Source organism: Pleurodeles waltl, chromosome 1_2, assembly GCF_031143425.1.
Source record: "Pleurodeles waltl isolate 20211129_DDA chromosome 1_2, aPleWal1.hap1.20221129, whole genome shotgun sequence".
NCBI lineage: Eukaryota > Metazoa > Chordata > Amphibia > Caudata > Salamandridae > Pleurodeles > Pleurodeles waltl.
This window is the reverse complement of record NC_090437.1, coordinates 481,048,125-481,192,303: the sequence shown is the minus strand read 5'-3', so window position 1 is coordinate 481,192,303 and position 144,179 is coordinate 481,048,125. Positions and strand designations below refer to the sequence as shown.

Genomic DNA, 144,179 nt, shown 5'->3' with positions numbered 1-144,179 from the left:
AAGAGTTCATTGACAGATATAAGCTTTGATTAACTGTATACCAAAATGCATCACACTACGATGTTCAGGAAACAAAATATAAACGAGTTGAATACTTCAGATAAGCTTTGATTTACTACACACCAAAATGCATGTTTCAATTACTGCAGCAGACTCACACTACGAAGTTCAGAAAGCAAAATACAAATGAGCTGAATACTTCAGATTAGCTTTGATTAACTGCATACCAAAATGCATGTTTCAATTACTGCAGCAAGCTTACACTACAATGTTCAGAAAGCAAAATATAAACAAGCTGAATACTTCAAATTATAAACACAGTACAAGCATAATAATCAATCATAATAATAGAGCAGAGAAACAAAGGCCTTTCATCCCTGTGTGGAACTTAACTTAGTCCACGAAATGCTGGGAAGCCCTTTACCGCCCGCTTGGACCTCTCTCCCCCTCAAGCGTCACGGTCTCTGAACAGCAAAACAGGGAGGAAGCGCTGGGCCATGGCAGCTTTCACAACCCCATCTGCGAGCTTCAAATCCCTCACCCTAACTTCAGTGCTTAAATAACTCGAAGCTTGGATTCTATCTCTTTCTGGCATTTTCTAGCTATGTTATCAGCACTTGGCTGCTCTGCCATTTCCCAGCCTTTGTTTTCATTCCATCTTCTCCCTGTAGTCTCATTCTCAAGGTTGAGGCGGAGTCTTCTAAACAAACAAGCTTGAAAATAATATCATGAACTTTTCCACATTGTTCGGGGGTTTCAGCAGGTATCGCGCTCATCTACATTAATCAAGCTAATTAACCCTTCGCGTCACAATGTCTTCTGCACCTTTCCCTATACTGATCAGAGGAGGAATGGACGTGGGCCAGCGCCAGGCGGCCGGGCCCTAGTAGGAACTCTGTTTGCTCGTTCAATCCAGAAAAGGGCGTCAGCGAGCCTTCAGGCAGCAGCCCTCGGAGCTGGGACTCAGCAAAAGCAACCGCATCTGGGGCCTCTGCGCCTTCCGGTAGACCGACTATTCTGAGGTTATTCCGCGTAGTGCGACCTTCTGCATCCTCTACACGGTGCTCCAGTGTCTCTGTCCGTTCCAGCGCATTTTGCAATGAGGCCTCCAGTTGGTCCGACTTAGGCGTGAGGTCCTGAAACTGTTCCTCTAGTGTGCGGGTTCTATCTGCTAATTTGCGAAGATCCGCGTGTAGGAGAGTGAGATCACTGGCCACCTTGTCGATTTTGCCCTCCAACGAGGTCCGAGCTTGTTCCAGAGAGGTGCCTATGCGCTCCACAGCTGCCAGCACCACGTCCCATTTAGTGTCATCCAGGGATATAGATTCGATTGCGGAGCCTGAGGTTTGGAGCCAGTACCAGAGCAGAGGCGACCCGTACTCGCCATGTTGATGCCCAGAAGGAGGCTATGCGCCACTGAACCGGCTTGCGTTTCACCGTCGATTTAGGAGGCCCACTTGTGTATGCGATGTGACAGTCCAGGTGCAGCAGCATCCCTCCCCGTCTTGTTCAGTTGCACAGGATCACTACCACTCTACCAATACCGCAGGCCCGCCGCTCGTTTGACCTGCAATAACAGCCGGTGTGTTAAAAATGCACCGGTTGTAGAAGTCGGACTGTCAGTGCAGTGTTCATTCACCTCAACTGAAAGTTCTAGATCCCAAAGCAGGTACCAATTCAGCTGTTCCTCCCCTTGGAGCCAAAGGGGTAATAAATTGTATCTCCCCAGGCCTGTTCCAGTCAATAGGTCCAAGGGCTTCCTCGCTTTCCACTCTCCGATTTACTGCAGTCTCCCAGGCTGCTTTGTCATCTAGGGCGACCTGGGTTGACAGGCTCTGCACGTCCAGTCATCGCCAGCCCAGTAATGCCACATCCAGTTCTTGCTGCCAGGCAGGCCGCCGCCTACCTTATGTTCCGGCAAAGCCTGGCGTCTTCTCCCGAATCCCAGTTCATCAGATGGCACCGAATCAGGCGCCTCCCACGGCTTTGCCAAACGGCACCGTCACCTGTGGCAGAGGGAACCCCCACAAGGGGCCAGTCGCCTCCGGACCGGCCTACGTGGCGTCTGCACGTTAGGCCGCACTCCCTGGGTCCCACGCAGAGAGTTCGCTCTACTGACCATGTGGGCCCGGCACACCCACAGTCGGCCCCCTAAGCTCCAGAGGGGTCGGCGGTCGGGCAGGCGCTGTTGCAGCCTCCAGTCTGCCCCCAAATCCCAATAAAGTGAAGGATAAGAGGGGTGTCACTGCGGAGCGCTATGAGCTGGCGCCCGCCATCTTGGCTGGCAAGCCACGCCCCCAAGGTAATTTCTCCACCTTGGGTCAAATCAACATTTTATGACTGTGCTGAACCATCTTTAGCCACATTATTATAAGAATTACAGGCTGTTCGATCTGACACCAACAATATTGCCCCAGAAATTAAAAATATTTTCAAAGATATGGGAGGTCTTTCTGTGAAAGTTTTTGAGAATGCCATAAAAATTCAAGATAATAAATCCAAAATAGATGGCCTTCTGCCCCTTACAGCCACAATTTTTCCAATGAGCCCTATTTTACTGGATTTAGAAAACTGTAATCGTAAATAAAATTTGTGCATTTTTAACCTTCCAGAAGATGCTGAAAACAATGATTGCAGACAATATCTAGAGAACGTATTACCTTGCCTTTTCCATTTGAAATTTCCGGAGAAATTTGAAATTGATAAAGCACATTGCAAACCAGATGAAACAAAACCACGTCAAATGATCTTCAAAGTTCTGCAACATCATCATTTAGTGATAATAAGGAGAGCTTCAAGAGAGATTCTCTCTCTCCTGGTTAATGGTACCAAAATCTTCATTCATCAAGACTTCGCCAAGGAAACAGTTAATATTTGCAAAGAATTTACAGTGTTGCAACCAAGACTGCACAGCTCTGGATTTAAATATGGTCATTTTGATCCCTCTACTATGAGAATCTGGAAAGGTGGCTTCTCTAAATAATTTCAACAACCAGATAGCCGCTGCATTTTCCTAGACCAACATTCTCCTCTATCTGTGGACACCAAAGAGACTTCCACCTGAGGTTATTGTATTTTGTATTTCTCTTCCATTTTTTGGCTAGCCTTTAACATGATATTGCTATTTAGGGCATTGTCTCATCTGGCTACTCTTGCACATGCATGTGTGTGATTCCACTTCTCTATTAGTGTTTTCATCTTGTGTTTTATATGTCCATCTTTGTCGTTTCCTTCCTTTTCCTTCTTTCACTTTCCCATAGAGCTACTTCACTCCTTTTATGATAGTCTTTATTCTCTTTTCACTTTGTTTTTGATTATCTTTCAAATAATTTTCATTCCTATCATTCATGGTTTTGGATAAATTCAATAGGATTAAAATAGTTTCTCTTAATGTTAAAAACTTACAACACACTTAAACATATGAACATTTTTGACAAGGTATAAAGCTGATATTTGTTTGCTTCAAGAAACACATATATATGATAAACTTTTATTGTATATGAATAAGAAATGGTTTGGTAGTAAATTGTCCTCCCCAGCTATACACAAAAAATTGAGTTGCTATTCTTTTCTCTAAAAAGCTTTAACTGCAAATATTAGATAAACATTCCAATACTGAAGGTCAAGCACTCATAGTCAAAATCAAAATTGACAATACAATTTTACACCTAAATCATATTTACGGTCAAGAGCAGATGATGCATCCTTCTGGAACCATTTCACTTCTGAGGTTCTCAAATTAAGTAATGTCTCCCTTATTACTGGAGGTGGCTTTAACCTGATATGCCATCCTCTGTTAGACAGAGTTTTTTCCTCTCCGTATTGTTCTCCCAAATCGTTTTATGCACTCAAAAATTTCTATAAATCTACCAAACTTCTGGCTATTTGGCACTTATATCACACAACAGATAAAGATTTTATCTTTTTTTCTAATCCTCATAACTCTTACTCCTGATTAGATTACTTACTAACCTCACATAACTTAATTAATTGTATTTCAGACCCTATTATTAGCAATATTGATATTTCTCACCATGCTCTAATTTCTCTGTTTTTTCAATTGGTTACCATCAGAATTTGCAACATACATGGCCTCTGAATGTTGATGTTACTGTCAATAACAATGATAAACAGAAACTTTTATCTGCTATTAACAATTATTTTTCATTTAATACTGAAGGCGTTATTTCTTATATCAACCGTTGGGATGCATTTAATGATTATATTGGAGGTGCACCAATAGCTATAATGTCATATCAAAACAAATTTGATTTAATTCTAAATTTAAAGAATTGGATAAACACATAGCTAAGTATGAAGGCCTATTTTTTTACATCTAAAAATATTACTCACAAATTACATTTACAAAAACTTTGAGATGAATTTAATTTGCTTTTAGGCAATAGAGCTAGTTTACAGGTAGCAAATAACAAGGTTAAACTCTGTTTTGGTGCTAACAGATCTGGGAGACTTCTGGCAAAGTACCTTTGTATTAAAAGAGACAAACATCTAACAAATGTTATCCATTGGGCTAATGTTAAAATTACATTAACTTATACAGAAATTGCTCATTAATGTTTGGGATTTTACTCCTCCCTTTACAGTAAACCTACTTCTATTGACAATCAAATTACTGATAAGTTCTTAGAATCTTGTGGTTTATCTGTAATTTCTGATTCAGTTAAATCTGAACTACAGTTGCCCATTTCCAAGGAAGAGATTGCATCACCATTAAATCACTGAAACCACATAAAGCAGAGAGACCAGATGGCATTCCAGCAGAATTTTACAAATCATTTTCTCCTCACCTTTTACCACTTTTATTCAAATTATTTTCTCACTTTAGTACTACTGGGATGACTTCAGGCTCTTTCACAGAGGCGCTGATGATTGTTCTCCCAAAACCAGATAAAGATAATTCCAAAACTTCTATCATTTAATTATTCAAGATTGCAAGCTATATGCAAAACTTCTAGCCACAAAATTATCCACTAGTCTTTCTAATGTTCATATAGATCACACTGCTTTTATGAAAAACAGATATTCTGTTAATAACAACAGACTTTTATTTCAGGCCATTGAAGCTAGTCCATATCTTTATCTCCCCTCTAGTCTATTGGGACTCGATGCTGGAAAAGCTTTTGATAAAGTCCATTGGCAATACTTAGTCCGTATCCGTCATGCATTTAATTTTGGAAATTCATTACACATATGATATCTGTTTTTGTCACTTGACAAGGTTGTCCTCTATCACCTTTACTTTTTCTTCTTGCTATTGAACCGTTACTTTTGGCCATCAGACTTTCTAATGAAATTCAAACCTTATCAATAATAACATTACCATTAAAGCCTCTTCTTATGCAGACAATGTCCTTTCATATATTAGTAATCCAGAATTCTCCTGGCCCCACTCTCATACGTAATTATTCCCAGGTTTCAGGATATACAGTAAACCCTAATAAAACAGATGTTTCCCTTTAAATAGCCACTGCACTCCAGATGTGCTTGCAGATAATGGTATTGTATGGCAAACTGAGAAAATAAAATATTTAGGTATTCATTTCTCTCACTCAATTAAACAATCAACTATTTTAATTTGTGGTCACATTCTCACTAAAACTAAAGATACATTTCACAGATGGCCCTCCTTATATTTAACTTGGTGGGGGAAAATTGAGTCTATCAAAACGATTATTGTCCCTCACGTTACTTTTTATCTATGCTGCCAATTAAATAACCTCTTCAGTTTGATAAAACTGTAGATGAACGTATAACTAAATATATTTGGAATAATGAGCAATCATGTTTAGGCTATAAAAAACCTAAAAATTTCAAAACTTAACGGTGGTCTTGGCGTGCTGGGTTTTTACTTAAATTTCACAAGGCTTTTAATACTACAACAAGGTTTTCTATGGTTTAGACACATAGGCGGTCATTCTGACCCTGGCGGTCAAAGACCGCCAGGGCGGAGGACCGCGGGAGCACCGCCGACAGGCCTGCGGTGCTCCAATGGGGATTCCGACCGTGGCGGTAAAGCCGCGGTCGGACCGGCACCACTGGCGGGCTCCCGCCAGTGTACCGCCGCCCCATTGAATCCTCCAAGGCGGCGCAGCTTGCTGCGCCGCCGAGGGGATTCCGACCCCCCCTACCGCCATCCAGATCCTGGCGGTCCGACCGCCGGGATCCGGATGGCGGTAGGGGGGGTCGCGGGGCCCCTGGGGGCCCCTGCAGTGCCCATGCCACTGGCATGGGCATTGCAGGGGCCCCCGTAAGAGGGCCCCTAAATGTATTTCACTGTCTGCTGCGCAGACAGTGAAATACGCGACGGGTGCAACTGCACCCGTCGCACAGCTTCCACTCCGCCGGCTCGATTCCGAGCCGGCTTCATCGTGGAAGCCTCTTTCCCGCTGGGCTGGCGGGCGGTCTGAAGGCGACCGCCCGCCAGCCCAGCGGGAAAGTCAGAATTACCGCCGCGGTCTTTCGACCGCGGAACGGTAACCTGACGGCGGGACTTTGGCGGGCGGCCTCCGCCGCCCGCCAAGGTCAGAATGAGGGCCATAGATTTATCTTATTCACCAATGTGGCTTCATGTGGAACAAGGATTGATTTCACCCTTAACTTTACTTGCGTTATTATCCATGTCCAATTCTGCTACCATAGTAAAATCCTCTAACATTATTAAATTTATCAAATTAATTTTACAGGATTTTGATTCCTCATTTCAATCACCTATTTCCAAAACTGTGAAACTCTGTCTATGGTATAACCCACTGATGAGGTTAAACCATACAATCAAATTCTGGCAATCGGGGACTAAAGCAGGTATTTTTTATTTAAAGGATATTTTTCGCAATAATACTTTTTTACCTTTTCCTGAATTGCCACAAAAATGTCATCTACCATCCACAGATAGTTATATATCCATATATGACATTTTATGCCACTCCTTTCCTAATTCTTTACCTACCAATTTACTTGATGTTGTCATATCTGATTTGGACATGTACATTTAGTCATTGGCTGCACCTCCTCATTCTGTTTCGAAATTTTGCAAAACATTAAATAATTCAAATATTGGCAATATACATTTTCTTAGAAATTTTTAGAACAATGAACTCTTCTCACCTGTTTCTTTGAATACTTGGAGAAAAATATGGCTGGCAGACATTTCTGGTTTTCTTGCTGTTGCTTTATATCAAACTAAATCTTTTATCCTATTCAATTGTTTGTGGACTCCTTTGAAATAATTTACTTCAAAACCTTTAGATTTACTGATTTGCTGGCATTGTAAGCTTAGTACTGGCTTGTCAAGACATGTTTTGTTTGATTTTCCTACTGTGTCCAAGTTTTGGAAGAATGTTTGGGATATTATTGGGAACATATTCAATGTTTCTGATAATCTTTCTTATGACATGCTTACTTGTAAATCTATCTACTTGTCCACTATATTGTCAAAATTGCTTATCAAATTATTTGATTGCTTATTGTCTTATGCTCTCAATCTATTACAACAAACTGGAAAAATGTTTCTTTATTATCAGTGCACTCCTAGTGGTCTGGGATTATTTTTATCAGATGTGGAGCTAACTTATCTCTAAGGGTGTTGTTCATATTACTTCTCTGTATCAACTGTTTTGGAAACCAGTGGATGATTATATTGAGTTATATTTGTAATACTTACTATTAATTAGTTACTAAATAATTAGTTTATAAATTAGTGTGTTACATTTAATGTTTCCCTCACATGTTAGTGGCTAAATTGATCTAACACCTAAATTATTTCTTTTAACCATTTGTATCGTCTATATTTAACTTTTACACAGACAGTCCTTGTTACCTTATGTATTTCAATAGTCTAACTTACTATGTACCTTTCCGGTACTGTTATGTATTGTCTATTCACTTTTTTAAAAGTTTCAATAACTTATTTTGAACATGAAATAATCATCTTGCCATTTACTGTTTAAATGTAACATTAATCATTCCTTGAAATGTGTCTCTTATCCGCTTGTACAGTTTTTTAGCACTCTTTGCACTGAGTACTGTGTTGTCTATTCCTTACAATACTTTTTATGCCATAATAGAGAAATTCATATTATACAAGTATAATTCAGCTTAGTCTTGTTGTTTTGTGCCATGTTCTCCACATTCATTTTACCTGAATGAACTAACACCATGTGCCTTCCGTATCGCCAAACATATGTTAATACTGATATTTTATTTTGTAATGTTGCTGGCTTTAGCCTCCTTGATGGATGGATGAGTCTTCTTCCAACATATCTACATTCTCCTCATCTGCTTTTTTCTACCTCTGATGCCTCCTGGCATTACCTCAGAAATCTGCACCTCCTATTTTCTTAGCACATAGCTCACAGACTTTGCCTTTCTTACTCACTGCCTTGGAAAAAGTCACATCCTTTTGTACTTGGTGAACCCACCTTTTTCAGACACATTGCACATTTTGTTGTGCAGCTGTTATATTTTTGAAAAAAAAAGCTAACCTTCCATTGCGCTTTGCGTGCTTGTTGGAAAGCTTGTAATTGGCTGCAAGAATTCTCTTTGACAATCTCTTCCTAACAGTTTCCCAGATCGATCATGGCATGGACTTTGCTTGCTGCTAGTTCATTTGCCACCCTTACTCAAGCTATTGAAGGAACACAAAGAGAATTAAAGCTAACTTGAGCAGAATGATCCTTGCTACTCACAAAGGTAAATCATTCACAAAGAATGATCATTTTCACTCCACCATCTACTGAGTCCTATCCTTTCTGAACACTTACATCATCAGTTGAAGAGAGTAGTTCTTTTGAATCACTGGATGAACAGGAATCTCAAGCTGGATTTAGAGGTGTGCCCATGACTCTCCCTCACAAATATTCAGGAGATCTAAAATAATTCTAGAACCTTTTGGCCCAGAGGCAGCTACATTTGTTAGTACATACATATCAGTATATCGCGGACCAACTGAAGTATACTTTGTTTTTCATTTTTTAACTAGAGATTCATTGGTCTGTGCAGTTCTCTTAATGGGAACAGACAGCACATCTCTGCAGTCATTTTGAAACCAGTTCCATGGCGTATTTGAGAGACAGCATACTAGTCATATGTGGATTCTTGGTTCAGGACAAATACCACAGGATCAAATTCCTTGTAAAACCTGCTTTCAAAGACTCTCCCCAAAAGCCTTTTTGGGAGACGAAGCTGCTGAAGCAGTTATGTACTAAGCGTCTAATGAAATACTTGTAAGACACAGTTTCCCTAGTTGTTAATTGTCCCAGAATCACAAAATGTTGATCCAAGGCCAAGACTTGAACCTGGTTCCCCAATTACAAAGTCAGCAGCTCTTGTCATTAGGCCACATCTAAAGGCTGTGAACCATATGGGGTGGCTGCAGGGCCTGCATCCAGCAAACCCATTAATGTGCACGGCCAAAGGCATGCAGTTGGCTACAGTGTCTGGCCATGGGAGTGTTTTGCTAATAACTTTGGTACCATTTGATAAATCTACAAAATGTTCCCCCCAAAAAAGTTCAGCTCCTTCCAGGAAAGTTTTGGGGTGATCCTCAAGTGGATGCCGAGAAAAAGGGGAGGGTCCCAAAACACATTTTACTCTATGCAATTTCCACATAAAAAATTAGGCAATGATACAGAGAAAACGGCTGAACAGAATTACATCAAATTTGGCAGAAAGCTAGATCTTGACTTTGGTAGAAAGATAGATCTTGACTCTGAAAGGGTGCTTTTTATGATTTGATGTAATCTGTTCAGTTGTTTTTTAAGAAATTAATGTTTACAAATTGACTATTGAATTACAGTTTTCATGAGGGGTATGGGTATAGCCCAACAGTTGAGTTGATGTAAAGTGGCAAGGAGGGTGCAGAAATAGGAAGAGGTGCTTCAGGCAACAGGCTTGTTAGAGAACCCAGCAAAGAATGGGGAGGGACGGCATTGGGGGAATCAGTAGGGGTCAGTGGGGTGGTGCTCTAGTTGTGGGGTGAGGGAGGATTGGAGAGTGGCCTTGTAGGTTAGAGAACCCAGGTCCTGAAAGGGTAAATATTATATTGGTGTATTGGTAGGGGTTAGTGGATGAAGGAAATGGGGTATTGGTTGGGAATTGTGGGAGGTGTTCTCACTGTGGCCTGAGAAACGACTGAAGGGCAGGCTTGTGGCTTAGAGAACCCTGATATAGACCTGAGCTTTTACTTTCTCCTCACAAGCAACACTGTGATTTCCCCTGTCTTGAAAGAACTCTTCCTTTGAAAGGGCTGCCGTGGGCAAGTTGTGAGATGATATTGTGTGTGTTGGGGCTTATTGTGTTGTAGCTTGATTAGTTACCTAGGTGCTTGTGTAAGGGCATCAGTTTGAGGTCAGACTGTGATTATCAGATCTGAGGTGATTATTAGTATACCGTGGAGGTAGGATGGGGTGCCCTGGGTGCTGCTGGTAGGTGAATAGTAAAATAATGTCAAAGTGATGACCGTCCTCTCCCTGTAAAATTAGCATTGTGTGGTACCTGTGGGGAGCTATCTGCATCGTTGATCTATGGTGATAAACCCCCAGAGCCCAGTGGGTGAGCAGTGGTAAGAAGTGGTAATACCATAAAGACCATGGGTGGGATGTATAGAGAAGTGATAATTTCTTAGAGCCCACTGACAGCTTTCCTCGCCCTAAGGATGTGTATGAGGATTGCACCCAAGAGTATGCATCTTGGCAGCTAGTAACATCTGTTACTTGTAATCGTGCGTAGCTGCCTACCTGTTGGCCTGGAGGAGGAGTGACACTGTTTCTGGCTGCAATTTTGCGGGTATTTTGTGTAATCCTGTCAGTTCACTGATACCTCTTGTTGGCAAATGTGTTACTTGTCTTGTATTTTTCTTGCAGTTACTTAAAATTTTACTTTGCACGTTTCTGTGTTGAGTTGCTTTTTTTTTGGTTGGAAATCACTTTATTGGTGTTTGTGTCTGTGGTGTGTTAAACAGCTGATGGTGGTGCCCATTTAAACCTTGTGGATGCCCCTAGGCAGTCGAAATTCCAGGGCCCCCTCTCGCAAATTGTCTCCTAATATGTTTTTAATTTTACCAGCCGACAATTTTAATAAACCAATTTAATTGCACAAAACTAAACATTACACATAGGTAGTTTGCATCTACTTTTTTTTAGAAGCTGACAACTGACAGAAGATGAGCATTTAAGAGACAAACTGTTATGTAAAATTATCATTTCTTTGAGTTGATTGATGTTTTTCTTTGTTATGGAAACAATTTAAGAAAGCGTGATTGTAATAATCTTTCAAGTTCAAATCAATATTATTTTGATCTGTTGTCGAGGGGCTCCTAAAAGGAATGGACCCATAGTCTGGTGCCTACTTTGCCTATTTTGTAATCCGGCACTGGCTGGTGGCGCAATTTCTTCTGTTGGTAGGGTTGCAATTTGGCTGTCAGTGCAGAATGTTTCTTTTTTAATGAGTGGTTCGCCGAAAGAAGTGGGTGTAGTCTGCAATTGTGTAGATAATTGTAACTCTTACGTCCCCTCCCCTTTCATCTCTCTTCCAGCTCCACTCTCTTCTTATCTCTCCTTTGCCCTCACCTTGTCAATCCCTTGACATATGGCGCCAAATACAATTTAACTTAACCTAAAATAAAATGACAAAGCATGGAATGACATGAGGTAACACAACACGACACAGCATAGCTATCATTACTTTAATAAATGATCTTGCTAATGTGCCTTGCATGAAGAGAGCGTAGTTCAGACTATTTCAGTGATAAAGCAACTTTTCCTTCAATGCAAGTTGGTCCTGCGAGTATCCATCCATTTTATATTTTAAGCAGTGTTTATTTTATCTAGAAACATTTAAACTATCCGCAGCCAAAAATCAACTTAAAACCTCCCAAGTCTGCTATTTTCAGACCGATGCCTTCCACTGTAGTCCATTTTTTTAAAGTACTTGGTGACAGTCAAATAAGATCTTCCCTGCAGCATCTAAGCTGCCTGCTATCGCTGCTGGAACATGAGTATTGGTATTGCTCGACCTTTGCCCGATTTCAATAAAAATGCTTCCAATAATATCCTCGCTGATTTAATAATAAAACATCAAATGTCTGCGCCTGCAGCAGCTGAAGCCACAGCGAGCATAATTTCTTGACAAAAGCTTTTGCTTCATCCCCAATCCACGCGCCATGGTCTTCTTCATAGATGGCAGTTTTAAGCCAATTACTTACAAGCCTGTAAACACGGGCCCAGGGGATAGCTAGGGAGATTCTTTCTGGTAATTCATAAAAACTACCAAACCCCATGAATTACAGCAGAAAGACCACCGATAGCACAGACTATCGCTATTGGTTAAGAACAGGCAGTGGGAATGCCATCAATACTTCCCTTTCCAGTTCTGATAACCCTAAGTATCATTAAATAGTTACAAGGACAATAATAACAGAAACGGTGTGAGGTAAAATTTAGAATAATTAATGTGATTCCTCGTCGTGGTTAGCCATGACGACCACCACTCATAGTCCACAAAGTTACACACTGGTGAAATCGTTTCGAAGTCGTCAGGAAATCTGAATCGTATCTTATGGTACTTGGGAGCTTGAAGCGAGCCGTGAAGGTGCCTAGGTGATTTTGAATTTTTCTGCGGATGCAGTGCCCGCAGACTGCCATCCCTGGTGTGTTGCCTCTCCAACTCCATGCTGTGAGCTGGGAATGCAGAGATATTGGGGCCGGGGGTAGAAAGCTTGAAGGGATCACATGGTTCGTGAAAGAGAGCATGGTGGCCTTGTTAGAGTGCTGGTGCGGCTTCGCCATTAAGTGTGAGGGGTCAAGTTTACAGTATTTGGGAGCAGGAAGGAAGTAGTAAAGGCGATGGGCAGGACGTACAGATGATTATGAGAATTTAGTAGGTTACTGTGCCTCGAGAGAGCAGTTGCATATTTTTGCCCCAAAATCCCAACATTATGCTCAGAGAGAATGAAAAAAAGAGGTTCAGGAGCAGAAGCAATGGGAAGGCGCCACATGGTTTCTGGGAGAATAGCAAAACAATTGTAGTAGAGACATGACAATTCTGCTGGCATGTAGGGGCGGGCCTGTCAAAGGCAAGTCATTTAGCACCTGTTAACAGCAGGAAATACCAGGGAGTATGAATCTTACAGCTCCTACACTCCCGACTCAAGGTAATACATTCCTAGCCTTTTCTGTACCCTCACATAACGCCCTTGATAACTCTGACTCCCATACACATTTCTGGAAAACTCTCATGCAGGTCCTCTAACCCTTCCACTGTTGCCTGAATCCCCACACCTGACTTTCACTCACAACTCCACATATAATCAAGGACATTCACCCCTATTTCCATTTACCATTCCCTCTCCCTATAATCACAAACATAATCTCCCCCTCACAAGCCCTAGCTACGCCCACTACAGATGTTCACTAACCTCTAGTGCCACAATGTTGGCATTAGCTCCAATGTAGCTACATGCCCTTCAATCTGATATTTTCAGTCCTGAGTGATCCAGCCCACAGTGTTCTGTCATCATTATTCCTCATGAGGGATACTCACTTTGTCCTCTTCTTGTCATTCTCAACCAAGCAAACCCACCCACAATAGTGTCTCAGTAATGATAGTAATAAAGGTGACTCTTTCTGCTGGAATGTTTTTCCTCTCTGTCGTGTCCAAATTAATCTCCCTGGGCCCCTAATAATCAGTGTGGTCAGCAAACCTTGCACCCTCAGGCAGTGGGTGCCTGAAAGTAGACAGGAGAAACGAGAAAGTAGAAAGCAAGTGCTTGCTCGCAGATGAATGTCTGGAGGGGAGCTTGCGTGTCTGGCTGCTTTCCTTAGGAAATATATAGGCTGTGACACCGTTTGTGCTGGGGAAGCCAGCAGTTCACCTGTAATGTGAGGATCATGCGCATAGTGTGTCGAAAAATAAGGATGGTGGATATATCGCCATTGTCAACACTGTTGGCACCATTGCACAGCTGATAGCAGAAGGCATGTCAGTAGACACAATGTTTTGCTTATGCCATTCACCTTTTATCGATGAGACAACATGGTAATCAGACGGGACCACAAGATAATTTTTCGAGACTAATATTGCAGGTTGGGGTGGCAGGTAGCCCACCCAGCTAAAGCCGTGCTTCATATTGTGCCCGCTGGCTCATGAGACCCAGATTAGGGAGAGACAATGGAGATACCTTCACATGGTGACTCTTTCAAGCATATATTTCTAATGGGATCAGCTGCACTACAAATCCCAGACTGCTATTTTTTGTTGCTTTGTGGGTTTTCTAACTTACATATTCTCTCATTTAGCTCTTCAACTGGTGGGACGGAAAGAACAAATGGCAGGATGTTGCTTGACTGAGAACGTATGCATCAGCAAAACAGTATCGAGAGCACAATGTAATACTTGCCCACTTTGTGATATACTAAATTTTCAGTGCTCCTCATTAAAGCAATAGAAAGCAATCTATTTTGGAATCTTTGTAGTCGCCCCTACTTTGCACTCACCCTGTTGTGAACATTTGATGACATTAGGCTAAGCTGGATGTTGCTGTGTGAAGACTTTTTTTGTTCTTTGGTTACCCTGTCCACATTAAAGCAAGTGCCTGTCAGCTGCTTGCTTCAACTGGTCTCTTGAGGCCATATTTACGACCAGGTGTGACGCAAACCTTAAGTGGGATTTTAAGTGAGTAGCTTTATAAATCTCAAAAAATGCAATGCAGCGCAAATCGCTGTGTTGCATTATCCGGTGCCAGGGAGGTGTTTCCACGGGTATTGTGTAGGTGTTCCCACACAACATCCATGGATTTTGATGCATTTCCAGATTTACCTTTATTGGTAGACCTGGGAATGCACCAAAACGATATGCCACCCCAGTGAGGTGCAACGAGGAGAAATATCTTTATTTCTCCTCATATTTTCCTCTTTCTATGGGAGCTGCATTCTACAACACATATAGAAAGAGGAAAATGCTTGAGGGGATTATTTTATGATAAAAGGTGACCCTTCCTATACAAAAACAATCCTCTTTAGAACGCAGGCACCCTTGTACCATGGTGCAATGATGCCTGCGTTGGCGCTAGGCTGCCAAAATGGCACCAGCACAGGGGTGAGAGGGCATAGTCAGCTGTGTCACTATGCCTCTTAAAAATGAACGCAAAAGAGTGGTCCCATTTCTCGTGATCCAAATTTGGTGGTCACATTTTTGTATAACAGGAAGAAATATTTTCATTTAAATGGTGCATTGCAAAACAAATGAGCAAAGTGCACCATTGAATATAACGTTTTTATAAAGATGCATATAATCATCATTTCATGATATGTTATAATGCATTTTAACTACAGGCAGCAGAATTCATATAAACTGAAGTATATTTGTGTTTCTTTAGCTTAGCTGGAGTGAAGGCCACAATTATTTTTCTTATTTACCCTTTATCGTGAAGCTGTTTTTGCATGTTTTTCTATGAGTTGCCGGTTCCAGGATCTGAGGTTGAACAAATGAAGAGTGCATTGTGTTCGAGAGATAAGAAGATTTACAAGAGACACTGTTATCATGAGGGGAGTCGTTTGGAATGGTGGCCATAATTCTTCTGAAGTTCCTGGAAATGGGAGGGGGTGCAAGGTAGGAGTGGACAGTTTCTGAAGTCAAGCTACCAATTAAAATTTATTTAATGATCTGTTTTTCAGTGAAAACGCTTTTAAAATAATGTAAACTCTGTAGAGTGGGGGCTTAAAAGTGTGGTCTATTCAGTTAAGGATTTAGATTTTCTTGTCTCTAGCAGAGAGTGGGCCTTACTGAGATTTTCCTTGTAGTTAGATTTTCTCTTGCTTCATGTCGCTGCACCTCTCTTAACAGAAACTTCTACTGAAGACTCTGTTTTGCCTATTCTTTAATTCAAATTTTTTAGCATTACAATAGTTAACTTAAATTAAATAGTCAGGCAGGAGAAATTGATTTCAGAATTTAAGCATCAGTCTTTATTTTTGATTTTCTACATTATCGCCATTGAGATACTTGTTTTTTATATGTTTGTGAAATTTAATATAGTACAACGCTTTAACTCTCCTTTGGTGATTATCTATATCTCTACTGTGGTTTTGAGACTCATTTATGTAAGTTTGACTTTGAGTCTGTAATAAAGCCCTTTGAAACTTAAGATGGTCTCTGAGACTTAGGGCCTCATTACTCGTGGTGGCTGTCAGGACCACCGCTGTTGCAGCGGTCTGACCGCCACATTAATACCCTGGCGGTCAGACCGCCTGGGAACCACCAGCACCGCCAGTATCCCTGATCCCGGTGGCCTGGCAGTGGCGTAGATTGTAATCCGCCAGGGCAGCGCTGCATGCACGCTGCCCTATGGATTACGACCTTGTTCTCTGCCAGCCTTTTCATGGCGATAACACCGCCATGAAAAGGCTGGCAGAGAACAAGTGCAGGGGGCATAGGGGGGACCCTGCACTGCCCATGCACTTGGCATGGCCATTGCAAGCCCCCCCGCCCAGCCCCGTCATGGTGTGAACATTGCGAGGGTGCTGGTGCACTCTGCGAGCTACAGCAGTGCCGCTAGCTCGATTACAAGCCAGAGACAATGCTGTAACCTGTTTCCTACTAGGCCGGCAGGCAGAAACTGAGGTTCCCGCTGCTGACCTAGCGGGAAATTCGTAATAACTCAGGCAGGGTGGTCGCCACGAACGTGCCAGCCACCCTGTCGGGAGTTTGGCGGACGGGCTTTCCGGTCCGCCAAACTCTTACTTAGGCCCTTAATGTGTGGTTCCCTGAGTTACACTGTAATTGTTCTAAATAAAAGTGATGGCGGCTCTCCTCTTCCTTCGGAGCTGAGAAGAAAAGATTAATTGGATTCCAAACTAGTAGATTGGGACCAGTGCTCCTTCAGGGGAAAAGGCAGAAATGCATCATATTCTTTTAAATATGGTGCATTCTTGCAGTTTCACTTTCATGCAGTGCAGCACAGCAAGTTGACTTACTGCACTCCATTGCGTGACTTTTTCATAAATCTGCTTCTTGGTCATTTGTTCTCTCTTGATCTTCTATTGGACTGACTCCATCCCCCCCTTATGTGTTCTGCTGCTCACCTTTCACCCTTGCTCATTCTGCTCACTTAGAAGTGAAACCCCTTGAGTGCTGAATCCTGCACACTGGGAGGAGTGACCAAGGCCATCTTCCGGGTTCATCTGAGGACTTTGTAAACCAGCCAGGTATTCAAGTCCCCCTTTGGATTCAAGGGACTCTCTAGAAAGAGTCTGGTGGTAATAACTGAGCAAAAGAGATAGACCTTCCCTCAATAGTAAGTTGAATCTCAGTCCACTGCCTGACTGAGAGGAGTTGCCCAAGTTCACAGTGCGCTTCCCCGGACTGACCCTAGAGGTCAGATCACCACAAAGATGCTATGTTCCCAGCTGTCTGCACCACCCTCCCTCTAAGGCACTCTCCAGTCTACAACAGACATGACACATTATGGTCAGAATCAGAGGGCTCAAAAACATCAAGAAGTGGGCTATTCTCTATCCCAAGTCTATCTAAGGTGATTTTTATTCCAGTGAATATTTGTCCGTTTGCACCTCTTCAAGACCCCCCTAGCCCAGTCTGGCACTACTACATTGTGAGGAATTCAACATGAACCACGAGTGACTTTGAAAACAGTTTACAGAACAAGCCATTCACTGTGGCTCATGAGTGTAGGTTTGGAGAAGGTGATGGCACAAGCCAATAAACTGAAGTCCTTGAGCTTAAATGACAGTAGAGGGAACATTGTAAGGCAAGCTCTAAGGGCTGCAAGCACTAACAGGCACAAGTGCACCTAGCAACAGTGCGGGGTAGCAGTACAAAAAAGGTAAATGATTGCATAGAACTGCTGCCCTGGCAGTGACCCACCTGCCCCAGTCCTGCGTGAGGCGGCTCTCTGGACCACAATGCATTGTTACTTAACCTGTTTCTGCCATACCTGAAAAACACACCTCCCATCCCTAAGGCACACATCCTCACCCAAGAAGCAAACTACATGTAATCCAGCGAAACTCCCAAGCCAAGGAAGACAAAAATAGGTATATTCAAAGAATAAAGATTAATTCAATAGAAAGGTGGAGCCAAATTAGCTTACACTGCAACTTAGTTGTGAATTTCATCTTACATATACACTATGGATAACAAAAAAATAATGGTGCTTGTACTGCAGTAATGCAAATGCATATATCCTCCTGCGCAGCTTCTCCAAATAAAAGGTTTTGTTGTTATAAAGTGATAAAACAGTATTTCTCCCAAAGGACTTGTAAGAAACAGTGGTCACAATTTTAAGCTAGAACTTACCATGTCAATCATTCATCCACTGTGTTGCCTCTCTGAATCAGGCTCCCAACAGAATGGAAAGAATAGATCAAAATCTTTGAAATCTATTTGGTTTTATTTGATGGCTGAACTTTAACCCGAACATGAAGAAAACTTTATTATTAAGTGCATTATTAAAAGTAGGTCAACAGAAATTTAAATACCTTCCAGTACCTGTGCATCAGCAAGGACAGCAAATTGATGATATGCAAAAAGAAACTAACTTGAGACTGGAACCTAGGTTTGCTAAATCAGTTAATATAACAAGTTTTACACTCAACCTCAAATGCCAATTTAGTGAGATAACCAATAAATTGATAAAGTATGAGTCACTAGTTCAATGCTCAATAATGTAGAAGTCAGAATGACTGTGGGTGGCAAATAAACCAACACTGAAAGATGTAATAGTCATTGGCAAATTGTGGAAGAATCTAACACATGTGTGAGGGATATAGAAAACCTAGAGAACTGGAAAAGGGGAGAAGTAGCAATTGCTGGGCAAGGATCTAGTGAGGTGAAAACATCCACAAGAGTGGAAGGAGAAAACAACAAGACCAAAAAAGAGGGAGAAAGAGAGGAACTCAAGTATTGGAGCAAGTGTGGTGGAAATGCATTTTTCCAGGATGTGCAAGGAGAGAAGTAAAATTTGATCTGGGGCTATAAAAAACCTAGTATAGAGCAAATATTCAGTGTGGGAGACGCCAAGGAGATGTAGGTGAGGTGATGAAGACTTAAGGTGATATTTGTGATAAGTGACAAGCAAGTAGACTGGATGATAGATTTTAGATAATTATACCAGATGATTTGTTGGAAGTGTAGCTGAAATAGCTTTGGATCCAAAGAACATTAATCTAAGTGAGAATCAAGCCAGTTCGATAGATGTTTTAGAAGTACATGTGGGTGGATATAATCTTCAAGGAGAGAAGGTAAATAAGAACAACTTACCATCAACCTGAGAGCCACTGACCACGTCATAGTAGTGGAGGATAGCAATGTAGAAGAGATTGTGAGAGATGCCAAAGAAGTGCTGGGGGGAACATGATTATTAAAGAGTTAAATCTACAAGACAGAGCTGAGAGGTGAAGCAATATCAGTGAAACGTAAGACCAGGAGGATACCAATGATGGTAAGATAGGAAGTCAAGGACATGCTAATGGAGCTGGCTCATTAGGGGAGGAGAGAAATTGTAGAATCTGCACAGTGGGTCTCAAAGGTGTTAATCACTAAAAAAATCTGATGGCAAATTAAGGTTCTGCATTGACCTTTGCAGTTTGAACCAGAACATTGCACTGGACAGCTAACTACTGCCATTTTTAAGCAAGGTGATGTAGAAGTTAAAGTAGGGGAATTACACAGCTAAGTTAGATCTGAAGAATGCTTATCATCAAATCAAGTTACATAAGAATCAAATGGTTTAGCTGTTTTTTTAAACACTAAGGGAGTGTCTTAATTCATTTGACCACATTTTGGTCTCACCTTAGTGATCAGTGTTTTTTCAGCACATGACGTCAAACATATTTAAAGATCAAAGTCAAGTTGCATTCTTCCAATATTCAGCAAAACCATGGAGGAACACAATTTGGCATTGAAGCAAGTTTTGGAGGAGCTGGGAAAAGCAGGCATTACACTACGTAGGACAAATTGTATATTCCTTTATGAAGATGTACAGTAATTGAGAGTACTATCACCACCAATGGCGTGAAACCAAAGGAGAGGGAAATGAAGGATGCACCAAAAGTGCAAGACAAGAACCAGTTAGGATCTTTTATGGGCTTAAGCGAGTATTATGCCAAGTTTAGGGAAAACTTTTTGAATAAGCCTGAACCTCGAGAGAAAGGAAAGGCACTTGTATGGCCATGTGCACAAAAGATGTCATGTCATAGGATCAAAGTGGAAATTTGTGATATCCATATATTGACACCACAGGATATAAAGAGAAACATCACCTTAATAGTGGATGTGAATGCTGAAGAAGTGGGTGATGTATTATCATGTAAGGGTGGAGAAAACAGTGGACTTCATTTCCTGCTCTTTGACTGTTTCAGAAAGTTATTTTTCCATCATCGAAAAAAAGGCATTAACTGTTGTGTGTGCTGCAGACTACTTTAAGGCATATCTCTGGGAAATAAATATGATCTTACATACTGACCACAGGGGTCTACTTAAAGTGTTGCAGCACAGCGAATCAGTGAATATCAGTCACATTGACTAGATTAGCTGCCAGTTTGCAAGGTTACCACTAGAAAACAGGATATATCCTAGGTGAATTGCCATTTCTGATTTCCATTAAATGGAAAAGGGTGAAACAGAATTTGACCAGAAAGAGGTATTGACCAGTGTGCAGGATGTGTTGATAGCGAGCAGTGGAGCTATAACCATGAGGAGTAGTTTGCTGCGGATGAAGCAGGTGCACTGTTGAGGGATGTGAGAGATCTAATCAGAAAGAGTGGAAGAGCGAGAGAGTTGTGTGTGCATAGGCAGAAATCTATTTTTATAGGGGGTAGATGAGTTGACCTTTGGAGGAAAAGAGCTGATTATGCATGAAGAGAGGTTTGTTTCTTCTGAGAGGTTGCGTCAGACAATTCATACTAAATAATGAGGGTCACTTGGAGCAAACAATGACACAGAAACTGATCTGGGGAAAATCTGATGGCCAAGAATGCATGAGGAAATCATCAAAAGCATGGGGAAATGTAAAGAGTGTAAATAAGGGAAAACGGCTGAAAATTGGTGGAGACAAGGATAGACACCTAGAAGGCCCAGAAGCTCATGGGGTAAAAGTGTGTTTTAATTTTAAAGGACAGGGGTTGAGCCTAACAAAGGCACAACGTTTTGTGGTGCTAATGGTAGATATACATAGCAGATAGCTAGAATTTGTTGGGGAAAAGTCAGGGCAAGTACTATTAGATACAGAGGAAGATGTTTGGCGGGGCAGGCACGTCTTTGTGCTTAGTGACGGGCAATGGCACACAGTTACCTTCCGGGGAGATCAAGGAATCTGTGGAGCAGTTTGGAGAGACGACATTGAAAACAAGCTTTGTGTAACGCTCAAGCCCACGGCATAGAGCAGTGAGTGAATCGCATGGTTATGGAGTTACAGAGATGGCTTAGAAGAGTACATGGAAATGCTTTTTGCGGAAGCTGATTTGGAAGCTATTTCCACTGATGGGTAGAAAGCTGTCTGCGTGGTGGTAGAGGTCAGTGGATGTGTGGATGAGATGGTAAGAACAAACCATGCTAGCAGTGTAGGGACTGCAGTCAGAGTACCCCCTCAGAAACAAACTGATTAAGCACATTCACTACTCTTAGTTTGCATGTCCTACTGCTCCTGCAAGCCACATCTCTACTGATACTGGGGGGGGAAATGAAGTTATTATTGAAATGAATTATACTGAGAGAAAAAAGTATGATTGCGAAAACTATGTTATAATTTTGAGATTTTGGCTGACCTCGTGGCATTCATAAAAATGTGATGGGTAAGTGAAGGGAAAGAATGTGCCAGTGCCGGGTTCCTCAAGGACAAGACCTTCCGCAAGGCTTACCTTTCAGCAGCACTGGCTTAGCCTTGCCAAGCCACAAATGCTCAGAATTCACTAGCAATGAGAGGTGAAGCATGGTAAGGTGGGGCTGGGAAGGAACCTTGGATTGTAAGGTGACAGAATGTTAACAGTGCTTGACACTATAAACTACTAAGTGTGTGTCTATAATTACAAGTAACATGCTTACTTAATCCTTGTCAGAAGGGTATTCACATTCTTGTGGAAGCAGGGCTGTAATCCAACACAAGCACATTCGTTATATTTAACAACCGTACAGCCGGTGTTTAATTTGTAAAGAAATAAGTTCAAGGGCCCCAAACTTTTCCTAGGAGGCCGGCACCCACTTCCGCCACTGCCACTGCCCACTTTCACCACTGGCACCACCAATTTACACCAAAGGCGCTGCCTGTGTTGGCAACACAAAGCTGGACCTCAGAGACCAAAGAAAGTCTACCTGTCTTTCTCAAAATGAGGGGTTCCAGGGGTTCCCCCCTCAAAAACGTTTCAAAATGTGATGGGGTCAAATTGAGCCTTTTATAACATCATGTTCACTTAAAAAGCCATAGAGGACTTCTGAAATTTGCTAGTATTTTCCTGTGTTGCAGACAGCAGCATAATTCACGAGGACCACTGCTGTGATAGCCTCGAGAAGCCTAGTTTAATTCACCCTCTCTCTCTTTACCTAGCACCTTTCAGCCACATTTCTGTTTTGCCCCACGTTGTACCCGCACCCCAAATAGCAAGTGCCTCCCTCACCCAACACGCTAGTCCCACCTGCTTCAGCTCATGTGTAATCCCTGCTGAATCAACCAAACCCCCTCACATGCGCTCAATTGCTAAAGTCTCCTTTCCATGTTCTATCACTCTCCTGAGCCAAATACGTTATTTGATAGGCTGAGGCGAAACAGCAATAGGAAGCGCTCTGTTGGTCAATGCCGAACCTTCTGCACTGGCTTTTCTGGAGTTTGTGTAGTGAAGCTACAACTTTCACCATGGACCAAGCCCCCAAACTCATTTACAGTGCTTTGGAAGACTGCAGCAGCTGCAAACAATGGGCCTTGGAAAACGTAAAGCAAACACTATGTTTTTTTTCCTGCCTCTCAGAGGACAATTGATTCCTTCTGTGTTTTCCAGGCATTACATTATCGGAGGCACATGAGGCATCTAACTTCAAAGGCATATTCCACACAGGTCTGTATGGATTTGTTACTAGACTTTTACTCTCTACCAGGCACTGCCAAGCAGTTATAAGAATGAGGACCTCCTAAGGTCACTGACTTTCCCAGAAGCTGGTCATCGAATGAGATACCACTGAAGTTCAAGGACCATCAAGGAGGACCTTGATTTATTGGTTCCAAATATACTCCTCTCATATCACATTTATTTAACAAGGATGCTCTCCTGGATCCCGGGGTTCCTCCTCGGGTATATCTGAGGAGCAAAAAAATTAAAAGAGTAAGTTAAGCAATAGGTTCCGCTATGCTCTTTGAGACAACGCTTTTGTGGGCTAACATTTCCCTGCCATAGAAACATGCACAGATCATTGCTTTTAGGTTTCAACTTTTAGTAGATTGGATTTAGAATGAATCCTAAACTACGCCCAGAAGCGAAGTTTTTTTGCATTTGCTGTTTAGTAGAGCCCACTGAAGTTTTGTTTTACTTGCCTTATACACATGCACGTAAAAAGCTCGTGAAATGCCCTTCCATGGAGGCGGAAGGGTGCAGCATCACACTTGCACTTTTGTGTAGGTATTGCGGTACGGGTTGGGTCATAGATGTTGGCAGCACTTTGTGTGCCTCTGCAGACAATGTCTGGGAGTGATGCCAGACTGGCAGGGGTCATTTGCGATCCCAGCCTCCCTTCAGTGGCTCTGCACAATAGCACTTACAAGGGCTGCTGTGAATATTTTAGGGCATAAAAACTGAAAACGACAGTTTAGAGAATTGCCCTTCCATGCATGTCCTATTCCTGAAAATATGTTCTCAGCGCAACATAGGTTGACAGGGTCCACTGGAGCGAGCAGCCACCAGTCATCCAACCATGTGGTTACTGGGCATACCTTACGCTGAGAGATCCACTACGTCATTCGCTTTGCTATGTTTCTGCTTTCCATATGTTTTTTTTCCAGACAGCAGGTCTAGGAATCTAGAAGAGGGCGCTTTCAAGATTCAGAGCTGGGAAAAGAGAAAAGAAAAGCAGAGAACATGCAGGCAGTGGTCGTAGTACATGAAAAAAACGTATGGCAACTGTGATTTTGAGTTTAATGGCAGCAGGGTCAGTGCGTGGGGGTGGAATCAAAGATGTGGCTAAAAAGAATGACATATTCTGTAATTATTGTGTTCCTTTTTCACTTTCAACTAACTGCATATAAAATAGCACACCTTAAATGAAAAATAAGTGCAAGTTAAAATAATCTTTTTTTATGTTGTGGAAGCTTTAGAACTGCAGTTATCTGTGTATCTAACCAGAGAGCCTCAGAAATTAATTCGGGTTGGTTCAATGGGGAATCGGTACTTGTGATTTTTTAGTATTACAAGGTAACACTTGTGACAGAAAGCACTGTGAACATGCATTACACACAGTACAACATAGGCTGCCACAAAGTGCTCAGAATGATTTAGGATTAAGATTAAAAAGTGCTTCCAAAATATAGATCTGAGTAATAGGAAGAGTGTACCTACTGCAAATATTTAATAAACGCCCATTAAAAAAAGCACACAATCCACAGATCAGCTGATCAACCTACAACACTTCATTAAAAAAAATACTCTTCAACTGACTTCATCAGTTAAAGTCAATACTGTCTCCCATGCAGCATTTACATTTGCAAATTAACCAAATGTGCGCTATTACATTTTTTCGGACAGCTGTTAACATGGCAATAAGACCTGATTCTTGCTCTGCTGTCTGAACCTCCCTCTAACTTCACAGCACAGGACACTCTCTCCTCTCCATTCAGCTGAGGCACCTCAAATGTCAGGATGGTTGCCTTGCAGCAGAAATTAGGGGAACTGTTTTTGTCCAATTGAGAAATTTGGTCATATGGTGCTCCCTCAGATCCTGCCCATTTTCACCTCTGCATGCAGGCCTGTAGCAGTGGCATACTCACCAGATGCATCAACTGCGCTGGCTGGGATGATTGCGGAAAAATGACTTAAGCTGTCACAAGATCAAGATGTCAGGTAGGCCCAGCATCAGACCCAACAGCCCATCCTTCTTCAGCAAATAGGTATTCCTCAACCTGCCCTATTTTAGGTTGGGCAGGAGGCGTACCAATATAATCTCCAAATACACCATCTGGCTCCTTGCGCTGCACATTAACACTCATCTGTATGTGAACTCGCTAATCTAAACTTGGGACATAGAAAGCAGCCCGATATATCTAGTTTCAAATTTCAAATACTTGGAGATCCAGGCTTATAAAACAGGGGTGAAGTGAAATGGAGGATAAGAAGGTGCAGTGAGCAAACTGGATTACAGCAGCTAGCCCACATTTCACTTAAACCAGAAGATTCTGCACTCATGGTAGCAGTCTATGCACAGAAATATAGAAGCGGCGGAGATCTCCACATGTAGGTTTGTAAATAGCATAGCAATAGCATTGTGTTAGTTTATATACTTCAAAATGCTGTTTATGAATCCTCTACTAAGTGCCTGATGGTATCATATTATCACCGAGGAGCTTCAGTGCGGGAGTTGCCCTTCCCCTGAGGCCAGCTTCATTTTACTTTCAAATTCAAATATAACCCAAATCAAAGGATGAAGGAGAGAACTACTTTTCTATACAGTTCTATGCACACTGTTTCACTGGCAAGGATTTTGAACAAAATGGGTTGATTGAGATGGCAAAATGAAATGTATGTTCAGAAAACAACAGTGTCTCCGATTGTAGGCATGACAGTGTCACGGGGAAGAGCATCCACAATGCGTGTCAGTAGAAAATAGAGTCTTGGGCTGCATCAAGCATAGGCGCAATCAACAAGGATTATTGGAGAGTACAAGTACAAGCACATGGCTAAAGTGACCTACTGCCAGGTGCAGTGGGCAGCAGAGTCCCTTGGATATCTACAGCAGGGTGCGTCCATTTGATTGGGGACTGGAGAACTGCTCTTGCTTGCCACTGTTATAGTCACTGAATATCAAAGAGGAATTAAAGGATGGAGCTCCCTCTTATACTTGCACTGCCTAAGATGACCATTATGCATGCATCATGGGTGGTTTAATTGTATTGTATCAAGTTATAGCATATGTATAGCTCTTACTACCCATATGTGGGGTACGTAGCAGCAGCAACATGAGAATTGGTGACATAGTGCACCATTTTATTTTATTAACTTATTTATTTATTTATTCATTTATTTATTTACTTACTTATTTATTTTAAACACAAAGATACTGTCTACTGCTGCACAAATACACCTCACGAAAGAAGGAAGGATGTGAAAGAGAAATCAAGACTGGCAACCTGAGCATAAATTAACCACAATTTTAAAGGTCCAGTGTTAGAAATGGGGTCTTTGGTTGGCAGTCAGGTTACCCCCTGTCCAAGCAAGGACCCTCACTCTAGTCAGGGTAAGTCACACACAATCCAAATTATCCTGTGCCTGACCTCTGGTAGTTTGGCACTGAGCAGTCAGGCTTAACTTAGAAGGCAATGTGTAAAGTATTTGTGCAATAAATCATACAATACCACAATATAACACCAAAAAAATACACCACACAGTGTTTAGCAAAATATATAATATTTATCTGAATAAATGCAGGTCAAAACAATTAAAGATGAAATAAGAAAATGTAGGGATATCACCGAAAGTGATATCAAATGTCTTAGAGTTGAAATATTACTGTAAAAGCAATAAAAAGTGTTTAAGTTCTCCTAGAAACAACAAGTGTCTCTTTCAGGGCAAAGTACCAACGGTGAGTGTGCAGCGGTTTCGCCCCTTCGCACATGGACTTGCGTCGTTGTTTTCCACGCGGGGAAGATGTGTGTCGATTTCTGGTGCGCAGGCTTAGTTCCTCTTTGGGTTGCGGGGTTTTTAAACACCCCGGAGATGATACGTGGAGTCCTGGGCTTGCAGAGCGCAGCCACAGGGGCTGCGTCAATTCCGGTAGGCGATGCGTGGAATTTTCTTCCACACAGTAGGTGCTGCGTCGATTCCTCTTAGGAACTCAGGCGTCGTCGTTGTGAGTCGACTTGCGTCGATCCAGTAGGGCTCTGCGTCGAAGTTTCAGTCACATCGCTGGCGCTGCGTCGATCTTCTGTCGCGAAGTTGGGGCTGCATCGTTCCGGTCTCTGCGTGCGATGAATTTTTCACTGCGAGCAGGCTGTGCGTCATTCTTGGCAGGCGGTGCATAGAATTTTTGCCGCACGGGGATTTCAGCTGCAGGAGAGAAGTCGTTTTGGTCCTGAGACTTCAGGGAACAGGAGGCAAGCTCTAGCCAAGCCCTTGGAGAGCACTTCTGCAGCACAGCAAGAGAGCAGCAAGACAGCAGAGCAACATCAAGGCAGCAGTCCTCTCGGAGAAAGCAAAGCAGTCAGGTGAGTCCTTTGGGCAGCCAGGCAGTTCTTCTTGTCAGGGTGCAGGTTCTGGTTCAGGTTTCTTCTCCAGGAAGTGTCTAAGGTGGTAGGGCAGAGGCCCTGTTTTTATACCCAAATGTGACTTTGAACTGGGGAGACTTCAGATAGTGGCTTAGAAGTGCACCAGGTCCCCTTTCAGTTCAATCCTGTCTGCCTGGGTCCCAGTAGGCGGTGTGGCAGTCCTTTGTGTAAGAGCAGGTCCCTCACCCTCCCAGCCCAGGAAGACCCATTCAAAATGCAGATGTATGCAAGTGAGGCTGAGTATCCTGTGTTTGGGGTGTGTCTGAGTGAATGCACAATGAGCTGTCAACTAAACCCAGCCAGACGTGGATTGTAAGGCACAGAAAGATTTAAGTGCAGAGAAATGCTCACTTTCTAAAAGTGGCATTTCTAAAATAGTAATATTAAGTCCAACTTCCCCAGTCAGCAGTATTTTGTATTACCATTCCGGCCATACTAAATGTGACCTTCCTATTCCTTTCAGAACAGAAGCTACCACTCAAACAATGTATGAGGGCAGCCCCAATGTTAGACTATGAAGGGAGCAGGCCTCACAGTAGTGTAAAAACGATTTTGGAGGTTTTACACTAGTAGGACATGTAAACTACACAGGTACGTGTCCTACCTTTTATCTACACAGCACCCTGCCCTAGGGATTACCTAGGGCACACCTTAGGGGTGACTTTTATGTAGAAAAGGGGGAGTTTTAGGTTTGGCAAGTACTTTTAAATGCCAAGTTGAATTGGCAATAGCAGGCCTGAGACAAGGTTAAGGGGCTACTGAAGTGGGTGGCACAATCAGTGCTGCAGGCCCACTAGTAGCTTTTAATCTCCAGGCCCTGGGCACATATGGTGCACTCTACGAGGGACTCATAAGTAAATTAAATAGCCCAATTGGGTGTGGTCCAATGTTATCATGTTTAAAGGGAGAGAGCATATGCACTTTAGTACTGGTTAGCAGTTGTAAAGTGTGCAGAGTCTAAAAACCAGCAAAAACAGTATCTCAAAAGTGGAGGGAAGCAGGCAGGCAAAAAGTTAGGGGTGACCACCCTTAGGCTGTCAGGTCTAACATCCAGATTCCACCTATCCTGCTAGGCTGAAGGAAATCACAATTTTGACCAGGGGTCATCCCATACTCCTCTCAGTTCCATCAGTGGCGGTGCTCATGAGACCATGGCACCATGAAGACTATCCACTATCCATATCAAAGAGTCATTTTGAGTCCATAGTTAGGTCTAGACTTTAGCAAATACACTGTTCCCCTTTGACAAAGAGGTGTTGTACTATAGAGGAATCCAACACACTAGTGATGGATGGCTCTTTAGGCCTGGGTATAAGAAGGATCCAGACCAGTAGAGCATGCAATAGGTTGAGCAAGCTAGAACAAACTGGCTTCAGTATTTTAATGGCCAAGATAATGCCATCCGCTTTGGTCATAGGCACAGCACCAAACGTCCTGTCTGTTAGGGTTCACGTCACAGAAAAGGTGTGGGTTTCCTTATTGTATATAAGATGTCATGCTATGCTGTACTTGCTTTTTTTAGGAAACCACTCAAGTGCTCAAAGGGTCTACTGAAGTGAGTTGGGTTTTTGCCTTTGGGGCATTCTAGAATAAATATTCATCTGTAAATCGAAAAGAGACTCACGTATGTTTTATATCAGAGGAAAGTAGATTCCAGAATTTATTTATAAGCAGCAAAAAAAATATTTTGATCAGAAATGTTTTACATAGCATTGAGGAAGGCACATAGGGAATGCATGTTGAACTGGTTATATAATGGGTCTATGTAGCAATTTAGATGTTTAGTTATAAGACGACGCACTATTAGATGTAGCAGCAGTAACTTTGATAGCTGCTGCTGTGGTAATGGCAGCATTAGCGTTGGTATTATTAATCGAGCTTCAGCGAGACTGGATGCTGTATGCTGTCCTATGGGTTCTCCCAGTATCTTTTATTCTTGCGCTCCAGGTCTCTTTGGGGCTGTAGTGCTCTTCTGCACACTACACTCTAGGAATAAGACAAACTTCTACTGCAGTGAACAGTATGAATGTACTTGATGCCCCACCACATCCTGAGGGAATGTCATTAGCCTAAGTCTGAAATCCCTGGCATTTCTTCACCTCACACTGTCCCTGCTGTAATGTGCTTTCATGTGTTTATTATATTCTTTGAAAAGCAACAGGTTGCTCTACAATGAACATTAACTCTTCACTGAGGCAAGTCGCCCCGCCCAGGCTCCACCTTTTTAGGGTCGAGCCTGCGTTGTATGCGCTCGCGCATGCGTATGCAGCGAGACTCTTTTGTATTTAGAAAAGGGCTCGGAGCCCTGTCAACTTCACGTCAGTGTTTTTTATTGGTTCGTGGGCTTCCCTAATAAAATCTGCTTGCTTTCATTAGTGGAAGGCACGCATATGTCATGCCTTTTCCGGTGCCTAGCCCTCCTCGAGCGCAGCGACCAAGTACAGAAAACATGCGAGGCTCGCTGTTTTCCATCGGGCTTGTGGACTTTTTTTTCTCTAATTTACGAGCCCAATCTCACTTGGCAGAAGTTGAGCGCTTTACATAGTTAATTTCACTTTTTCGGGTTATGTACATAAATGCACTTTTGCCCGATAGGTGAAAAGTCAGGTTAGGAGTTTACAACGCGATCAGCTCTAACATGAGCAAACGCGAGACCCCTTGCATTGTAAATGCTTGTTTCTGTTGCATCTCATGCAGACTTATGTGGTCTAGGTAAGACCTGTTATTTGTTATGCAAGTTTTGCCATCTGAATTCATGTTTTTAATTCGTGAAAAAAGTGGTCGCAGTTGTTCTAGAGCTTTGCTGCTCACAAATTACGTCCACTAGCTTCTTTTACCAGCTTATAAAGTACAACACGGATTTGCACTGGAAGCTGCTATGTGAATGCTGAATCTCGAATTACCAGATACTTTGATCCCTTTTAGCCTATTTGTAACGTGTGTCTCTGTACTAAGGCTTCCAAGACACTCCCTTGTAGATCCCAGCGTGCCATCCTCAGAGGAGCAGTGGGTTGGAAATATGTAGAATAGAAAAGAGGTGGAGAGAAAATAGGAATAGAAAATCCTGCTTTAAGCCTCTCCCAAGAAGAGAGTAACGCAGTCCTGGGCCCCTGCCAATAGGGCAGCCTCCAGTTTGTGTATGCAATGACTTACTTGCTATTGGCACTGGTACAGGAATATGTTAGCACTTACAGCTGTATGTCATGTGTTGAATCTTCTGCAAACAGTCTAGCTCAGACTGTGCTTGTATCCTCATCCTGGTAGTTCATCCTATTTAACAGTTGCATTTTTTCATGCCTGAGCCCCAGATGAGGAACTCTGAACCACCAAAATTGAGCATTGCCCTGTAGTTGTCTGTAACTGTGTAGATAAGCCTATAATATCTGTAATTGTGTTTACTACGGTCCCTTTTGGATAGCTGGGTTTAGAGGCAGGTTAGAACACCACGGACATACCGTGCACAAGTTTGTTACAACTGCAGAGATCACATAGCGCCACGCCTGTAAATGGATTTACATCTGCCAGGACTCCTTTTGTGAATTCCTGGCAGATGTAAAACACGTATATTTCGTCATAAACGTAATTTTATGTTCGGCTTTATCTTTGTGAACAAGCTTACATGTTCCTAAAGAAAGATGCGCTAGCTAAGGTAAATGAGTCAGGCACAACTGGGACCTGTGGAAAACATATAACAACGCTTACAGGGCATGCATGGAACAAACAAACCAACAGAGTTTATTATCTTCAAGGGAGGGAAACAATAGTTAGGGCAACAGTGCAGCAAATTATTTACAAATCCACCACTGATCCAAGTACTGCTTTCCCTCTCCAGCAATGCACTGCCGCTCCCAGTCTTCAGCCATATTGGCGTAAAAAAGTAAGAAATGGGGTAGAGACGAATTTGGTTGCATAGTTTGGACACTGTGGGACTGGCAGAGTCCATGGAAGGTGGGGAGGGGTGAGTTCAGCCAGCCCAGCAAAGAAGGCATTGCCCGGTTGCGCCCATATGCAGAAATACTGCAGATAATAGACTGTGCCAGCTACCATGGACCAATGAGGATTTGTTTTTTATCTGCGTGCTCAGGCAGCTGGCAAGGGGGTCTGAAAACAGGGCATGGGATAAAAGAAAGAGAGACACTTCCAGCTCAAATCCATGACTGATCGGAGAGGAAAGGATGTTATGTGGTCTTGGCCGTCCACTGGACAGAATGGTCACTGGGTGCCGCAGGCACTTCTGTCCTTCAGACAAGGCAACGACGTAGAACATCATTGAAACAGCTTCTGAACGTCTATTAGGGAATATCACCCAGGTGGTGGGAGCAGATGGTGCATGATGAAATGTTGAATTGGTGTTTTCTGCGTTCTGAGCAATGGTGGGCTGTACGTTCATGGTGAAATGGACCACTCCAGGAGGTGATTCCTCTTGGGGCTTTAAACAGGCGATCGGGTTTCTGCAGATGGGGGGATCCAATCCAGTCTTGCAGACAGCAGTTCTCCGTAGGTCTTCATTCAAGGAGGTGCATCACAGGAGTCAGAGAGAGGTAATTATTGGTAGCTAAGGTTTCATATACCACCTGTCCCCAGTGACTGTGAAAAAGAACAACCATATAAATAGTACCCTTAGCACCCCGGTGAGAGTTTGCATAACGCCAAGCATGCCTACTTTTGGGTGGTAATTAGTGGTGGTGCCAAATAACAGAAAAATATATTTTAAAAAAATGCCTTTTTCTGTGTATGTGGAGCACTCCTAAGACAAAAGTGCATTTTGCCTGATACGAAAAAATTCTCTAAAGTTCTTACTTGCCACACTTTAGAGCTTCCAGAGCCTGACTTGGGCCCAGATTTGCTAACACTTTGCACCACTTTTGTGTCATAAAAATTACATAATCATAACAAAGTGTATTAGGATTTATTTTCAACTGCAAAACGGCACTTGTGAATGAGGAGAACATGGCAGTTGGAAGCAAGGTCAAGAGGTAGCGCCCTGCCTAAGCTCCCTCTGAAGGCCCACCTACCAATCACCAGCCGTCGGTCAGCTGCTAATTTGAGATCCATACTTCAGTGGTTCCTGCGCCTTTTGAGCCCTCTATGCCGGATTCTGGAGTGCAGACAGCCCAGCTGAGATCCAGTTGTGCCGAGTCAATGGCAATGATTCTGTGGGATTCAGAAAGCGAGTAATAAATGAGGCGACGCTGCTGGACTCAATCCCGGGTCAGCCAGCAAGCCATAGTCATCATACATGGTAGCATTTACAAGTAAGAAAGAGGGAAGTTTTCAAAAATAAACCGGGGGAATTCATTTTCTCCATTGACGTGCAATTAATGGGGCTGATTCCAGGACTGAGAAAGATATAATGAAGGCGTCTTTACTTTAAAAACCGAGAGGCTCCCGCCTCAATCGGGTGTGTTGGCATGTCTGAGCCTACCTCTCAGGCCCGTCACGCGCTAACACTCCCAGGTGCACAGTGTCGTTATGGGCACGGTGACGGCGGAACCATTGGGCTCAGGAGACAGGGGTGGTATGAGACCAACCAGGAGTGGAGTTCTCTGATACATTGTCACGCTGTGAATGCTACATTGTTAGCAATAGAAAAATGTGGCCCTACAGAGTACTCTTGTGAGCAGCTCAGGACGCGTGCAGAAGCTTGAATTCTTTTCTATTTGTTTTTTAGCTCTGGTACCATCCATGGGACTGGCAACAACTGAGGTTGAAATTAGTCACATACCTAAGACCTTAAACCTGTTTTTTTTTCTGTGCCTGGCGTCCCTAACAAGGAAACAACCAAAGTACATGGGATACCAGTGCTTAATGTGTAAAATAAATAATAATAATAAAAATAAAAAAAGTTCCAAGGTATGTCTTAGGAGGACTCTGCAGCTTGCCCCAGCCAGCAGTGCCGAATACAAGAAACAGTGTTACCTATTATCACACTTCCAAAGACGTGACAAGTAGGGCTCTTCCTGGCCCCACAGATGTACAAATGGCCTAGATACGCTGGTATTTTTTTTATTGTATATTGATTTTTTGCACTGATATGCTGAAGTGCTCTGGTAAAAAATAGACACACTGCCATATATATATGTGCCACTGTGAAGACTCAAATGTCAGTGCCAAGCACTGGCAAATAGCTGAACAAATTACACACATTGTGCACTGTAATCCACCGTTTTGAATATTCAAACAGATTTCAATTTACCACTGCCTTTTAGTTGACAAAGTGCATAATTATAATGAGACCAAATCTAGTGGCATTAGAATTAGATGATGACCAAGATGGCTGAGAACCTGTGAAACTCCAGATACAGTTCCTTAAGTCAATATATACAAGGGAAAGGGGGAACCTTCCCCCTAAGGAATCTGTCCAAACGAGAACGATTTTAATTTGGTTTACTTAACTTTATGCACATTACCATAAAGGCCTCTTCTAGATACTTTGCATTTAATCTTGATAAAGCTGCTAAACATGTTGGCTGTATTTCAAGTATTACATTTTCTGAGAACTGTATATATTTAGGTTGCCTTTCTATGGCTGGATTTTATTTGATATCTCCCTACTTGAATGTTTTTGTGCCATGATTATTTCTGGTGTTCATGTTTGATCGCTTTATTTATTGTCTAAAAGTAAATATAACGTTAAGGAAAAATAGTTCCTGTACTATATTTATTCTCCGGTGTATCTAGGTACTGCCAAACACTTTTTGCGCTGGTTATACATGCTCTTGCCCCTGTGGAACTTAGCAATACATGTTATTGGGTGTGTAGAAGCTGGACATGTCTGTTACTGAACTTCTACAAACTGACCTCTGCTGTGAGTGGGCTTGTGGACACTGTTCAAGGATGCTAGTAGCAACATGAAAGTAACCTGTACATGCGGTTAGGGGTGTGGAGGCTGTCCATACATGTTGCTTGGCATATGGAGGCTGGCCATACCTGTGGTTGTTCATGTGGCTGCTGGCATGACATGTTGCTGGTCATGTGAAAAGTGGCAGTAGGTAGTAGCAGGCATTTGGAAAGTGAAATTTCTTGTAATTTGCTTTTCATGAAAGAGATCAGAGGAATACCAAGGCTGCTGGGGAAAAGGTCCTAGCCCACCCAGAGTGTATTGTCCTAAGATCCCAAGTAACTATATCTATTAACATTGCTCTTCTCCTAGAAGGTTGTCCCACCACGGCATCTCTGACATTAATCCTTCCGAGCCACCTATTTTTAGATCAGCTCATACACAGGGTCGACAGCTGATGGAGTAAGTAGTATAGATAGTAGGGCAGGGACAAGTCTCTGCAGAAGAAATCTTATTAAGAAATCTTCACATCACTAAAACCAGAGAGATGAGACTTCCCAGTCAGTCACATGCACATGAACATGGCAGTCTGAAAAGAATCTGATGCAGGCTGGTAGGGAGCCAGATACTTCCTACACCTCGGCCAATCAGAAACTCTTACAGACCTCACCAGTATCCTCACACAGGTCTGATGATACATCAGCCCACAGAGCACTCTGAGAACCCTGGTGGCCTGATCAATGGGTGAGCAGGATTATTCATCGAACCAATCAAACACTGCTAGCCAGCCAGCTCACCACTCTGAGACAGCATACTCAGGAATAAAGAAGGTGCCCCCCTAAGTCTCAAGTGAATTCAGCTTAAAATAGTCACACCCATTTGCAAATGATAGTGTGGAAAGGGATAATTTTGTTACACACAAAGCAGAGATCAAATCTTGTCTGTAATTGATGCAGCCATTTTCCTCGATCGGTTTTTGCTGGACTTTTTAGAAGGAGCCCTGGATAAGTAAATGCTATAATAAAACAGTATTCTCCTGACATAGATTAAATACATTAAAGATGGGATGTCTTAAACAGGGATGTGGCAGAGTGGGTGCAGTGGCCCCGGGGCACAGGTGAGATGGGGGCAGTAGCCCTGCACCAGCAACACTTATTTTAGAGGCTGCCCTTTCAGAATTTTGAAACACAAAGGTTGTCTGTGGCCTGGCTTTTAGTTTCTTCTTTGGGGCGGATTTGAAGGGTAGGGGTACAGATGCAACAGAAGATAAGGGATACTGGAGGAACGGGACGAAAGAAAATGAGAAGGTGAATGATAGAAAAGAGATGAGAAAATGACTGAATGTGTGGCGGATTTAAGGACCACAGGGTAAGAGAAAGGGAGCAAAGACAAGCAAAAGGTGGCAAGGAAAGAGGAAATAAAGATGCCAGAAATAAGAATGCCAGGTAACAAGGGAGGAGGCAGAAGATGAGAAAGAGAGAGCAAGCGGAAGGGGATGGGGGGCATGAAAGGGAGAAAAGAGATGGAAGGAGGGGGGGAGATTCCAATTGAAAGATGGGTAGACTGCAGAACTTGGAGACGCGTAAGCAAGGGTGTTTTATTGTAAGTGTAGCAGGTGTATACATTAAGGTCCATGGATGTAATTGGCGCCTTTTTCCTAGCTTGTACTGGGGCCCACTATACCCACGCTATATTGCTGGACTCCTTTTGGTGGCGCACCAGCACAGTTTCCACTACAGGGCTGGGTGTTGAGGCTTCGGTCTGTGGAGGGTCTCTGGAAGCTGGAAAGAGCTGATGGAACAATGGAGCACTGGCTGGGTTGGCCCAGGCTGCTTACAAAACAGGAGTGAGCACATTTATAGTGGTGAAGGAGTTCTCTCCCCAACCCCTCTCCTCTCTGTAAAACAAAATGGAGCCTCCAATCAGCATCCGCAGCGAGGGAAGAAGCTGTGGCACTCGTCAAGAAAGAAAGAGAGAGTGCCTGCTGACGGTCACGTTACAAAAGCAGTGAACGGGATCCACCATATTGATGAATCCATGAATAGCAGCCAACCTTGAGACGTTTAGTTGCTTTACTCCAGACTCAGAGTGGCAACATGGTTAGTTTGAGGAGAAGAAAGCGGTACTGGAGAGAAGGCTGACCTGGCTGCGAGGCCCTTGAAACTCAGCCTTCTTAAATGATAGCCAAATGGACAGCACTGCTGGCTGAATTATTCTGGAAAGTGGAGGCTGTCTGGAGAGCTTATCAGAGGATAGTGTACTGTGTGATATGCCTCCCAAGGTGCAGAAATGGAGGAATGCCAGAGATAAAAAGGAAGGAGTTGAAGAGCTGAGACTCCTATTCATGATGGTGAACCCTCAGATCCTTGTGTTGACAATCTAACTCAAGGTGAGGCAACAATAACACAACTTACTTACAAACCTGAGCGAGACTATGGGGCATGTTATAGAGGATTCCTTAGAGAATATAAGGATGAGAGTGGGGTAGTATGAGACAAAGACCAGGAGCCTGGAACTTCAGGCCTTGGACATGGGGAGCCGAGTTCAGGAATAGGTGAGAACATTAGAAAGTTATGAGGATATTTAAGGGGGTGTGCTGTTTATTCCAATGATTCATCTAGCAAGCAAGGTTTAGGTACTGGACAATACAGTGAGGGCAGCACACCCAAGACCTTTGGATCTACCTCATGTGGAAGTGGTCGAGGACTTAAGGGAAATTGTGCAACAGTTTCTCCAATTAGAGGTGTTGGCACAAAAGGCAGCCATGAAGGTTAAAATCCATAGAGTGTTCTGTGTGCCAACACAAGGTTCTGCGAGAACGTAGTCGGAGACTGGAGCTGACCTGGTTCAATTGAAGTTGCCACAGCAGCGGGAGGCTATCACTCAGGCAGCCTCTAATCAAAGACTCACCTACAGGAGCAACAAAGTATTGTGTTCCCTTGCTTGGTCAAAAAAATGCAAAATAGAGGATGGAAATGCACTTGGCTAAAATACACATCCTCTTGGCAGGCTTTGAGGCATCTTTGTGGTAACTAGTAAAGATATGTGTAGAGCGAAGCTCTATGAATTTACTGACCCCATAGTGGTGAAGACCTTTTTGGATAAAAGGAAAGAGAGTTCCCATACTGCAGGGACTGAGGCAAATTTGGAGATTAGCTGATGGCGACTGTTGAGGAACAGCTGGAAGATCCGATGTATTACTCTAGGGTTGAAGACTGTTGAGTGCCTTATCATGAATTCTTTGTTATTGTTGATGTGTCTCTGCTCTCCTCCTCCTCCTCCACCATCCCCACTATATTTACTGAGATTTTGCATTCCCAGTAAGATGCTTATTGGGGATTTTCTTTTGATTTCGAGTTTGGATAAATGCGATGTTGGTAAAGGTAACGATGAGCTGTAATTCATGGAGTACTGCAATATATACTGCTTTGAATTTTTTTGGTTTTGCCCAAGAAAGGAAGTTAAACAAATAGCAAATGTTTGACTCATATAATAACTTTCACGTTATAGTTGCTCATCAATCAATTTTCTAAATGTGATCAAACAGGGTATGTGTGTTAGTATGATACCTTTATAGCGTAAGCCTTGCTGCAAGGCATGAAGTGCTGTACAATAAAAGAATAGCATGGCATTCTACCACCACCTCACAGGTCTTAGGTGCAACTTAGCAATGTTCAGGTGCTCCAATGTCCATGAAAGCAGTTTTTTCCAGTTGGGCAGCCAACAACATCACTTTCTCCTGTGCTTAATTTGAAAACAATTATGTGTTAGGACCCAAAGTATTTCTTGGGAATCCACTGCAGCGGGCACCACCCATAGCTACTGTCACTGCTGTCGCGTCCTAGTTTTATCAGTTTTTAATTGCTGGTGCTGAGCAGCTGCAAACACTAGCATAAATTAGGCACCAGCTCCAAACTCTCAGTAGCTGAACTTTGCCCTCTTGCATTGCATGATAACAGAGCCGACTGACACTTACAATGTGACTGACAGCGCAGGCTACAATGAGGCTCTGCGTTGTCTGTTACAGTGTACATGTGACGTCACTTTAGCGTGAAACATGGCAGACACGAATGTGGGGCTTGCATCCAAGGCTGTGGGAAGTGGGCCTTGGAGCAGACCGAGGAAACCTGCCTTGGGATGGAGATGCTTAGACAGAGCGGCCAGGGCAACTGAAGACAAGGAAAAAATGAAAAAATGTGTATGTTTGTGCCTGCCTGTAAACTACAGCCCTATTAGTGCTCGAAAACCACAGTGATAAAAGAATAAACAGATGTCAAGTTAAATTTTCAATGGGTGCACTATACAGAAAGCAGGGCTGTAGCGCAGGTCCCAGCTGAAAGCGGGAACCTCCTGAAGGTTGGGCTCTGCACGGGGTGGAGCCCTAACCTTCAGAAGTCCCCTTTTCTAACCAAGGCTATGAGTATCTGTTAGATATAGGAGTCCCGCTGGCCCCTCGCCACATTCAGCAGAGTAGGCCCTTCATGTTTGTTTCGCTATTGGACTTTAGTCAAGGTGTTTGGGCCCATCGGCGACCAAACTGCACCTACCACTGAATACACTGGTTCTGTCATTCTCGGTAAAATGATTGTAACCAGTTGCTTCTTTTATGTCCCCACATCTAGGACGGTAAGAGACCCTGTCATCCCTTGCTTCGTCTTCAAGGACCACTTGTAGATCAGTCCCTTAAATCAGATGTCCTACCTCAACCCTCCTTAGCAAAACCTGTTAGCAAGCACATCATTCAGTAGGATAATTCTTCTGTGCCCTTCTGAGCACTCGCTCCCTATCTTGACACAAACATCGAAGGCCAAGTAACCCTATTGTTTATTCTGACCTGGACATTACTCTCCTTATTCAAAGGTTACTCAGAAATCCTTCCAGCCCAACCTAGTGACTGCCATTCCAGCGGTATACACCATTCTCTGCATGGATGGCCAAGCCAGGACAGGCAGGGGGACTGCCTTTACTTTTCATGACTTCATATCTATGTCAATGCTGCCTAATCTGCCTTGTCCATGAGCTAAATCTCTTCTCGTATTAGCACCACCTACCTTTTACTTTATCATCTTCCTGGTCCTGGCAGCTATTTATGGGATTCTCTAAAGGAAATCTTCTCTCCCTTTGTTCTTAAGTCTCTAACTTCTTTCTCCTAGGAATTTGGATGTCTTGATAGACTCAACAATGGCTCCCTCTTTATCAACCTTCTTCCCTCTATCGCTCTTACACAGTTTGGGTTGTCTGCTACCCAGGAGGCGAAGCACATACTGAACCCTTCATTTGCATCTAGTACTTTTCTTTAGAGAGTCTGTTTCCTGTGATTTGGTGCAATCACTTTACCATTTTGTCCGTTATCCATTTTCCAGCACCTATTTCTGCCTTTACTCAAATTTCTAGTACAGATACTTACCCTAGGAATAAGATACCAAGCAAAGATGGGACCTTACTCTTGCTTCCTCTTTCACCTTGCTTCCCGCGGCCACTAACATTTTCTCTGTAGCTGAAAACTATCATACCTGCCTTTTGGGCATCATTATCATCTGGCTCCTTTTAAAAAAAAAAAAAAGAAAACACAAATTGCATAACCTCCACAAACACCCCTCTGCTGTTTTCTGCAGATCTGTCCATTACCAAAAGACCCTTTAAAAAGCAGAACACTCTTGAAGATCTTCCTATAGTATCCCAGACAAACTTCAGTACTAGCATGTCTTAAATAGTACAAAAATAATTAGAGGCAGTTGAAGCGGGGTTTTGTCGCCTTTGAATAGGGCTGCCAATTTATATGGCATAATATCCAAAATTGTCAAAGGCCTCCTTGACCCAACAAGTTCTTCTTCTATTAGATCTCCCTACCAAGACTGAAGGACTCCTGTTCTTATTTTTTCAAATCTTTGATGTTGTCAAAGTCTCCTCTATTACCATTCTCACATCCTCCAGGAGGCTCTGTCATGCCTTGAACATTTTAACTCTATCTCTCAACACAAAACAGTGTCTCTGCTCAGTTTTAATAAATCTGGTTCCCCTCCTGATCAATGTTCAGCCTACATGATCAAAAAGTTAGTTCAATATTTGCCTCAATCTTGACCAGGCTCTGCAACCTCTCTTTTTGTGAAGGCACTGTACCTCCTGCTTGGAATAATGCACTAGTTATTCTGCTACAAGCGAAACTTTTGGCGGATCCTTAGTAACTTTACAGAATTCCACTTTTTACTAGATTCTACTCAAGCTGCCTTCCATCCTCTGTGGGGACCGAAGTTGCTTTTCTTAAAGTCCTTGATGTTCATCTTAAGCTTGATCAAGGTTTCCACGCTATCTTCCCATTATTAGACTTGAGCACAGCATTTAACTCTGTCTTCTCACACTACTCTCCTTAGCTGACAGTCAGTTGGGGATTTGAGGCCCTGTGCTTACCTGGATTGCCTTTTTCCTGCACCCCAAAAAAGTATCTGTGGTATCCCACAAGAGTTCTCCCTCAGCCCTTCTTTCTTTAACCTCTATGTACCCCCCTTAGTGTCCATCATTGAGTCTTAGGGGTTCTCTTCGATGTATTTTGCTGATGATACTCAGATGATCGTCTCATTTAAATATGGCTAACATACTCCTAAGGCCAATTTTCACACCTGCGTGATGGCCATTGCCTCTTGGATGCTATATAACTGCCCCAAGCTAAGTGGTGATAAAGCAGATTTTGTCATTGTGAGTGGACAACCTACCTTCTGGTCCCCTGACCAGTGGCTTTAAGAGCTGGGGAAAACCCCTTCTCCTGTGGTTTCCAGCAAACAACTTGGGTGTGCTCATTAACCACATGCCTACGATGATGTGGCCAATTAAAAAAGACTCCTCTTCCTGCTGGTACTACTTCAAACTCCCCAAAAAATAATTTCTCTTCTCCCTACCTACTGCCATAAAACTATTCCTCAAACCCCTATCCTGGCAAGAATCAGCTAATGCAACTCCTTTTATTTAGGACTTTTCAACCAATGGGCCATATTTATGGACAAGTTTTGAGGTGCAACATAGCAAGTCACCTTCCTGCACTGCACTATTTAAGACAATACAGCGTGTTCCTTTCCTTTCCCCTGCACTGGCACACAATGGGCTGCCTAGCGCCAACCCAGGTGCTCTTGCACCATGGTACAAGGGTTCCTGTGTTGCCTGCAGTACTCCTTTTGTTCAGGAAGGGGCAACTTTCAGCACAAAAACAATCACCTGAGGATTTTTTCTCTTTCTATGTGTGCTGCAAAATACATAGAAAGATTAAAAATGTGGAGAAATAAAGATATTTCTCCATGTTACGCCTCACCTATGGAGGTGTGTCTTCTTGGCGCATTCCCAGGTTCACCTGTTCCTGTAAATCTGGGAATGCGTCAAATTCCATGGATGTTGCATGGGAACACCCATGCTCCATCCATGAAAATGACTCCCTGGTGAAGATTATTGCAGTACAGCGATCTTGGCTCTGTTACATTACTCGAGATTTATGAAGTCACGCAGGCCCACTCAGAGTGGCCTTTTGTGGTCTCATAAATCTTATTTTTTATTTGCGTCGATCTTCCACCACATTGTGTGGTGCAAGAGCGACGCAAAGGGGCTCACAAATGCGCCCCAATATCTTCAGCAGCTTCAAGTAATTCAAAACCTGGCTGCCAGGCTTCGCCTTCCAGTGCATCGAAATCAGGCCTTCTTTCCCTTCTTCATTGACTCTCTGTGATCACAAGCGCTATTTTTAAAGCAATGTACATCTGCCATAGAGCCCTTCACAACGTAAGGCCCTTCCTTTATGCAACAGAATTTCTACTTTAGACTTTTATTGGAGAACTCTGTGCCTAAGATTCTAAAATCTGGAACCCAGTCTTTTTCTTTCATCTAACCACTAGAATTCTCACTCACTCTCTCTGTAGTCAGCAAAATTACTCCTTTTTAAAAAGGTTTTTAAAATATGGCTCTTTCAATCCTCTCATCTCCAGGCCTCACCTTTTTCTTTCTGCCTTTTCCTAGCACCACAATAATCCTAGGGGGTATGAGTCCTTTCTACAAGTATGATTAATTCATTTATTCGACCGTTCAAGAGTAGACAATGGGATTTTGGTAAGATCTGGAAGGGAGATGCGCTCACGACTCCATGCGTATTTTCTGAACGTGGTCACAGATTGAATTTTTGTATGAAAACAAAGACCCATAGAAGTTCAGGAAAGATAAGAAACACTTGACCAGTTTGCAAATGTACTTGCCTACCTTTGGGACACACTGACCTACACATCTCTAAATGTCTTAAATGCACAGTGGAAACTTTAAAAGGTGACACAGACAAAAAGATTGTAAATTGAAGCATGAATTGTGTTAATAGTCAGTGTTGAAATAAACTCCTACTTGGAAATGACAGAGCGTGTATTGTGTATTTTTTTTCAAATTGTTGAATGTGAGACGCTTCATGGGCTTCGGCTTCATCTTTCCTCACTCAGGAGCAGGTCCCACAGGATGTACCTCTATTTGTCGGTGCTTTTAAAAGTACAGAGGAGGACATAACAAGAATTCAAGTGAGAAGGGGACAGGAATGACAATGAGGGGGTGAGTTAGAAAGGGAGAGTAGGAGGAAGGAGAGGGGAGGAAGGACATAGAGAACAGGTGGTAAAGAGGAAAGGAAGCAAAAAGAAGGAGGAGCAAGCGTGAGACATGAGGAGAGGCGATGACACAAGTTAGAAAATGAAGAAAGAAAGTGAGGGGAGCAAAGATAAGCAAGTGTGGTGAGATGAGCAAGGTGGAAGGACAAATGAGGGGTGAGAAAGACAGAGTGATGGTAAGAAGGAAAAAGGAAGAAAGATGGGTGAAGAGGAAAAGAACAGATAGTGAAACAATTAGGTATAAAAATTCGTTATGGAGGTTTGTATGACAAACTTTACTGGGGCTGTTTTTGGTTCTCAGTTGGACACTGCACTCTACAGATAGTCAAAGGTCAGGTACCAAGAGAAAGAATTACAATGCAAAAAGAGGTCTACAGGGCTGGTACAAAAGGGGAGACAGTATTTATACAAAATATGGGACAAAAATATAGTGTGGGCATAATATTGTGTCAAGAATATCGAAGACAAAAATATTGTAAAGGTACTTTTCTATAGGTAAGCAAAGTTTTACTATATATTACTCCACATAATGTACTGAGACAATGTATATATCTTCAATGAATGTAGATGTGGAGTTATGAATATCAAATTTATATTTACCTATTTTCACTTACCTTTTCAATATTCTGGTCTTCAATATTTTTGACATGATATTCTGTTCACATAATATTTTTTGTTTCTGATATTCTGTCAATGATCCAGGGGGGGTGGGGTTTTCTTGGAGGGGTCACACATAGCTTTCAACTCACCCGCCATTCCGCTCTTCTAACCCCCGAACCTCTCGCTTTCATCTGATGCAGTGGTGGCCACACCGAGTGGCACACAATGATGATGGCAGACAGGCTTCATACTAAGAAGGATTCTCTGATGTGCACAGTTGAACTTACTGCTCTGTATCAGACCACTCAGTTGCTTTCAATTAAGCAGACAATGAATCCCTTAATTTAAGAAGAAGAATATTGCAGTGAAAGCTGCTGTAGCAGGCAGTGCAGAGTCTTAAAGAGGGCTTCTAACTTGCTTGTTATCAGTTGTCCAGCTGCTTGTCTGTTTATACCCAGCACAGCAGGTGGATGTTGTTACTAATGACTATTTTATTTTATTTATTATTCTGTGTAGGTTTTTTTAATGGTTACAAGCAACTCTGGGTGGCCTCAGGACTTAACTTGTTAAAGAATACGTGCCGGGCACAAAGTTTTGCTTGAAAACCCATGGCTGGTGCTTTGATCCACCACCAGACACTCTTTGCCTCCTTATCTCACTCATGCAGGTTCTTTTCCATCCCTGCTACCTCCCTTTGTCGCTGTTTTTCTGTTACTGTCTTTCCCCTTTTTGTGATTTTCTCTCTCTAGCTTTGGATCAAGGTCGTTTGAGGAAACATAAGCACTAGCCCCCAAAAATCATTGCCAGTGGGTTCCACCTGCAACCACTGCCTTAAATTAAGCACTAGTTATACATCAGATAGAACATAGAAGGATGTGTATAGTTGGCAAAGACAGCAATTATATGAATTACGAGACGAAGATGTAAACACCTTATGGAGAATCAGAAAATTAGAATTTGATTCAGTAACTGGTTTTAGGCAGCTAACCAACAAGCCCAGGACTGAGTGTTATGGTGCGTAGCAGGAGGTGAACATGCAGCTCGTCAACCTGACATGTTTATTTTACCCATGTTTTGGTCCAAACTAAGAGAAATCAGGAGGAAAGCAGTCATTATAGAGGTGAACATGGAGTCTAGTGGCCAAGCTGCAGAGTGTGGAAGTAGGAGATATGGGTTTTGATGCAAACATTCCCAATTGAACAAACATTGTATTATTGAGCAAGTATCTCCCTCTTTCCTGTATTAACAAAAAAGAGAGTGCCTAGAGGTGAGTCAATGCTCTCACAATTCCACTCACCTATTCATTCAGGGTGTGAAAACAATGCACCGCAAAAATTAACAGAAACCCACGCTTCCATCCAGCGAGAGTTGAAGGCCCAAACAAATGCTCTCAATCTTGTTCTCCTCACCTGGAGGGCAAATCAGTGCTGGTCAGGACAAACAATCTGATAGTTAACAGTTATGTCAACAGACAGGAGCAACGGGGAGCAAGGCATCAGCAGAATTATCAGTAAGTATCTGCCTCTGGGTGGGAGCCTATGTTCTTTCCCCTAAGGTGAACTACTATCCAGGAATCGCACAGAGTGAGCACTCAAACTCATTTGAAACATAGCATCTTCAATAACGTTCAACTTGAGTCAGGATGTTTTAAGAAGATAGTGCATCACTTCAGCAGTCCATGGCTGACCTGTTTGCCTCTCCAGAGAATGTGCTACTTCACTAGTCTTGTTCGGAGAGGTAGGGTTAACAGGCATGGGAGGTAGATGCGCTAGCAACTCTGTGGCAGAGGGAAATTCTGTATGCACTTCCTCTGACTCCCCATCTCCCGAGGGTGCTATGGAAGTCTGGAAGGAGAGGGTGGTAGCGATCTTGATATCTCCTTTTTGGCCACACCGGCCCTGGTTTCCTTTGCTCGTGGTTCACTATGATTGTTCACTATTCTTGTCTACCAGTAAATCTCTTGCCTCTCAGATTTCCATGCCTTTTGCAAACTTATCTGCAAAATCCAGCTTTAATGGCTTGAAAATTGATAGGTTTGCCCTTGAGAATTTAGGTTGCTCAATGGGGTAGTGGTTGACATTCAGGGGTAAAAGAAGCCTTCCACACTAGAATCCTATGCAAAATGTTGGGCAGACTTCCAGAAGTGGAGTAATTTGGATCCAAACGTCTGTGATCCATTGAGAAATCTGGATTTTTATGAGAGATGGATTTCTTAAAGTTCTCTCTCTGGCTACTATTATTGTGCAATGAGTATCAATCAGAGTCTTCAAAGAATGTTTAGGTCACGTATCTCCGATTGTCCTCTTGGTCTCTAGACTTATTAAGAGCTGTAGGTTAAAAAAAATGGTAGTTCCTAATTCAGTGGCCTCTTGGGATTTAACAACTGTACAAAAAAGGGCTTTAGAAGAAACATTTAAACTCTTGTAAGGGGCAAAGATTTCATGGCTTTCGTCCAAAGCAGTTTTCTTGATAGCAATACCATCGGTGAGTGAGATAGGTGAATTAGTAGCATTTGTAATTAATTATCCGCACCATCAAATTTTTCCATATAAAGTGGTATTTATGCCAGATCTAAAATTTAGACTGAAGGTCCAAAACATTTTCACCTATTACAAGAAATAATTTTGCAAGTCTTTGGAGAGACTTCTCCATCCTCAATTCCTACTTCTTTAAATACAAAGAGGGCACTGTTAACATACCTGGACCAGATGAAGGGTTTTCGCAAGCCAAATATCCTTTTTATATCTTATGGCTCATAGAATAAGGGGAAGAAAGTGTCCACATCTACCCTAAGTAGTTGGATATGTCAAGCCATCTCTCAAGAATATCTTTCGGTAGGTCTGGAAGCCCTATCAAAATAGCAAGGTTGCTTGACTTGATAGGCAGTAGTGGCCAGTGTCTCCTTGCATGAGACATACAGGGCAGCTACTTGGTCATCACGAAACACATTTATAAAATACTATAGTTAAGTACAGGTGAGATGATGAGTTTTGCTTCTGGGATTTTACAAACTGCAATTAAGTAATTTCAGGATCTCTTCATAGGGAATAAATATCAAATATCAGTAATGTAGTTAGTGCTGGTGTGTTGTTATTCTTTTGTATATCCTCAAACAGTGAAGACTAGGGCGAGGAGCACCTCTGAAGGGGTAATGAACCTATTACTTACCAGTAATCTCTATTACCATGAGGTAAGATGCTCCTGGTCCTAGTCTACAAATGTTCGCTGTCATCCTTCTGTCCACGTCCATTCTTAGCTTGTCATAAACAGGATGACATGGTGGGAGGAGGGAGGATTTATACAGGTAATGGTCATAGAAATAGGACTATGGCATTTTTTTTTTGTCAGGATAGAAACGTAATTGAGCGGAAGTCTGTCCTGGGGCAGAGACTTTTCAAATAATAGCTCAAAGAGTAGACTGGGACGAGGACCACCTTACCTCAGGGTAATATGTTGGGGAAGCCACATATATATATATATTACATTTGTTATAGAATGTATTAATGTTTCTTCATTAGCTTGATTGATAGTGTATTATAGATAAATGTGAGTACCTGCTCATGGTGCTTCCACCAATACCAGTGAGGCAAAGTGTATATGATGTCACTTACAAGGGTCAAAGGTCTTGTGACATCACCGGGTTAAAGGGTTGGGAGGTCAGCGTTGTCACAGAGATTTGGCTCTTACCCTCCAAGATGCTCTGAAGACTGAGATTTAAGGAATTGAGCAGCTTGGTAGGTAATACATGTTCTAGTATTTTTTTCAAGTGATGGGTCTTCGAATCCTTCCGCACACCACCTGCCTATATAGCCACTCGGGCCACATAACAGCAGGTCGCACTTGTGGCTAGGTTTTTGACGGAGCTCAGAGTGCACGATATCAGGTCAATGTCTCAAACTTCGCCACAGTGTTTTAAATGGAAATAGAGACGTGCCGGTACTCACTCTTCAGAGCACCTGTTTGCTGGGGAAAACAATCAGTACTCTCCCATTAAATGCATTGGTACAGTGCTAAGAAGTGCAGGTACTCTCCCTTCTCAGATAAAGAAGCGCAGGTACTTCAGAACCGGACAGTACCTGTCATGTAAAGCACTGTTTGACCACATTGCGTAATCCAGGACAAATGGCGTCATCGCATCCTGCGCCCTGCCGCCCTTCGCTCATCTCCCACAACATGATGGCTTTTAGTGCTCTGCTGCTTATTCTGCGTCCCTCCCGGCCTCGCCCTCCCCCACCTCCCGGAGCCTCCGGGGAATGCCTTCGACGCCCTGCCGGTTTCTCTGGCTCGCACCCGGTGTGTGCGGCGGTGAGTCAGTGTTTGGAAAGGAGGCTGGGCGCCGAGCTCTCCTCAGAATAGGAGAATGTGAATGTCAGGCAGACTGACACAGGAGGAGGAGGGGAGAAGGGAGCGCCCAGAAAGAGGGCTGGCGGAGCGCATCTGAAAGCCTAGGAGTAATCACAGCTCTCGTGAGCCCAGCCCAGACGGAGCCGGGAGCCCAGCCGAGCAGGAGCTGCAGGAGGAGAACAGGGGGGACTCGTGCAGGGTTCCTGCAGCCACAGGTCAGTGCTGCGCCCAATGTAGGAGTAGGGATGGGGGAGTGGTGGAAGGAAGGGGGCGGTGGAGGTCACAGCACTGCCAGAGTAGAGAGCCAGAGGGACTCACAGTAGAGGGGAAAACAGGTACATGGACTTGGCTATGTAACTCAACGTGCAATGTGTTCAATTAGGGATGTAGCTATCAATGGTGCAACAGGTGCAGTGACGCCAGGGTCCAAGGATGCGAGGAGCTCTCAGCAGCACATATATGCATTTTTAACTACTTGGTACTGGGATAGGGCCCATTTTCCATGCTTGCACTAGGACCACAAGCACTTATTGTTAGCATATGGTGTTGGATGATAGTGTGTGGCTGCGTGGGGCTATAACAATATGACTGTTAAACTCAGTGGTAATCACGCATTGATCTTTAAGGATGAAAGCCTAAATCAGCACTGCTTGAATGCGAACCTGTCGCCTGCAGGCAGTGACTGATCTAGCCTCAAAATACATAAAGTATTTAATAGGGGTGCTTGCATTTGATTTACAGTGTCGAGTTTCCAAGGCCAGGCACCTTTGACCTCCGCACAAATTACCCATTGACTGGTGTACCTACATGTAACGCTAGTGACCGTCTACAAATGTCAACGTTCGAGATGGTTTTGTAGCGCTTTGACACCCCGGCGCTCTATGACAGTAGACACTTTAGTAGCAGAGAAAGAAGGGCAGTTTCTGTAAATGTTTGAAAAGCAGCGGAGAAAGAATAAGGTTTGGTCAAACTTCTTTTCTGCTCTGGGTGTGCCGGTGCCAGGCGGAAAGCACCCAGCCTGACCGAGTCAAGTCAGAGTGGACCAGACACGGCCACACGTTGCCGGGGCAGCTGCCGCTGACAGGAGCCCGCCAATGGCATCTTCCTCCGGATTTGTAATGTCAGAGTGACAGCGTTTAACGCGTGGTTCCAGGCAGAAGGTCCGGAACTGTGGGTACACGGGATCGGTACAGATGGAGGCCTGGACCGCACGGCTGCCATCTCAGTGAGTAGAGAGAGAGAGAGCAGGAGCTGCCCAGGGCTGGAAACACAAGGAGGCCGAGTGTGTACAGTATGTGTGCCTGATCTCTTGTCCATTGTACGTGTCCTGCTTGTGTGACAATGCTCGGTTATATGCACTAAAGCTGCCAAGTTGGTACCAAGAACAACTTGTCTATTTGCAATGATAACGTATGTGTATTAATGAGAAGCTAAATACCCACTGTGTGTGTGGAGGGGATGGGGGTGCAAGCGCTTCGTGCGTGGAAGCGCCTATACTGAGGGTGTTGGGGTGGCACGTCAGTCTTACCTTCTGAAGGGCAGCCAACCGGGTGGTTTGTCTTCAGGGACGTAGAGCTAGGGGCCTCCAAACCCTTTAGGGGACCCCACACCTTCCGTGGGCCCGATTCAGGCCAAGGCCAATGATTATTTCTGAGATAGGGAAGACTATGACCCCTCACCACATTGCAAGGGGTCACCGAGGTCATTTTGCATAATGCCCCTGCTTGTCGCCGAGTCTCCCCCACAGTGCTTGAAGCCAGGTGCTAAGGGAATAACCTACTTCTAGGGATTTTTTAAAGGTATGAGGCTTGATCTGTAAATTGATTTTGGAGCTCTGGCGGGTACTTTTGTCCAGAATGCATTGTGCTTCTGCATCAGTTAGTGCACAATAGTGTGCAAGTATCACTTGCTAAAACTGGAAGCCTTTGATGTGTTTCACCGGAGAAGTGGACTCTCATCTTGGTTTAGGTGAAGATCTTGTCTAGGCCAGTTTGAATTTTTTGTAGGCAAGTGATCACATTTTTCAGTTGTTCACTTGTAGAAAGATGCACTGGTCTAGTTTTGCTCTAATTGTTGTGCAGCGGATGGTGACACATTTGTTTCCAAACATTTAGCATAAATGCCTCATTTTAGGAGAGTTAGCCTCTTACTAACACACACACATCATAATATATGGGGTAATTTCATGATGTCTTCCTTCAGAAATGTGAAGTTTGCCAATTTTAGGTCTGTCCTGGTAGGACGGCTGTCTGGAAGGCCTATTGTTGTCCGTTCATTAAAATATACATGGAATAGTCACCTCGTGCTATTGGCTGCTTGCTGTTTCCAATTACCTTCTACTCAGTGCTTCCATTGGAATGCATAAGGGGCTCTTCTACATCTGAGAATAACACTCAATCATCACAATCTTTGTCATATTAAATTCTTTATCGCTCATATGTATTCAATCCAGAAAACCACCTTTTTTTGCTACATTTTCTCCTGGCATTGACAAAATCAGTAGGGCTGTCTTTAATGTGATAAATTGCATTTGTGCATGCAGCCCTTGCAAGCAGCATTTGTGAATGTCTGTGTTTACACAGATTGGTACATTAAACCTAGACCTCCAGACCTATTGGCTTTAGCAATTCTTGTTTTTCAATTTTGAGTTGAATCCTTCTTTGGGCCTTTGCTGTACCTCATTACAACTGTCTGATTTTACCTGCCATCATTGATACAGGGTTTATAAATGTGTGGTTGGAGAAGTGGAGTTTTGAGCAGTGGACTTGTAAGTAAGCTAAGTCTTTGTGTGTGGCCAACATGCATACATGTGTGTGAAACTCTGACTTTCTCTCAGGTACTTCTTCTTTGGTTTATAACCATTTTAAAAAAATTGGTGCAAATACGTCTATCCCAGTCAGGGCTGGTGTTGGGGCAAAGTGGCGGGGCACAAACCAAAAACACAAACACAAAAAAAAAAAACGTATCTGCCGCCTGCCGCATCGTCGTTCTTCTGGCTCCACTGCAGGCAAGCCCAGGCTTCCAGACTGCCCAAGCCTAATGCTGCTCTCTTGCTGCTTGCAGCATGAGAGCAGCATCAGGATTCACCTGAGTGCCCTCGATTGGGAGCCTGTGCCTGCTGTCCCCAACCCAGCGATGCAGCCCAGGTTGGAGACACCTCAGTGCACATGTCGGTTTGGCGATCTTGAGCCGGCCGGCCAAACCCACATGCACACTGATAACAGTGCACCTACCACTCCCTCTGGTACCTGTCATCCCCATGGCCCCGTCCCCTAGAAAAGTAAAACAATAATAAACAGTGGTTTATTATCATTTGATTTTTCATGTTTTGCAGCTGATACTGCTGGCGCGTGGGCGACTCTCCGCCATAGTGGTGGAGCCACTGCTGGCTAATCCCACAGAGCAACTATCCCTCTGTGGCAGTCTCAACATACTGTAATGCAGGCTGATTCTAACTTGTCCCAGTTGAAATGACAGGCTTAGGCAATCAATCTCACAGAAGGTACAGTGGGCTTTGCCTTTCAAGGGTGCAGAACAGTGGAGACCTCAATTCATTTATTAGGGAAATGTATTATCCTGGTCTCATAGATATTTCTAAAAGAATGAGCAGGTCATTTTGGTTTCTCAATTAACTCTCACGTGAGAGTACAAAGGAGCGACACCAAGAACAACTTGTGCAAACATTAGCATAGTCAGTACATTTCAGCTTTTAAAAGGCTGAGCTTTTGCCTTTGCCAATCTTTGTTAGCACTGGCATGCAAAAATGTGTGAAGGCCCATGTGCATTTGGGGTAAGGGTGGTGAGAGCAAGAAAACACACCCCTCCCATGGAGTGCTCAATAACAAATAAAAAAGCCCCTTCAAGTATGTTGAAGGATTTAACTCATCCAGTTGGAACACTATGAAACTGGAATGCTTATTAACACTACAAAAACAAGAATAGGGACAAAAGTTCTCAAATCAAGATCAGACAACTAAGGCAGGCAATAAAACCATCCAATGAAGAGCAACGGGCCGATTGCTTGCCCACTTTAACTATGTGCTATGTTTTGGAAACAATAAGTTTCCCTACAGACAGCGTATATAGCCCAGACCTAAAAGTGCCCCAGCCCTAAAGACAAGACAGAAGGATTAGCTTCCCACATTTTAGGTGATGTTAGTTTTGGCTGCTGTTCCAGTCACTGCTATGCCTGATACACTAGGAGATTTAACTTGTCTATTCCTGTCTTTTATATATGGTTCAATAAATTAGATCAAGAGAAACGTGTAGCAAATTATGGCGGTCATTCTGACCCTGGCGGTCATAGACCGCCAGGGCCGGGGACTGCAGATGCACCGCCAACAGGCTGGCGGTGCATCCAGACCAATTCTGACCGTGGCGGTAAAGCCGCGGTCAGAAAAGGGAAACCGGCGGTTTCCCGCCGGTTTTCCCCTGGCCTGAGGAATCCTCCATGGCGGCGCTGCAGGCAGCACCGCCATGGGGATTCCGACCCCCTTCCCGCCAGCCTGGTTCTGGCGGTTTTGACCGCCAGAACCTGGCTGGCGGGAACGGGTGTCGTTGGGCCCCTGGGGGCCCCTGCAGTGCCCATGCCAATGGCATGGGCACTGCAGGGGCCCCCTAACAGGGCCCCACAAAGATTTTCAGTGTCTGCATAGCAGACACTGAAAATCGCGACGGGTGCAACTGCACCCGTCGCACCCTTTCCACTCCGCTGGCTCCATTCGGAGCCGGCATCCTCGTGGAAGGGGGTTTCCCGCTGGGCTGGCGGGCGGCCTTCTGGCTGGCGGGAAACTCAGAATGACCGCTGCGGTCTTTTGACCGCGGTACGGTCTTCTGGCGGTTCCCGCATGGCGGGCGGCTCCCGCCGCCCGCCATGATTAGAATAACCCCCTATATCACACATTCTAGCTGGTTGTTGCTATATTCTATGAAAACCTCTACCTTTGTTTTAAAATACATTAAGAGACCATTAGGAAGTATTTGGTAGCATCCATGAATGAATGAATGAAGAGATAGATGAATGGGCTTTTATAGAAAACTCATGGATGCTGAATCGCATATATACTTGATAGCTTGAAGTACTATGTGCACATAGCACTTTGAAAAGGTGAGTTTTGTGTTTTCTTTTGAACAATAGATGTTTCATCTTGCTGTGGAGGTTCTCAGGTCGAACATTCTATACATTTACTCTTTGGACTTCAAAGATTCATCCCCAGACTTAAGTTATGGATACCAAGAGGACGCATAAGCTTGTATCTCTTTGCTTTGGTTGCCACATTCTCCAATCCAGTCAATCAGAATGCTTGATTTTTTACAGCATTATGCAAATTTTACGAATCTGTAGCCAAGAACACTGTGACCACAATCTATTTCCAAGGAAACCAAAATCACGATTTGTTTAGGTTTGGCTCAGTCCATAAGAATATTTTAGTCTTGCCTTCCTTATGTTGGCTGTTATGGCGAGTCTTTCTTCCTCCCCTGGAATACAGGAAACGGTCAAATTTACGTCTAAAGAATACCATCTTCCATCACAGATTTAATTATTACTCTCACCCATGCAATGTATGGTCAAAACAGTCCCTTTTTCTAACTGCTGGGCACTTCAGCAGTCATTTTGTATTCATTCTGACAGTGCTCCAGCAAGATTGTACAGTCTATTGGCTTTGCCAGTGCTTGTCTGGGGGGAGTGGGAGGTTGAGGTGTCACCTGCAAATGAATGCAGGGGACAGGGGCTTGTGGGACGTGCTCGTGTGTCCAAAAAAAGAGAAGAAATAATGGCATAGAGATAAAATAAAAACGTTGTGAAATGTTTCTAAGGGAAAAAACAGTAACAATGGTTATCCTAGGTATGAAATTAGATAACATAACTTAGACCATTTTTTAAACATAAGGATGTCTTTAGATTTTACTAGTTTCAGTCTCTGGATGTTTGTGCCTATCACCAGTCACTGTTTATTAACACGTTGAAGCCTCAAGTTCTCAAAATTGCTGTCTTTTAGCTGCAGTTCAAGTTCTCAAGTCTCTGTTTATTAAAATGCTCCTTCTTCGATTTCTCAAAATCGCTGTTTTTTAACGCCTTGTAGCCTAAAGTTCTCAAAATTGCTGTTTTTAGGGTGCCGGTCAAGTTCTCAAAATCTCTATTCATTAACATGCTGCAGCCTCAAGTTGACAAAAATTGCTGTTTATCAATACACGCTAGTTCAAGTTCTCAATAAAGGTTGATGAACACAGGTACTATGATGAATCACCTGCTCTGTGATGTCACTTCCTGTGATACAGTGATGCGGGAGGTGACGTGTGACATCAATTCTGATTTTGGTGAATAACTCAATAACCCATCCTCCTAAACTTGTGCGTCTTCAGGAGTACTGAGGAGGAATCGATTGGATGAAGGGACCATCCGTGGCCTGTAGTGTTTTATTCTGTTGATAAAGTATTCCAAAACGTTTGTGGACGAGGGTTGTATTCAATAAAAAAGGAAAAAAAGGATAATATGGTAACAATTACAACATTTCTGTGAATTTGGTGTTGCCTGATAAATGTACCAGTCCGCAGGAGAAATTAAACTGGTGTAATGCTACAGCTAGAAGAAGCTTAACATTTTAGAGGTGCAACCAGAAAACCAAATAACTTGAATTCTGTAAGAAATTATAACTTTTCTGATTCCTAAATACTTCTGTATGCACAAATTTGGAAGTGAATATCTTCCACAGCCAAAAAACGAGGCCACTGGTTGTTGGTGTGAGGTGCCAGGCAAAATACGCCTGAGTTATTTAAAATTCTGAGAGCAAAACATAAAGCAGAGCAGCAAAAAACAGATCTATCATAGACAAAGTCCAGGCACAAGGGGTGGAGGGAGGGACCTAGGTAGACTACAAAGGCAAAAAGGCTGGTTGTCTGCCAGCTAAAGATTTTGTTCCTGTGCTTGTATCTGGAAGTCGCAATTTAAACATAACAAAGCAATGCTACTTGACCTCCTGGCTCATATTCTTGGAAATTTGTTGTCTTTGTCCACCCCCAAAATATCCAAAAATTGTTCAATTGGAGCACTAAGCTGAGGACGAATTGTAACAGCCATAAGATAAGGCTGAGTTGTGAAAATGATGTCTTTAATATTACCAACCGTAGATGCCTGCTGCATCTCTTTCTTACTTGGGGTTTCTGCCAAAAACTCATGATTAAGTGGATCCTCACTTTCAGTCCGCATTACCTTAATGAAGAATTGAAGGAGCGATGCTCCTATGAGCCAATAATGAATGCATATGAAACTTCTGCAGCCGTAACCTGCCTGACCATATAGTACATACTACAAAATGAAGAGCCCCTTGGCCATGTAATCACAGTCTTTCCCATTTCTCAACTTATTCATGCACTGTTTTTTGACACCGTAAGAATTAATGTCTTGGACAGCCTTGCCAGAGATCTCACCTGTGGACACAAAACAGTCTCTGGAGTGGGAACTCAGCCCAACATTGTTAAGAACTGACAACGCCTAGAAGAATATTAGGACTTATCCACTGACACATAAACACACACCAACTTCTAAGGGGGAGTGATCTTATTTTAAAGTGGATGACACAGGAAATGGCACGTTACTTTGACAAAATTCTAGATAACTGTATGGATAAATCTGTCACCCGAGCGCACGTTATTTACAGAGACTTTTTAAAAGAACTGCATTTGCTGAAACAGGGTCTTAGGTCCTTAAAGCATTTTTGCAAAATTGGAAAAGTTGGTATCATGCCTAAAATGATTTCTAAATTTAGAAAAAGAGCAACCCTAGGAAGACCAACTTAACCATAATACATGCAGCATCACTAGATCTCGGTTTGATATGGCAGCCATTAAACAGACAGATTGTTTATGATATATCTAGATTAAATGCCTCTTCCAACAACTGGCTCTTATGGCCAGCCTCTTTCAGCTACTGGCTTTAAGGTTGTTCTCTCTCACCTGATGCTATTGGCTGTTAAAGTGCATCTTCCACGTACACTAGTGTACTTGCATTAGACTGCACAAAGGGCTATTTTACGAATATAGGACTCTTTATTGGCTCCATACTGTCTTCTTTCCTGTGTCTCTCACTCTTTTTTTCCCCATTCAACACCCCCTCATTTTCCTATTGCCCACTCTCCCTCTTTTCCCTGTGTCCTCTTGGTCTCCTCTCCCTGACACTCCCTCTTGTTCCTCCTTTCCAATCCTTCCTTTTCACCTGTGTGCCCACCTTATTCGCCCCTCCTACCTTTCTTCATTCTTCCTGCCAGTGCATTCACAGGCCCAGAGGTGTGCTGAGTTGGTGGTGTAGGAGATCCAGTACTTATACTGTGTTGAGCCTTCAAAGTGGGGGAGACTTCAAATACTGGCCTTTGAAGTGCACAGAGGTCCTGCCCTTCCTGTCCTGGTTCCAGACTCTCTACAGAGGGTTATGAAGCCCTTTGTGTGGGAACAGGACATGTCCTATTCAGATGTAAGTGATGCTGTGTTCCAACTCCTCCCTCCCATCCTCCCAGGATGGCCCATCAAGGCACACCTAAACACTTATTGTGTGTGGCTGTCTAGAGGGAATACACAAAGCCCAGCTGTCACCCACCCCAGACAAGTGATGAGAGACAGGTAGCAGGCACTAAATGACTAAAGTAAGAAAATGGCAACTGTCTAAAAGTGGCATTTTCAGAATTGCAGTTTAAAATTTGACTTCACCATAGGTTGGGATTTTAAATTGCGATTCCAGAGACACCATACTTGGAAGGGTTATCTCTTCCCATTTGGAAATTCTGCTTATAAAGTGTGATAAGGTAATTCCAATGTTAACCTAGGGGAGATATAGGCCTTGCAGTGGTGAAAGATGAATTTAAGAGTTGTTCACCACCAGGACATATAAAACGTAAAAGTCCATGCCCAACTTCTTAAATACACTGCACCCTACCCTTGCGACTGCTTAGAGCCTATCTTAGGGGTGACATAGGAATTAAAAAGGAAGACTTGGGCCTGGTAAAGGGTTAACTTTGGCAGGTCGAAATGACAGTTCAGATCTGCATACACAGGTTCCTCAATGGCAGACCTGAGACATGTTTAAATGGGTACATAAGTGGGTGGTTCAATCAAAGCTGCAGACCCACTAGTAGCATTTAATTTACAGGCCCTGGTCACATGTAGTGCACTTTGCTAGGGACCTATAAGTAAATTAAATATGCCAATTGAGTAGGAGCCCATTCTACCATTCTACCATATTATAAGGAGAGAGCACATGCACTTCAACACTGATTAGCATGGTAAAGTGCACAGAGTGCTGAGGCCAACAAAAACAAATTCAACAAAAAAAGGGGAGGAGGAAGGCAAAAGGTCTGGGGATAACCCTGCAGGATGGGCCATTTTCAAGAAGTACTATAATGAAGTCTCCCTTGTCTTCCAACTTTCATTTGACAACATGGAAACAAAAACAAGACTGTTTTGAAGGCAAGGGAGCCTTAAATATATACAGGCAGTCGCTTCTAAAATGTATGTAGTTTTAGTGTGTACATGCTGAACTTGTTAGCACATTAAACCCAGATATATTGGCTTAGCCAACACTTGTTTTTAAGCTGCATTGGCAAGGGTGGGGCGAATGGGTAATATTCATATAATTAGGATAGTGATGATTATATAGGTAATAGTTTAACTGTACATTTTCCCTATATGGAATAGGTTTTAGATTTTCTGGTCTCAAATGTATATAGGCTATATGACATACAACTCTGCTTAATTTCCATTAATGCCATCCCGGGTTTCTAGTCATACAATAAAGTGAGACGCCAAGGCCGAGCTGCTTGTAAATTTCAACAGAACCCTGTAATGATTTTGTTCTATACACATAGTCAGTTTTCAGTTTTTTTTATAATACGATTTTATTTTGGTGCCCTTAGAATGAATTACATGAATAAGATGATGTTATTCAATTGAACCTTTATTGCAAACAGTAATCTAAATAATGAACCACACTCCTCCACTGATCCCCTCTCTGTCTAGGCGTGTATACACAGAAAGGTTAACAGTTTTCACTTATTAAAAGAAGCATGCTACTTACCATTGTCACGTTTTACTCTTTTGCTTCTTAAAAACTCAGATCAAGTGGGTACATTTCAGAGTAATCAATGTCAATAGAGCGGTGGTGTTAACGCATCACTTAAAATACGATTCAGATACTTAAATGGAAAAGGCCTTATCTTGCCAAAACCGAACTCTATGAAGCAGTGGATAAGATTCAGGCTGAAATGTTTTATGAGTGCTGTACTCAGGCTCCTAACACCAATTGAAGCCCATAGACAAATGCCTTTAGAAAGGAAGAGCGTGTATTTAAAGTGCTGTTATTGAAGGTGGAGGAGTGAGCTTCAGTGTCACAGCTAACCTTACTCCTTTTGCCCTCTGGCATTGGCCTAACCAAAATAATTGCCGCAAAATGGCACCAATAACAAGTGGCTCACTGGTAAAGAACGGTGATACCACACACTGTATTATCGATAATGGAAGGCATTATCGTGCCTTTATCAGGCATACCCAAGTTCCAACATGGAATGAGGAATAACAGGGAAAATGGTGCGCTATTTCACATTTTTCCTTATGTTTTTCCAAATGTCCAATTCCCAGTCAGGATATATTTCTACCTCCTTTTACAGTTAGCTATGTGTCTGAAATATTGGGCGACTTGTGATCCTGGTTTGGCCAAAAACAGTTTTCAGCTTCAAACAGGATTACAGAATAACTCTGAATCAGCTGCCAAGTGAGTACTACACAGAAGCCAGCGTGGCCAGGTATTGTCACCCAGGTCAGGCTGAAATTCATTATGTATGAGTTGGGAGCATCGAGTGCTTAATTTGCCTTGGTGGGTTCTGATGGTGTACTCTGGCATTTTGATTTGGGGGCTGGTACTTATGTTTCATCACACTCTAGAATAAGAGGGATAAATGCTGAAAAGGGAGGAAAATGAGGAAGAGAAAGATAGGAAAATGTTGGCAAAGAGAGAATCAAGGTTGGAAAAGAGACTAGAATAGTGAGATAAACATGGAGTCTATGGGTGAAGGAAGAAAGAGGCGTGAGGTAGAGTAGAAGTTAAACCTTGGTATTTGAGAACCTCATCACTCAGCAGCGCATGTGGCAGGCTCTTAAAAACTCTTTGGACAGCTTCACTTAGCAAATAATTGGGCACGGCCATCAAAGCCATGGTTCTGCCTCCTCGACGCAGGTGGTGGTCATTGACTGCCCTAGCAACGTCTCCATTTTGCTACTCAATGTAGTGCATGAACTGTTTGTCTCCTAGTCAGGCCCAGAAGGTCTAAATCTGTAACTCAATGCTTTAAAGACTCTACTTGTTCTCCCTGGATGCACAGATTCATTTTACGTTTGTACGTCTGGCCTCTTGGAATACATACTCAACTATCTAACTCAGAAGATAGCTATTTCTGCAAGAGTCCAAATTTGCTGTAATCGGGAGGGCCCAAATCTGCTTGAAAACAGTCATCACTGAAGCCTGAAATCCCTTTTTTAAGATAATGAAAATGCAAAACAGATCTTTTGCTGGGTTTGAAACTTAACAATAGAACTTGTGATTTACCTTCTTTTTAATGTTTGTCATGGTCACAAATGATTGAAATGTTCCCGATTTGAAGCTCGGGTTTAATTTAGCTCCCGATTGTCTAGCTTAGGGCTTTTTCTCTTTTGTTTTGTTCAGGTTTGGTTATTTAGGTTGCAGTCTGGTTGTGCAGGGTTCTATGATGACTGTTTGTCATTTATACGATTTATTGTTAAGTGCCTGGACGCCTAGTTGGGCCTATATAGCACTTTATAAAACTTTAAATAAGTATAGGTAACAAATGAGTGCAAAATAGACTTGACAGACATATAAAAAAAGAGCAGCCATAAGAAGTAGTGGTTGGTATTCAAAAATGTGTTTAGCAGTAGATGAGGCCTGCCCAAAAACCAGTTTGGAGAAGACTTGTGGTACAAGGAGGCTTAGGCATCAAGTAGACATAGGATTGTTACACTCAAAAGTTGGATGGTTATATTAGCCTTACTAATATTTGTTTGTGGGGTTCACAGTGATGTTTGACTTTCCAGTGTATCAGTGGATATCGAGGTTCATTACGAGATTTCAATGTTGCTTCTCAAGCGTCTTAGGGAGTGAAATTTGATGATCTCCTATTAGGCGAAGTACACTTTAAAGATAGTATATGGTTATCATAGCATGTCCGTCAATATTTGTATGAAAATTATCCACTGACACGGGTCGTACAATAATAAAATCGAAGAAACCAAGTTTCAGTGATTCTATATTAACATTAATATGGATTCTTGAATATTTTCTTTCTTCCATGCAGATGGTGCATGATACGGGACATTACATATCTTTTGATTGCAGTTAAGTAAGAGGAATATCAAGTTAGTACACTAAGGCCCTGATTTCAAGGGTCTGGTTATTTGTACAGGGCTCAGCATTCAGAAGTGATCCGATAATTACCAGTAGCAACAAAGTTTGCACTAGTAGACTAGTAATTTTAGTACAATAAGCTCCAAAAGCTGCATGTTATTACCCAAAAAGGCAGATTGGGTGAAAATGACCTCACTCGATAAAGTCTGAGCAGTACAGTGTCCGATTTTATTCAGTGCATGCCACTCATGGTTAGGCCTTCATATCCGGATAATAAATTCGGGTTAAATTACAATCCCAGTGTAAACTGAAGTTTGTCAGGGATTATGATTCGAGTTGTGTGGTATGTCATCACACCTCCTGTGTTTTTCGCTGACAGATTGCAACAGGTCATACCTGCCAAACTTTATCAAGGGTAAGGACCCGGAAAAAAGACAACACAGTTCTGCATGCTATACTTCATTAACACGTCGAAACCGCAGAATGTATAAATAGAGTACTATACGATACCTAAATCAAATCATATCAGACATATAAATGTTTCCAAAAAATGTTTTGATTTTTAAACATTAATTTACAATTGTTCTCTAGATTCAATTTATTTCTGCAATTAGTCTACCTTTTTGGAAATTGACACTCTGCATTGAGACTGCACTTCTTTCACCCTTCTCCATCGGTAACTAACCATTCATTGTGCTGTGCTACACATCCGAAGTGTGCAAGTTCTTTGCAGAAGTACTCACATTTTGAATTTTAAGTGCAAGGCAGCTATTTTGTCAAAAACGTCCTGGTTATATGATGTGCATAATCGGCTGAGGTATATACCACACCTAGGAAATACCATTCCCCAAGAGCGAGCTATTTACCTGGTGTGATAAATACCTTCTCTTTATATTGTTTGTTGGTTTCATGATCCCTCTTTTATCACACTGTGTCCTTTTTCTCCTTCGTTTGTACTGCTTTTGTTTCCTTGTATAATACATACCAGTGGAACTAACAATTTGCTTTGTGTTGTATTTACTTTTATAATAGGCCTCTTTATTTACTTTTGCAGCGGCTCTATGAATTATTGACTTATGTTGAGGAAGGTGCTCTGCCTTTTTGGTCTTGTTGTGCGTTGTATATTTACTGCATTCGTTCTAATAAAAATAGAAAAATAAAGTGAAAATGCACATAATGAACATGAAAATACAATCAACCCAGACTACTTCAATCATATATAGGACAACACATCAGGAAGTATTAAAATAACTTCAACTATTACAAAGGAGCCTGTGGTTCAATGTTACATTGTATATGTGCTAAAAGAGCGATTTGTGGCTAAAAGGCAAATGCCACAATGGCTGACAGGCCAGTCTGGTCCTTACTCCAGCATTTGGTATGGTAAACAGTAGTGACTCGGGGCACATAGGTGCAGTGGCAGCTGCCATTGAACCGGGTTGGCAGAGTGGGAATAAAAAAAAAAAAAAACTGTTACCTTCTCCGTTAGGAGATTGATTCGTCTCCTCTATCCTCATCTGGAAGCACACAGGCTCCCAGACTCCCCTCAGCCAATCACGAAGCTGCTGTCACCAGCATGACAGCAGGGTGATGATTGGTGTGAATTGCCTGATTCGACTGCCGAACACGGCCAGCCAAGTACACATGCGCAATTATGGTGCACAAATCACTTCTCCTCCAACCCCACCCTGCACTAACCTGGCTAGCCCAAAAATAAAATGATAATAGCACTCAGTTATTACCATTTTATTTTTCTTTCTGCTGCAAGCAGCGGGGCGATGCTCCTCAGCCTTAGCAGAGAAGCCGCTGCTGCATAGGTGATCTGTGCACCATCAGATACGTTTTGACATCTAAACCATCAACTTGTAATATGTCTTTTGCTTAGCTCTTCGGAACTGAATCTGTTCTCTTGTCACTTCAAACACTGCTGCCTTTGTTAACTTACAGCCCTTCCTCATTTGTTTTTTCTGGAATGGCATTGTGTACATAACTTCTGAATTTCAGGTGTAATGTGACTGTTTTTTTTACTGATCTTGTTTTTTGTGATTCTTGTTACAAATTCGGTGTTGATTGGCTTTAATCTGTTGTGAGTTGTATTCTATATTTTTTCATTTTGAAAAGTGATTCTTTTTTTGAGGCATGAAATGTGTCTGTGTTATTTTGAAGTACAATGGCAGAATGTATTCTTCTCTTTGCAGATGTCAGACATGACTTAGAATATCTGTTTATGCTGCATTTTTCGGTTTTCTTTTGACAGTGTACTATCTACTTTCTAGAAATGGGTAAGGGTGCTGTAAGAAATGAAAAACCATGACATTTTGATGCTTCCACATTTAATGGCAAGAAACACTCCTGACGCATGCACATTTCATACCACTAACGGGAAGGTTGTAATCTAGTACACCACACATGAGGTTAAAAGTGAATGTTACATTAGATGTACTGATATGTAATTCATTTATAACTGTATGCAGGATAGAGAACCCGATCGAAAGGGGGAGATGGGAATAAGAGTGGCAAAGGGAAAAGTCAATGTCGTGGTAGGTTAGCAGCTTAGGTCCCTGAGGCTGTAGCGGTGAGACTAAGGTGCCCACTGGAAAGCAAGAAGGGAAGGATTGAGCTCCATGTTTGCTGATGAGGTTGACACTGCACAGGTTTTATTGAAAGGGCTTAAACTTAGGTAGCTCACAGGGAAGTATGGTGATTAAGGTTTGTAGAATAGGTCCGAGTATGGTGTCCCATGCTCTTGTTCACCTATTAACCTCATGTTAGACCTGACTGAGCTGTGGTTTTATCGAGAATTTTCACACCGATTCATTAAGTAAACAGGAGCTGGCTTCCACTACTCAAAACTATCCAAGAAGGGGCAACATGACTGAGCTTCCTCTAGCACATTATCTACCTAAAACACCTATGATTTGAAATGGCACAGCTTTGGCTCCATATCCTAAAAGCACCTACCACTTTATTGACCAAAAATCATTCCTTATGATTATAACGCAGAATCAATCTTCAATACATTATTCCACGCTTCTCTGATCGGAAACTACAGAATGTTAAGAACAATATGTAGTTCTACCTCCATGCAGAAGTATCACAAGAATAAAAACCAACAAAGACTGTTTCAACATGCATGTGAGTAAACACATCCTTTACAGTCCACCCCGCCTCTTATTGTTTCATCCCCATCTATTGTCAAACCTCCAAATCAGCCTGACACGTCTTCCACCCCCTATTTCCCTACCTGTGTCTCATCTTGACTCTACCCTGCTTCACATAAAATATCACGTCTCTCCCAAAACTCTAGTCACACCCGTAACTCTCCATCTAACTCACAGAGCTGTAACACTGCCTCAGTAAACCACACAACTTCCCTATCAACCCGTCTCAGCTTGAAAGAGTTCTACACTTGACATCAATCTGAGAAAGCCAGTTTGCACTTTCAAACTCCAAATGCTTTCCACCTCACACATACCTCCCTTCTTCAATGCATCAGATCTCACAACAACCATCCCTTTACCCACTGCCACCGTTTCATTTCTGCTCATCACTCACTTTCCACTACACCTTATCCTACTCCTCGTATGCTCTCGCATTACATCCTTCCTCTACTTACCCCCTACCACCAGAACATCTGCTATCTTTATCCTCCAATCATCCCCAAACACCAGACCATTCACTATCTTTAATGTCCTTGATTGCTCCCTATCTAGCCCTTCCCCTTTTCCTCTCAATTCTGTAAAATTTCCCTAAGAATGTTTGATTATGACCTGAATGCTTCATTACTAATCACTCTTTTTCATCACCATACCCTGAATTCCACCCAAGCCACCCTAAAACCACAAAGTCCCCTCATTTTCTCTACTGCTTGATCAATGAACCAACATTGTCTCATTGTCCGGTACTTTGTTCTGTAGACTAGTCCAGACTCACTATTTTTAACTGAAACAAGTCTTAGTGATGGTGTACCACCTAGCTTGAATGAAGCCATTCCCACTGCATATAGGAAACTTCAAAAGAACTGTGTAGTGAAAAATCTGAGCAGTGAACCAGCATCTATACACTCTATTGTTTGCTGAACCTTTCTTGGGCCTTATTGCTGAGATCATCATAAAGCACCTAAACATTTGAATACTTGGAGATTTCAACATATGGCTAAATAAACCCAGATCATATCAAGGAAATAGTTCACCCAGCAACCTCGAATTAATAGATCATTTCCAAGTATTCCATGGACCAACACTCATTGAAGGTCACACTTTTGACATTATGGGGGTCATTCTGACCCTGGCGGCCGGTGGCCGCCAGGGCCACCGACCACGGGAGCACCGCCAACAGGCTGGCGGTGCTCCCACGAGCATTCTGACCGCGGCGGTTCAGCCGCGGTCAGAAGCGGCAAGTCGGCGGGCTCCCGCCGACTTACCGCTGCTCGGGGGAATCCTTCATGGCGGCGGAGCGCGCTCCGCCGCCATGAGGATTCTGACCCCCCCTACCGCCATCCTGTTCATGGCGGGAAAGCCGCCATGAACAGGATGGCGGTAGGGGGGGTCGCGGGGCCCCTGGGGGCCCCTGCCGTGCCCATGCCAATGGCATGGGCACGGCAGGGGCCCCCGTAAGAGGGCCCCGCAAAGTATTTCAGTGTCTGCCTTGCAGACACTGAAATACGCGACGGGTGCCACTGCACCCGTCGCACCTTCCCACTCCGCCGGCTCGATTACGAGCCGGCATCCTCGTGGGAAGGGAGTTTTTCCCTGGGCTGGCGGGCGGTCTTTTGGAGACCGCCCGCCAGCCCAGGGAAAAACTCATAATACCCTCCGCGGTCTTCTGACCGTGGAGCGGTATAATGGGGGCGGAATTCTGGCGGGCGGCCTCCGCCGCCCGCCAGAATCAGAATCACCCCCTATATCTGCCTCTCCCAATATGATCTCACTGACTGATTCCTATCGAGCTATCTGGACTAATCATCACTGTATTTACTTCAACCTCTTCATTCCATCAACACTGAAAGTTAGTCACACCTCAAAACAATATGTAGCTGTCAGATCATTAGAGGTACTTGACATCTCATCCATTAACTCAATTTCACTTACCTCCTTACTCCGTCGCCACCACTAACAGTTCAACAGTTCTGAAACGGTTTAACAACCGCCTTTGCTAAGTATATACCTTCTAGATCCATCTCAACACCAAAACCTTCCAGGAGGGGTGGCAAGTAAGTAAATTCATTAACATTAGATAGAGGAACATTGAAGGATGCTTGAACAAAACAACAGCAACAAAGAGATCAACACCACTTCTGACTCTATAAGGACACTGTGAAGAAAGCATGCAGTAGCATGCCGAGCCTCTGAACTAAATAAAATCATTGACAAGTTCCATTGAGCTGAAAATATTCTCTTCCCAGGGACCATGCAACTTTCTGGCCAGGTACTTGTTCATAAAAGCAAAAGATCTGGACCCTTCAAAAGAAAGATACATTTACTTCAGCCTCTCATGCAAATCTCAAACTACCTCCATTCCAATCACAGAGTAAAATTAGTTTATTTTAGAACTGTTGCACCAGAAGACTTCACCAACACGACAAAGGAGTTTGGCCCAGGTAAATCCCAGTGGATCTATACTCAGTTCAAATATTTAAGAGCTTTGCGTCTATCCTAGCAAGGGCCATAATCAATTATTATTTAGCAATAGGAACCTTCCGGATTAAACTCATAATGACACATCAATCCTATTGAAATGAATCACGGATTGGATGCTACCAATTCCAATAATGTCCAACCAATAGTGAAGGTCCCCTTTTATGCAAATTAGTAAAAAAGGATTTGCATTCATACAAGAACAAACCCTGCACGCAGACACTCAAAATAGTTTCCGCCACAAATTTAGACATAAAAGCATCACTAAATGCATTGTGGGGTAATATCAAAATAACTATACACTCTTATGGAGAAGCAGCACACCTTTTACTTGAGCTGTCCTCAGCTTTCAACAAGGTTCAACATCCCATTCTGCTGTAGAGGCTGAGTTATTTTGGAATTCAAGGTAACATACTGGAACGGATTATGTCATACCTTGGAGATAGATGTTTACCATATCACTACCCCCATTCTCCACTCCAGTCCATAGCAGGTGTACCACAAGCCTCAATCTTTGCTCACCTCTTGTTCATCATCTAGCTAAGCTCGCAAACACACATCATTACATTCTTTACCTAACCTGATATAACTACGCTGATGATGCACAAATTACTGTAAAACTTGAAACTTAATCTGACTCTGACTTCAGTAGAATAGGGAAATGCCTATAAGGAGTTGACCACAAGATGTATGCCAAACATCTCAAACACAGCACTTCACAGACAGAGATTGTTGCATGTGGCAACTAGATGAATCTTCATAGCACGGCCTTCAGCCTCAGGAACTAGACCATCCCCGTTATCCAACCAAGGACCTGGTTTTGAGTTTGTTAGACGAAATATTCCATCGCGAATGGGGCTGATATCCCATCTGCCTTATTGTAAATGTTGAAGGATAAAATGCACTGCTAAAAAGGCAAAATCTGTGACATTTGTGGTGGATATCCACCTGCCAAACACTAAATCAGGGCCCAACTTAGAAATATTGGAGTGTGTTTAGGTTTCAACCTGTTCCTTATACCACAAGTTAATGAAGTAGCCAAATGGTTCTTCCACATGATAAGATATTTTCATCAAGTTTATCCACAAAAGGTACAAGCCTCCATCGCTCTACTACTCTCCCATCTTGACTATACCAATGGAATATATCTTGGAGCAACCCCTATTAATATTTTGGAAACTACAGGAGAATCCAAAGTGTGGATCCTAGCTAGTTACTCAAACTTCCAATGAGGACCCATGTTGTGCCCACTTTGATTTCTTTGCAGTTGCTCCGTATGGCTAGATGAATCATGTTTCAAGCAGTGTGCGCAGTCCAATGAGCAATCCATGGGACTGCAACGCTCTTCCTTCCAGAAAGGTTCCATACCTATTGTCAAGCTAAGAAAGCATGCTTCAAAAATACACAAACAGGTGGAACCTTCTTCTTCACCCAGACTGTCAAACTATGGGTCATTGACCGCTCAAATAAAGAGAATTGAAAACTATCTCCAATTTGAAATCACATAAATACATAGCTCTTTCCGACACAGTAACCACATAATCCAATGTATGAGCTACACAATTAAGTTGACATGCATGTATGTGCAGTGGCGCCTATCTTCAATTAACTGTTAATCATGTATTAAGAGCACCCACAGCACACAATTAAATAGGAAAGCTAGGGACAAAAGCAAATCGGAGTGCTTTGCAGCTTCATCAGAGGCATAACACTCTATAAAAATGTAACAATAGAATCATGCTTTGAAGACTGAAGGAAGTCAGAGCACTCGGCAGCTTCATCAGGGGTATAAAGCGCTATAAAATGTAACAATACAATAATGCTTTGAAGACAAAAAACAAGCAGTTTATTGAGCAGCCCCTGTTTTTAAAATTAGTGATTTTCTCGAAGGAGAGTTTGATTACTGCGGGATGCTGGCCAGGCTATTATATTAGTCTAGTTTACTCATGACTGTGGTCTTCAAAGAGTTTTTGGAGCATAGCTAGAAATTCGTGGGCATATCTTTCAGTTGTTCAATAGTTGGAATCTTGCTGCAGTAGCAGTGGAGGTGATGTAAGGCACCAGTCTCAAACTAGAGTCAAACTGCAGGTTGTTCTTCCTACTTGAGAGAGGTACTGTGCACGTGTCAGGAGTAAAGGTCATTGAAGTGAGAGTTGAAGTGTGTGCAGAAAATAATGGAGTGAAGTAGATTATTTCAGGCTTGGAAGCATGAGCGAGTGAAGGGCCATCAAGAGTCTTTTAGCTGCAAGACAGTTACTGATTCTGTATGGAAGAAGAGATGTGGCTGATGAATAGGAGATGAATTGTGTTTTTTTCAGCACAGAGATGATAGGAAAACGCAAAGGTGAGATGATGTCACAGAGGGAGGTGGTATAGAGATAGAAAAAGATAGAGTCTACAACTGAGCCTTGGGGGTGCCCTCCAGTAGCTGTGTGGGTCAAAACTGTGAGGAACAACAAGAAACAGAAAAGGAGCGATCAAGGAACCAAGATGAGAACCAGCCAAGCGCTATGCACACATTTCGCCTAGACAGGCAAGGGTGGCAGGCGCAGTGGGATGCTCATATCTATCAAGTGCTGTTAAGAGGTGAAGATAGATTAGGATAGAGGAGAAGGGGGGCCTTCTGAGATAGCCGGGTATGTCTAAGTATGATCTCAGTGGAGTGGAGTTGACAGAATCATAAGGAACTTAACAATTTCAGGTTGCTAGGTAAAGGGTGAAACAAATGTGCACTAAACGTTCAGTGGTTTTATAGAATGAAGGGTGGTGGAAGCCAAGAAGCAAGTGAAGAGGGTGACGTATCCATTTGTTTCCTGATCAAGAAGACCAGTCCTAAAGTTCTAAATCATTGAACATGGACACAAGAGATGAGACAACGATTAATGATTTTGGAAAGGCAAGAAAGTGCACCGAAGGAGAATGGAAAGGGGTTGGCAATTTGAGGAAGAAGTCAGAGAAGGTACTACAAGGCTTGGAGGACAGATTAATGAAATTAAATTTGGCTGGAGAGATGGAAAGTGATCAGTATTGGCACTGTGGGTAGCAGAGTATACTAGGAGGATTGTGGAGGGTGTTGATGGCGATTGTAATAAAGGTAATTTTGAAGGAGAAATTTGAAGTGAACCAGCTCCCTGATATGGACGACTGGGTAGATCTAATGAGAGAGACTGAGAGGAGAAACATTACTGTTCAGGATGAAAACCAGGCATTGAGGTTGTTATGAAGCTATGAGGTCTGCATAATAGGCCATTTCCCCCTTTAGGGGATTGAAAGCTAGCTTTTATGTTTTGAGGGTAGAGGGGTATGAAACCTCCTCTGTATATGAAGGTAAGAGTGCATATGGATCTTCAGGGAACAAAAGGTGGGTGTTATTTAGGACTGAGGACATGGGGAGGAGAGCAACAAAAGGAAAAGATTATGTAGTGTGAGTTAAAGAACAGTTGAAGTGGGATTATCCGTATGTTAAAGGACTTTGGGCACATGGAGATTAAGGTCATAATCAGTGCTTTAAATGGGCGGGTACTCACAGGTACTGAGTACCTGCACATCTTTAATTTCAAAGGAAGAGTACCAGCACTTCTCAGCAAGGGTGCAGTGCTTTTAATGTGAGAGTTCCAGCACTTCTCAGTGGCCATAATGGATCTCTTTAGAACATGAGTCAGGCAGAATTCTGCTGTTTGACCAGCGATCATGCTGGTTGATAGAGGTAGGTATGTCCATGATCATATACAGAAGGGAGAAGAGGGTGATGATGGTGGGAGGAGTTAGTGAGTGAGTGTGCAATGAGGGTGCTCAGGAGTCAGTGAGTGAGTGTGCAATGAGGGTGCTCTTTGGGTATTTAACATGAGCGAGGGTAAGGACAGAGCAGGTGTCAGATATGGAGGGTGAACCTGCCTGTTAGATAGGGTTGGCTGAGGACAATGACAGAGTTATTTTGGGCATTGAGTCAAGGACTGTGTTTGATCACCAAAGCACAGGCTGTTGGCTCCCAGATGTTGATTTACTTAAGTAACATGTAGTCTGAATAATGATAATGTGTTAATGCCAGGGAGGAGAGTGAGTTGTCTTAAGATGGGGATGTAATGGAAGCAAGGATGTGTGTGTTGAGGCCATCTAGCGATGTAAGTGAAGAACAGGTGAGAGGGAGTCAAAAGTAGTCAGCAATGAAGGCTGTCTCTTTGCAAAAGAACGGGTTGATGAATGGAGAGTGTTTTGTGTTCCTTGAAGTTGAGGCTCAGTATAGGTGAGGTGACAAATTTGGGAAGATGAGTAGTAAAGGTTAAGGCACCAATATTATGACCCAAAGCTACATTTATTTAAAATAGAATATACCTTTCAGGGACAGTAAGTGATCAAGTTATCCCTTGTGGGCATATCTGTTTCATTCAGTGAAGTAGTTCTTCCTATAAAGCTTCATAATGTCACTCCCTTCCTTTAATTTTTATTACAATCTACTGTTGGCTATTTGCCTCTTTCTTTTGGCGTATGCTTTCCATTTTATTTCCTAATCTTCTCCAAATTTCTGATTTTCACCCTTCCCAGTTGTTTGGTTTACTAAACAGCCTCTCCTACCTTGCTATAATAGAAAAAAAACACGATGAGACATTTTGGTACATCCAATCACCTTTGTCATCTCAGGCCATGTACTCTCCATTGGATATAGATGAATACAAGTGCTAAGCATTTACCCTACTCAGTGTTCAATTGGAGCTTATCGCTCACCATGCCTACATTGCTACACATTTCCCCTTCTCCCCCGATAATGATCTCTACTAATTAGTGGAAAATATGAACACAACAACACCTCAAAACTATAACACCAAACTGCACCTTCGTGGTCATCATGCACAATAAGAAAATACATGCCACAAATGTTCAAAGTAAAAACAACACACTACCAAAAACACATCATACAGGGTGTAATTTATTTTCTCTGTGGGTGAGCGATTCAGCGTCCCACATTAGGATAGTAAGCGCTATACAAAAGTTACAGGACAATGCTACAAAGAAGCAAAAGGTTCCTCGCTTAAAAGGCATACGTGAGATTCAAGGTTGTGATGAATGCACCAACTGGCACTTCTGCCACCAACACATTTTGGTCAAAGTTAGGTATGTGTAGAGTTAGACCTGGCCAGGGCTCAATGTACTTCAGCTTCAAATGCTGATAACAGCAAATTTCGGTTGACTTCTCTGCAATGGTGAGGGTCAGAGGGATGGAAACAACTGCCTATGAATTGGCCATGCAAGCCTTATACACTCTGATGAGCCTTAAAGTGGTAGCAGGTAATCAGATGTTTCCTGGCTGGCAGTGCTTAGCGTACTTTCTCTTCTAATGCTGAAAAAGGCAGTTTGAATGGAAATGGTCAGTAGAGCGGGACCAAGCACCTCTGGTTCTTGGATTAAGCAGGACCAGTCTTAAAGTGGAACAGGATGGTTTGATTTTTCCTGGCTGGCAGGCTCGGTGTACTTTCATCTTCTAATGCTGAAAAGGTGAATTGCAGGTTATATCTCTGCAGTGGTGAAAGCCAGTAGGAAGGGACCAAGTGCCCTGGAATCATCAGGCCCGACCCAAGACATTGAAACCAGCCTTAAAGTGGGAAAGGATAGTTTGATATTTCCTAGTTGGCATGGCTTGGCGTACTTGAAACTTCTAATGCATAGGCAGATTGTGTATTATATCTTTGCAATGGGAAAGGTCAGTATGATGGTTCTATGTGTCCAAGGGTTGGCAGGGCTAGCTTGAGACATTGTGAGCAATCTTAATGTAGTCAGGTATAATTTAATGTTTTCACAAAAATGTGCCAAGAGGGCCCAAGGCCAGAGTTCTTATAGGAGGAAGGCAAGCTCCCCCAGAATAGACTTAAGTGCACTACTCAGCAGGCTCAATCAACACACTCGGCTGTCTGGAGCTGACATTCAGGAAAGTTGGATTAGGAGTTGTCTAGAACAGGGAATGAGACCTATTGGGTACTATTGTTTCCAACCAAAGGCCTCCTGCTAGATGTGAGAACGCAGATAATGTAGGTGAAGAGAAGAATAACAATTGGTCACACAGAGGCAATCTGAAGAAAGTTAACTTGTGGAGACATAAATAGAAGGTGATTTTCTCAAGGCTCATGGGTCAGCAACGAGCTGGGCTAAGACTGAACAATATGACACCTATCAAGTCTGTACTTTGCTGTTGTCCTAGTCAAAACAATGGACGTCTAGTAGGTCTCCTTTCACCAAATTGTATCATTTAACCCTGAAATGCCATTCACTTCTAGTAGTGAAAGAGGAATGTAGTTATCTGAGAGAGAAAATATTAGAAGGTCAGGAGGATGCCTCATTAAACTAGAAAGAGCTAGAGTCTTGGGGATCTAAGAAAGTATTTGGCTTTCATGGGGGACAAATGGGTAACATGAGGCAGGCCTATCTGCCCTTCCGCTTGCAAGGCAGTATCAATCAAACACTTTGACTGTTACTTTGAATGTCAACCACATGCCGTGTGCCCATCTGGCTAAGGTGTGAGCCACAACACGACTGAGGCTCACTCAACTGGTGTTCCTCCACTTTTGGGAGCTTACGGAAGACTTGAACCACAAACCCCTGCTCATAATATTGCCTTGTCTTAGCTTTGGAATCTGGGCCTTTTAAAGATTGTGTAGTTTCTTCTTAGGTTGCCAACCCTGGCTGCTCTTCCACTTCCTTTCTTATTCATAGGAAGTATGTGTTCAGCAGTAGGCAGTATCTTTAACATTCAAAACAAGTGGTTAGCTACTGTTCAATTCCAATTCTTGCCCTTACGGCATCCTTTCACTCAGTCAACACCCACTCTCTGGCGCATACTGAGAATAGTTCACAGGACATACTCTGATTCCCTTCTTTTTTGGTGAACACGCACTGAGCATCCTGTTGCCCTCCTCGCCAGGCTGGTGCTGTGTAGTTGCCTATATATTTTAGCCTGTGTTACAATTACAGTGTGCACACCTATCTCTCACATACCCGCACCCATCACACTTCTAAGCATTGCGTCCTCTAACATGATAACCACACCTCGGTGGTCATCACACAGGATATGGAAACATTTCCACTGAGGCTCAGAACAAAAATACCTTCTTTCCAAGCACACATCCTTCATGGTGTAGCTTACCAACCTTGCGAATTCACACTTCTACTCTCCACCTGGGGTAGTGTGCCCTGTACAAATGCTGTAGTACAGCACCTTTAACAAACAACCTCTTTTACCGTTTGTCAAAGCAAATTACAACCGGACCTTACACAGCCATGAATCTTAAAGCAACTAGAAGATAACAAACCTGAGTGTCACCCCAGTAGACCTTTAAAATATTATTAAGAGTCAAATAAAGGATTCAGCTTGGTTCCAAAGATATCTTTTTTATTCTGTATTGTTCAAACACGCAAACAAACTTTTTCTAGGTTAGATTTTATCTCAGCTCGGTGGACTTGTAGGACTACAGAGACTATGTGCAATATATGTAACATATATGTGCAGTGTAGAAACGTATTGGAACAGAATGAAAAATAATTGCTTTTCCAACGTGCAAACAAGAACCAGAACTGTCCATTCGGGACCTGTGAGCAGTCAGGAACGAGGACAGATTTAACTTACAATGATCAGAAAAAGTCGCTCAGTAAAGTCATTGTGTGTTTCTGTAATCAGGAAGTCAAGTCAATTATGTTTAATTTACCAGCCTTAGTGCCAGCCTGGCATCCTATGGTCTTATTCAACTGCACCCACAGCTGAAGCATTTATGCAGAGCAACTTGATTTTTTCTAAATACTGTGGTTGATTGTTCCACGCCATCCTATGCGCTGCATCACACGTTGTTTCTGGAATGTTCTCACTGGTGTGTTTGAGAGATATTATTAATAACAACACTTTCCTTATTCAATCAAACGTTCTGGACATCTTAAAAAAGTTGCATAGCCTTTGCCCTACGAAACTTGACCAATTAAAGAAATTGACAAGTTTTTGTATCCCTACCGCTATGTCAAAGAGCTAATACATTCTACCTTAAATTACAAGCACCGAGAAGGGTAGCATGGGTAAGAATTATAAGGCAGCCCGAGGAACCTTAAGTCTGCCTTTCCATCTACCTCTCAAGGCACTGTCGTTGCCACTTACCATCAGAAGATGTTATGCGATGACAAAAGCATTTAAACACGTATTTCAAGACCAAATGTCGGCATACTAAAAGCCGGCAATCATACTTCTTTAGAAGAGGATTTAGAATAGTAATTAAATCCAGTACACGTGAACATGGGAAACTATTTTTTAACAATTGTCCCAAAAATGCAACAAAGAGTTCATGTCAGGTGGAGATTAAATATATTTCAAGAATTTTTTGAAGAGCCAACATAAAAAGCCTCTTCTGACCCCCCCTCCTTTTTTCTTTGCCCAAAACACGTTATGCTGGTCTAAAGCTGGATCCGTCTCAATATGACATCACAGGACACGCCTGGAGCAGATCAATGCGCTACTTCCAGGTTGTCCTCGCCAAAGGTCCACGTCCTGCTAGGAAGAGGAATTTTTCCTCCTTCCTTTACCAATGCACACACGTTTGCACTACTTTCCTCCTCTTCCTCATATCAGTGCTCATAATCCTGACATTCTGTTGGCCCTTCCTGCCTTCTTTGTGTTCGTGTATTGTCTTGTTAAACTTGCCTATGTAGCCTGGTCTCTCTCTCTACTGCTGGTGTTCACTTTGTTAGGGCAACCTGTCTTTCAATGACCAGTCTGGCCCTGCAGCAAGGACAACCTTTCCCTAATTTTTCGAAGATTTTAGCTAGAATATTAAATCATCATGTCCTTGAATACTTGGGCATGTTTCTGTGCGTCCCCTGCTGCTTGTGGACGGAAGGCTCCGAAACAGGGGGAGGATTAAACTGCTAGAACACTGTGCTGCGCCTGGATTAGCAGCGACTGAGTGGCCTTGCCCTTGTTCAGAGGTCACTCTGCTGCCATGTCTATGTCATTCCTGCTTTTGTCACATGAACGTGTTATCTGCAGTTCAGATTAAGCGTTCGTGTCTTTGATCCTCCCATTTATTTCACTTTGCAGATTAAAGTCTAGACCCCCTCAACACATCCTCCATTCTAAAACACAAACGTCTGGCCACCTCCGTCAAATGTAACTGTTTCTGATATGTAAATAAAGACACGGCACTTTAGTGAGGGTAAGTGGTCCTGATAAAAAGTAAGGATGATAAAATATTCAAACGATTAGGTAATTACATACTGCCCTGTCTCGCATCTTTTGTAATGGCACTATAAATTTAATTGTTCGCCCAGAGATCCTCACATCCACCTTCTTAATTTTCCAAACAAAGTTGATCTATTATACAATTAAAAGGATAATGCAGAGGGTGTCACTTTAGAACATGTGTATTACTTCCCTTCCACATTTCGTTTTAATGTTGCCATGATGTGCCAGGGAGCCTATTGCCCATTACCCACCATTTCATGTCCCCTTTATGCAGGCACCCACTCTAAGGAATACTCTCCTCTTTCCAGAGTTTATTTTCCCTGACTCCAAATCTCAAGCACGTTTTTCTTCCACTTCTTCTAACGCACTACAACAATGTTTCAGATAAGCGTTTATTTTTCTTTGTTGACTCATGTTTTCTACAAGTTTTCGTTCAGTCTTTATACATGTTGACTTGCCTTATATTTGTTTGAAGGTCTTTATCTGGTGTGTCTCCTCCCTCCCATTCTGTCTTTTGCCTTCTTCTGTCTTTTTGTCTCTGTCTTTGAAACCTTCACAATCTTGTTTTTTGTCCTTACTTTTGCCTTAGAAGCACTTGGTATAAACTATTAAATCGTTTTTTGAGCACTGGGTCTAGCATTAACGTCATTTAGGGGTCGCCAAGGGTCGCAGCTGCGTCCTCTATCTTGCCCTTTGCTACCCCTGGCACTGCCTTTGCGACCCCTGGCCTCAGAGGTGGCAAATTCAGTGCCAGGAACACAGGGGCAGCTCGTCTTTATGGACGTTAGTTGGGGCTCCACTCTCTTTTCTGTCAATTTTGTATTAAACTAATAGTAAATAATAATATAGTGTTCCCTATTAGTGTAATACGTATGGAGTACAATTAGCTGGAATATACCCTTCCATGGCAACTGAGGTAAGTAAAAATGCTTTTAAGTGTATGTTGTGTGCATGCTTGCGGGGAGAGTGTGTTTATGTGAGAGAGAGTGTATGTAAGTGTGAATTTGTATGTATGTGTAAGTATGTGTTTGTGTGAGTGAAAGTGGAGGTCAAAGGGCATGTGATGTCACTTCCCCTACCCCTGGCATTTTGGTGAATTGACATCCATGGGGTCTCTGCATGTACAGTAAAGTTTAGCTCTTTGCCACTATGCATATTAGCGTGAGCATGGTGCAGTGATCTCACTAATAAAGATTGAGATAGGACCCCTGACACCTCAAAAAGAGAGCTCAAGTGGAAGGCTTCAGTTTAGATATAAGAAAAGCATAAATATTCTCCTGTGTAAGCTGTCTGTGATAGGCTCAAGTCTTAGACAGTGGACAGGGGGACTATGCAGTTGGAGTGCGTAAGAGAAAGGCTGAGAGTATACTAGAAATCAGACTGATGTGAGACATTGTCAGCATAGCATGGAGCCTTCAGATCCAGGGGACAACTGATTTTGTGAGTAGTAGGTTTGTTTTCTATTGTAATGCATGGCTCTGATAGAGAGCCATTATCGTTTATATCAATTTATGATTCTGGCAACTCACTGCTACGCCATACCAATAGTTGATAACAAAACTCATTACACACTGTTGTTATGTCATAAAGGCTTTCCAAGGCAGGGTGACAGGCCTCCCTGTGAGCATGTCAGGGCAGTGGTGCTTTTCTGCTTTTGCTGAAAGCAGAAAGCACAGCTGCAAGAGGGGGAAGTAAGGTAGGGAAGGTGGTGGGTGGGAGTTGTTTATGGAAGGCAGGTAAGGTATATTTTTTAACATTTGGGGTCTGGAGGAGAGGCCATGTTACGTGTGGCTCATCCACTACTCCTCTACCACTGCATAGCAGTTGAAAGCAGGAGTAAATGATCTTGGGGACCATACATAACAGAAAATTATAAATGGGTTGTAAGAATATGCTTTTGCAGAAACAAAAGGCAGTACTGGTTGATGTAATAAGATAGTTTATTCAGCCAAAGGAGCCCACGTCCTGACGATCCCTCCTCCTCCTCGAGTTCTCAACTCCAACTGGTTAAGCTGGAGTTGGAAACTATGGAGAAGGTTCCCAGAATGGGAGACCTGGTACAAATATAAACATGTCAGGTCCAGCATGAGCCAAGGTACCACATAAAAGTGGGACAAATAAAGTAACAATGCTACATCATCTCACTCCTTTACAAAATGAAAGAGTTAGAACATGAAATGCAAGTAAGTAAAGAACACATCTGCAAATATGATTAATGAAAATAAATTAATGTACATCGATTCATGTAAACGTCTTTAAATCTGGACAGCATAGGAGCATTACGTAAAAGCCTCACTAAAAAAACAGAATGAGTAGAATTATCACTGCTTGGAGAGTCTGAATTATCTGAAAAGACTGACCCATGCACATCATCAGCCAAAACACGTGACTGAATGGAAGCAGAAGGTCCGGCACCAACACGGCATGCACCACAAGTGCCAAAACAGCAAGCACCACCATCAGAGTCTTCCTCCAAACTGCTTCTGTGCTTGTTTATTATGGAGTAAGTTTTACCAAAGCCCTTTTACTGGCCTACCCCTTTTTCTTGATCAAAACAGAGCCTTTAGCTACCGTGATGAGCCTTACCGGTGCAGAAAATTTCGACTCTCCTTTCTTGATCTTATTAGCAGTTTTAATCAGTACCCAATCACCCACCTGAAAATCAGAGACTCTCTGCATGTTAGCAAAATATGTTTTGTGTGACATTTGTGCAGCAGAAACTTTTTCTTTCACAGTTTTATTAACATTACAGAGACATTATTTTTCTTCAGCAACTAATTCTCCGATCTAATCAGGACAAACTTCACATTTTGGTGTTCTCTTCCTCAAAATGCAAAAAGGTGCAAACCCAGTTGAACTATGGGTAGTGATAAGTAGGCCCAAAACTTCCTTTTCCGGAAGTCCTCCCCTGCTAATTTGTTTGAAAGTAGTCAAATGCTGTCTTTAAGGAACCTATTCATCCTCTCCCCAAGACCATTAGAAATTGGTGATATATAGAGCAATCTTTAAATGTTTAATGTGAAAACAATCACTAAAATCCTTCATCTGGGAGGAAGTAAAATGGGTGCCACTGCCCATCACCAATTCCCTCAGCAGACCCTCTAGATCACAAATTCTCTGCAAAAATTGAATAACATTGGCAGTAGAGATGATAGATTGCCATTCATCTTATAAAGCAAGGCTTTATGATCTGAGTAAACCTCAAAATGAGTGCTCCATAGGAAAGAGCTACAATTTTCAGTCACCCATAAGCAAGCTATTGCCTCCCTCTCAATAGTGCTGGTATGAGACTCAACTTGCTTTAAAGAGCGGTAGGCAAAAGTAATGGTGTTTTCATTATATTGGGCTAATTGGGACAAGACAGCCCTCAAACCAATCTGCCTGGCATCCAACGTAAGAGTGCATTTGCAACCTGATTTAAAAGGGGACAGAGCTGGCGCTTTGGCAATTAGGTCCTTAATTACTTCAAATGCGTGGGCAGCTGTATTGTCCCAAACAAACTTCACACCTTTTTGTAGCAGTCTACGTATTGGTTGGACTACCTTTGCATATCCCTGTATAAACCTCGAATAGTACTCGCTCATTCCCAAAAAAAACTTCCAAGTGTCTTTGTCTTTGGTGCTACCTCGATGATGGCCTGTATCAAAGAAAAGTTTGGTGTAATGCCATTCATGGAAATGTGATGTCCCAAATAATCCAAATCTTGTACCATAAAATGACATTTGTCTGGCTTACGGGTTATGCCAACTTCTTTGAAGACATCTAGTACTTTAGACACATCAAGTTGTGTTCTTGAACAGTTTCTTCATAAATTAACACATCATCTTGATATGCATATGCACCCATAATACCTGACAGAAAGGAGTCCATCAATTTCTGAAATGCACTCACTGCAGACGCCAGACCAAAGGACAGGCGTAAAAACTTGAAAGCCCTAAATGGGGTAATGAAAATAGTCAAATCTTGGGAGTCTGCAGCAAGTGAAAATTTATGGTATGCCAAGCGCAAATCCAATAAGGAGAAAAATGTTACACTCCCCAAGTTGGCCAGTGAATCTTGTATCCTGGAGAGTGGATGACAATCAACTAGTCCGTTCTCATTCAAGGTGCGTAGGTCAGCACACAAGCATATGTCACCAGTTTTCTTCTGAACAATCAAGATGGGGCTAACCCACTCAAAAGTATTTGTGGAAGTAGTAACACCCTCCTGTACCAGTTTGTCCAGTAACCCTTTGAGCTCTTACCTCACAAATAATGGTACAGGCCTAGGTTTGTGAGTGATTGGTACAGAATGTTTTTTTAGTTATATTTTGTGCTCACACTTATAGTACCAATCTTTGCCTGGGAATTATCTAGATAATGCATAGTAACATTTAATGTGATATCTCCAGTGTCTGTAATGGGCGATGGTATTCGCATGAAGCCCAGCTTGACCTAGTCCCCCAACCAACAATGGGTTTAGCTCTCACAGCTCACATGATTTATCTTGTACCTATCCAAAGACAAATTTCTGACATGCAAATGTCCTAATCCCCATACGTTTTGGGAGCAACATCTGGGGCATAGAGTGCCTTTATGTTTGCCCAACATTGAGTAAACAAGGTATCTGAAACAATGGTAATGAGTGCCCCAGAGTCAGCCATCATTTGTAACTTTACATTCCCTATGTGTACTTCACACAGTGGCCCTTTAATGGGTTTAGAATTGATGTCCTGAATGCCAAGTGTTACCACCATAGTAGAGACTCATCAACCAGGGAAGTGACATCAACAGCATGTATCTGCAGATTTGGCACGTTTGGCACCCTTATAAGCACTTTGGAAGTGCCTCATTTTATGACACCTGTTGCATTTCTTACCCATTGTTGGAAAAAATAAAAAATTGCTCATATGTAGCTTGAAACCACACTCTAAACAATGGGGAGCAGTCTTTGTTTATGGCACCTTCATGCCTTTCTCCCTAGAAGATAAAGCATTAACAGTATCACAATCTTGCACCATGCTAACAGTGTGTGTAACAGAATCACTGGCTATGTATTTGCTCAAAACAATAGAACGTTCTAAGGACTTGGCTATGCCCAATACCTCAGTGAGACTGGGATCACAGCAACTAAGCAGTCACTCTTGAATTTGATTGGAGCTGCAACTGTACACAAACTGATCCCAGATATAAATATCAAAAGCAGTCCCAAAATTACAGTCTGCCACCAGATTTCTAAGTGCTGAGATGTACTCCTCCACAGTTTCCTCCTGAGACTGTTTCTTTTTAAAGAACTTGAAACGTTCAAGGAGAACACTAGGTTGTTACGTGAATTTGTGCTGTAACCTTGCAAGTGACTTTGTACATTCATTCCAGTCATCAAAATGACCAGGACATAACTTCTGTGACAAACTGTCTTACATTTGTTGGCCTTCTGCCTAAATGGCTGAAAAGAAGAACTGCTTTCCTCCTGGGTTTGAAAGTATCTGCCTCAAGCGCAATTAAGTAATTTTCAAAAGACCGGAACCACTTTTACCAGGCTAATTGTGGTTTACCTGTATGGTGCAAGAAGGGTTGTAATTGAACTTAATGAGGTAAATTACTCCTTTTATGTCGAGGTGAAAGTAAGTGCTATTAAGATGAGGCAAAATGCAGCAAAACTATCAGTTAAATTATCTTTAAATAACGTTCATACCAGGATAATACAATCTGGAAACAGTAGAGATTTCTCTCATATGGGTCTTGGAAACGATTGTTAACTTAGGGGATAAGTATTTTAAATGACTGAGGCAAAACAAGAGAAATATATGCAGAACATGTGTAACTTGTGAATCCTCACTTGTAGTCATAGGATTTCCTCCCAAATTAAAATGCCTGCCATGTTCCTGACATGCCTATATCAGTTGATAGTTCGTTGGAGGAAGATGTTGGCCTGCGCAATATCAATGTGAAAGCATGCATCTTTTAAAGAGGTGCACGTGAGGTCCATTAAAGAGTCTAAGCTTGCGCTGGGGCTGTGATTGGCTCAAAAACTGCAGGAGGAAGTTCTTTTGGGCAGGAAAGAAGGGCAATACTCACAGCAGCGGCAATACAATACAGCGAGGAAAGCGGCATCCAGTTCCTCGGATGTGAATGCAGCTGTGTCGAATGGGTTGGGACCACGGCAGGATGCGCCAACCAGGTGTCTTAGTCAAAAATCTGATAAGTAGTTGTAGCAGTGGAAATAGATATATTTGCACACGTAACAGTAACACAAAAACCATTCAAGTTTCAATGATGTATTCAGATCATATTGCACATCTAATATATACAGAAACAAAAATCAAATTGTTTTGCAGTCCAATCTCCAATCAAATCTTCTTCCAATATAGGTTCCACACAAATCAGTCCAAAATATTTGTATTATCTCCACAGTCCAAAAATAGTATCTACAAGTCCAAATTGAGTTTCCTATATGATTAATTTCGGAGATTGTTTCTGTATATATTAGATGTGCAATATGATCTGAATACATCATTGAAACTTGAATGGTTTTTGTGTTACTGTTACGTGTGCAAATATATCTATTTTCATTGTTGACAACATGATGTTGTCTTTTTGGGGGATGTAGAGGGTTTGACCCCAATCATTTGCACCGTATGATATTGTGAATTATAAATATCACAGAGTTGGAGTGGGACGCGCTTATCACTCACTACTTACCCTCTCTTTTGATGTATAGTTGTAGCAGTGGGCTCCTGGCTAAACCTCACTGCCAAATGCGAGAATAGCCTTTTGTAAATTAAATAGGCAGAATTGGTTGATGTAATAAGAAAGTTTGTTTTTTCATGCTAATGAAGCCCATGTCCAGATGATCTTTCCTCCACAAGTTCTCAACTCCATCAGGTTAAGCTGGAGTTGGAAACCATAGAGAAACAACCCAGAACGGGAGACCTGGTACATGAGCCAAGGTACAACATAAAAGTAGGACAAATAAAGTAACAACACTACACGGGTAAAATGTGAATTACGGGTGCATGTTCACCTCAGGGTTTTGAGTGGCATCATAGACAACTTAAGCTGCTCTCATGTTGCACAATAGATGTCACTCAGAACCTCTTGGTAAAAAACATCCTCATAATTCACTATTACCCATCTATAATTCTTTATGTTACTGAGTCCCCAGTGTCTAGCTGAAATTAGCACTGCAGACACTACAGTGCAGCTGGAGAGCATTCATGCCAAGTAGCTTCCTGGTTCCTGAAGCAAAATTAGAGGCTGTTACTGTCCAGATCCCCTCAGCCCTTTCTGTGATCCCCTGGCATAAATCCAAGAACTTCTATAGATAATTTTGTTTGTAGCTTAATCCACCACTGTGAGAAAGTGTCAAAGTCAAAGGGCATTCAGCTGGAGGCAGCCACACATTTGCCTTCAGCCTATCAGGGGAAGCAAAGATGCACCCTGCCCTGTTGCTCTTCCAGGTAGGAAGGGATACACCTAGAAATTCATGTGTTTTTTGTTACAAAGCAAAGGAAACATAAAGATAATATGTGTAATGATAATCATAGAACAGCGAGGTGCAGCAAGACATACTGGGTCCTGTGTTTAGGATAACCAAGGAAAATAATGTCTTTTCAATGTGTGTCTTATGGAAGTATTACCCTTATATAGGGGTTGATGAATGCAATTATACTATTATTCACCATTCATATAGGACACAACAAAGTCCAAAATGTTTTTTGGCTGTGACTTACAAAGTGAGCAAGAACTGCAGCTTTGTTACCCGACTATCGTCCGCAACACAAAACATTAGGTATCTTTGGTAGTAAATAGCACAGTTATTTAGTGAAATCACCTTTTACCACTATATAATGAACTTAGATCTGATGGAAGACAGTTTGTACATATTTAAGTGGGCAGAGTTCAGTGTTTGTATAAAACAACACAAAACAATACCAGACAACAGTTAAGCAACACTACAGTAGAACACTCTTTCACACCACAACATAGGGATAATATACAAAGCACCAGCAAAACAGCACAACAACACAACACCACACAATAACAACAAAACACAATGCAACACAAAGTTAACGCAAAACATCAATTAGACAGCATAACAGCACAATAATAAAGAAGCAAAAAATGCAAGACAGCAACACCCAGACACACCACACTAACAGAACGAACCAACAAAGCAAAACAACTACAACACAGAAACAAACAGCAGTACAGTAGACAACACAATAAAACCACACAAAACAACTTAACAACACAACAACAAAATAACATAACATATCACAGCATAACACCATGTACCAAAAACCCCACAATAAGACACACATGCAGTACACAACAACATAGCACAACAAGATCTCAACGCACCACATTAAATAAACTCCACAAATGAACAATGCACCACAACATAACACACCAATACAAGGACGCAATACACCACCATAACACTCTAACTAAACACAACATTAATACAAGAAGACAAGACACAATAACAACACACCGGAACACTGCAATGAACACACCAACATTGTGCATCAACACAACACTCCACACCACCATAACACAGTAACATCCACACAAAATACAACAGCACAGCAACACAATAATACACAATAATACAGTTGTGTTGGGTTGTAATAACTGATGTTGTGTTGTATTAGTATGGTGTGTTTTTGTGTGATTTGTTGATCTTTTATAGTGTGGTTTAAAGTTGTGTGAATTATGTTATTTTTTAATTGTGTTTTGTTTTGGAGTAGTGTTTTGTTGTAAAGTGGTTCTTTTGCAGATTTTGAGCATGTGCATGCTTCAGGATGCTGGCATTGTGCTGCAGCTATCCTAAATGCTAAGATCTGCCACTGGTGCAAAGGATCTGTCTTCCAAAAACATTAAATATGTAGTATATCCCACTTTTTTCTGGGCAAGCAAGCAGTGGCTGGACACTGAAGAAGTATGAAGAGTTCTATCTGATGGCGACTGGTCTATATCTAGGCAAACTATTGAATCCTTATTAAAAATTGCAAAATGTTGGTGAGTTTTATAACTTTTTTCACATGATCAACTCAAACCGCACGGTTTTCTTTTTTAAATTGTACCATGCTAAATAAAAAAAGAGGGGAGCGTACTGGAGCTCCAGTATTTGCAACTACTGACCTGTGCAAAAATGAATTTCTTCCTGCTACCCCCCAAGGGAAAAATGTGTTTTTGTATTTGTTGATTGGTCAGCTTTTGAAGCAGACGTGCTAAAATTGCATTATATAATCTGATCCCACCCCAGCCATTTTGAGTATACACACAGCAACATATGGATGCATTTTACCCTTTCACTCTGCTCGACACTGTTTTTGGTTGCTAACTTGCTATGGCTTTACAAACTTCCAAATTGAGCTTGACTCAAGTATTGCTTACAAGCAGGTCTATGTTGATTCAAGCACCTGAGCAAACTCACAAATATGTGGATGTTAGAGCATCTGTCACTTACTGGCCGTGAGGTTACTCATCTGTTTAATGCCTGCAAAGACAATGCTTCTCCCCACTTATATACAGTGCTGCTCTACTGAAGCAGGGATCAGCATTGCTCCCACTATGTTTATACTTGCTTGGCTTTCACCTGGCTGGTGGAGCATCCATAGGACCAGAGATACCTTGTACATTTGACACCCATCACCATGGGGTCTTGTTTGACTACCTCTTTCGCAAACCTCAATGTCTCGAACCAAGGTCATTGAGGGGAACATCAGTATGATCTTCTGTGTGTTCACTGTGCACCCAGAGAAACATCCACAACTAAATGGGCATTATTATTAGTTGGGATCATAAATCCGAAAAGTGAGAATGTTATGTTAAATTCACTCTGCATTTGGTAATTCAGGCACCATTGATGACGTTCACTGTTTCCTACAGCGTTACTCTCCTGCAGCATATTTACTCTAGCTAGAGCGATGTGAATACAGTTGTGCCACAGGTGGAAACTCCTGTGGATCTGCCATCTGCTTTGCCTACGTTCATCAATAACTCTGCCAGACGAGATGGAGGCTTAATCGCCAGATCTAGACAGGATGATCCTAGTAACCACTGTAAGAGTTAACCAAGTAAACGATGTCAGCCTTTCAATGAAAGGCAGTCATGGAATCTAAATCATGCTGGGAACCATCCTCAAGCAGAGGAAAGGGAGTAGATATGTGAGGATCGACAATGGTTGCCAGGTTGTGGATACATTTTGCAGCTCTCCAATTTGCTGTCCACTGACATTGGTGGATTTTCTGCCTAAGTGTTTCTCTGTCTAAGCACTCCCCCATAGCATATACAGACATTTTGATGTAGAAGTGCCCTGTGGATTTCTTTTTTAGCAAACAAACATTCAGTGGGGGACATTTCACAGGCAGAGTCTCTTCAAGAATTAGGACTTACTCCACAATTTGTAGGATTTACTACCACCACACAGCTCTAAATCAGACTCTAAATAATGAAGACAGAGATGCTGAAGATGGACTGACCACACGTTCCTCCACTCATGCTTTATTAGCTTCTCCTGGGCCAGCACCCGCTTCTCTGGTCGTAGTTCCCATCCCTTAATATCATTTGTCCTTCATCTTCCTCGCATGGACACGAGCACGTGGATGGCACAGCCTAATATTATCAGCAGGCACCCCTCCATTTCCTGGCTGCGTTAGCATTTTAAATGTTTAGTTTTTGTCTATTTTTAACATGCCCTCTCAGTTGGCTGCCCTTGCACTCGTTTATCAAAGGTGCCTTTTCCTCCAGGGTGACCCAAAAAGGTCTCATTCCCATAATCAGGTCTGAAAGCAACTGGCAGGGACTTCAGTTTCAGATGTTTGGTTCCTTTCAAAAAGAAAATGTTTATTTGAAGAATGTACCAGACCGGTCTGGACATTTTTACTGTTTTTACAACTGTAGTTTCCCATTTTTTACTCACATTCTTAGAATGTCTGCCTTTTTTTTATTAATGCAGTACATGCACTAAAGTATACATATTATACATTACATGGTGTTAGTAAATGTACTTTGAATCAGCAAATGTTGCAAATTGCTGCTAAATGGATCTATTTGGAATTTAGATGAGAAAAAAATGTTAATATGGCCCTTTATTTGCAGGCCTTTTGATTTTACTAAAATTATTTTTTATTTGTGCTTACTTATAGGGGCTTTCAGCCAGGTCTCTCTGTCCATTGGCCTGCTTTGCACCATTCACATGTTTCTGCAGCCCACTACGGCATATGGTGTTTCGGCCATTGGCTAACTGCACTGTGAGTGATGACATTCTGCCCTTTCACAAGGAACACACACAAAAAAGTCCTCTTCAGTACCACTGACCGCTATGTCAATGTGTGTTTTTTTAGACCAAAACATGTTTTTGCTTTTACCCAATGAGTTTTTTTTTAGATAGGTGAGCGTCTGGCAGCTTCCCCAGGAATAAATCTTTTCAAAAACTTTGACAAAACAGAACAAGCATAGACAACACCAAAAGGCTTGCAAGGAAAGCCAGACCTATTGACTTTGCCTTTCCTTTGTTTAATAGTTGAGTCCAGCCAGAACACAGGGCTAGATTGATTAGAAAATGTTACTGCCTTATAATTGACGTATTCAAAATCAAATAAAATGTATTTAAAAACATGTAATTGTCTTAGGAAACATGGTAATTGACTATTTTACTAAATGGTTGCCACAAAAAAAAATAAACTTTGGAGAGCAAAAAACACCTCTTTAAATAATATGTTAGTTTATAGGTTCCTAAGGGAGCTCATCTCTTCTATTACTTTTTCTGAAGAACAATGGATGTTACAGCATACAGGTAAATATATCTGTCAGGTCTCAACAATGTGCAAATGAGGAATTAGACGGAACTACTAAACGTTGTAAAGGCAGAGGGAACACAATAATCTAAGATGTTAACTAAGGTAATACATTTAGACCTTCTAGTCCTAGAGCAATAGAGTGCTCTGGTGCTTCCGAACCCCCAAAATTGCTTGTTCTGAAAACGCGGAACCTGGTTTTACCAAGTGCCGAACTACACCCTGTAAAACAGAGTCTGGAGAAGGGTAGGGGCTGCATGCAGAGGCAGAGCCCAACATCTCCCACTTGAGCACCAAGGACGAGGAAGACAACGATCTCATCTGCTTCTTACATGCCTTCCCTTGCCCCAGATATACGTCCAAGCCCAAATACCCAGACCTGCATCGATCCCACCAATTACATTTGCCTCTTGCTCTGAACAGGTGGCAATGCTTGGTCATGCATTAAACCACTGCTGATAAACATGGTTTGAATGACCTATGCTTACTCGAAGCTCAAGAAGAAGTCTTCACTAGGGGGATAGGGATTGTCTGTTGATGAGAATTGTATGGCCAGCAGTGTCGACGTTGTGTGGGTTTTAGAGTGTTGTGTGGATTCTAAACATAAGGGTGGTGTGTTAATCTTGTTTTTCACATAGTCAACAATTTTTGCTGTACCTAGTAGTGGACTGCACCTAAAAGCAGGCCCTCGGTCCATGTTCGGAACAGGCAAACATGCAAAATAACTATGCAAAATTGTGCTTGCTACATTGAACCAGAAATTAAACATAGAGGATTTTTAGCAAGTGACAAACATTTAAGAAGGCTGTTTCACACTTTCCAAATTCACTGTTTGTCATCACTTTATCTGCTCCGTAGAGATACCAAAAAATCGGACTCTGCGCTAGTTGAATAGGGATTGTAAGACATTAGTGTCAGTTATTCAGGAAGATATGAACATCATTATAGGGCGGATCACATGACTGATGAGGGCCAGTGTGACCATTCTATCTTCATGCAGTATCAGTGAATAAGAATGATCTAATTCTTATTAACATTATTGGAATGGACTTTCATGGAGGGCCAGCCCGGCCAGAGATCATGGCCCAAGTTCAACCACAGAAAATGGAGATTAGCTCTGTATTTACTACGTTGCAATAGGCAGTGGTCTCCGGTTCAAGTGGTAAGAGGGACTGGGTGAAGGACCATGATGGATAAGATACCAAATGATGCTCACCATCACAATGCAGGATGCAGCTGAACACTTCTCAGAATATTAGCAACTGTTCTTTCTTTGACCAGCGGCTGACCTGCCCAATCATTGTGGTTCTTGTAGTGTTTCATTGAAATTGTCAAGTAATTTCCAATAATTTTGGCAGTTACAATACAGCCCAGGAAATGTTAGAAATTATCTTATGCCCATTTCATCCTTATTGGAAATCACCACAGAATGGGTATCATATATTTTTGGATTACGGTGTTAGATGTTCATTGTCAGCTGTGGGTCACACCTGCACTCGCACTCATAACTAGCGTGTTGTATGCAGGACACATTTGTGGAGGAAAACCCTATGCAAAAATGGAAAGTATCTTTCTAGTGTCAATTACTCAGAGAACTTTTAAAAAGTGTATACATCTCTAAATTTGAGTGAAGACGAGGATTCAAAATAGCAAGGATTCTCAGCTGAAATGTAACAATGTCTGTGAAACATGGCTACAAGAACCCTTGTGCTGGGTAAGCAGGTGATACTACTGATACTGGTACTACTGAAGCAAGAGTCTTCTAGAAGATGTTGCACTGTCACTCCAGTTGAGATAATGGATTTGTTCTTTCAACAGGCTTAACAACATCTATTATTTGCTTATTCACAGTCTAGATCCAGGGCTCGATCCTGCCACTGTGGTGTTGCCTAATAGATGGTTGATTGGACAATTACTATTTGGGGATGACTTTCTTGAGTTGTAGCTACTGTTAACTCTCAAACTCAAGCTCTCGTCCTTGTAAATTGACAGAGAGGGTTTACAAGAAAAATAGGACTGTATTATATGAGATAACCATGAATTGAAATATTCCAAGCTGAAAGTGTGAATAAACATGAAGATTGGAAAATAAGATATGCCCCAAAGACCGTCCAGCACTGGGTGTCCCACCCACCAGGGGGCTCCCCCTAGCACTCCCACCTCAGGCAACCAAACAAAACTCGGCTGTCGTTGAAATGGCTCAGAAATAGCAAGCCATAACTACACCGTCACTGAAATTGAGGGTTGCTTGACTGGGGCATGCTTGTGGTTGAGTAGTTACGTTGCCTGCGGTGTGATTCCTCCACATGCATTGGAGCCCCAACATTTTGTGTTACTCCCCTGGCTTGGAATGCTTTTCACTTATATGTAGGAGTCAGCCGCACGAGTCTGAACTAGCTGTTCATTGAAAATCCTGTTTCTGATGGGCTAAAATAATTTCCTTCCTCAAATTTGTAGGTCTTTTGAACAAAATATGTGCATTACTGTTCCTGTGCATATTTATTTTCTGTTTATACATTGTGTATTTAACATTGCTACTACTGAGAAATGTGTGCCACTGACTATCTGAGGCCCCAAAATGTTATACTGAACAAAGTCTCTTTTGTGTATGTTTTTTAGTGATGGCCTGTTGACGTTTCTGGGAAAGCATTTTCGGCGGCTGGTATTTACACCCTTCTTGTATTTTTATTCAAACATTTGATTCCCAAGTGAATGTTCTCGAAGCTAGTTTTTGTCACTGAGCTCTTGGGTAGTAGCAAATAAACAGCTCATGCATATTTAGAGCGTATAGCCCATCACATCAGTGAAACCCTATGGCAGTATTAGTATGTTAACTTTGTTTGTTGGTCCTATAGAGTTTTACTGTCGTACTTTGAGTGCAAAACACCCCACTAATGATTCTGCGTTGTAATTCGGTATAATCTTCGACTATGTGCGTGGATAAAGTAGCATACTCCAATAATACATTCAGTCTAGACGTACTGCTTAGCTATTACCACATAATAATCCACACCCTTACGACCCAAAGCATGAAGATGTAGAAATGAATCCAAAGATATAATTATTGTGAATAAATGTTTTCTACAGAAATGTTCTTGATTAACGCATTAGTGCCACGAGATAACTTTTGCCAACACAATTACAGCAGTGTAAATTATGTAAGTGTGCATGGGCAATATTTGTGATAAAACAATAAGAGTAAATCAGCTCCCAGCTTTGAGGCGACCAAATCGTTTTATAAAAGATCCCTTGGTATCAATTTTTTGCTGAACAAGAGACATCACTTTTGGAAGAAGCCTATTTATGTCAATGTGCACATTTACCGTTCATGGCTGTACTGTTACCAGTACAGGCTTCCGATCTGAAAAAGTTTAAATCTCTCTAGATAAGTGCGATTTATTTACAATCTTTGAAAAAAAGTTCTTTTAAAGGGGCTTTTAATGGGGTTTAGTCATTTCCTCAAATGATCAGTCTATAGTATTAGACCAGGTGCCTTTACAATTTTTTGGACAAGAATGCTTGGAAACAACATTTTATTTTTCTTGTTTTAGAGACATGTGTGTATAAATAGTGTCAGGGCCGACATATGCACAAGGCGTTTACTGTCTGGTTCTAGTGACACTGTACACGAGCAGGCCTGTGTTTAGTTTTGGGGAACGTGTACTTATCCAGGGAGTTGGTCATGTCAGCCTGCTCCTGTTTGACATTTGTTCACAAGGGCCTCGCCTTTGGAAATGGATGGGGTATGGCCCCGTGCTGTGATGTGGTTTCATGGAGTTGTTTAGCTGGTCCCGCCGCTGCTGACACAAGCACAGTTCACTCCTTGATGTGCGCAGGCCTCCCCAGCCCGCAGAATCCACCACTAATTACCATGGCTTAATTCTCCTGCATCCATTTTTAGTTTTAGCTTTGGCAAATGTGTTTATGCCACGTTTCCCTTCCTGCTGACATCTCAAACGACCTTCTTCAGGTCAAATGTTGCATTTGTATCTATATGTTCAGATTTAATAACCCACTTCACTAGCCTATTATTCTTCATCTATAACCACCCCCTTTATCCTTCCACTATTCTAGCAGCTTTAAATCTGCAGTTTTTCAAACTTTTCTTTAAAAAAATAAATAAAAGTAGCTGATCCCACCTCTCCATCGAACTATCAACCCGACATTTAGCTCTATATTTTAGCACAAAATGTGTCCTTGCATTCATTTTGGATGTGAGCATGCATTTCATGCTAAAAATAGCGCAAAAACACAAGTGCTGCAAACAAAAGCAACTCATGTTGGTTCCATTCTCCTGCACTCAAATTTTACTGTGCATCCGGCATAGTTATGCCACATGGCATACTTTTTTGAGAATTTGGTGCATCAAATGTGATATTGTATTCCTTCTCGATGTGAAAATTTGTGAGGAGTGAAAAGTTTGAAAAACTGCAGATTTAAACCTGCTAGGAACTAATTGTAATCACTGAAATTGATTTCAGCAAGGCGGCAAATCATGTGCATTACTCAAGACCTCAGCGGATTGAACCTCATTTAGAATTAGATATCTTAGAACTGATGGACGTTTTCTCACCCGTGTTCTGCACTCCCAGACATGCTGCAAAGTACCCAAAAAAGACAGCACTGAAGGTGAGAGAGTATCACCCTCCACATTTTAGAGCATTTATTCATGCAGATTTGGCAGGAAGACATACATCCAGGATCACAGCACACTCTAATGGAGGCATCTGCTTTACCACATCAGGGTATTATTCCTGGATTTATCCACAGACCCTAAATATATTTCCATGACATATTCCTACTATATCACAACATATAAAGGATTTATGTCTCTATTGAGACATTCCACAATAGACAAAGAGCACGCCTATTTTAGAATTGACTTTCTCTGCAGTTCTGTGCTTAGGTTAACCGTTTCATAAAAAAGGTTTCAAGCTAGCTTGTGAAAACACTTGGCAGGTTCTACTGCACATATTTTTGCATTTTTCAAAACGTGGCATCTTGTGACTCTTGCAGAGCGAGGCTCATACCTGGTGACCTGCTTGAGTCTCTTTGCTAAGTAAACAGCTGGCAGGTACAGAGCCTGCTGCTTCTTGGGTCAGTATAGCTCTTCAGAAGAGAACAAACTCGCAAAAACACCAGGGCAACGCAGTCCTTAACGTGCTCTGGCAAGCTAAAATCCAATTTAGAAAAACATGTTTACACTTTAGTTTCAGAGAAACAGAACACATTTCCACCAGAAAATCTGTTCCTAGTTACAGAGAAAGGTACAAATGAGCATTATGGGTTTGGGGTACAAATTTAGAGGCCATTCCATCTTGGACTCATTTGGCGTAGAAATTCCAGACCCTCAAATTGCGACTCTGCGGTCTTCTGTAATTAGCAGAAGCCGTATTATGGTAAGGACACAAATCTTTAAGTAGGCTGTCACTTGAGCATGACTGCAGCCAGAATTCTGTCCTTTCAGAATATTGGCTGCATTATCCATGATGCAGCAAGTTACCAAGATGATACAGGTGGTTAAGGGAACTCATAGCAGTACGGGGGTTTTCTATCAAACTTTATTGTGATATGCCACAGAAAGAATGAGCTAAGCCTAATCAGGAGGCTTAGATGGGTTTCTGCGCTGGCAGCAAGTAAGGCTTACCCTCTATTGGGGCCAGACAGGAATAGCGTTGTACTGGCATTTTGTTATGTTTTCAAAGGAATGGTTTCACGTTGTGAAGCAGCAGAAGTTGTAATCAAGCACTCCTTTTTTCTGTGTAATGGGTTGTGAAGATGAGGTTGCTATTGACATGGAAACCTAAGGACTTGGTGCTAAGGAGCCACAGAGTTATAGAGGTAAGCATGCTTTGTTGATTTAATTGAGCAATTCCTGGATCTAGTGTTCTTTTCTCGTATTAGCTCTGTGGACAACCTTGGCCTCGATTGGAGTGAATTTGGATAAGCTCTGAATGTGTAAACATTTAAAATTGCTGGCAAGAAGAGAGAACTTTGATGATGCCCCAATCACAGGGAAGGGCTGTTATCTGGCAGACGTAATCTAGACCAGCTGGGCTATGATCCTTAGGGTTGTACGACGTAATGCCGACTGACAAAACAACGGGTGCCTAAACAACGAGGTCGGAACACCGACCTCGTTGTTACTACTAATGCCTTTACCACGAATGCCTTAACAACGATATTTCGTTGTAAAGGCATTCCTGGTAAAGTCATTAGTAACAGGCACCCATTGATCCTGCATGCCTCACCCCACCCCCACAACCCCACCCCAAAACCTAAAACCCCGACCCCCCACCCCCTCCCCAAAACCAAAAACGCCCCACCCCCCCAACCCCACCCCAAAACCTAAAACCCCCAACCCCCCACCCCCTCCCCAAAACCAAAAACGCCCCACCCCCCAACCCCACCCCGAAACCTAAAACCCCGACCCCCCCACCCCCTCCCCAAAACCAAAAACGCCCCACCCCACCCCAAAACCTAAAACCCCGACCCCCAACCCCCTCCCCAAAACCTAAAACGCCCCACCCCAAAACCTAAAACCCTGACCCCCCACCCCCTCCCCAAAACCTAAAACGCCCCACCCCAAAACCTAAAACCCCCGACCCCACACCCCCTCCCCAAAACCAAAAACGCCCCACCCCCACAACCCCACCCCAAAACCTAAAACCCCGGCCCCCCCACCCCCTCCCCAAAACCAAAAACGCCCCCCCCCAACCCCACCCCAAAACCTAAAACCCCCTACCCCCCACCCCCTCCCCAAAACCTAAAAACTCCACTTACCTGAGTCGTCGCTCGTCATCTGCGTCGTCCTCCTCAGCCAATTCCCTTGTTTGTACCTTAACCATGCATGTTCGTTGTTCAGGACATGCGTGGTTAAGGCACAAAATAACGAAGTCGTGGTTAAAGAAAGCGTTGTTCCGCTTTCGTTAACCAGGACTTCGTTATAAAAAAGTCGGCATAAAGGATGTTTCCCGATCCTTAGTTATGACCTGAAATGCTGATAGCCAGTGCCTGCAGAACACATTTGGTGTGGTAGGAGATGAGCAATGTTTGATGGTCAACTGTGTAGAATGTGGTGGACACGACAATTAGGACAACCATGTAAGAGTCACCATAGCCTGTAGTGTGCAGGACTTCATGCCTCACTTGAATGATTGCTGTCTCCATGATTCATCATAGACTGAAACCTAACTGAAAGGTCTATGAAAGGGCATTGTACTTACTTTGGTTATGCAGCTCGTTGGTGAAAATATTCCTAATTAATCTTCTTAGGAATGGTTGGTGGTTGATTGAGCCTACATTGGCAAAGTTGTAGGGAACCAGATTGGGTACTTATTTTTTAGGAGTGTCTGAGCCTTTTAAAAACTGAGAAAGGGTGTGTTTGTGATGTTGGTCTGTGTTAACATTATTGAGGTGGCAGCTGTAGTCAAGTAAACTATTTATACTGCAAAGTTAATAAAAACCGTAACATACATTAAAATATTATTGTTTATGCAGCTGCTACAGTGAATTATATAAAAAGACATTAAAGACACTGGAAATAATTTAAACATTTAGTGTTTGTGGATGAGTTTGCAAGGTTCATACTCCATCAGTTATTGTGTGACTTGGATTAAAAATGTTGTAAAACAACAGTTCAGAATATGGTCCAAAGGATTAAAACATGCAGTGACCGTCTGTCCACTGGAATGGACACCCCGTTGGTTCCATTGTGCTCTCAGCAAGGCCCTCCTTTCCCTCATAAGGCCGGGACAGATACAGAGTAGATGGATGGCATTCTCTGTTGCATGACACAGTCTGCATGTTGGTAGATCTTTATTCTGGAACCAAGCCACAGTGTGGGCGTGTTCAGGGAGAAGGCAAAAACAATACCTAATGAAGCACTTCTTTACCCACTTGGACATCCGATGTCCAAATACAACTGAGGTTTAAGGATTTTCTAGTCATTTATAACAGTCCAGGCATGTGATCTGGTGTATAGAGACTCTTTAGCGCTGACCACTGAGATTTTCTTAGTTATCCTGTTTATTAATATCTTTAAGGCCTCCTGCAGGAGCGTCGAATCCCAGAAAGTTTGTGCTCCCAAGTCATCTATGGCCGTATTGAAATACAGACAACCTGGAATGTTTTTCTTTTTTTAATTTCGGAAGAGAACTTTGTTCAAAGAGTTATCCAGCATAGATTGTAATATCTTCCATATTTTGATATAGGCCCCATTTCTGGCAATTAATTGATTTGCTAGGCCAAACTCAGGTCTGATCTGAGTAGGAGATGCACTGGGGGAACACGAAAGAGGAGCCTATAGGTTTTGGTGATGATTGCATTCAAGGTCAGAGCATCTTTGCCTCGCAAGGCCTTGCTTCTGTGAGCTAAACTTGGAACTAGTTTTGCTGCTATTACCTTTAGAAGTGGTGTAAAGCTGGGACCATCCAAGGAACTCTCAAGAGTTCAAAATGCCAGGGTTCGAGCACTGCCCTTCCATTGTAACTCCTGCCCATGTTGGTTGAAGCAGTCTTTATCATCCAACAAGACACCAAGATATCTATAGGTTTTAACCAGTTCCAGCTGCTGATCTTGTAAACACCATTGATCTTTTTTCTGTACCTTATTACCCACTACCATTACTTTGTTTTGTTTTTTTGGTTTATTGTCATACAGTTGTTCACTGAGTAGTTGGATAATTTGTTATTAAGACATTGTAGGCCGACTTTCGTTTGGCAGAGAAGAATCACATCATCCTCATACAAAAGGTTTGAAATGCAGATGTCCCCTAGCTTTGGGATGTGGACGTTTACCTCATCAAGATCTGAGGTCAAGTCCACCAGGAACAGGTTCAATAACTATGGCACCAATACACAACCTTGTTTTAGAATCTGGGAGCCAATTATTTTCCTTGATAAAAGGAACTATCCAAATTCTTACTCTTGTCCAAGTGCCTCTTTATAGCATTTGTATTGCTTTTAAAAGACACGAGAGAATGCCGCAATGTGACAGTCTGTCAAAAGAGGTTACTCTGCATACAGTCAAATGCAGCCTTAAAGTCAACAAAATGAAGGTGACATGCTTGATTAGCTAATTTCAGTTTGGCAGTTATGATAGAGAAAGACAGAATGTTAGTTGACGTGCCCCCCACCCCCTTGCATAAACCCAGTCTGGTTTGGTGGGATGATGTTTCTTCCCTCCTTCCAGAGAGTTCATTCTGTTACTAGGGCCTGCAAAATGCTTTGCCTCAGTGTCCAACCGGGTAATGAGGCGATACTTTTCAGGTTGTGCTCAGACTCCCCTTTTAAAGATTGAGTCGATCATTGAGCCTTTCCAGGAATCCGGGATGCATTCTAAGTGCACTACGCTATTGAAGACTACAGACAGCATGTTTGAGTAGACTGTAGGACTGGTTTTGTACAGTGCCTGCAGAATTCCGTTCGCGCCTGGGGCTCCGTCGCATCTGCACTTCTTGATGGATTTGCAGACTTGATCTTCCAAGAATCTGAGTTCTGGCTCATCAGGAAATGAGGTAATTGTTAGGATTGACCTTTTTAGAGAAACGACATTTGAGCCAAGAGTGTCCTTGCGTCTGCATGTCTGGATGGATTTACAGACTTGGTCATCAGAACAACTAGATCCACAGTCATCTAAAAGTTATGTCACTGTTGGAGATGGATTTTTTTTACCCAGTCTGAAGGAATGCAGTTCCATCCAGTGAGTGATTGAAATGTTTGAATACAAACTCAGCCCACCTGTTTTCTGTGAGATTTGAACCTTTCTCGCATTTAGAGGCCTGTTTAAGATATTCTCTAGCCTCCAGAAGTCGCTCGAGTACTTCTGTGCTATTTTCCAAGTTCTAGTGAGATCCCTCTTTACATTTTGGCATAAGGCAGATATTTGATTCCTTGTTTGGCCTTGGAGCCCCTAATTTGCTTGATGTGTTACTATGCGATTCTTAAGTGGGTACTTGTCTGTTAGCTTTTTGGTAAAATGCTCCCAATTAGAAATTGGTGTTAGATGTTTGTTGTTAAAGTAAAGTTCAATAAGATCTGATGCTTCTTTCCCAATGTCTACGATAGATTCTTCAGTCCACCTAACCATCTAATAGTTTACTGTTTCCACGTTCCACTGCATGATGCTTACATGCTGATGAAGGGAGTATTTGATGTTAATCTCTAAGATTTCTGAGCCGTGTTCACTTTCTACCCTTTTTTTATACTGAATCATGTTATTGAACGAAGTAGGGGGAGAGTGACTACTGTGAAGTCAGTTGTGGAATGAACATCAGATGAATAGTAGGTTCAGGCCAATGGACTACTGTCTTAATATCTGCCACTTAATACTCTCAGTCTGAGAGACTCAAGGTATTTTATTAGAGAGACCACATTTGTATCTATTTTCCTATTGCATTTAACTACATCCGCTTGATGGAGGTCAAGCTAGAGTTGATCCTGCTGCTTAATCGTCTCAAACATGGGGCAGCAGAAGATTCATTTAAAAGTCATCTGTCATCAAGATGTCGAGATGCATTTGATCATGTAGGTAGTTTAATGAGATTTTTGTGACAAGGTACTTCTTGACCCTCCATCTGGGTGAATATAAAGATCAATCAGTAGAAGGTGTCTATTTTGCTTGGATTGCCATTTCTTCAACTTTACCATCAAGATGTTATTGTCACCAGATTCCACCGGTTGACTTCGTAACTTCAGAGCGGCTGCCAGAGACCCCCTTTGGACGTCCGAACCTCTTAGTTTTGTAAGCGGATCTATAATAGCCTACAGACCCTTCGAGGGGGAACGGCTGAGTTGACCATGTTTCTTGCAGCAATATAATTTGGAAATTACTCAGGTACAGAATCAAACCCTTATTGTCTTTTTTGCTGTGAAAGCTATTTATGTTCCAGACACAAAGTTTCATTAAGTCGGACAGTTGATCTGTCCTGCTGCTTCGGGTGTCAGCTTGTCAAGATAGCCTACTGCCATCCAAGGCTGCTGTGAGCCACCCCAGAAGAAGATGATGATACCATGTTTGATTTGCCAACAGGATTCCTAAGAATGGAGTACACTTGATTTCTATCATCCACATGACGCAGAGATGTGGGCTCTTTTTGACATTGGGGAGAAAACAGATATGCTATTGGTGTATGTGAGCTAATCTTGATCCCCCAATGCAGAAGTAATCACTTTCCTGAAGGACTTTCCTTACTGTTGTGCTTGAGACTCATGTCACAAGGTTTCTTCCCGTGGGTTCTAGGAATTCAACTGACTCAATGTCTGCTGAGGTCATATTCTCTAGGGTTGGCATGGCATGTAGAAGTTTTAAAATGTTGCCATGATTCAGAATGTTGTGCCTACCCCTGGATTGGTTTTGCAGAATTAGTACCGTGCATTTGGTGTAAATTGAATTCCCCTGCAAGACATTTGCCTTTCATCTGTGGGGTCCTTGACGTGTTAGATGTTAATCGGAAATGGAGCCTCTTTTCATTCTCTGATGGCGCACGTGCAATCACTTGATTTGTCTTATCTGGGAGTGTTAACTTTTTGCGTAAACTGCTTGCCAGCTCTACTGATGTCTTATTTATGTTTTGCACCTGGGATGGGCCTATTGGCCTGGTTACTGACAGGTTCAATGGCGATTCACCCCACGGGCAGACCGTAGTTTTAATGGGGACGTGTGCCTCCTTTTTTGTCCCGGCAGGTGACCTATTGTCATTTTCTCCAGTTACTCTTATGTTAGTATGATGCCTGTTCCGTTGCTCTTGATGTGTTGCAATCCTTGTGGGCAATGAGGAAACTAAATGATCCTTTAAATCTTCAATTAACGTAGCCAGGGCGGTTGGGATTGTTCCAAGTTTGTTGATCACTGGTGCACAGGAGCATTCTGTATATGTTGTCGCTGCATGGTTTTGGGCTTTTATTATTAGCTTGTTTAAATCTGCCAACCTGTGATCAGTTCTGGAAATTAAAACTGCTAAAGTATTTAACAAGTGCACTTGAACATCCATTTTGTGTGAGTGGTTGGACAGGGTGTCTAAGGTCAGCTGGGTAGTTCTGAATAGCAGGTTCCATAAATCCTCTGAGCCAGTGTAATCATTGGGGTGTCTGAGACATGTTTGTGGCATGTGTCTTGCTCACTTTGGGTGATCCTGTCTGTGTCCCTGCTTCTGCTGAGCTCCAGGAGGGGGCAGATAATCTGCTCGGGCTTCTGGGTGAGCTCAATTTTACCTAGACCATGTTGTTTCTTAGGCCTTTTTCATGCTGGATCTCTTTCTGTACAGCAACAAAAATAATACGAAAAGTGAAGCACTGGCAAAATCAGTAGGTCTCTACTCTAAAATGCCCACCTGAAGGCTTTGCCAGTGCTTATTTCCATCGAATTAGCTAGTTCAAATGGTTACCAGTGCTCCACAAATGCATGCACATGTTTATCCATCTTCAAATGGGTTGTATATTAAAGAAAGGTCATTCCAAGCTGACTGGTGATGTGTTTGCATGCATGTGCCTGTGTCCTGATACATGCATTCCATGTATGTGATGCATCTGCGGCCATTTTGTCATTTTTAATTTAACATTCCAGGATGGCCATTTTAGTAGGGTAAATTAAATGTAACTAATGAAAGTGTCCAGGGGCAAACAAAAGATAGAAAGTGACAAGGCAGGCCTTTGCAGCTGCCAAGCCCCATAAAAAAAAGATAAAGGAGCGGGGGACCAAGGAGCACCAGGGATCAGTTCTGTTATGTTATGTTGATTTGTATAGCGTACTAATCACCTGAGAGGGTATCCAGGAACTTGGGAAAGGTATGCAGGTGTGTGGTCCCAGGGTGCTTATATGAAGCGCCAGGTGTTCAGCTTCTTGAAGAACTCAATAAGTGAGGAGGAGGCTCTGATGTGTTGAGGGAGGTTGTTTCATGTCTTGGGTGCGATCTAGGAGAATGAGCATCCTCCAGTTTTGCTTTTGCGGATGCGGGGTGTGTGCACAAGTTAGAGTGATGCACAGAGTAGGTGTCTGGTGGGTTGGTGAGAGTGTATGCGGCTGTTCTGGTATTCTGGTCCTGACCATAGGACAGGAAGAGGGTAAGGGTGAAAAAAAGAGAGTGGGGGGAAGCTGGATTATAAAAAGAGGAATGAGGAAGCAACAGAGGGAGGTGGGAGTTAAAAGGAAGAACAGGAGGCAGGGATGCAGGAGGAACAAGAGAATACATGTACTCCTATGTAGTGCTGACAGCAAATTAAAAAAAGAATCTCCTCAAGTAAGCAGTGGAAAGTTACAACTCTTTCAATCATAAAATTCAGAGACATACATGCTCCTCTGCGGGACAAACAAAAAAACGGAGAAGAATGCCACTGAGTCGAGAGCAGAGACCTAAGCCTGACAACAAAGCCATTCAGTCATGAGCAAGGGACTGACCCAAAGCCCATTCTAAGTGCAAGTCATGCATTTGAGACAACAAGCTTCGAGCAGCAAGACATCAAAAGGGATGGAAGCAATGGTGATTCTCACACCCCATTCACACCTCCTTGTAACTTCACGCCATCCTAAGTGTCTGTAGCACACACCCAAGGTGACTAGGTGAAATAAACAAACTGAGGTCACAATGAGAGAAAAAAGTAAGCACTTCTCGATGTCCATGGAATAACACATGGTCCTCAAGGGATGGAAAAGTAACTTCGGAAATCTGCTGATTAAGTAAATCAGCGTGACTTTCAATCTCCAGTTGTTGGGCAGTGAAGTTAATATATCGGTGACGTTATTTCTCCTGTCCACGCATCACTTCATGTCTGCCTTTTACTCTGTGTATGGTGTGTTATTTATCAGGGTGTGAGTGCTTGTCTTTGAATGCGATGTACAGCGTGGTCTAATTGTTTTGAACAAGTGTAGGCTTGTCCACCTTTTGTTGGCAGCTCATTGTGCACATATCGATTATATCTCTTTTCAAGGTGGCGAGCAGATAAACAAGCTGAGGTCACCAGCCGGGAGGGCAGGGCCCTCTTTTACAGGCGTGCGAAGGACGACCAGCGTTAATGTGGGTCCGTTTCACCTTTGCACCCTGCACACACCTGTAATTACAAACTCCACAATGTATTTAGTGCAGAAGTTGGTATGTCACCTGCATTGCTGACAGAAATGTATCAACACCTTAGATAATGCCACTGGAAGAGTACTAATCGTTCTCAGTAACTAGCTCCAGGTCATCTCCATCTGATCTCAAAAGAAACAATTAAAACACAGATTGAAAAATATTAATTATATTTGAGTTGCGTTGGCTGATGTGGATGCTAATAAATTTAGAAAACCATGAAAGACCTGTTGAAAGGCTTAAAGAAAGGGAACTTTCCAGAACGACAGATGCTTAACAAAGGCCCCCACAGCCCCTGCTGTGTGGGGTGGAACCCCGCGCGCCTAAGGGCCCCCTCAGCACTGTACACTATGCACGGGCGACAGGTCTCTGACTGGGTCCAGGGGGGAGGGGGCCCAATCCCGGTACTTTGCAGGGGGGGAGGCTCAAATTTCATTACGTCACTGCAGAAGGATGGTTTAATTGAACTCAACAGTGACTTGGTCTAAAGTCAACCTCAGTGATAACATACTTCGTTTATTGTTTTCAATACTGAATTTTGTTAAACATTTTTTTTTAAAGTTCAGGAGCCCATACTTGCCATTAGGAGTCCCCTGCTGGCACTGCCGAATGTTGGGAATGCTGACTGAGTATCAAGGATGCCTTATCTTGATTCCATCTCATGCCTCTTGATTCCACCACCCTACACTACCCATGTCTTTTCTCACACTTGCATGTTCTTTACCATCCTTACTTTCTGTTTTTGTTAATGATTCCCTGGCTTTCTCTTCCCTCTTCTTTCAACTTTTCTTCCTTTCTCCCTCTTTGGTCTGGGAAAAGCAGCGCGTATCACGGACGTCACGGGCCTGGTCAAAGCAAGCAAAATGGCCCCTTTGAATGCTGTTGAGATAGTAAAATACAGCAATGTACAGGGCTCTTTGGGCCCCTCAGGGATGTGGGTCCGAGTGCCACTGCACCTGCTGCACCAGTGTTAGCAACGCCCCTCGGTAAAAGTATGATGATACAAAATGAATCCATTTCTCCAAGAATACGTCCCGGCGCCCACTACCCATAACCACTGATACAAATTCAGCACTGATTGTTTTGCCTCTTGATGTGGTAGAAAAATTGCTGTATGTGGATTGCACCTGTTTTCAGCTGTTGTCCCCTACCAGTACCCCATTGGCATAAAATTCTGACTTTTCCCCCTGTAGGTCCGGTGCAGATCAGCAATCGTGGTGCAGCGTTCTCCTGGTTGTCAATCACTTTGTAACGAAGCGTAAGAGGTGTCTAGCTGCTTGCTCTGCGACAGTGCACCCCTTGCAATCAGTCGTGCTTCGCTGCCTTTAGGATATTCCACTGAACTGACATGCCAGGTACTCATCTGTGTCTAGGCAGAAATGCATCCATGCAACTGACATTGCACTGTGATGTTTCAGCGATGCAATGATACTTCTTTTTACTGTTGATTTGGAAATTGCATCGGATACATTTCGGCATAAGTGAGCACTGGGTGTAATGCCAAGCATGCACTTCTATCACTAAGGATAAGGTCAGGCATTAAGCATATTGAAAGGGGCCATTACTTCATCTCAAAAGTGATAATTAGCTCAACAGAATGTGACCTTATACTGAAATGCCTACAGCAGTGACCTCAGCTCTACTACATGAAGTTCTTGTTTCCATGTTTTATTCCTATGCTATTGCTAGATGCACACTGGGAAAATAATATATATAAGTTTTAAAGTATAAAGAATCAACATCTGTGAACCTCTCACAATTGACAAGCGATGATTTCACGGTGCCATACAAAGAAGAATGGAGGTAATTTGAAGTGTGCCTTGCAAAAGATCGTCCCGTGCATGATCTAAACATGTTCAATAAATGAGTTTCTCAATGCGGAATTCCTTCCATATTTTTGGCTGAAGTCCTGCACGGCCCCATCCTTAATGGCTATATTTGTTTCTGGCCCCATTGGGATGTAGAACTTTTGAAAAAGGTCTTGAACATGGTGCTGAGGATTACCATTACTATAAAGCGAGGAACTCTAATGAGATGAGTGATGGACCTGGATAGGCTAGGATGCAGGTGAATTGCCCTTCCCTTTCCAAAAAGTCCAATGTGTTTGGGTGTTGATTCAGCAAACTAGTGCTAACACATGGCTAAAAGGCCACCTGTGAACCCTAATGTATGACTTTGTAATGATGGTGACTTTCTGTTCTTGTTCTTAATCTAAACCTTTTTATGTTTGGCAATCGACAGTATTTCTTGCCAAGTCTTATAGAGTTGTAAGATTAAAGGACTACTGTGGACTACTGTGCGCTGTGAGTGATTGCCGGCTTTGCGTGTGGATGAATGAGAGAGGTTTGCAGGCGTCATTCTCCGGAAATGCAGTCTGTCTGCTGTACCATGCAAAAGAGACTTCTTCTGTTTTCATTGTTAACATGGATTCTGTCTTCATGGAATCCATTGTCGAGTTGGGAATTTGTTGTCACTGTCCATTTGCACAATATTGTTGAACAGCCTGCTTAGCAATTCCTCAATATTCGTCAGCATATTATTTTTATTTACTTGAACGACCCATTAGAACAATTTATTGCATGTACATATCTTGTCTGAAAGGGTATGTAAAAACAGAATACAAATATTTGCCAGAATAGTTCAGAAAACGTTTCATGTAGCGAATTTTCTATTTGATGAAAACCATTGTAAAATGTTGACAGAAAAAATACATTTTTAAAAAATAAAATGTATGAATATAAAAATAAGTGACATTCACAACACGGTAAGCTCAAAATGTATGTTTTGCGTCAAAACCTAAACTTGGTAAAGTACAAATTTCGCAAACTTTAGGTGTAATAACAGGCTACAGATCTCCTTAATGGTATTGCACTGAAACTGCGCTGTATTGTCCTGTGCGCTGCTGGTGAAAAGGTGTCAGTGCTCACTTGGTGCACACCACCCAGTGCTCCCCTAAGCCATATTACTCAGTGCTCCCCTGGAGCATATCACTTGTACCTTTCTTTAGCGCATCCGTTTGTGTTCATCAGCTGCACATCATGTGGTGTTTTCAAGTGCACTGTGCTTCCTTGATGCACATTACCTTATAACTTTGCTAGAAAGAGCCTTGCATGGCTGTAGGTTTGTGCACACAAATGGCTGTAAATCTGTTGGTCAGTGTAGATTGGTGCCTGTATGTTGGCTAGCCTATCTGCATACATGGTATAAATGTCAGTGCACCTGTTGGTCTTTGTGTCTGGAGGCCTGTGTGTTTGTTGGACTGTGTGCATAAATACCAGTATGTCTGTTTGAGTGTAAACCTGTATAATTGTTTCAAACTGCATAGGTAGCATAGGTGTCTAAACATTTGCTTGTTTGCATGAATCATATGTATATCTTTATATTGGTTGTACAAATATGTTCATTTATGAGTGCTCTACATACATAGGTGATCGAATGTTTGGTGCCTCTATGTGCATGTAAAACAAACCTTTTGGGTTTGGCAGTGCTTGTTAAAGCATTAGTATTCTACCTGAGGATAGAAGCTGAATGTGTGTTTACGTAACATGACTATGATCTTTTTGGCTATAAAGATGTAGAGTGTATATAGCTGAAATTCTTTTGTTCATCACCAACTTGGAAAGTGTAATTTGTCAGCTAAATTTGTTGAAGATGTCTTACAAACTATTATGTAGTCATATACAGTAAGCAAGGATTCCCTGCCCAAGACATCTCACCAAGGGAATAATGAGAAAATTAAATGGTACGACTAGTTTCGAAAGTTCTACCAATTATACCAGGAGGGCTGAATGAAAGACTATCTAACCATAGAACATCGGGATTTTATGAAAGATATGTCAGTGATTCATTGTACTGAATTCAATCATAAATTGCCTATGTGCATTGAAGTGGGCCTCCACATGTTAGACTGCCCTTTGCTCTGTGTGATAAGTGAAGATCTCACGCATCTAGAAATAAATCGTAAATTGAGAGGGTAGACTTTGATGTGTAGAATTAACTCAAGACTTGAGACCTGTTTTCATTGACATATCCATCGCCTCAAACAAAACAGATTGAAGTATAGCTGATTTGATTTTGATGGTTGATTGCAGAAGACGTTTCTTGCTAAATAATTAAGATTGATTGTTAAGAACAGTGGAGACCTAGCCATAACAGCCTCTTTTGTATGAATCATGGAAAGGCCAGAATGAGGCCTGTGAAGATCTCTGATAAAAGGATGTTGTGGGCTTGGATCTCTTTATGTTCACATGGCTACTTCTGTGCGGTTACTTAAATACAAATGAACTTTCATGGTATAAGGATTGTCTAGGCACGTGTGTGCACCTTTTGCCTTTTCCTCACCCTGTGTTCTGGGTTATCACTGAGGTTTTTGTACCAGTCTAAGCTCTCACACACTTAGGTAAATTGACACTACCTTTCACTCAGGAGCAATCAGCACTAGTAAACTCTAACATTAATTGCTATAAAGAGTGGCTCTTGATCTTTTCAGTTGTGTTGCTGACTTGAGGGTTCATTGTCTTGTGCTGCTACCATAAAAGAGCATAGAGAGCAAAATAACATTTCCCTTCCTGCACTTTTGTCTAATTGCGTACTATGTCCTGTCAGTACATTAGCACAGAGGCCCTCAGGGCCCCTTTTTGTGCAATCTCTGCGTAATTAAATGTAAAAGCTTGTTTTTAAAAATTTGTCTTGGTGGCAATTCCAATCAATATGGAAATTAATAACAACATGTAACGTAATTGAAGCAAGAAATTAATTTTCTATTTTTATCATAGGATAAAATACAACTTTAACTCAGACAGCTTTAGTATCTAACTCTTTGGGAGAGGTGAAGAGAGGTAACTAAATGTTTATGATCAGCATATTTATCACCATGCCCCTGACTAATGTGACACGTGTGGTGAATATTTATATATCCTGTGACCAAAAATCACCTCCTGGTTCCACACTGAGCATGGTATCCCTCACCCGGTGCCTCACTACATTGTTTACTCTTAAGTACAGGGCATGAGAGAATAAAACACAGCAAGTATTTAACTCTCAAGAAAACAACTTGCAATTTAGAGGAGGTCTTGTGAAATTTGTGTTAAAGGTCTGGATGGAAGACACAGATTTTAGTGGGATCACCTTGTAACAAAAGAGATCTGTTTGATTTTCACTTTAAAAAAGACCAGAGACTGTCTTATGTAGTACTTCCTGTGCCTATTGACTCTGAAGCAGTTCTTAATGATAAAGGCTGTCCTAATTTCTGATGGAAGAATGAAAGGAGACTTATCTCTTTTTTTCCATTGACCTTAATGGTTTCAACTTGACTACCAGGGATACCAGATATGGAGCTCCCTAGTGCCTGAAAGCACTGTCATCAGGATATCTTAAGGGAACAGGGCAACACTGTAGACAGATGGATACTCCTGTAATTTTGAGAGCATTGAGAAGTTTGTTTAGAAATTTGAATGCATCACATCTTATTGTGAAAAAAAAGACTCTTGGGTCACCCTTCCACCAGGGACTCCTTCTTGTCCATCTGAGACTACTTGGTCACCCTTTTCGTCTCTTAGATATGTCTTGCAGTCAGCAGCTTATCGTACAGTGCAGCTTGGGATCACCATCAATCACTTACCCATTAAATTCTCCCACTTCTGTGGAACTTGATCACTTTGGCCTTGTTGGCGATATTTAAATACCCCTTCTCCACCTGCCAGGTCTTCAACTCTTTTAAAGAAGGCATGGTAATGACACTATTTAGAAAGCCTCAACTTGATCTGTGTTCACCCACCAACTAAATTCCAATCAGGGTGCTCCCTGGCACGGCAAAGAGCCTTGAAGCATTCATAGCCAGTCATCTCTACTCCGTCATAGAATCCACTTGACTGTTGAATGATGCATGAGCTGCTGGTCACCCCTGTCACAGTGCAGAGCTAATAATGCTGATGGTGTTAAATGACTTATGCCAAGCAGAAGGCAATAAGCAACTAGGTTCCCTGATTTTATTAGCACCTGTCCGCCACAGCATTTGATATCACTGATCATAAAATCATTCTTAGACAGCTGAGCTTCACTGGCTTCAAGGACAAGGTGTTGGACTGGTCCATCTCATTTTTAAGAAGTCAAACATAACAGCTTTCTCTATGGCCCGCTTTTGCTCTGCCCTGTCCCCCCATCTGTTCAATCCCTATTTTACATCTTTTGTTGCTGTCGTCTGCTGCTTTGGTCCTAATGCCTATTATTATGCAGATAACACATAACTAATTGTTAGATTTAGTAACACCTCTAACAATGCTTCCATTCCACTGTGGTGTCTCTCAGAATTGTGAAACTGGACGGGACACCACTGGATTAAATGTAACATGGATAAAACAGAAGTTATAATTACTGGTGACATTACCAATCTGTAGCATTCTTTCTTCTATCTCAGTGATTTTGGCATTTATCTTCAGTTTGCTAAAGCAGTAAAGAGCTATGGTGTCAAGATAGAAAACAAGAGCGCCATTATATCCCTTTGCATCTTCCAAGTGGGATGCTGTCATCCCGTTTGCCTTTGCTTCTGGCAGATTGTAGATGTACCTGGATTGGATCCCTCATAGGCTCAAGGCTGGACTACTACAAAGCTTATTCCTGGGCATCAACGCTTTGCAGCACTTGCTATTCAAAAGCAGGCAGGCCGTCTGCTACTAGCAGCTCCCTATTTTACCCATGGGATGCCAACCCTACACAATTAATAGTGGCTTTCAATTCAGTACTGCATTACTTTTAAGGAGCTCTGTAAAATCCACCTCTCTATAGCAGTACCCCCCAGTTCATCTCCCAAAGACTGGCAAAATACACCCCCAAAAGAAGGCTCGGCGTCCACAGTCCTTCTTTGTATTCCTGAATTCCATAAAGCATGCCTTTTCCAGTAAGGTTTTTTAGCTCCCTCTCTCTACAGTACATTGCAGGTGCCTCTTCAACACATGACCAACTATCTTCTGTTTAGAAAAGCTCTTTAAGCTATTTTCTTCATTCCCTTCTCTCTATTTCACATTCAGTCTTTAATCAGCACCAAGAGACCCCTGGGATTAAGGGCACTCTAAAAAGTACATTTAGAAATACACGGATTTGGTTCCTGTCCTGTGTCCGTCTGTATCTAGGAGCAGTGAGTGACTTGTGACAAGATATTCTGGCTGATCTGCCTGAATCAACGTTTGTAAAATGCAGATTTCCACAACAGGTATCCAGTAGTGATGTGCTGTAATAGTTCAGATCCAAAGAACTCAGTGAAAATATAATTTACATTAGGAAACCAAGGTGAATTGAAAATGAAAGCAGTATGCTCCAGCATGTTCCTCTGTCTGGAGCTTGTTTGACTCATGCCGACCTCTTCACAGTGAGCTCCTACATTTGCCGCCCCAGCAAGCTGGAGAAAAAATAAACATCATAAATTTCACAAAGCGCACACTGTCTGAGAGAGACTTCTCATTGCATCCATCAATCATGCTTTGGGAATTTACAATCAAGACACATCTTTTACTGTGTGGGAGTTTGTAACTTTGACCAGAACACAACCAACCTAGCCAATCTCATTGAGGCCTAACCAGAAGACTTCTTAGCTCACTTTGCCAATGGGAACCTGAGCCCATTGTCTTCCTTGACCCATAGCATGCATCTCCTTTCTCAGAAAGAAACGATTTCTTGGTCACCTCACTCACCTACTCCTCGTCTGTGGGCAGCAGTGAAGGTGGCAGTGGGTCCTAGATTTCAGAATAAACAGCACACTCTTCCTCAGTTTCAGAATCTCAGAAAGACCTTTGGGAAGTAGGTCCATCTTTCCCATCTTTCACCTGATCAGGATTGTAAGTGCATTGAAGGACTAATGCTGAATTTAAATGTATCCACTTAGCTTTACACAGGTGTGGCCATCCCTGGCAGGGAAATCAATCATTGGCTCTGACCAAATGAGTCCACCTGTGAGTTGCATTACTTTTGATCATATTCCCACGGAAAACTACCAGTTTGTCATTATCTTAACACTTTTCACATTTTTTATTTAATTATATATTGAGTTACATAGAAGCCAGAGTTATTGTTCCTTTTTGATGTAGCAACTTTTTTGCTAATCCATTTGATTATTAGAACATTGGAATGCTGGGGGCTCCATTGAAAACAATGGAGTGCTGCGGGCTTTTACTGACTGGTAAAAGCCCACATGGCCAACATTCCAATGTTCGCTTTGTTCACAGCAACAGCTGTGAACAAAGCCTCACGGAGCCCGAGGGGATTTTAATCCCCTCGGGCTTCGTGAACATTTTTTTTTTAATAGAACATTCTGCCCTGAGTGGCAGAATGTTCTAATAGCCTTAGAACCCGCCGTAGCGGGCTCTACCGGCTATTAAAGTCCCTCTCCCTTGTTAAATGCCCTCGCCTTAAATACAGTAAAAATACATTCTTGGCTGATAAGGCATCATTCAAAAAGACGCAGATCAAAGCTTACTTACATTAAACTTGTACTGATGAGGATGTAGTAAACATGTATTGTTGATGAGTATGAAATTATCTAGGTGCTACAGAGTAGAAGCTACAACGATACCTTTATGCCCCATTAAATTTCAACATGAGATACAGATTCAATTAATTTATTTTTCAAAAATGATTCTAACAAGGTATGTGAAAGTGTGAAACAAAACATTAAAAGCGAATCATTAATTCAAAAATGCTAGTGAATCATTATGTAAAAATAAATAATATCTCTGATAATGGGAACACGGATATAAGAGCGTTCTTCAGATACAGGATAGGTTGCACAGGAATATGATTTGCCAATGTAGACATCCCACTGGAAACACGCTGGTCATTATTTTACCCATCCTGGCTGATATTAATGCTAACACTAGTTCCACCACCGTGCTAGTTCTTGACTTCTCGGCCAGGAAACATAGTCTATACTTATCCTCGTTGACTAAGTGTTCCAACTATTGGACATTCAGGCTCCGTCCTCAACTGGCTCAAACTTTCCTTATTTCACCCAACATATCATACCGTGCTTCGTTTTCAGTATTTGTTACATGCAAAGTTCAATGATGCTCTTCCATCTTCCACATCATATTCATCAATCACATTCCTCATTGTGAACCCTATTTGAAGACAAAAATATAACCTTCCACTTCAATACTGAGAACACGCAAATCTATGTCTAAAGGTCTAAGTCCCTCAAGAATCATTCAAGAATATGACAAAAGACTTAACAGAATCAGGATGCCCCTTCTACAGCCATGCAGTTCGACCACCCCTTGTTAAGGTGAGGGGACAGTAGGGTTTCCAATGCTGAAGCCTCAGCTGGCTGTACCAGTGGAAACCCTTGACTTGACTGTCATCTGTCAGCGGGCCTCCAGGTCACAGTGACAGCTACGCCTCCCTATTTAAGGTCTGGGTGTCAGGACCATAATTTTTTTGCATTCATGGAACAAACGTCCATATTGAGAGTTCATTTCAGTTAAAAAAAATAATAATACTGAGCAAAGAAGGCAGAGCCCCACGACATCCATTAGAGAGGCAGGGATCTTTAACTATAGCTGGCGGTCCCCATGAGGAAAGGGGAGGCCAGAACCTCCGCTAACCTGTCAAACTGGCAGGCCAACCACTTCAAAGCTTAAATGAGGCTCTTTAGAATTCCCAGTGAGTCTCTGCTCCTCTTTCCCTCCCCAAGAACCGCATAATAGTAGTAAGTTCCATAATAAACACAAACTAGATCACCAGCAATAAAGACCAGCACTAGAAAATATAGAATGCAAACACTGAGCTCACCACTGGACTGAGAGAAAAATAGCACACTGGAATAGTCTGCAGAAGACTCAGTTGGCCATCCAAAAGTGTCATGGTCACATTCAAAATCATCTGGTCACCTTCAAATGCTTTACATTCCCTGTTGCAAACTACCTTAAGAAATAAATGGCACAACACAACCTTGGTAGTCCACTTTGACCAGCCAACCAGCCACCAGTGCTCAGATAATCCATGGAGCCCTACAAACACACGTAAGTAGGTGCAAACACGTTGTGGTGCACGTTTCCAAACTCAGAGATAGACTGTCCCTACACTGCTGCAAAACCATCAGTGTAAGCAGGAACAAAATAGGTTTCCTCTTCAACAAAGGAAACGCTCCTGCACCCACCATAGATAAACAGTCACAACCCATATGTCCTACACTATTGACTCTTAAGCTGAATGCTCTTGTGCAACCCTAGTGCTGTCACCTTTCCGTGGAAGCCTATGCTTATAGCTTGACAAATACATTAACATTGTACTTTGGCACAACTAAGTTTGCTTTGTGCATGACAGAGAAATCAGAAGGATCAACTGATACTACTGAGTTGCGAATATTACATCTAGCTATTCAACTGATTTACCATTTTGGCGTCAGCTGATGCAAGGACACCTTATGTTGTGGCACCAAAAGTATAAGCATTTTCAGTAAGATTTATTAATAGATGAAAAATATTTTTGAAAAGAGACATATTTCACTGTCCTTTCGGAGGCTGGCTTAGTTTTTAATCCATCACGTTATTTCAATTAAAATACTAAGATGTCCACACGTGTGTTTAACTTGGATTTGGCTTTCAGGTGTCTAAAGGGGAGGTGTGCTGGTTAGTGCTGAGATGCAGGCAAGGGCGCTAGGTGCCAGAATTGAAGACAACATCACATGCTAAAACTGCATGAAGATGCTGGAGCAAGAGCCTTTTACGTGTCCGCGCTGCTCGTACTGGCTAAGCGTGTAGAAAAAACACATTATTAAAATAATTAATCACAGCAACTTGCAATTAAATTGTTCTTAAAAACTAATACCGGCGGCAGGACTCACAGAGAAGTATACACAAAATCTAATCCGCTTTAATGACCTAATGTCCTGTGTTGAGTAATCGGGTCTCCTTGTAGTCTGTCTTTACAAAAAATATTGTTTGAGTTGAGTTTCTGATTTTATAACATATGAGGAATGTTCTAGCTTTTGAGGCATATTTAAATAACCTTGCCGTGCTGCGCTGCGTGAAATGGAGAGGGCAGGAATGGGCCATAATTAACATTATAGGGCACCTTCCTGATGGGTAGCGCTAACACAGGCATCCTTGCATAGTACAAGGGTGCCTGCGTTATAAGCAGGATTGTTTTTGTACCGGAAGGGACGCCTTCCGGCACAAAAACAATTCTCTGAGCCTTTTTTCTCTTTCTATGTGTGCTGTAAAATGCGGCACACATAGAAAGAGGAAAAAACGAGGAGAAATAAACTTACTTCTCCACATTACACCTCCCAGGGGAGGCATAGCAATTTGACGCATTCCCAGGACTACCACTTATGATAAATCTGCGAATACAAGAAAATCCATAGGTGGATGCATGGAAACACTCACGTTCCATTCATGGAACGCATTCCTAAGTCAGAGTAATGCAGGGCAGCTGCCCTGCGTTACTCCACATTTACCAAGCCACGCAGCGCCACACAAGGTTGACCTCACGTAGCTTGGTAAATGTCATTCTAGGTTTTTCATCGACCTTGCACCCACTTCCGTGTCACAAGGGCAACGCAAAACCATGACAAATATGCCCCTATGTTCATTGGGATTGCCCTCTTCCACAGAGATGGAGGACGTTGTGAGCAGTAGCAGTGCAAGCTTTCGCAAGCTGTCTTGCCAGTGTGGCTGCATCCTGCTCGTTAAAGGCTTCCACTTCCATCACTTATTATTTTGATCCTGCTTATGGCCCAGACTGTTGCCTTAGCTTCAAAGCACTCGTGAAACAGCACCATAATTAGAATGCTGCAATGAAGGAATGTTGCACTTCTATGGACAAAGTTGGCTGTGATATGAAGCATTTGGCTGGCCACTCTCTCTAGTCCTCAACTACATAATTAACTTTTTTTCTATAAGGGAACCCAATTTTTTTGTGCACATACTAATTTTTTGATCTGACATTTTGATTTTATGAAAAAGTATATATTTATATATATGATGAATCTTCCTGAAATGTTCCAAAAAAGTGCCACAATGATACTTGTTGCACACAGAATGTTTCGGGGTGATCTGTCAAGCAGGGGCCAAGAAAAAAGGGAGGGGTCAAAAAAGTTGTGTTTCCCATGTTAATTCCATTGGACCTTTAGACACGACTACAGTCCGAACCACTGGATGGAATTACAGCAAGTTTGGCTGAAAGCTAGCTTTCCGTAAGCAGATTACACTTTTGCTTATTTGGTGTAAATCAGTTCAGTATTTTTTGAGAAATTTAAGGAAATCCAACATTGTATATCTCTGGCCGTTAAGCCTTTCCGAATAATGACAAGCTTGTGCAGGGCAATGCACAGTTCTGATTGGCTGCCAACACTTCAACTAGGAAGTGTTGGCAGCCACCTTGGGACTCGGCTGAAGCTGAGTCCCTCAAAAAAAATGTGAACAAAAAAAAGGGGGTCAGGATGGAGATACCATGACCCCTTAGCCCTGGTGTTAGGGTCCTAGCGGGACACTGCCAGTGCCCAAAAAAACATTTTGTAAACATTTTTTGCCATAAATTCACAAAATTTATGAATGTGCCAAATAAATAAAAAAAACAGGCGCGGGCTCTGGCACTTATTTCTTTTAAACCGACGGCCAGGTCTCAGGGCAAAGTAAAAAATAAGGAGGTAGAGCACTGGGCCCCCCTCCTAGGCTTTTCAATGCCCCAGGGACTGCCACCTCCTAGGGGCTTATTTTTCATTTAATGCGAGGAGCCGCGTGCCCTCCCCCCTCAGCCCCAGGGACCACAACCTCCCCGGGGCTCTATTTTAATCTAATGCAGGGCCGTGCCACCATCCCCCACATTCCTGGGAACTACCATCTTCCCGGGGCCTGTTTTTATTTCAATATAGGGCCGCCTCATGCCCCCTCCCCTCGTAACACCGGGTACCACCATCTTCCCCGGGCAAACATGAAAAAAAAGAAAGGGGGTCCATTTCAGACTCCTGCAGCCCCAGGGACCGCCACCTCCCTGGGGCTAAATTCAGAGTTGGAGGGGGGCTGCGTGGTCCCCCCCTCGAGAGGCCAATGATAGCCCAGGGGACCACCTCCCAGGGCCGTCTACTGCTATGTCCTGGGGTGCCCACCCCCAGGACATAGCCGTTTGTTTTTGCTTGGTGGGACCTGACAGCTTCCACCAAGCAAAAGCAAACAAAGTCCGCTTTCCGCAAGTGAGAGCTGTCAAACAGCTCACTTGAAGAAAGCAGAGTTCTCATCTGTCTTTCCTGCACGCAAATATGCATGTGTGGAAGACAGGTGAAAACACTGCTCCCGCAAGCAGGGAGTGCTATTAAAAGCAGCTCCCTGCTTGGGGAAGTGATGCCGGCTCCCACAGGACACAGAAAGCCGGCTAGGACCGCAGGGGCTTTTAGGCTCCCCCTGCAGTCCTGTCTCTCTCTCTCTCTCTCTCTCTCTCTCTCTCTCTCTCTCTTCCATCCCATAATGGGATTGGAGAGAGGGAGAGAGAGAGAGAGAGAGAGAGATAGATAGAGAAAGAGAGAGAGAGACAGAGAGAGGCAGAGAGAGAGAGAGAGAGAGAGAGAGAGAGGCAGAGAGAGAGAGAGAGAGAGAGAGAGAGAGAGAGAGAGAGAGATTGTCATTGCAATGGTCTCTATATGCAATGACTGGAAAGAGTAAGACCAGCAAGATGTTTGGGATGAATGGTATAGTTATTTTTGGATGCAGAGCGGAGGAGAGTCACTTCTGGGCTAATGGTCAAGATCTTGTGCTATCACTCAGTAGGCTGAAGGTTCAAATCCTAGTAGTGTGTTTGTTTATTTACTGGTGTTTTGACTCTTAAACCTTCCTAATGATGGAACATTCACATTTCTTTCCAATCACATGTGTGGGCTTGACTGTCATAGGTATGTCTGGAAGCATTACAGTAAGGAGTCACCTATGGCCTAACGGTTACAGTCACAGACCCTTGCACTGAAAATTGAGGGTTCTTCTCCAGGTGTGTCCGTGATTGTTTTCCTTCTTTAATTTCTTTCAAACTTCAAAAGTTTAAGGTTCATACTGAAAAGTGATCTCACTCTGTTTAATTGACAAATGCATTTTTCTTTTCAATTTGTCCAGAAATATCTCATTGTAAGTATACCATCCACCAAAGCCTAAAAAACTCTCTCTCTCTCTCCATCTCTTTCTCTCTCTCTCTCTCTCTCTCTCTCTCTCTTTTTTAAGCTCTTTCCCCACTCACACACCTATTCAGACCCTTACGAACCCACTCACAGACCCACTCAGTCACTCACGCACCCGGTCACAGACCCACTCAGACCCTCGTGCACCCACTCACAGCCCCACTCAGACTCTCATGCACCCACTCACAGACCCACTCACACTCACATACCCACACACCCACCTACAGACCCACTCAGACACTCACACACCCACTCACACACCCACTGAAACCCTTATGCACCCACTCAGACACTACACAGACACTGATGCACCCACTAATACACTGATACACGCACTCTTACACCCAGATAGAGACTGTCACAGCCACTCTCACCCTCAGATACACCCTCTCACACCTAGTTTCACACCCTGAGAGACAGGCTGCGGGCAACTCCCGCTGCGCACGGAAAAAGGTCCGTGTGCAGAGTGGGGTTGGGTGGTTAGAGGGGTTGGCCACAGGGTCTAGCCCCAGGTCAGGCCTTGCAGGCAACCCCTGCCGCGCACGGGTGAAGGACGTGTACAGAACAAGGTTGAGTGCTTATAGTGGGGTGGCTTCAGGGTCTGGCCTCTGGCCAGCCGCCGTCGTGCACAGCCAAAGGCCATGTGCAGAGGTGGTTTGATTAACGTATAGTAATAAAAATTATTATATGTAAAAAAAAAATAGAAATTCACTGAAAAAAGCGAAGGTTACTTGGACGTTATAGTTAGGAAACAGAATTTAAAAATATAAAATAACATAAATATATAGAAAATATCCTGATATGGGCTTTCAGCAAGACTCCTTCATTCATTGTCTCTGTTGTAACATTCACATTTGTACCCAATTACAGGTTGCAGCATGGGTCGATGAGTCAGCATATTTCAGCTAATGGCTACTTCACTGTGACTGACAGGATTATCTTCTCCTTGGGGCTTTGGAGATTGGTCAGAATGTGCTCTGGCAGATAGGGTGTTTCCGGGTGGTATCGGTTCCCTCAATCTGGGCCGTTTGCTCTCCACCCTGCAGTCCTGTGTTACCCACTGGTCTCAGTTCATCCTGGTGTTCTCATCGGGTCTTACATCCCAGGCAGTGTGCTTCCTTGGATGTTCTTGCCTTTTGTGTGAGGACTTTCCTCCTTGGTTTGCTATTCTTCAGTGCTTCTGTCATGAGTCCAGTTTACGTCTATGAGAGTCTTGGTCAGTTTTCTCTTTCCTTCTGCCATTGCCCTCTCGGCTCACCTTTAGTTTAGCAGCTCACAAGCCTGTTCTGTATTCACATGGCCTGCATGAGTCTGCATTGGTCTTGAGGGCTTTGCAGTTGCTCCTTTTGCATGTTATCAGGAGATTCTCTGGGCCTTCTTTAAGTGGCAGGATTGCTTCTGAGTCCATTTCCTTGGCTCGTTAGGTGAGCCAAGTAGGACCTCTGATTCTTTGGGTTTCTATGTCCACCAGGTCATTCTGTTGCTGGGTTTCTTTCTAATTCCCCAATCCTTTATGGACTCCTTGAGGCCCTGCCTTGATATCTTTAGGGCTCTGTATGTGCTGCTGGAACTTACTGGAGCTTTCATAATTCAGAGGCCTTGTTCCTACCATTTGGACCCCTGGCTTGGGTTATTGGCCTAATGTGGCTCATCTCAGTTGCTGATTCAAAATGGTTGTCTAGATAGCATATGCTCTTTGTAGGGCCACACCTGCTGTCCCGTAGGTAGTGTCCAATTGTCGGTTTACTCCTCCTAGGATGGAGGTGCAGGGATGTATCTGTTATCGTTTGTGTTGGTACGTGGACTCTACATTTTGCCGTGTGTGTTATTTCTGATGGGTGACACTCATCTGCGTCATTTGGTGCTAGTGTTCTCTGTGCTATTCTCCAATGCCTACTGCTGCATCATACGTTTCTCAGTGTTCCTCTACTTGGGGTGCAGTGTGACAGCTTGTTACATATTCATGTATATAGTGTTGTGCTAGGACTGTGGCAAGGACGACTGGCGTGGTAATAACGGGTAGATTAGTTACGAGGAAGCATCAATCCTCTGAGCCAATCAGGGAGACTGCTCACCATTTTAAGGTGCACTGTAACCGGGCGCCTCCGGACGCCGGTTCCCCGTCGGAGCGAACGACCGCCGGCGGATACCCCGGGGGCACCTGAGGGATTCCTGACGTGATGACGTCCAACGTCATCCGTCAGACAAGAACAGCCGACAAAAGAAAAGCGCCGTGCGACCCAGAGAGAGACGCCGACGTCAAGGAGAGCCGGAGAGACGAACGCCACGGACCACCCAGAGAGAAGGGAAACCCCGCCGTAGACGAGGAACAACGAACGGAGAGCGAAAACCCTTGGGCGCCTCCCGCCCCTGCCGAGGCGAAGTCGGGAGATCCCCTACAAGCCGGCCACGTCCCTGGAGGGGCGTGGCCAAGTCAGGTACGAGCGTACCGGGGCTGGGGCTGGGGTTCTGGGTGGTTGGCTGGGTTTAAGGGGGCTAAGAAGGGAGGGCTGAGGTCGTGTAAAGAAGGGGAGCCCATTTGAACAGGAACACCGTTAAATAAGGAATAACCACACCCTCCGTACCCAGACCAGTGAACAAACGTGTAAGGGGGTCACAGAAAGGGCACAACGAAGGGAAGTCACAAGAGAAAAGTAAACCCCACATTCCTCCACCTCCACAGAACCACCCCCCCCCTCTTCCCACTCCTTACTAACCCCAATTAACCGTGTATAAATAATTTTCCCCACTTACCTGTTCCTTTCTCCTTCTTTGTTTTTGGGAAATCCTGGGCCATGAGAACCGGGTGAACAAGACCTCTCCCTCCGAACCGGACCAGGCCGTCCCGGGGACACCAAGGAACCCTGAAAAGAAAAGGGATTTTATATTAGTTTTGGACTTGGAATATAACAGTTTGGCGGAAAAGTTAGTGCTATAATCCCAAACGAGCAAGAAAATAAACATACTACACCCTTAAGTGCCGCGTCTGTCACCTTCTTCCAATATCCCCTCGACTCGGGAAAAAGACCCCGCCACAGTGGTGTCAGAAGTGGGATATTGGAATAGGCGACAGAGACTTCCCAACCATGGAGGAGAAGTGTACCATATCCGATATGATGCAACAGTTGGCCTCCGGACAAAGACACCTGCAATTAGTGTGGGAAGAGCAACAAAAAGAGGCCAAATTGGAAAGAGAGGCACTACAAAATGCCCTTAAGAGTCAGGCCACCATAATGGCCAACAACCAGTTGGTTCACGAAACCGCCATTAAGAATCTCACAGATACCATCGCTGCTACCCGCGTACACCCGAATGTGCCCAGTTCGGTCTTACAACGATATCAAGAAGGTGAAGACCCCGATGCCTTTTTCACCAATTTTGAACGGGTTGCTACTTCCGCTACTTGGCCTCAGGAGCGATGGGGCCAATATATCGCCCCCTTATTGACGGGGACTCTCCAAGCCGCCTATCAAGCGGTAAACCCCGGTGGAATAACCCCCTATAAGGATATTAAAAAGAGCATCTTAGAACGGGTGGGTTTTGATTCTGAACATTATCGTGTCCGGTTTAGAAAAGCTAAGTGGGGGCCCAACGAAAATCCCCGGGCCCTATATTTTAGGATCAAAGATCTGGGTCTCAAATGGTTGGGTCCCATAGGGACAAATCGGGAAGACATTATTGAGATCGTGCTCTTAGAGCAATACCTGGACGCGCTGCCTCCGTCTACACGCAACTGGATCAAACAACATCCAAACCCAGATACCAATGCTACCATCGAGTTGGCCTGCGCCTTTCATCGCTCCCTTGAGTTCAAAGTAACCCCCCCTCGGTCAACACCTAGTCCCCTGCGTCTGGGTTCGGGAACATCCTCGACAGGGGGACGAAGAATCAATGAGGACATAGGGAAAACCCGGGGACTGGATAGGCCCTATATACAACAACCTCAGTGTTTCAGTTGCGGGGAATGGGGTCACATAGCTCGAGGTTGCCCCCTGAAAACAGAAAAACCGGAACCCATGGAAATAGGGGTCACTAGGGGAAGAGTCTTTTATACAGGGAGAAGAGACACCCCTTATAAAAAGAGACTAATTATCAATGGGAAAAACACAGTGGCCCTCATCGATTCAGGATGTAGCCAATCTGTGGTCAGGGCCGGGTTGTTTGACGCCCATTACTACACTTCGGGACTCACGGTATCAATCTGTTGTATCCATGGAGAAACCAGAGAATATCCCCTAATCTGGACAACCCTCACTTGGGGAGGAAAAGAAATACCCCTAAGAGTGGGTTTAGTAGAGCAACTGGTTGAAGAAGCTATTATAGGAACTGACTTTTCGGAATTCCCACAACTCCTAGACAGCCTCAGACAGCTCGAAGAAACTAACAACTGGTGGAAAGACGCTCCTTTCTCCAATATGCCTCTATTACCTCCGAGGGTACGACCTAAACTCTCCCGGAAGGAGAAAAGAATAATTAAGAAAGCCTATACCCAAGACCTCTCCAGCACGCCCCGGGTAATTACAAAGGTCCTCGCCCTCACTGCTCTTCCCAGTTTCCGGACTTCTCAAAGAGAAGACCCCAGTTTAATTCATGCATGGAAAAGTGCACGGCCACGGAACCCCCAGGATAAGGGTCCCTCGTTCACCGTAGTTAAGGACCTATTATACCGAGTCACATACAAAGACCAAGACGAAAAGAAACAGTTGATAGTTCCAGAACCTTATAGACAACAAGTTCTACACTTAGCACACAGCCAGCCAGGGGGTGGACACTATGGGAGGGAGAAAACCGAGGAGTATTTGTTGAGGAAATTTTACTGGCCAGGGGTATTTTCCCAGATTAGGAAGTTCTGTCAACAATGTCCAAAATGCCAATTGATTGACCCAGGCTCACGGAGAAAAGCCCCTTTACAACCCCTCCCCATCATTGATGTCCCCTTCTCCAGAATAGGGATGGACCTCGTTGGCCCTCTTCTGCCCTCGTCGAGAGGATATCGTTATATATTGGTATTAGTGGATTACGCCACAAGATACCCTGAGGCTATTCCCCTCTCTAGTATTAACACCAAGAGTGTTGCACACGCCATGATAGGGTTCTTTTCCCGAATTGGGTTTCCTCGAGAAATCCTAACGGACCAAGGGACCCAATTTATGTCCAACCTGATGACACAAATATGTCAGTTATTGGGGATTAAACAGTTACGGACATCGGTCTATCATCCACAAACCGATGGTTTGGTGGAGAGATACAACCGTACCCTCAAAACACTACTAAAGAAAGCTATCTCGGAGACAGGTAAGGACTGGGATAGGAAACTCCCCTTAGTATTATACGCAATCAGGACACACGAACAAGCCTCTACGGGCCATAGTCCGTTTGAGCTGTTGTTTGGGCGACAACCACGGACCCTACTAGATATGGCCGCTGAGATGTGGGAAGAAGAAGACGGGGAAAAAACCATTCTAAAATACGCACGTGAGTTAAAAACCCACCTGCATACAGTATGGGAAAGCGTAAGGGAACACATGGAGAGGGCCCAAGACAAGCAGAAAAGGAATTATGATCGGAATACCCAATTGAGGTCCTTTTCCCTAGGAGATAAAGTGCTAGTTCTTCTTCCCAGTTCAGATAACAAATTGTTGGCCAAGTGGCAGGGACCCTACACCGTATCAGGACTAGTAACTCCCGTAACTTATAAAATTCAGCTTAACGATACCCCCCCTAGGTCACAGATCTTCCATGTTAACTTATTAAAAAGATGGGAAGAACCTCCGAACGACCCAAGGCACGGCTGCCTAATTAATACCGTCAAGGAACTAGAGATAGGGTGGTGCCCCACTGATCCCCCTGGCGAGAGGGAGGTTCCTCTCATTAATACAGAGATCTCGATTCAACAAAATAGACAGTTGAAGAATCTCTTCGATAAACACGTTCGGGTGTTCTCCTCGATACCCGGTAGGACACGATTGGTACATCATCAAATCCTCACACCACCTGGGAAGGCCGTGCGACTAAAACCTTATCGTATCCCTGAAGCTAGGAAAACCCTTGTAGAAAACGAAATCGAGAAGATGTTAGATCTAGACATCATAGAACCTTCCCACAGCCCCTGGTGTTCGCCCGTGGTATTGGTGCCCAAACCTGATGGGTCTATACGTTTCTGTATTGACTTTAGACAGGTCAATTCCATATCACAATTTGACACCTATCCCCTTCCAAGGATAGATGAGCTCTTAGAAAGATTGGGGAAAGCGAAATACATGTCTACCCTTGACTTGACCAAGGGGTATTGGCAGATCCCGTTGGGTCCCGAAGACAAGGAAAAGACGGCTTTCGCTACTCCCTCCGGATTGTATCACTTTAAGGTTCTCCCTTTCGGGTTACATGGCGCCCCCGCCACCTTCCAACGTCTCATGGACACCATATTACGACCTCATACCAGATACGCGGCGGCCTATCTGGATGACATCATTATTTTCAGTGAGACCTGGGAAGACCATGTGGCCCACATAGACCACATCTTCTCGGCTTTAGGGAAGGCTGGACTGACAGCCAACCCCGCCAAGAGCCGACTGGCTTTTAGTGAGATCTCCTACCTGGGTTATCACATTAGCAACGGTATACTTCGACCCCAAAAGAATAAAATCGAAGCCATCTTACACACCAATGCTCCCACCACGAAGAAGGGAATTCGTTCCTTTTTAGGTCTAGTGGGGTACTATCGAAGGTTCATTCCCCACTATTCCAGTTTGGCTGCCCCCCTAACCAATCTTTTAAGAAAAGGACAGCCCAACAACATCCCACAACTAGACCCGACTCAACTTCATAGTTATCATACCTTGCAAAGGTGTCTCACCACTCAACCGATATTGAAATGTCCTGAGTTTGACAAACCCTTTCATCTCCAAACGGATGCCTCCGATGTGGGGGTAGGGGCCGTTCTTTTTCAAAAGGATGAAGACGGAGTGAACCATCCCGTCGTCTTTATTAGCCGTAAGCTATTTCCCAGGGAGCAGAGATACCCCATTATAGAGCGGGAATGTCTTGCCATTAAGTGGGCTATCGAAAGTCTCCAATACTATCTTTTGGGCAGACCTTTCCTACTGTATACGGACCATGCACCCCTTACGTGGCTCTCAAGATACAAGAATACCAACAATTGTATATTGAGATGGTTCATAGAACTCCAACCTTTCTCCTTCCAGGTTTGCCACCTCCCTGGTGACCTTATGGGTCAGGCTGACTATTTGTCCCGGTTTCCGGATCTGGTGGGGCTCGATCAGCCCCATTCATGTGAGGGATGTGTAACCGGGCGCCTCCGGACGGCGGTTCCCCGTCGGAGCGAACGACCGCCGGCGGATACCCCGGGGGCACCCGAGGGATTCCTGACGTGATGACGTCCAACGTCATCCGTCAGACAAGAACAGCCGACAAAAGAAAAGCGCCGCGCGACCCAGAGAGAGACGCCGACGTCAAGGAGAGCCGGAGAGACGAACGCCACGGACCACCCAGAGAGAAGGGAAACCCCGCCGTAGACGAGGAACAACGGACGGAGAGCGAAAACCCTTGGGCGCCTCCCGCCCCTGCCGAGGCGAAGTCGGGAGATCCCCTACAAGCCGGCCACGTCCCTGGAGGGGCGTGGCCAAGTCAGGTACGAGCGTACCGGGGCTGGGGCTGGGGTTCTGGGTGGTTGGCTGGGTTTAAGGGGGCTAAGAAGGGAGGGCTGAGGTCGTGTAAAGAAGGGGAGCCCATTTGAACAGGAACACCGTTAAATAAGGAATAACCACACCCTCCGTACCCAGACCAGTGAACAAACGTGTAAGGGGGTCACAGAAAGGGCACAACGAAGGGAAGTCACAAGAGAAAAGTAAACCCCACATTCCTCCACCTCCACAGAACCACCCCCCCCCTCCTCCCACTCCTTACTAACCCCAATTAACCGTGTATAAATAATTTTCCCCACTTACCTGTTCCTTTCTCCTTCTTTGTTTTTGGGAAATCCTGGGCCATGAGAACCGGGTGAACAAGACCTCTCCCTCCGAACCGGACCAGGCCGTCCCGGGGACACCAAGGAACCCTGAAAAGAAAAGGGATTTTTATATTAGTTTTGGACTTGGAATATAACAGTTTGGCGGAAAAGTTAGTGCTATAATCCCAAACGAGCAAGAAAATAAACATACTACACCCTTAAGTGCCGCGTCTGTCACCTTCTTCCAATATCCCCTCGACTCGGGAAAAAGACCCCGCCACATGCACCTACAAATACTGGGAGGCGCAGTTCATCAAAACCACAGTAAAGTTTACAGTAACATCTAAAACCTAATAAACAGAAGGGCCTAAAATGGGAAATGAACAGTAGAACTTATTGACATTTTTGCGAATTACAGTGTTACCCAAGACCAGAACCATCTTGGTGCTTCCGTTTATTCTGCTAATAAATGATAAACCTACCTGAAATATATAGCTTTTTTCGTGAACTGACAAACTCAGAAGCGAACCTTTTTTGTCTGACACGTGTATTGCAAACATAAACTCCCCAGAGTGACCCTTGGTGTCAGAAACACTGCACTCTCCCATTTCTCATCATAACAACCCTTCTGGGTTCGCTGTTAAAAGCGCGCTTGTTCTCGTGTCACCCCCGGTGAAGAGACAATCGCGCCGTCGATTCTGGGCCTCTCAAGTACTTATAGCTGGACGCGCTCTGCTTCAGCACCGCTCCAGACTCTTACCAGCGAGCTGGCTGCCTCTGGGGCGCTTGATAGCAAGCGCTATTTTTCTCCAGCCGCCCGCCTGTGAGGCTGAGGAAATACACGCAGCCTCCAGCCCGCCATTAACCGTGTACACGACAGTTTTCTATTGCCTGTCTAAGGGAGGGGGTTATAATTGCACTGGAAGAAGTACATCGCAGGGGTAAGGTGTTTCCAGTGGCGTAGCAAGGTTGCCAAAGGCCTTTGTGCAAACAAGGAAAATGGGCCCCCTCAAGTGGATGCCCTAACCCCCAATCCTTCGACTGTCCCTCATGCCTCAATCCCGAGAGAATAAATCCCCACCAATCTGCTACTGCACCTGCACACACCCATACTCACAGGCATGTGCACACACTTGCGTAGGCGATGGATGTAGGGGTGCTGCAGCACCCCCAAAATAACCATGCTGGAGTTCGGAAGGTGACTGAGCAATATAGAAGCTTTTACCTTTGGTTTATCTGGTAAACCTGTCTGCGCTTGAAATACTGAGGTCAAATGTCCGACAATATCTTCTGGCAAATGGATGGAGACTGGTATTTATTTTCTTTGACTGCAAAGTGAGATTTAATTTATCTCTAACACACAATAAAATTTAAATACCTGTAAGTGAGCCACACACTGGACAAATGTTTGAAAATATATCAGAAGTTTGGAAAGCACAAATGAAGTACTTTTTTGTATTTCTGAAGTGTCAGGAAACAAAGATTTTAATAGGATGAAAATAAATCAAGACATATATTTGCTCATCTGTGATTTCCACACATTATCATGTGTGCTCTTTTTATCAATACAGCTGTATGTTTGAGAAACCTTAGTGGTTGTTTTAATTAAAAATGTGCTGTCTGTAAATAGGCCTGCTTTATTATACCATGCTTTAATAATATATTTGAGACAGTGTTGTCAAAACAGCACCACCAGCAACATACTACTCCCTTACCACTCTCCTGCTAAATGCATTTGCTACACTTGTCCTCGTGTGACACTTGTATTTTTCTCAATCCCTGTAACTTTGGTACTTCTGTGATGTAATATTGATGACAGAACCCCTAATTGTCTGTGCACACGCACACACAAACACACACCAAATTCTATCCCCCTCCCTGCACTTCATTAGTGATAGTCAAAGCCACAGTCCTAGGAGAAGCAGTTGAAGAGCTAACATATCTTTTTTCAGCAAAAAATACTGAATAAAACGTTGACTAATGAACATTACATTTTAGCAAACATAAAACATAAGATAAGTACACTTGGAAACTAGAGGTGCCTTCACTAAAAAAAATGTAGAATGAATTTCTTTAAACACTTTTGCAGATCATTTGGCAACACTTTTTACGCTCTTCACAAAGTAAACATAACACATTACTACTTATCATCCACTGTTGTGGCTAGTTAGCTTTTTTTGTTAGCTTTGTTTTGTGCCCGGATAACAGTTGCAGAGCCAACTAATAGGACAGCTCAGTGGGATACAGTGCTTGCCATAGATTTCCTCACAAAATCTGGAGGTCACCAAAGAGCTGCTAGAGACCTCCTCCTTCTAAGAACTACAAGAGGAGTATTACTGAGCAAACTAATAGTGCCAACTGGCATTTGCATTGCTTCACATTCACCTTGCCGTGGTAAATGATACTGTACAAATGTAGATCAGTATTAATGCAACACATCTAGGCATTGACTTACTGATTTTATCACTGGGCTAACAAGCAGCCATTATATCACTCTGTTCATGCTCAAAATAATTTTTAAGTGTAGTTATTATGAAGAAAATCTTCTGTGATGTCTTCCAGGTTTGTTATGCAATCCCACACTATTCAATATCTGTATCACCTCTGGTGATCTCATTCAGTCCTTTGGACTACGTTTCTGTGTATATTCTGATGACACTCAGTTAGTTCATTCTAAGATTGAATGGAAACCTTGCTATTGTCCAGAATCAATTCAAAAGCTGTCTCCCTGTAGTTTCTAGCTGGATTAACTCAAATTCTCTTTGTTTAAACACTGAGAAAACAGAAATCATCATATATGGCAATTCTTCTGCATACTCTACTTGGTGGACAGATGTCCTAGGAACCTACTTCTCCCTTCACTTCTGCCCGCAATCTTGACATCATTTTGATAAAGCACACGCTCACTTCTACATGTTTCCTCCGGGTGAAAACCATGAAGATGATTATTCCCCTCTTACCTGAATCTTACAGGAATACTTTAGTGCAAGTTCCTATCTTCGCCAGGATAGACTATCGCAATGCTCATTTCGATATACTACCGGTCTTCCTCATGGATAGAAACCAACATTTTTAAATTGCTACTTTCCATCTTTTCTCAGTCTCAGTGGAATCTCTTCTTGTCTGTACTGGCTCCCGGTAGAGGGACGGGGAACAACAAATTAACATGGAGCACAGAGCCAAGCCAAGTGTCAGCTCTGGCTCTTAGAGCCCATACACGAGCCGAGCCTTGAAACCAGATGGCATGTAAATCATGCAACACACATCATCTTAGAAAATGATAAAGTAACTTTAAAAATCAAAAAGTTGTATTTCCTTAACACACAGAAGGGTTTCACTTCAGTACTTCAGATTATGTCACTGCACAGAGAGTATTTATTAAAAGCTGGAGTTTTTAAACATGAGCTGAGAAACAGTTATCAGCCTAACCTGATGACAATGCTATTAGTGAACTAAGAGCCAAGTCAGTTGTCATGTGTACCCTATAAGTGGACTACATTCTTTTTATAGATGGAGCAACATTGTGGGCTATTAAATCAAACACAAGAGAGGTGTTTGTGGAGCACACCACCTGAACTGTTTTATTTGAGCAAGTAGTCACAGCAATCATATCTCACACATGGAACAGTTACACAGCACAGTTACCAGTAGTGGGAGTGCTTATAGTGTCACTAAAAGCTAGAGAGAGGACTAGGTGGCAGGCTTGCATCAAGGGTAGAATGAGAGCAGCATCAGCAGTCAATCTTGCCTCAAATGGATGGGATAAGTGCTGCAGGGAGCACCAGCAGTGCAAGCTTCCCTCATGTCCAGGTAACAGGTAGGGAACCAGGAGACGACAGAGTGCACACAGAAAACGAGCAGTGTCTGCATATTGGTGAAAGCAGTAAATGCATGATTGAGCATAGTATATTTATATACAGCTTAAGCAGCAACAATGCAGACCTCTCTCTGAAACACAACACAGGTGCAACACCAGCCAGCATTTGTATAGTCACCTTTAACCAAGAACACAGGGACATTGTGGTCACAACAGAGAACAATAGGCTTCAGCCACACACAGAACATGTACAGCACATGCAATGTTATTGCAAAATTCACTTGTACACAAAAATGTATGGGAAAGCAGGAGCAGTGCATGTTTCACATACATATAATAATTTACAGGACAAGAGGTTGTATGTCACAATATTGTGTACAGGAATATAGTTGTACCTACATATTGTGTATAAAATATAATATACAAAAAAATCCCATTTTGAGTAGATTGTCAATCATTATCTCCAATGGAGCCATATTTCTGTAAAAGAAATTTAGAACACAATATTCATGTCAGAAGATATTCTGACTACAATAGTTTGGTATCCCATAGAAGAGGCAGTAGTATATGCTTCCCTTGCACACAAACAAGTATGCCATGTGCAGCAGCAATGCATGTTTACCTCATATAGAGCCAAGATGGGTGCAAAAGATGCAGCGGCAACATGAGTTTCACTCACTCAAGTGAATGAATGTAGGCTCATGACTCTGGCTCTAGATACATTGCACCCATCCAGATCTTTCCACTATCTGCAAAAAGAGTAGATTTTTTATAAATCAAATGAACTGCTTTTTGGGAGTGCAGTAAGTGCTGTACTAGAGTCACGCGAAATCTTGAATGATCAATCTTAGGCACCTCTGCCATTGTACATTCCAGCAATGTTCTGGAGGTCTGAGAAGGCAAGTCATGCACCCCTTGTATGTGTACTTACAGTCCAGCTGACTTACACACACTGGGGACTCAGCGGTACCTGCGAGGTGGGGGTGCAGCATGAGTCATCACATGCTGCGCACTCACAGAAGTGAAAGAAACAGCCAGTGCAATAGGACCCCTCTTGCTTCTGGGCCCTGGTGCTTTGCACCGGCTGCACCATTTGTAGCTACATCCTTGGGTGTTTCTGGGGTTGCCTGAATTCAGTTTAGAGGAGACATGGCCAAGTAGTTTGCTGCAGGGCCAAGGAAGAGCTACATATGGTTGGTCCCTCTCTGTAATGCCACACTGACCAAAAACAAGATGGAATGGAACTCAGAGCAAATGATGCTGTTAAGATGAATTCAAAGATGAATTCAAGCACTTCTCCCATCTTTTGTTGGTGCCAAGTACTTTTGCTTTTACTAAAATGATATACTTAACATACTAATAGGGACTTTCAGCCACCTGTATTCATCAATTGGCCTGTTTGTTTGTCATTCACATTATTATTCGACCCCAGCAACAGCATAGAGCATGGGGCAATGGGTCAGGCCACTTCTCCCTTTGCTAGCTTCACTGTGTGTGATGGCATGCTTCTCTTTTACAAGAAGCACATCCATACACAAAGTAGTTCCCTTCTGTTCAAAGGACTACAGTAGCAATGTGTGCTTTTTAAGACCACATTTTTTTATTTTAGCCAATGTAGTCTTCTTTTATATTATCAAGGGCCCAGCATCTCGCACAACAACAGCGCTTTAAAAAATATATATACAGAACAAGCATTGACATAGCCAAACGTCTGGCAGTCAATGCCAGACCTGTTGGCTTTGCCAATGCTTGGTGTCCTTTGTGAGATGCTTAATTTAACCTCGGGGACTTATTAATAAAAACCCACCATCCCTAGAAAAAGAAAATGCACTTCTTCTACTCCATGTTGTTACTCTTTAAAGTACTTACAGGAGGGTCGTTAATGAAGTTCGCATTTATTAAACTTCCTATTGACGTATTCATGTGCCCTGGTGCAAATTGCAGCTGACCCGTTGTAAATGGTTTCTGTTGGACTTACTTAGATGTTTTTGGACTTTTACTGGGGTGCCTTGTAGAAAATGCGATCTGATTCAGGTTCGAATTTGGGTCTATTTCCTTCAACCTGTACAAAATCATTTTAGCTCCCTGAAAGTAAATAAGTATTCCAGAGCCTATTAGTCACAACAGGAGCTAGTTAAAGGACTTGAAAGTGGCCAACTGGGATTTTGTATCCAACGTGGAAGTATAAATTAATTAATTATTCCATTATTTAATAAAGGGTCGAATTGATAAATTAAAAAAGAGAATAGAATTTGCAGATTTAGACGGCAATATTGCGGTTCCCTACAGATCCAAAAGCGGAAAGGTCAGGATGACCTACATTTTAGGTGGAAAGAGGAAGCACATGCCACATGAGCTGCACCTGAGGCTGGCCTCCTGGTGACAGCACAAGGTAGCTGCTTGTGTTTGGCCATGCAAATATAGCAGGACCCAATGCAAAAGATGGGTTTACATCTCTTTATTTATGTCGATGTTTTCAGGCGAAGCTGGACACCGCCTTCACCAACGTCACAACAAACTACAGATAGAGGGCAAGTATATTGTAATGCAAAAACTAAAGCACAGTGCTCTCAGAAAGTCCAAAAAGACAAGCACCGCGCACCAATGGGTGCAGGCATCCCAGTGAGGGGCAAAGGTGGCCATCCTGGTACTCAGCGGTCTATCACACAAAGGGGTGCCAGAAAAGGAGTCCCGGGCCCAGGGAGTCTGCTTCTTTCCCCAACTGTTGCAACGCTTGGCAACCCTCTTAAGTCTCCGAACTTACCCGGGGTGGCCCAACTCTTACTGGCCTATAAGACAATCAGGCAGTCCCCTATGGGCTGGTATGACAGGTCAGTGTGTGGGGCATTTTTTTGGCTGTTTGTGGTCCTTTTTTATGGTTTGGAAGCCGGTGTTTACGGTTGATTCCCCTGATATAACCACTAACCTCACCAGGAGACAGCTGCCTACCCACCAACTAAGCTCCTGATCATATTCCTGCTCCAAGTCTCAACTTGGCAGGGAGCCTGTATGTGCAAGGGTGGGGCTCTTTGGTCATAAAATCAGGCCTGAGAGAAAGTGTAAACATGCCAGAGTAATAGGTGTGATTTTGGTAACTTCGTTTTATTCTTGTGACACAATATTACTCAAAGTTCTGAGATTACGCCTGCTTGCGTAATTTAGAGCAGTATGAGGCAAAAAGGGCCTACAGCAGGAGCACATTAACAGAGCAATAGTGGCCTCTGGCTGCTGCTGTGCTTGTTCTGTTGCATTTAGTGATATTTCCTTAGAGCAAAATTCTTAATCAGATCAAAAATAGCGCAAAATGCTGGGTTATGTTCTTCGTACTCTCTCCTAATTTTGCTATTGTTTTGTGTGAATAAACTAGAGCAAATTATGTGAGTTACTCCCACTCCTATGGTATATTATATGTAGAGCAATCTTCCCTCTATTTCTCTCTTTCTGCGGCAAGAGAAAGTTTGTGAGTGTGCTTTTCCCAGCAGTGTGCGGAAATAACTTTGCAATAGAAATATATGCTTTGAGGTGTATGGCCCACATAATTACAACATTAGAAAGGCACAGGGGGTGGATTCTCCACCATTAATGCAGTATAAAATAGTGCAACATGATCAGATTTTAATGCAGACATGTTTTCCGGTGTTGCACCGTATTATCAGTGCTCTCTTTTTAAAAGAACCGTGGGCAGGAATTCTAGTTGAAACTTGATAGAATTTGTCTGAGAGTTTCTTCCCATTGGGGTGTATGTGGCAAAGCATACAATCTGAAGGAAACAGGAACAGTAACCTTGTGTCAAATGTAATGACACTTAAAAAGAACATTACAGGGATTTTCTGGAGTCCTGGATATGCAATTGTGGGGGAAATGACAGGTAAATGTTGAAGCACATGGGGTCAGCAATAGTGTTCAGAGATGAATGGCATTTAAATACATTTTTGCAGCGGGCCTTTGCACTGCTTCTAAGACTATGTTTGAAAAAAGCCAGCAATTAGTCAGAACCATTGATGTTGCATGGTTAAAATGTAAATTTACAGGGGGCTTAATGTACGTCGTTTTAGGAATTTATGGCAAACTGCTTGGCAAACAATGGATTTGAGCTGGATTTGAATGAGTATTGCAAGCAGCTCTGGTCTCGGGATAAAGACATGAGCAGTCAGGCATGACTGCTTCGAACTCTCAGCGGTCAGTGCAACAAGGGTGCACAACGAAACCCAGACCAGACAGTCAACAGTTTGACAAGCAGAGTCGGGTTAGGCTACTGGAAGCCTGTGAGCAGTGACCTGGTGATGACTATGCTCATGTTGAGAGTACTGGCTTCATCTCCATTTACAGAGGCAGAAGTAAGGGAGGAGAAGTCCTGACATGCTCCTCTTCGTGTCACTATGCCCTCTTCCCTGTCGACAGAGCATAGCATTTGGCTGAGGAGGCATAAATCATATAATTTCAAATGATATGCAAAGGTCCACTTTGGATAAGGATTCACAACATAAGCCAATTGCTTAGTTAAAGTAAAGTTCAGGAACAATCATATTAGAGCCAGCACTTTTGAAGAGGCCCTGCATACTTCCGATAGGCAGTACTAACACTTCTCAGCAGGGTTACCACTCTTTTGATGGGACAAGGCCAACACGTCTTTGCAGAGTCTCTTTAGGAGGTTCTATTTTTTTTTAGAAATTTGCAAAGAGAAAACGGGGGCTATGAATATTGGCCAAAATGTGAAAGGATTTTAAAATGTACTGTGCAGAGTTGCTTGAGGATTTTCTTCAAGGAAATGTTTAAAAACAAATGCAAATTTGTGAATTGAAAGCCCTTTTGGGTCAATTTTAATGGTCCAAACTCCATATGCTTTAATAGACTCCCTTTTCTCATTCTATCTTAATTTCTCAGATTTTCTGTGTACCCTCTCTCAATTATCCTCTTTATCTGTCTCTATACACATGGGCAGTGTAAACAGCATGCATCTCCACATGATTATCAGACATGCTTTTTTATACTGCTTCCTTGGTATCTACTGAATTGCCATATTGAGTCTGACAACACAGATAAATCACTTTCAGACACATGTAATGCAGATGAAAGTACATGCCAGGCAGAAGCGCACAGAAGCACACAGTGCATATCAAAACACACCCATTGACATGTACATGATATAAACACGCGTTCAATTTTCCCTCTCCACACATATACACTTTTTATTTGTGTTATGTTAAGTCATTCATCCTCCCTTCAAAATGTTGTGTGATCCTGGGCAAGTCATTTTACTCCCTGGACCTCATTTACCATATTCTCTAAAGCAAGGGTCTTCTAACTGGGGGACGGGTCCCCCTAGGGGGCCTCAATAGATGACAGGGGGGGGCGCCAGGCTCTGGACAAAATAAGCATTATGCAGATAACAGTGCTTTGTTTTAAACCGAAAATCATGTATTGCATTTTTAAAAAGGTAACGTAGCTTAATTGCTATGTTTAAATAAGTCTAGACATATTCAAACACTGTTATCGTAATAGAATATTTGTGAAAAATTCTAAGGGGGCCCCGATGATTTTTATTTTTTCACTGGTGGGGTGCGACATAAAAAGTTTGAAAACCATTGCTCTAAAGTATGAGCTCTTAGAAATAGACTGTTGCAACTATGAGGCGCTATATATTTATTGACATTCACATGTATTATTTTATTACCTTTGCTGAAGCGATTAGCTGTGTCTTACTTCAGTAGCAGGTCTTAAACCCTTCTCACACTGCGCCCATGTGAAAGTGGTTTGGCGGAGCAGCCCTCCACTTCAGTAATGAAATACGCTGGGAGATCAGGGCATGTTCTTTGTGCTGGGAAAAGTGGATTTGCCTCAGGTCCGGACTGAGGAACATCCAGACAGCAGACACACACATACCCACCCACCCACACGCACACACACGTATGTGTGGCTGTACTGTAAACGTCTCAATTTCTATCAGCATCCTCCTTCACTTCATCATATTTTAAAAAGAGGAATGAACTCTTCTTAAAACATAAAAAAGAGTCGCTAAGGCTCCTGTGCAAATTGGAAGATACAATATATGAAAGATCCAAACTGCTTATTATGAAACAGTAAAGGCATGAGAATGAATTATATTCGTTTCAAAATAGCCAAGCAAAATCGAATGGCAAACAGTTCACAAATCAAAATAACAACCAGCCAGATACACTGTTTTTTAAACCCTATGGCGAGTTTAACCGTATGGGTACTAAAAATGACCATTCTTGTCCTCGGTTCATGGCCCACAGCAGGAGGAGAACTTTGCACAAGAAAACAAAGCATAAGTGAAAAAGTAACCTTAAGTTACCTTCACTGAATTCAAGAATATGGATGCTAGGAAGGGTGAGATCAACCCTACCCGAGGAAAGCACTGCAGCTCCTTATTAGGGTAAACAATGTTCAGGTACAACATATTACGGGTCAGCACAAGGTCATGACATTGTGACAAGCAACGCTACAGAAAGGTCCTGTGCTTAGTCACTGATAAAGAAGTAAGCAAGGCATAACTTTATAATGATACGTTGTTCAATTCGTTTGTTTTTTTACAGTAATCCTTGTAGTAGATAATCCTCCATTTGACATGGCCAGAGGAGGCTCTCAGGGGCAGATCTACTAACATTTTGGACTGGGTTTCCATGCAACCACCCATGGGTTTTGATGCAAATCCCAAACTACTAATAATAGTATGCAGGATTTTGCACCAAAAAATAGCACCTTTTTGAGAGTGGCATTAATTTGGTGAAATCCTTTTTTTTCGCAAAACCTTTCCGATTTTGCATGAGTGTTGCACTGTACAGTGTGTACAAGTTTGTCTAAGCATAATATTTTGTACTGGGAGGGCAACTTTCCAGCACAAAACCTATGTTTGTACACATGGTGCTAGGTAGCCTAATTGTGTGCCAGCACTAGAGAAAGAGCACAACCATGGTATATCTTAGTAGATATGGCGTTTTGCTGCTCTCTCCCTCTCACGCAATGCAGCAGAGCTGTGTTGCAAGACATCTTTGTTATGACAGCTTCGAGCCATCCTGTCGAGGGACAGTCAACCTCTCCCTACACCCAAGGCCTTTTTATCTCAGCTCTGTTAGCCAATGTATGCCTCATCAATAAGCTATTCATCTGCTGAATGACAGGTGGAAGCTCGGGCAAACGGGCTTCTAGAGTCTCAAAAAGTGACTTTTTAATAATACCTATTGTATAATATTTAGTACAAATCAGACTGAACCAATGACTTGGATTTGCATTAAATATTTTAAAACTTGAAAGACGTAACTATTTATTTAGTTCCTATGTGGGGATAACATTATTCAGCCAAAATAGCTTTGACACTGTAAGGTCATGCTTTACGTTAAACATTTACATGTCTTACTAATAGATATGCACCGGTTCTTAGTGGCATTTAAGCCTACATATGAGTGACTTATTAATATTTAAAAGGGGGATTTAGGCCTGTTTAATGGGTTATTTCAACAAGTGGAATTTGCAGTTTAAACCTGCACAACCGGGTAGCAGGCCTGCTGTCAGGTTTTGCATTGTCACCTTACTGTTGGCACAATGCGTGCTGCAGTCCACTAGTGACATTTAACTTACAGGCACTTTGTACCATATACTGGGGACTTATAGGTAAGTTTATTGTGCTAATTAGGAATATAGCCAATTTCAAGATGTTTTAGGGATTAGAGTACATAGACTCGGCACTGGAAATCAGTGCCCCAGTGAGCAGTGTCCAAAAACCAGCAGCAGAATCTAGCAAAAAGTGGGGCATACCATGCAAAAAGTGGCATTTACCTACACATAAAATTTGGAATATACTTCTGCACACACTAGGGCTGCACAGAAATCCTCTGTACTCAAGACAATAAAACACAATAACCCAGCAAATTTGAGGAATGAGTGGAGTATCTAGACAGCAAGAATTCAGAGACTACACAAAGGCACGGTGAGAATGCAGTGCGTATACCAGCACACAGCAAGGAAGCAGAGAATACAACACAGACTGAGAATAGGGAAAATGTAGCAACCCACATTGTGAATGCAGAGAACGCAAGAGTATGCAGCAAGAGTACAGCAACACACTATGAGAATACAAAGAATACGCCAGCCCAGAATGAGAATACAGAGAGTATACCAGCACACAGTAATGGAAAGAACAAAACAACATACAGTACAATTACACCAGCACACTGGGAGAATAGAAAGAATGCACAATGATGGAGAGAGAGAATACTGTACAGAAAATGTATCAGTCTACAGACGACTGCTGAGAATACATCAAGCACACAGCAGGGCACAATTAGAATGCATAGAGTACACCAGCAGAGAATGAGAATCTAGAGAATGTACCAGTGCACAGCAAGAGTACACCGGTAGGCACTGAGAATGCAGACAATACAGCAAGACACAATGAGAATGTAGAGAACACCACAGCAGACAGCAAGGACACACCAACACACAATCATAATACAGAGAATACACCAGATCAAAGTGAGAATACAGAGAATGTACCAGCACATGGTGAGAATGCGGAGCTTACTCAAGCATGGACAGAAAATACAGATGTGTTTGGCTCACAGAAGTATGCAGAGACCCCATTGCGCCCAGCAAGAATACACCAGGACCCAATGACAGTACAGAGAATCCACCAGCACATTGTGAGAACATAAAGAATGTACCAGAGCCCACAGAGAGTGCATTGAGAACACAGAGAATGCACCAGGGTACAGTGAGAGTGCAGAGAACATACCATCAAATATGATTAATGCACAGAACATGCCTAGAGTACAAGTAACAATGCCAGGAATATACCCAAAAGCTGTGAAAATATTCTGACTTTACTACCACATGGGGAGAATGCACGGATGGCTACAGTCCATTGCGAAAATGCAAAGAATACACTTAATCAGACTGAAAATGCAAATATGTATTGTAAGAATGCAGGTATTAAACCGTCACATGGCTATTGCACTGAGCATGCCTACATCAGGCAGGAAAAATCTAGCTCATATACCCAAAATTGGTGAGAATGCACATAGTATACGATCATCCAGCAGCAAGAATGTATTGAATACACCTACAATATATAGAAAGAATGAAGAGAATTCACCTAAACTGAGGGCGAATTCTGAGAATGCAAATACACGTAATAAGAATGTAAAGAACATTTTAACTGTGGAAAAAAAGGATGTGCTGAATATACCCTCACTCATGAGGAATGCACAAAGTATGCCTTCCGCACACAGAGAGAATTCAGAGAACATACTATCCCATTTGGCTAATACACAGACAACACTCATAGCCTACAGCACACAGGGATAATGCAGAGAATGCACATAAATGCAGCAGGAATGTAGACAAGATACAATCACCACCACGAGGGCAATGTAGAGTATGCTTACAGTACACAGAGAGAATGCAGAGACTACAAATGCACAAATTAAGAGTGTTGACATCATATCATCACTTATGGATTACCCACAGAGTATGTTTACAGCATAGAGAGAAATAGAAAGAATACACCGAACTGCAGTGATAAGGCTAAGTATGTACTGTCACTTAAACCAGACATACAGTACATCTAGATTTTCTATTCCTAACTCGGCATATATGTACTGAGGTGGCACATACCTCTTCAAGGTACGTAGTTGTGGAGTTAGGAACAGTAAATGTGTACTTCCCTATATGCCCTTAACTTTTGATATTTCATCCCTCGAAGTTCTGTCCTCAATGTTCTTGTACCACAATACTGTTGGTCTCGATATTCAGTAATGCAACTGTGGAATATGGTGTAGTAAAACATTTAAGTAGTACAGCATAATATCCTATAGTAGAACTGCTATATACACTTCATCCATGCAGACACCAGAGAAATGAGAACATGTGGTCAGATTCTGGCTCCATAAATTTTTCTTGCTTCATCCCAGACAGAACCCGTTGGGTGAAACCTGTAGGTAGATCTTGTCAGCGATACACCAGGTACACAGAACTGCCACAGTCTCAAAGATATTCATTGTCTCTATCCTCTACACCTATTCTCTGCAGCACCATCTCGTCCACAGCCTAGTATCTTATCCACAATCTGCTTACTAAAAACTAACGGCAGTAAAATTCCTCCACAAATGGTGTGTATCTAACCTCCCTCAAAATTTTACAACTCATGAAGATTCATTAGATAAACTATCCCTTACACTAGACAATACAAAACAAGGTTATTTCCAGAACTTCGTCAACTCACTGCAACACCACCTCCACTGTCAGTGACTTGCACATTGTAGGAGGCTGGCCTGGTTTGTAGTGGGTACCTAAGGTACTTACATCTTATACCATGTTCAGTTATCGCTTAGTAGTGAAATGTAGGCAGTATCTAGAAGCCAGGCTGTCTAGAGGTAGCTGTAGGCAAAACAGCCAAGGCTGAACTAGGAGGCATGCAAAGCTCTTGCAATACCACTGTAGTCACACAGTACTCACACACAAGAAAGACCATACTCAGTTTTCCCAAAAAAAAGGGACTTTATTTTAGTGACACAAGGCCAAAAATATCTTAGAGGCTATGCTCCCTTAGGAGGTAAGTAATACACAAACACTAGTAACCAAAATCAGGTAGGTAAACAGTCATAAAATAGTAAAAATAGTGAAAATCACCATAGGCTAGAATGGACCTAGGGGCAACACAAACCATATACTAAAATAGTGGAATGTGAAAGTCGGTTTCCCACCTAGGCAAGAGTAGTGTGTAGAGGAGCGCTGGGAGTGTAAGAGAACACCAAAGGTAAGTAAAGTACCCCACCCCAGTGCCCAGGAAAACAGGAGTAAAGTACAGCATTTCCTCAGAACACAGTAGGAGTCGTGATGAAGGATTATGCAAAAACCAAGCAAAACTGCAAGATACCAATGATGGATTCCTGGGCCTGAAGTTCTGTGGAGAGAGGAGACCAAGTCCAAAAACAGATGAAGAGTCCAGGAAGAACAGGAGCCCCTGCTAACCCGGATGAAGGTGCAAAAGTGGATTCTCCAGTTGGAAGAAAAAGTCAGAAATGCGCCAAAGAAGACAGCTGTGGATTCCTGCTTGGTGCAAGAGATGCCCCACATTGAGTAGAAGAATGCAGCCTGTTTTTTGTCATTGGATTCCACCAACAAGCCTTGGCTCACGCAAAAGACGCGGTTAGCGAGAAAAGGTGCTACCTGGGCCCTGGGAGGACCCGGGGGTCTCAACTCAGACTGAGGAGACAGATGGGACTCTCAGCACTTTAGAGAGCCCTCAAAACACCAGGCAGCACCCACTGGAGTCCCAGGACACAGGGACAAAGGAGTTGCAAATTGCGGTTATTGCAGCACTACACAAACAGATCCCACTCTGCTGGAGAGCAACTCAGGGAGCTGAGCATCACAGGATGCTGGGGACCTGGGCTATACTGTGCATGAAGGATTCCTTGGAGAAGGGCACAGAAGCCCTAGGAGCTGCAAAACACAGGGTGCACAGAGGTACTGTCTGGCTTGGGGAGGTAAGCCCTTACCTCCACCAAATTTGGACAGCTGGACCTTTGTACAATCGGGATCACTTCAGTCCACAACCTGTGTTCCAGGGATCATGCTCGTCGACAGGAGAGGAGTCACAGAGTACCGGTTATTGCTGCAGAGAGGTGCCTGCTGAAGCAGGGAAGTGACTCTGTCACGCCACAGGGGATTCCTTTGGTCCTTCTAGTGCCCGAAGAAGACAGGCAGTCCTCAGAGCATGCACAACCTGCAAACTGTTGCAATTGCTGGCAGGAGCTGAAGTTACAGCGTTGCAGTAGCCTTCTTGGATACTTTGTTGCAGTTGTAGAGTTCCTGGAGAAGTTCTGCGGTTGATAAGGTGAAGCAGAGATTTCAGAGGAGTCCTACTGGAATCTTGCAAAACCGAATCTGAGGAAACACCCAGAGGAGAGACCCTAAATAGCCCAGAGAGGGGGTTGGTCACCTAACCAGGTAAGCACCTATCAGGAGGGGTCTCTGAGTCACCTGCTGGCACTGGCCTCTCAGAAGCTCCCAGAGTTCCCTGACCATCCTGAAAAAAAGATGGCAGAACCCAGGAACACTCTGGAGGAGCTGTGGGCACCACCCCTGGGGTAGTGATGGACAGGGGAGTGGTCACTCCCCTTTCCTTTGTCCAGTTTCGCACCAGAGCAAGGTCTGGGGGCCCCTGAACTGAGGTAGACCGGATTATGCAAGGAGGGCACCGTTTGTGCCCTTCATAGAATTTCCAGAGGCTCTGGGAGGATAACCCTCCCATGCCTGTAACTCCTATTTCCAATGGGAGACAGTGTAACACCCTTCTCCTAAAGGAAATGCATTGTTCTGCCTTCCTGGGACTGAGCTGCTCAAGCCCCAGGAGGGCAGAAGCCTGTCCGTGAGGTGGCAGCAGCTGGGGCTGCAGTGGAAACCTCAGAGAGCTGTTTTTTCAGTACTGGGGGTCCACGGTGGAGCCCCCAGGGTGCATTGAATTGGCCCCCCCATACCAGAATCGGATTGGGGGTACGATTTCTCAATCTTAGACACCTCACATGGACATATTCGGGGTTACCATTGTGAAGCTACATACATTTATTGACCTATATGTAGTGCACTCTTGTAATGGCGTCCCCGCACTCAGGAAGTCCGGGAAATTGGTCCTGGACTACGTGGGGGCACCTTTGCTAGTGCAGGGGTGCCCTTACACACAGTAACTTTGCACCTATCCTTCATGAACTGAAGGTTAGACATATAAGTGACTTATAAATTACCTGGTGCAGTGAAATGGCTGTGAAATAGCGCATGCACTCGGGCTGCAGTGGCAGACCTGAAGAAGTGTTTGTATGAGCTCCTTATGGGTGGCAAACGAAATGCTGCAGCCCATAAGGATCTCCTGGAACCCCAATGACCTGGGTACCTAGGTACTATATACTAGGGACTTACAAGGGATGCCAATCTGTAGTGAAATAAGTGGTCACTAGGCTATAGTGACAAATTTGGAAACAGAGAGAGCATAAGCACTGGAGTTCTGATTAGCAGGACTCAAGTGACACAGTCAAGCATAATAACAACACAGTAAAACATACTGACATATAGGCCACAAACTATGAGCACTGAGGTCCTGACCAGTAGGATCCCAGTGAGACAGTAAAAACAAGAAGGATGGTACTTTCCTACACACACATGCTAGCAACAGTCTAGTTATACAACCAAGCACACCTACTCATTCGTCATAGGTTTGCATCATGTTTCTCACCTAAAGTCACAAATAATGAGGGAACTCTTGCTACACTATTTATAGCACCATCTTCTTCCTTAGCACTGGTCCTACGTTCCACACTAACTCTGCTTAACTCTCATACTTAGCCACTACTTCACCATTAGAGGTCATCTAAATAACAGAATCAGCCAACCTTTTGTGTGATCCATTCGATCCTTTCAGTCTAAGAACCATTTTACATTTTGCTGCTTTTTCTTGTAAAGCCCCACTATTCATTAGCTCCCTCTTTACGTAATCCCTTACATCTGTCAGCAGCCCATGGTGCTTCACCCCTGCATTTGTCTTGCCTCTCCTAAAAGATCCTCACAGGTTTTCACAACTGGATGATTGCTCATGCTGACTTCTTCTAAAACAGAGATCCTATACTTTTCTTCCTCCTCTGCATCTATCTCTTTACCACTTACCTTTAACTTCCCTTCTGACACTGCAATGGAGGAGTTCCCATCAGAGTTTTAAGAAAAGGCTACTGTAGAGAGAGTTTTCATTGGCTTTGTTCAGCTGGCAAGGTCTTCAAAAGCACAGCCGGTTAAGGATCAGCTGACACTATTTACTGCAACAATGGTAGGCATAGTTGGAAGTGTTCCACCGCATGGCAATCATCATTACACAATAAATCAAAAGAAGATTACGTTCTCTGTTGCTTTGGTTTGTGTTAGCTAAGAGACGGTTTCCAAGAACTGTAACATCAAGTGAAAAAAAACATAACAACACAAATAGATTTCTATTATAGAGGTGTTAGACCGATATTTAAACTTTAGAAGCCTCCAAAGCGCTATAGTCTCATTTTAATAGCCTGCATAAGAAATATTCTTATTTTCCTAAAAAGAGACTTTAAATATTAAACTTTCTTTCTTTACTAAACTTCATCTCAATGCCAAAAGAAATGAGAAGAAACCAACAACTCTAACAAGCCACTGGCAGCAATAATAAGAGATGAAAGTCTAGTGTACCCCCATTAGTTGAGTTAAGAGGATTAGCAATGCATTGGCTGTCATAGACGTCTGACAATGCCAGCTGAAGGAAGGCACAAAGACACCATGCAGAACCCTTTATGAGTCTTTCGCTTTCATCTGTATTGTTGTTTTTAAATCATAAGGGTGCCATTTGAGTCTGGGAAACAGGCTTTCTGTGTTTTTCCTGCAATTCCTGGCATTTTTCCAGGCTTGCTTGATACTTACATAATTATGCCAACTACCCCTCCTGGTGCATAGGCCATCAACCACAACTCTTCAGCCATCTCTATCCTCGACTTTCCCTTCAGTCTGACTCCAGGTGTAACCCATCTCCTCGCAGTCAGCCTGGAGGCCTTGTCACCAGGTGTATCTTGGCCATCGTCTTTTCCTTTTCCCTTGAGGGTTCCAGGTAAGGGCTTGCCTGGTGTTGTTTGATGTGGGTTTGAGGAGGATGTGACCTATTCTGCTCCAGCATATTTGTATGATTTCTTCTTGAGCAGGGAGTTGGAAAGTTTGCTGCCATAAGTCATTGTTGTTAATGGCGTTTGGCCAGAGGATTTGGAGGATTGTTGATGAAGGTCTGAGCATTGTTGGTGGTGGTCACTGTTGTCCTCCAAGTTTCTGCTCCATACAGAAATTTTTCATTGGTGTTAAAAAGCCTGATCTTGGTTTGCAACGTTAGGTGCTCAGAGCTTCCGACCTTCTTTAGCCAAATGAAGACAAACCTTGCTTTGCCAGTTCTTGCCTTGATATCAGTGCCTGTGCAGCCCTGCTTGTCTGTGACACTGCCCATGTAGGTAAAGGCCTCAACCTCTTCCAGTACAACACTTGCACGATTGACTGCAGTTGTGCTGCCCGTGTTAGCTTTCAGGATCTTGTTTTTCCCCTTGTCGGTGTTGAGGCCAAGTTTTGCTCATGTGGCTGCCACATTGTCGGTCTTCTCTTGCATCTGCAGATGGGTATGGGAGAGAAGGGCCAGGTCATCTGCAAAGTTCAGATCGTCGAGCTGCTTCCAAGCTGTCCCCAGGATCCTATTTCTTCTCCTTGCTGTGGATGTCTTTGTGATCCAGTCTAGTGATCCAGTCTATGGGCAGCAAAAGGAGAAAAGGTGAGAGCAAACAACCCTGGTGGACTCCTGTCCTCCAGGAACTATCTTATATTGCAGGTTGTTCCCTTGTAAGAGTCCTTAATGATTCTTACAAGTTTATCTGGCACACCATAGTAGCAGAGGAGTTTCCAAAGGGTCTCTCTATCCATGCTGTTGAATGCCTTCTCATAGTCTATGAAGTTGACATGGAGGGGGAGTTCCATTCCACCAACTGCTCAATGCACAGTGCTGCAGTCTGGTCTGTGCAGGATCTATCTTTGCAGAAGCCAACTTGCTGGTCTCGCAACTGAATGTCAATGTGTTTTTTATTCTCTGTTGAACACCTTGCCTGGGGTTGATAGACGAGTTATTCTTCTGTAGTTTGTGCAGTAACTCAGGTCATATTTACGGGGGTCCTGATGAGAAATCCCTCCTTCTACTCTCCTGGCACCTTTTCCGCTTCCTAGATCCTTTCAAACATAGGGTAGAACATGTCTACTGATGTTTCAATGTCTACATTCAGTGCCTCTGCAGGAATGTTGCCAAGTTTTGCTGCCTTCTGATTTCTCAGATGTTTGACCACTTGCTGTATTTACTCCATGGTTGGTCTACTGCAGTCGATTGTAAAGTCTTGTAAGCTGGCTGTATGTCTGATGGAGTCTGAAGCACAGGCTGGTTCAGCAGTTCTTCAGAGTGCTTCATATATGTTCATTGGTGGCCTTTGTTACCCATGACTATCATCCCAGCTTTATCTTCAACAGGTCTTTCTGGCCTGTTGTATTTGCCAGAGAGTTTCCTTATTATATAGTAGAGTTCTTTCAGGTTTCCATGACTTGTCTGTGGCAATCCCACTGATGAATCTTCACTTGTCTGCCTCTAAGCTTCTTTTTGCCTCCTTATTGGATTTTGGTAAATTTGTCTTGAGCTTTTGCTTTTTCAGGTTGTGTTAGGCTGGTGTTGACTGCAGTGTTATTTTCCTTTCTCTCTTGTATTTTGCGGAGAGTCTCAGGGAGATCCATTTTTATGCTGGTATTTCTTAGGACCCCTCCTGGCAGGTTTAAGTCACTGTTTCTTTGAACTTCTCCCATCGACTTTCTACTGTGTCTCTGTTGTCCTCCAGTTCTTGCAGGCCTGGAGGGTGGAGTTATATTGATGGCAACGGTCTGCTGGTTCCATCCATGTTTTCTTCAGCTTTAACTTTAGCCTGGCATTAGCCTGGACATGACAAGATGATTGTCTTATGCCATGTCAGCTCTTCTCATCACTCTCACATCCTGCAAGGACCTCCAGAACGTCTGGGCAATGTAGATATGGTTGATCGGATTCTCTGTTGAATGGTCTGTGGCACCCATGTTGTCTTCTATATTCTTTTGTGTCAGAATACACTATTGCATATCACCAGACTGTTCAGGGCACAGAGATCTACAAGCCTCTCATCATTCTCGTTCATGTTGCCAAGGCCATGGTTGCTCATGACTTTTTTGTACCCCATATTGTCACTTCCAGTCTTGGCACTGAGGTGTAAAAAAATCCTAGCTGCACGAACATCAGCCAAAAGACATCCTGGCCTTGGGGAAGGGGAGAATCTCCTTCATGGAGAGCTAAAATGCCTTGTGGTGAAATCCAGAGATCTCTGGAAACCACAAAGCTGACATAGAATGTGAGGATCAAATATGACACAGGCAAGACAGTTGAAGTAGCAGCAAAGATAAAAAATACAACTTTGCCCTGCTTGGCAGCAGCAAGACCAGATGGACACCGTCTGGACAGAAAAAACAGGCTCTGTGAAGACTAGTGCTGTATTCTGGATACACGGAAGAGAACACCCCACATACTCGGGGAGTAGCACTTATGTTAAGACCAGTGGCCATAAGAGCTCTAATTGGTTGGCAATCCCACACTCCCAGAATCATCACAGCGACCTCCCACACAAAGAAAAAGAGGATCAATGTGAATGTTATCCAGTGCTATGCACCTACAAATAACAGGAAAGAAGAGGAAAAAGAACAG

General features: G+C 42.9%; 1 long non-coding RNA gene across 1 annotated transcript; it reads left to right on the top strand.

Moving 5' to 3' along the window:
* The first annotated feature begins 47,808 nt into the window (after window positions 1–47,808).
* Window positions 47,809–103,490, top strand: LOC138295668 (uncharacterized). Its single transcript, XR_011203654.1, has 3 exons — window positions 47,809–48,042; window positions 89,476–89,518; window positions 102,115–103,490. It is a non-coding gene; the product is annotated as an uncharacterized lncRNA (long non-coding RNA).
* The last annotated feature ends 40,689 nt before the right edge of the window (window positions 103,491–144,179 follow it).